The sequence below is a fragment of the Artemia sp. Qi Xiang Cuo genome, chromosome 12 (assembly GCF_049724085.1).
Source record: "Artemia sp. Qi Xiang Cuo chromosome 12, ASM4972408v1, whole genome shotgun sequence".
Classification (NCBI taxonomy): domain Eukaryota; kingdom Metazoa; phylum Arthropoda; class Branchiopoda; order Anostraca; family Artemiidae; genus Artemia; species Artemia sp. Qi Xiang Cuo.
The window spans coordinates 29,919,839-30,024,765 of NC_142805.1; the positions used below are offsets into that span (position 1 = coordinate 29,919,839).

The window sequence follows — 104,927 nt, forward strand, 5'->3', positions numbered from 1 at the left end:
GTCCGTGCCTGATCCAAAATGGGCTTATCTTTAATCTGACCGGGTTATAAATTATTCCAAAAGGTTATAAGTCCCTTCTCTTCTAAGTAACGAACAATTCAACAATTTGGATATTTCAAGCGAATTCTGATAGAAAAGTTAACTAAGAATCAGTCTTTAAAGTTTCAAGTCTCTGAACTTCTGATTTGTGAGAAAAATTTTGTCATTCTGCGTTTCATTTTCCTCTACGGTAAAATAGGAAAAGTGGACTTATGCCCTTTTTTCAAAACGAGGTACACTACTTAAATTAGTTCTCCATTGCCACACAGTCGAGGAATTAAAAGCATCACCCCTAACAAACGTGGACGCTGCCATACAGAACATGAGAAAAGTACGATGCCCAATCCACTTTTGAGGCCCTGGCAGATAATAAAAAAATCTTTTTTTGGGAGGGGGAAGATGTTTGAATATTTAAATTATAATTTTGGGCCAGTAGAAGGAGGGCGGGGTACTGATTAGTGAAACTTGTCAGCAGACATAATATGAGTTGCTAAAGCAATCAAAAAACGCAAAAAAACATAAATAGGCAAAGAAGATTTATTGCTAACTTGGATTATTGAACTAATCATTTGGCTGAAGGAACATTTCTTAGGAAAAATTTTCTTTGGTTTTAATTATTTAAATAAGTATGAAAACGCAGTTTAACATATGTAAGAAATTCTTGTAAAAACGTAAATTCTCGACATTTCGGGAAAGGAAGATTAAAAATAAATTTATTGTTAAGTCTTAAATATGCTTTCATTTTTTAGATACTTTCATAATTCTTCAGCTTCAAAGAAAGCGTTCCTCCAGGCTCTCTCCCATGTGGTGGTTTTAGGCCTCGTAATCTGGGGGGAGAGGCAAGGTATACGATGGGAGTTTGAAAATACAAAATAAAAGGAATTTAATTTCAGATGTCAGAAAAAATGGGAGAGGCAGCTGCCCCCTGCCTAGGCCAAAAACCACCACTGGCTTTCCCACAAATAGTGCTTCTGGAGGGGTGGCTCCTTGGGGCTGTGAATCATTTCTTCAGCCTTAAACTGTTTGGGCCATTAATCCTCAATTTTGGAGAATACTTTTAGAAGCACGGAAAAGTAGAAGGCAATCAAGTTTTTTGACCCTAAGATATGATAAATTTCAGCTTCTGAACCGCTCCTACACAAAATGAAAACCATCCACTCATAGGTCCCACGCAATTATAACATTTTAATCACTGTATATAAATATAAGACAGTATGATCATTCCCTATCTCAACCATTATAAAAACCCGGACCGAGATGCAAGTGCTCCGGAGAACATTTAAACAACTATAAACATAAGTGACATTCGATTTTTTCTAGGGTAGACAAGTCTAATTTCTCTTGAACGAGAAACTTGGCTTCAACGTTGTAACACTAAATTTGAAAGAATCTAATTTTAAATTAATTTACTCCAATACATATATGAAAATCGGAAATTAGTAGTGCAATGTTATTATTAGATGTTTTTAGGAATTACAAGTAGGTTTCAGTCTCGAGTTGGTTTCAAAGGCATTTTGAGAAAGTGTCTGCCAAAATACGTGTTCCAGGGTAATTGGACCGCTGATGGCAGATCAAATGAGAGCACCATTATTCAGTGACTGACAAATTTACACTGACCCGCTAATGACAGAGTAAATGGGAGGAGCTGTTTGTATGCGCCGAGGATGTAGTGCCAAAAATCAATAAGCTTTGATCTCACCGTTATGTTATTTATATACAGTGATTTTAATGATCTAAGTCGATCCAAACGGTTTATTATTGAATTTATAACGCTAGGTGTCAAATCGATCTTCTATCTCCTTATCAAGTATTAGAAAATATGTAGCAAGTGTTTGTATTCTGAGCAACTAAACTAAACGAAGTGACTACCAGCTGCGGTCAGATTCCCAACGAACAAAGCTTGAAACCAGCACCCCAGTCTTAGAAGAAAAACTTGAAATTTCTCGGCATAGAAGTCGGAGCTTCGCTTAATTTGAAGCCTATTCTATTGGCTGTTTTAATTGTGTTGTCTTTGGATTGAAAGCTTGCCTGCTGGAGAACTATATTGAAAGTGTAAGTTTGTCAGTAGAACAAGTCCCTATAGAGAAATACTTCTCTACTTGTTATCTACTACTCAGCCCCAGGATTTAGATTCTCTACCATAGAAGCAAATCATCTCCAACCATGCTACACCGCTCAGCTGTCAACCACAGAGGATAAGAGGATATAAGACGATCTAAGATAAACAGTGTGTCGTAGATGAATAATAACAATAATCGATAGAGATCGACATTATACCATTAAAACATTATACATTTAGCTTCAGTAAACTTTTTAACCTAAAAAAAAGCTAGGCTCATAAGGCAAGATTTCCGACAATTCAATTTTATTTCCATAAATTTTTCAATTAAAACATCATAACTTTTATTTACACTATTTCAAATTGAACAAACTATTGTAGAAACACTGTTTTGGGCAACCAAAAAATAATGCTTTGCAATTAAATAGACTGCAATAATAAAGGTAAAAAAGGGCTATAAATATTTTTGACTTTTCAACTTGTATCAAAAATAACTTATCTCTTCTAAACTTATTCGTCACTAAGCAATTTTTAATAGTCATGCAGGAGGGTCTAAAAATTTCGAAGTTATTCAGAACTAATACCTTATTGACATCAATCTATTTATGGACAATTTCAAAAATTTAGAACTACATCTTTGGAGTTTTATTCCGAAAATTCCTTTGCAGAAAATGTTAGAACAAAGATTTTCAATAGAAATGCTCCCTAGACAACCTATGTCGCAACAGTTTGCTATGCTTTGTGAGTGCACAACCACAGAACATAATTGACCATATTCTAGTTCAGCACGGCCAGACTGGGACGTACGAACCCCAAATTTCTGGCCACTTCTTATTATAAACTATTTTTAATAAAAACTGTTCAGAAAAAAATCATAACGATGAAGATTCAGAAACGTCTAACAAAAACATAACAAAACACATTTAATAAAAAAAAAAAAAAAAATTGTCCGACGCACAAAAACGTAAACAAAAATGCATAAACAGATTTTTGATGTTTTTTTAAAAAAACCCTAAAAAAATACCCCCCCCCAAACAGAAATCCTGGATATGTCCTTGACCCTTTACAACGAGTTTTAGCTTATAAGTACGCAGGAAACAAAAAATTTGCCCCTGAACTCTCAAGATTTTTATAAATTTTACCGTAATTAAAAAAAATACCATAACTAGCTTCTTTTTCGAATTTGGCCTCCCCCTAAGAACTAAATCCCCCATACACATTTGCTTATAAGACGGATAATTTCCAATTTTAGAAAGGCGGTACAGCGTTTTTTCGTCCAGTACATATTAATTTATGATTATTTAATTAACATTTAATTACTAGAAACTATTAATTGTTTTGAAAACAGTTGAATCTAGACCTATTAACAAGAGATGTTCAACACAAAATATATTTATAGATCTTATTTCTGCTGTAAGGACTCTATCCTTTCTATACACAAACTTATTTCTCCATCCTTTCCTACTGTGCTATTTTGCTGTAACTTAGATGGTTATAAAACTGGGTTCGATCTTAATCTTCAAAAATAGACAAAGAATATTGCAGCCCTTGTTTCAAAAAAGCACAAATTTTTTGGCACACTGCATTAGAAATTGCCTATTCAAAACTACTGATTTTTTTAATTCAAAATAAAATATAAATATTCAAACATAAGAAAAGCTTTAGAAGCCTAGTTACCTCAATAACAGGCTTTAAAAAACGGATAGGAAAAAGGAAATTACAATTTTAAAGCTTACAGCGAATTTTAACTGTCCATTCAACACCTTACTGTTATGTTTTTCAACATCTTATCAATTAGCCCATAAAATATTACTACAAGAAATTCATAAAAGCATAAAACTTACAAAAATAAATTCTTGTTTGCGCAGTAACCCACCCTCCTTTTCCTACCTCCGATACAGAAAAATTCTAAATTTCATTAGATAATATAAAAACCAATTTTCTGCGGTCACTCCCCCTCCCCTCCACCAAAAGGAAAAAAGTGGTAGCGTCCCTTCTGATGTGTGAATGGAATGGAATAAGAAAGAGAAAAAGCACCAGTAAATTAACAAATCGTATTTTTCTAAAGCTAGACAACATTTACATACTTAACTTGTCACTTAGAGAGAAAACAGAACTATCAACTAAAGCAGCTGTAACAACTGATTTCAGGTATTACAAGCAGTCATCTACTGAATGGAATTCATCCTCAATCACTAAGCACTTAAAACAAAGCTGATTGTTGTTATAGATTGTGGAGAGGATTATTTTGTACACTTTTCACAGCCTTTTCACAAAAGATTTTGGTCAATTCTACTTTTTATATTAACAAAAAAAAATGTGGAGAGATCATGATTCTTTTTCTTCTTCTGAGATGACCATCACTTCCTTGGACAGGCACTTCTTACGACCTAAAAAGAAAGAAGTTTTTTTTAGCTGTGCTTTTTTCTGTTTGAAGCGTTCCCGTAAAGACAAATCCTTCTAAGATGGCATAATGAAGCCTGGAATAATAATAATAGCAAGTTGTATATTGATTTTAGACTTACCGGTTATACCTGGACTACCTTGCTTTCAGAGTCAAAACAAAAACCTCGAAATTTTTATTTTATTATTTTTAAGGCTTGGTACAAGATAATTTTATCTGCACATAGGGACGATGACGAGAAGGGGGTCCAATATAAATCCAAAATATCCTAGGAAAACATGGCAAAAAATGAAAACAAGAATTCGATTTGAAGGATTTGACCCCCTCACCCTTAGAAGAATCTAGTTAGTTCCATCTAATTTAGATTTTTAAAGAGAATATTGTACACAAAAGAAAATATAGGTTTAAATGTTCATAGACAAAGATTTAGGGGAAAAGATTTAGAGGATTTTTCCAAATAAGGAGGGGGTTCTGAAACTGCAAAGAGAATTTTATTTTTGGCCCGGGCCAAAGATCTATACTGTTTAGTTGTCTAAGTTCACAGCGCACTCCAAAAAGAAGTCTAAGACATTACTGTTTTAAGTTATGGGGTCGCATAGGAAATAACAGCAAATATCGTGTTAAAAAAAAGAGAAATGAAAAAGACATACCGCAAATTCGTTGATCACGCTAATAGGATAGAAACTATAGATGGCGAATTGAACTCGAAATCAGCTTTTTTTACAGGAATGCATTAATTTTCGACAGCAGTTTGAACGTGCCCATTTTTAAGGCCCAATTTTAAGGCAGTTTTAAGGCACATTTAACGTGTTTCCAAGGAGATTTTGCTAGGGAAAAAGCAAGCAGTTTCGTTTTGATTTAGCCGTTAATAACAACCAGGTGGTTTTTATTGTAATTATTTATGTAGGTGAAAACAGTTACGATTACGTAAAAACTTACACCTTGATGACCATTCGTGAATCCTAATCGAAGACCCCGGTGACATATTCATATATGTGACATATTCAATGGAAGACCCCGGCTGTGACATATTCATAAATGTCGATTGATATTCTGCAGTCTTGTACCCAGATGAGTATTTCTTCTAACTCGTACAAGTTGTTATTTTTTAAAGATTGTTTATTGTTAATTTTTCAAGCGTTTATCTATTATTTGAAATTTAATTTCTTGTATCTGTGAAAAATTATCCCGAATCTGAATTTAAATTATTCGGTATCAAATCGTGTTGCAGTTTTCGCTTCTTCTAACAACAGTTATTTACGGGCTTTTCGCTTTTTTCTTCTTGAGCTAAAATAAGAGAAAAGAGCTGGTTTTAATAGGAATTAGAAAATAATAGACCCCAAATACCACAGCGTCTCCCAGTAGAATTGAAATTGTAAAAAAAAAGAAGAAAAAATTGACAAATAATAAGCCATAAACGAATTTGAGAAGCAAAAAAATGGTTATAAGACGAAGCAAAACACATAATTATTACTACTGCTACTACTATGAGACACACAACTCACAATCAAAGGATAAAATGGTAATAATAAATTAAAAATGAATATAGAGTGTTTAAAGAGGACATTTAGACTGCACTTCTTTTCTTTTACGTCTCAAGTTTCCAGTTTAAAAAAAAAATTTGAACAAGCTGAAATCCTCAAAACAGATTGGAGCATTCAAAAAGTTGTATTCAGTTTAAATGGGCAGAATAATTCTTGGTTTGAAGAAAAAACAACAAAAAAACAACATGCCTTTTGAGGTTACCAGTCATGATGCCTGCAGCTATGCCTGCAGAGTATGTTGTCTCATCTTGTATATAATTTCAACCAAAATGATATTTTCCTTCTTTTTTCTTTCTTCGTTCTTTACAAATTATTATTATCAATAATATAATAAACAGTAGCAATTATTAAATCTCTAACTCCATCAGCTTTCTGTGACTTTTTCAGATGCCGCCACTTTCTCTAGATTGTTTATAACAGTTCAAAAACTATATTTTTTTATGAGATGAACCCTTACTAGAAGTTCAAAAGTTGAAATAGTTACTGGGACAGAGGGGCGAAACACTAATAGGCCTATTGGAACCAACGTTTCATTGGTACCCCACAAATATTAATTCTTTATCCGTCCCTGTTAATGAGTGGTGTATAGGGCTGAGTAAAGAAATAAATTTCACAGCACTTTTTGATTTGCCACTCTATGTACAGTATTATATATATATATATATATATATATATATATATATATATATATATATATATATATATATATATATATATATATATATATATATATATATATATATATATATATATATATATATATATATATATAGAGAGAGAGTTTTGCTAAATCTAGCAAAACTCTCACTCTTCCAATTTAATTAAGGGAGCTGTTCTTCTCAAGAAGAGAATCAGATACAATCTTCTCCTTTTTTTTGTTTCTGAATTGACGTCAATGGAAGCACAGACCTTTGAATGTTCGGCATAGATAAGAAACCAGTTTTATTCAAGCATAGTGCACAGGCACTACGGGTAGCTTTATAAGCACCTTATAATTACAATCATTAGCGACGCTACATTTCAAAATTAACTTTTTTTTCCTTTGCAACGAAAGCAGAAAATCCCCGCTATGATTCTGAATTCGTGAAAAGTAGCAACGTGCTAGACTGCTGTGTGCATGCTGGAAGTAGAACAGGAGGTAAAGGTAGGCTGAAGCGATTTTAAGCGGGGCTCCCACCACGTCAATAAAGTTAATAAAGCTGTCCACAAAGTTAATAAACCGTTTTCCTCCCTTAACTTTGTTGACTTTATTGCAATCGGAAAGAAGTTAAACTTTATTTAAATTTTTCAAGAAAGCCTGTAAAGTTCAGCCAATAGCAGAAGACATGTGGGAAATTTCAAATAAACAACATACAAATTAGTTTTTACAAATATAATTGTGTATGCTTGTTTTAATATTTTGCTTGGTAAAAGAAACAAAAAATATTTTCATGTCCTATTAAAAGAAAAAATGCCTAAAAAGATGTTTTTCTCAGCTTCGTGTATCACTATTTTAGTTACTTTCTATGAAAAACTGTTGTTAAGTCAAAAAGATGAAATCCTTGTGCGATCGGGACAAACTTTATGGTTTATACTTTCATGGCAAACTTTATTAACTTTATTGACGCCGTGGGAGCCCCGCATTAAAAGGCACCAAGTCATTCAAGTTTCCCCCACTTTCTAAAATCGTGCACAGTGGGGGGAACATACCAATGATGGCGGAAGAGTGCCAGATGTGGCGTTTGCTAGGCGGGATATAAAAAGGCACGACGTGGCGGAGAGTGAGCGACCCCTCGCAAGTCACATGACATTAATTTTACGGGACAATACAAAACTGCAAAATAAAACTTGGACTTTCAAGTTGTTAGTCATCACAAGGCATATCGATGCTCTTACGCATTAAGGCTATATCTAACATTTTTATACTTCTGAAATAATAGCCAAAAAATATTTGTTAAATTGTTCTCAAAGGGGAACTCAACAGAGTAATGAATGCTTAATCACATTTTGATTTACAAGTGATTGCTCGTTTAAGCTACATGTACACATACTGTACGCGATCCAAAGTTCAAAGAGTATGCGCTGGTTGTGCTTCTCGGATCGCCAGCTCTTGTTAAGGTATACAGCCTACGTAAGGCCTATCCTCGAGTGATGCTGCCCCGTTTGGGGTCACAGAGCACAAAACAATGAACTACAAGATGTTCAAATACGTGCTACTAAAATTTTACTCGGATCCCCCTTCAGCAACAACGAAAGTGCCCTTGAGCTTTTGAATTTGCCCGCTTTATTCACACGAAGACAAGATTTACCAGTGAAATTCGGGAAAACGCTATTAGCAACTAAAAGCACCGATCTATTCTTTCACCATCCGTACAGACCAGCAGAATTACTAGATATCCCAACAAACTATAACCCGTTAAGCACTGTACAAACAAAGTTTGTAAACTCCTTCGTGTCATGGGTCATAAGTGTATTTAACAAGTGACTTTTTCTTTTTTCTGTTTTCTTTGCGATTGTAAAAGTAGCATAATTGTAAAAGTAGCATAATTGTAAAAGTAGCATAATTTAGCGCACATTTTTAAGTGCTACCATAGCTGTTTAATTAAACGAATACGAATTGATCCCCCTGATCGACATTGTCCAGTGGCTCCTCCCAATCAACAACAAATTAGCTAACTGTTCTTGGCAATTACCCCAGGAGCGTGAAAATGTGAGAGATGAGCGAGGGGGATAAAATAAATCCTTGTCTGACAAAATACAAATCAAACAGTAATGTAGACCTGGCACCCCCTTCTCTAGCACCAGGGGTGGCATGGCTCCTTCCCAGCCACTCATAGACCAGCCCCTTTCAAAACTCTTTTGTGCCCCCGAAAAAGTATATTCAGGGGCATCCACAGGAGGCAAAAGTCTTGCATACCAATGAAAGATAAAGTGCAAGCCTTCAAATTAGCGTTTTGGATAGCCTCAAGGTGAACATTATCACGCATTATTTACACCTGGCTTCCCATAGACAACTCTGATTATTTTACTAATTCACTAATACTTTGAAGATGGAAGTTACGAAATGCAATAAAAACGCCATTTGTAAAAAAAAAGAGCATATTTATTACAGCTCAAATTGAAAGAAAGCTAAAATAATGACAATAACAGCACATAAACTCTCATAAAATATTATAAAAACGAAAGACATTTATTGGTATACAAAAACTCTCTTTTTAAAGTTGAAGAAACAAAATAGAAGAAATTTAGGTGCCTTGTTACACACTATTGCCGTAATGGCAATAGCGAGGGTGAGGGTGTGTCAAAGGGCCTGATCCCCCCCCCCCCCCCCTAGCTGGGTTGTAAAAAACACAAAAATAAGGTATTTGAGGTAATAATTTAGCAAACAAAACTTGAAAAATACCCTTTTCATTATTAACCATCCAAGAACGCATTAGTCCATATCACATCCCGAATGAAATTCTAACGTGCTTTCTAGAATCATTAAATTGTTCCACGGATTTTTAAACTTTAATTTTTTGAAAATAAACTGTTGATATCGAACAGTTTTGGAGGAATAATTCGAAAAACCAAAAATATAATGAAGGCAAAGCGAAATTAAAGAAGGAAACATGGAAAATGGGTTTTGACATTCCAAAACGCTATATTGTAAGATTTTCAAGCAAGTTAGAAATTAAAGTTAAAAATTAAATTTAAGTTAAAAATTAACTGCCAATCATCCCCTTCCGTCCAATGTTTTGACAGGATGACACCTTTGGGGATTAAAACCGCATTATAGACAAGAAAACCAAGCATTATCGATTTTGAGCACTGAAAAAAATATAATATTAAGAGGTAAAAAATTATTAGAGTAGCTTACATCAATCAAATTGTCTAGGCCAAAGAGGTATCCTTCCTCATGATTGCCTGGTTTCCATGGATTCCTATGGGTTACGCTAACACCATCCGGTAGTTTTCTAGTCTTTCCAAAATCAATAATCCACGCACCAACCTTGCACTCATCATTTATCATCAATATACTGCTTCCCACCACCTTTAATTACACAAAACCAAAATCACTTAATTGATAATAGGCAATGCAAACTGTTTAATCATTGAAGGAGGAGTGACATGCATCATTAAAATGCGGTCTTAAGCCCAAGTATATGGATCCTTTTTTTTCTTAAAGTGAATGTGTATGAACGAGTGAGATGAAAGTGTTTAGCTACAGTTATTTAAAAGGAAAAGCACATATTCTAACGATCCATCTCTTTCATCAAGTCAACTATCGGCAATACTTGCCATTCGAGCAATTGCAAAATCGAGCCATAATATTTTAACATAACAGCCACATTGACAATCTATAAGCATATTTCGTCCTTCTGAGGCAATTATCATCCTGCCAGAGCTGAGGTTAAACAAATGGTTCGTTGTCACCTGTTTCATCACGGAGGTTATAGGCAGTAATATTAAAAAAGGAGTTTCACTTAACATTCAGATGCAATCCCCACAAAGCCACCTTTAAACTTCTTCATGGGGGTTCTCAATCTTTCACGAGCTGAATAAAATAATTATATAAGTACTGTCAGAATGTAGTACAACCAGGTTTGGCAACGATTGAGCTGGCGAAAATTCTATTCGGATATTGAAATCGACATAATCTGCCCGAATTAGGTAAACAATTAGTTAAAATGAGCAACAAAATAACCTTGATAAAATGAGCCAATCTGGTCGTTAATAATCTCGCCATCTGGGTAAGTATAATGTGAGAGAAACTTAGTTATCATGGCAGCATCACAGCTGGTGACGCACATACAAACATACGCGTATGTACAACCATCTGTACACCTACAATAGACACCATTTCTGAAACTACGGAATTATTCTCCGAGATTCCCGAGCATCAAATTATCTCGCTTTTATTCATGTATTGTAATGTGTGCCTATTAATCACGACAACTACAAATGCTTACCGGCTCAAAGTCAATAGAGCCAAATACAGTGAAAGATACAAATAACACATCATGACATAGAATAAATTGATTCCTCTAATACGTATCCTTTACAAAGCTCAATAACCTTAACTCTACAAAGATTAAACACAAAATCGATGAGAACAAAAAAAAAAAGAAATTAACACGCAATAAATTTAGTACAATTACTCAGTTTCAAAACATAGACAATATAGCACGCGGAAGTTTTTTTGTACATGTCCCATTATATCCAATAGTAAATGCCATAAAAAAAGAACGATTTGTGGTTAAGCCAATTGATTTTTAATTATATTATTTCGTTCACCGAAAGGGAACGAACTGCCGAGGATAAAGTAAGATGACGACATAATTTTACAGGAGCAAAATTCCAAGCTTTGGGCGAAAAACAATTTTTTCTTCGAGGATCTACATACAGTTTAAGTGTTTGGTCATGATTATTTAGAAATTCCCGCTACAACATCTTCTTTGCAGCCAGTAGTGGCTCATACTATGTCATACACTGGAATTATTGAAGTGATTCACTCGAAAGAAAAACATACTAAGAATTTAGAGATATACATTCAGTTTCCTTATTTAATTTTTTATATTATATTTTATCACCCGAAACCGTTAATGATTTGAAACCATATACAATTTTGCTATATTGATGTTCCAATATTATATCGGTGAATGAGGTCAATTTTCAACGGCGCAGCCCACAGAGAAAAAATTTCATCCAAAATTCAAAATAGCTTGGTGAATCATCAAAGTCAAAATCACCCACATAATTATGTTATTCCCAAAAAGTTTAAATCACAACACGTAATTTCCAAAGCGCGGCATCGGATAGCCTCCTTACTGTGAAAACATCCGAAATGGTTTTAGTGAGTCTGACAAAATCTATACAAACTGGTGTTTAGCTTTATACTACACCTTTAATCAGCAATTTAAACATAAAATTATGCCTGGTGATCTTTGACAGCCAGTAGTCAATCTTTTTATACCAACCACGATTGGCCTACACTACGTCCTGTAAAGTAAAAATTTCTCTGCAAGTTTGACCAGCTGTTTAAGATCAACAAGAGAAATACTTCTCGCATCATAACCCATTTTTGAAAACAAGATTTTTTAAACACCCCCCCCCCATGCGTTTTGGGCATCACGATACAATCATGGTTGCCAATTTTAACCATAATTCTTCATTGTTATATTACTCTTTCTTTTCTTGGATAAGAAATTTTCTTGGAAATATCAATACTAATCCGACACTAATCCGACACCTATTTGATCAGGTTCGCCAAACAGCGGAGAAAATTAAAAAGGAAACTTATTGTCCTAGATTTCTGGAGCTTGCTAACATAATTGAGCACAGAGACCATCCTTAAGAATAGACTAGGTTTAATTGACTCCTGAAAACCTTAATTATTGGCATACGGCGAAACAGTTTTGCCATTTTCGGAATTAATACCTTTTTCCAGGGAATATCTCTATAACTGTACAAATTCAAAAGTCAATAAACTGCTTTTATGCTCAAATGCCGAAAGATATGTCAGAATGGCATATCATTTGAAGTACCAAAGAAAAGAAAAAAGATTTTTTTTGGCCCCTGGACCTATCTTACGTCTATTTATGCCTAACAGCAACAATTTTCTAAGTCTTTTCTTTTGGTCTGTTCAAATTAAGAAGTTTTTAGGGCAATACCACACTTTCATCAGTATTGCCACGTTAAATCGTGAGACCAAATACGAAAAGTTAACAATTAAGTTTGATAACACTTATCGTCCGTAAAAATTTGACTTTCTTAAGGTATTTGGTGCCATATTTTTTTTTATTTTTTTTCTGCTGATTTTACAAACGTTTCCTTTTTCTAAATTTGCCGTCTACTTCTAAAAAAAACTGTATTTCAAAATTTTCTGTATTGAAAAATTTAATTCCCGATTATTCCTAATTTTTAGAGATATATGTCGCTACCTAAGCTTCAACTTAACCAATTCAAACAATGCGATTTTACTTCCACTGTCCATGGTACTTCATATCAGCTCTACATAGGAAGGTTCAGCTCATTGACACTGCAATTGAACCACCCTGCCCTTCGCAAGCTACACTAGCTCAAGTAATAGTCAGTGTTTTCAAACCATTTTAGAAATAAAAAAAAAAATATCACAAATAGTACAGTATTTAATTTTGCAATGAATTGCTTTTGACGTCATATCTAAAAATTAAAAAAATAAGTTCCATTTGACTTTCAATAAAAAAAAGTAATTTATTCAATGCATGACTGGTGGTGCGATAGATATACATTTTACAAATTGCTTTTATATTGGTCACCAAATGCAAAACTAGTTTCCTATGGGATTTATTCAATAACAATAGCGTAATAACAATTGACCGGAAATAAGTTTGAGATAATTAACTTCACATTTATATGCATAAAATATTTTTGTTTCATTTCAAGAGGCACACGCATGGCAATGATACTCGGTATCAGCTAACATGATAGCATACAATAAAGTCATAATGTACGGTACATAATGCGTACATACGGTACGCTACATAATGTACGGTAACTTAAATACCTCATGACTCTTGAAGAAACTAGAGTTTTCAAACTGCCTTCTTATATCCAAGATTCTCTCTAACATTTTCCTCCGCATTTTAGGGTTTCCGTTGAAAAAGCGATCAAATGTTTGAGTAAGCTCACTTTTTGTGCGCACCTTCTTCAAATCACTCACAGGCTGCCCTCGCAACTAAAACAAAAACGAAAAACTTTATAATGCGTACGCTCAGAAGAAGATTACTACAGACACTTTATATTGCATATATAATCAACTTGAAAAACCATACGCAGGATTCTAAACCAGACGCCTTTCAGCAGTAGAATTCAGCCTATTGCCAAGAATTAAGGTTGCTAGTGCAAATAGACAAAGTGCACAGTGTCGTCTGTTCACGAAAATCTTGCGGGAGGAAGGATTTTTTTTTAAATGAAGATACAAGTAGAAACGTATTTATCAAAATTTTAGGTGATGGCGGATGTTTACTTTGGGATGGAGGGGGGGGGGGCATTTACTCCCTATGGCCCCCTAAAGTGCACAAGACCTTTTTCGGTCCCACCCAAAGCAATATTTACTACCATACTTTTGAACCCTTTTACTTTTCCTCTAATTTCTGGTAATTTCTTTATCCTATTTAACGCTGGGTCTTCAGTTACTTAAAAGGGGTTTAACACAATAAAAGTATTAGAGGTGAAAATTGAGCAACTAAAGTGGATACTAGAGGCTAAATATGTAATCATTTTTCCTATTGCATTTATTCGACTTACTATAATTTTGACTGCGTTTGATTAAATATCGTGATCCGAGAAGCAATTAAACATCATTAATTTGATTTTCATTTTCTTCTTGTTAATGATTTCGGCTAATGTGTGTATAACTTTCAAAGTTTGAAGTTTGAACATCTTCTGTTGATCAAATACATACGAAAAGGAAGTGAAAAAAACAAATAACAACATCGAAAAAACACTATATACAAGTCATATACCATGGCTTAACAACACCAACAATTTTAAATCAGCGGTTACATCCCTTCAGTTACAATTGATGTAACAAAAGTGAGTTTGTTCACTCTGCCTGAAGCCATTGAGCATCGATAAATAAATAAAACCCAAAACGAACAGAAATTACAATAAATAACCGAGTCAAACCCAAAACGAGCAGAAATTAACAAAAGTTGGGCTCAAAACCCCTATGCCTTCCCAAGGCCAGAACATAATCTGCACTTTACTGAACAAAATATAAATGTTTTCATTTTTATAACTTTAATAAATCAAATAATATTAAGATTTTAGATTACTGAATATCAGTATATGTATATTAAACTGACAATCCGCATTCATTTGTATTTTTTCAGTAAACTACAAATTGTGTTCTGACCTTGGGAAGGCATAAGGGTTTTGAGCTCAACTTATGTCAATTTCTCCTCATTTTGAGTTTGTCTTAGTTAATTATTGAAGTTTTTGCTCATTCTTGGCTTTAGTTATTTATTGATGCCGATTGTGGTATTTTCACGTTTGGTGGATTATATGATTTTATTTTTACTAGTTTTTTGTTTAATAAAGTACTTTACATTTCTTTGGAAATCTTATTTTGTGGAAAAAGTTTTTTAAATTAATTTCTATTTGTTTTATATTGACATAGTCTTTTCAGGGAAAAAGAAAATAATACTTTAAATCTTTTCATTTTTTTAAGAATTTATAGGCTGGCCTGCTATTTGTATGCTGGAAAAAAAAAAATTTCAGCAATTTTTAACAACATAAGACCCTTTTAAAAATCTGGACACGAATATTGCTGTTTAATCTATATTCAGACTTTACTTAGTGGATATTAAATGAAATACATCATACCACTCGCAAAAACATCTCTTTGCTGCGTGTGATGGCTTGGATACACTTTAAACTATTTTGATGGGGTTAAATTTTAAGAGCAGAAGCAGCCCCGTAAGTTAGAACTTAACGTTCTCAGTTGCTCTTGTGATACTTCTGAGATACCTTGTTGGGAGTTAGAATTAACACAGTGCATTTTTATTTAATCTTAAGGCAACATTTACTTTTTAAACATAACGGCAAATGGGAGGGTGGGTGTGGGAGGATGATTAGTTTCCCTCCAATCACTTTTGACTATTAAAAAGGACATCAGCCCTTTCTATTTTCAATCGAATGAGCCCTTTTCGAAGTTCCTAAGACAACTCCTTCGATACGAAGTACCCTGGTCTAAACAGCAACAAAAAATGATAAATCATAACCACATCAATCTTTACTATAAAAATGTCAAGCCTCCCAATCCCTTTTGATTATTAGAAAGGACATTAAGCCTTTCGCATTCCAATTAAATGAGCCCTTTTTGGGTTTCTACGACAAAGTTTTCTATAAACACCTTATATGCCCACAGGGCATAAATTACAACCCTTACCCTAAGGGCTGTGAGGGTGGTTGTCATCCTCTAAGACCTAATTTCCAGAACTTTCAACTACGTTAAACAAAATGGCTATCTCAAAATTTTGATTGGATGTGTTTCGGGAAATGGTGGGCGTGGAAGGGGTCTTAGTTGCCTTTCGATAACTTTTGACTATTAAAAAGGGCATAAGCCTCTCCAATATCTAATTGAATGAGCCCTTTTCGAAGCTTCTACGACAACTTTTTCGATACGAAGTGCCCTGGTCTAAAGGAAAAAAATAATAAATAATACATTGTGCCAACATCGTTCTTATATACCCCCGGGGCATAACTTAAAACCCGTGCCCTAAGGGTTGTGGGGGAGTAACCTCCTATAAAACATATTTTCTCTCTGGAAATCAATTACTCTGAACAAAATGGCAATCTTAGAATTTTGATTGGATGTGTTTGGGGAAATGGTGGGCATGGAAGGGGTATTAGCTCCCTTCCAATCACTTTCGACTATTAAAAACGGCACTAGCTATTCCAATGTCCAATCGAATGAGCCCTTTTCGAAGTTTCTACGACAACTTCTTAGATACGAAGTGCCCTGGTATGAAAAAACAAAAACAAAAAAAACAATACTTTGTGCCAGCGTCGTTTTTTACTTATGCAGCTCGATTTCGCTGCCAATGATAACATCCTGAATTGCCTAATGCTCTTTTACCTACCTCTTTTCATCCGAAAAATCAGAAAGAAAAATTAACAGAACTTGAAATTGGAAGGTAAAATGTTTACTTCAGAGAAAATGTCTTCTTCGCCTTCCTAAGAACCGATGTACATGGTGAGCCCAAGATGACAGCATTTATCTTTAAGAAACAGATTAGACGGGATGAAAGTCGATGCCCAATGGTCAATATCCATCACCAAAAAAGTGAGAAAAAAAAACAATGGCCTTATTGGTAGATTTTACTTTTTAGCATAAAATCATCTTCATAGATAACTTCAGACTTCATTCCAATTAGAAAATAACTTATTTGTAATCCACGTACAAAGGGAAATAACAACTAATGCTTTGCTATCAAACTAACATTTTAGAAAATTATTTATAAATAAAAGTTCAAATGGGGTAAGTCCATTTATCAGATAGTGAAAACAGATACAAAAGTCTGGACATTTCGACCATATATACAGCGATCGTCATCAGCAGATATACTTTGTTGATGCTGATGATATATCTGCTGATGACAATCGCTGTATATGTGGTCCAAATATCTAAGATTTTTGTATCTATTTTCGCCGTCTAGTAAATGGACTTATCCCCATTTGAATTTTATTTGTTCGGCATAGAAGGTATTACGTCGAGAAAATGATTTACTATAACCCTTTTTAAGCAACATACATTGGAAATTAGCTCTTTCAGAAACTAAACCAAAGATTGAGAGCGGAGGGGGGAGGAAGGGGAAGGAAAGAAAAAAGAAAGGCAGAAATAGAAGGGGGAGAAAAACCAGGTGACAGATAGAAATCCGAAGCCATATTCAAATTTCTATAAAATGAAATTTCATTCCAACAATCGATTTGAGCTTCTCAACTTGCCTTCAACGGTAAAAATATGACCCTTACGTCCCATTAGGCATGAAACTGACTCTACATACAGACGTCACTATGCAAGTCCCAGGCGAGTAGAATTACTTCAAATTTCATCTTAGAAGAAACAGAACACCCTGAGTCCAATTTCCAAATGTTTGGGTTAGCGATGATTCATTTTGACTACAGCTGCTAGACACATTTCAAACTTGTCAAATGCAATGTATCCCAAAAAATAGTTTGCAGAACGAAAAAAAGAATGTGCATTGATTGTCAGTTGATAGAGATTTATATAGGTATTGGGCGAGGCAAAGGCTGCGCACCACAGAGGTTATTTAATCTATCTGGTTTTACTTGTTTTTCACATGTTCTTATCTATGCTCATACATAACTTTGATTATATGAAATGGTACGGAAAAGGAGGGCAGTTCCGGCAGCTCACTCACCAATCAAAAATGTATAAGATAAAAATTCACCTAGGATGTTTTGATAAAACTACCCAAATGGGTCACCTTTTATTGAAATAAAAGAATGGACACGCCGGAGCTACAAAATAAACCTGTTTGTCTATGGATACGGGTTCAGTTGAAGTTACAAAAAAAGCGTCGACGAACGACTGGGACTGGGTATCAAATGACTTTCACATCATTCGAGGTAGTAGTCAATAATGTTTGCAAACTTTTATTTAGAACATTCTACAGATTTTAGACTTAAATAGAATTTTAAAGAAAAAAAAATATTTACAGCAAAAACATTACCCACTCGAGAAGTTTGCTAAATGTAAGATCTAAGAAAACCGGTTTCATAGCCACAAAAACAAATGATGGGTGACAGAATGCATGGGCGTAGGCAGCATATTGTCTAGGGGGGGGGGGGCAGTCGATAGTGTGATGGAGGGCCTTTTATCAACTGCTTTTCCAACCATCTGCTTTTTCAGCCATATCTAATGTAAATTTGAAGGTCAAGGGGGGGCCGCTGCCCCCCCTGCACCTCCCCTCCCTATGCCCATGACAGAATGCATTGGACTAGTACAATTTGAGCTATATATTTGCATATTACGGGTGGGGGGGGGGGTAAGGCTAGGTTACTTTACTGCACAGGAAATTCTTTTCAGGGGAGGGGGGAAGGGAGTTCAATTAAAAGAATTGATACTTTTAGCAGGAAGTGTCCGAAAATTCAAGAAAATTTAGCAAAGTTCTTTTCAGGGGAAAGGGGGGGGGATTCAATTAAAAATATTGATACTTTTAACAGGAAGTGTTCAAAAATTCAAGAAAATTTATCCCCCCCCCATACACACACATTTTCTATCTTCCTGAAAATCCTCCGTCTTTTGAGTTGTACCAATTTACGAAACACAGGCGATGTCAAAGCTTTAGCTAATCACAAACAAATAATTAAAGCGTCAAAAATAGAAATAGTTTCCTTATTTTAGACTGATGTAAGCCCATCCCCTCCACATATCAGTAGTTGACGCATAGCTTAAGTAATACTGGTAAAAATAGTACACTTACTTTCATTGCTTCGACTCGGAAACCAAATTCACAAGTTGAACTCAATTCCTCACGAAACGTCATATACCTCAGCTTGGTGACTGCTTGTTCTTTTTCTTCTTCGGGCGTTGGTGCTGATGGGTCTAAGGCTTTCATCTAAAATAAATAATGTTATATAGAAGAGGTTAAAATCATATTGAGTATCAGTATGACTTATACTTCAGTAAATAAAGAAGTATACAAATCAAAACTGACAAATAGGCAGGGGGCTAGTTTATTCCGAAGGAACTAAAGGGAAAATTGCATAATACATATTTTGAGCAATCAGCTTCCCCTTCAAAACTCTCCGTGGTACTTGTTAAGAATCCGGTAATCTCGCGAGAAGTGAAGTTTCGTTAATACTAATGAAATAAAATAAAATGGATGAAAATATAATAGTTTATGAACAAATTTGGGCTATATATTTGTACATTAGGGGGGGGGGGGGTAAAGCATAGCATATATTAAATACGTAAACAAACCTAACCTAGGTACCCTTTTCCCCCTTCAACCCCAAAAAACTAAAATTTGAATCTTTGTCACAGAGTGAACAATACCTCACAAGGCAGCGGAAACATGTTTTCATAAAGCATCTTTGAGATTTTGATGCGGTCTTTCTCGCGGGTTTACCAGGTTCTTGACTAGTACCCTCTCTGTATATTCTGAGGATCGCTGACTTTCAGAAATCACATACACCAGGTGGCGCGTGCCAAGCATAGTGAAGGTGTGTCAAGCATGGTGGAACTGTGCCAAGCGTTGTAGGGACTGTGCCAACCCTGGCGGAACTGCGCAGCACCCGAGGCACTCCAAGATATACACCAGGTGACTTAAAGTGGTTGACCCCTTGGTATATTTAATGCCAAAAGCCACACCTTTGTGTAGCTATTCTTACAAATGCACTGAAAGGAATGAACTACATTTTTTAAAGAGAGTGCACCCTAAGATTAAATTTAAATAAAAGATGCTATTAATGCCAGCGCATAAATAAGCAAGACCTTTCCAATGGCTTTTAAAATATCTTAGAAAAGCAAATTTTTTTTTTTTTTTACAAGTATTACTGCTTGTTAACCAGGCAAAGTACAAAGAACAATTCTTTTAACATATTTTTGAAAAATCTAGAAAAATTTCATATTTTTCATCTAAAAACATATTAGGCAGTAATTGAAAAATCGAGGCTAATAAGTGAAAGAGAGCAAACCTCAGTGAAAACCCGAGACAAAAAATAAAATAAAAATAAAATAAAAGAATTGGACGCAAATTTCGTTATTTAAAGATAAAATATGTTTCAACCCCAATTCAGCTTTAAAATATACAGCAATTGCAAGAAGAGCTAAAGGGTTATTACCATCAGACGCTTTATTTTAAAACACTGGTGCTGTCAGGTTTTGCTACGGAGGCTGCATCCACATAAAATTCTATATAGACCTATTTTCCAACTATACCTATTTTCCCAAAGATACCTTGGTATTAATTTGAAAGAAGGCAGAAAAAGACATGCTTGAGAGTAACTGTACAAACTGTCGAGGGAGAGAGGGAGAGAAAGAAAATAAATAGACCTTATTAGACATCTAATAAGACAAAAAAGGAAAAAAAAACAGGGAAGGGGGTGCCAGAAAAATTGTTGGGGGATCCCCCCCCCCCGCCTTCTTGATCCGCCAGTGAACCCAGTTACAAAAACAGGTTTTATGGTTAGTGTTTCGACTACTAAGGTCAAAATATACTAAAGAGTTAAATTAACTATTTAATATCTTTTAACATAGTTGAATAAATAGTCCTTAACAAGTTCTTAAACAATCCTTGAAAAAAAACAAATATAACCTCAGCAGATGAATAAACAAATTATCAAATTTATCAACAATTTGATGGATAGGATTCAATGGGCGAGGCAAATACTATCCAGAACACTATACAAAAATAAATATTCAAGATCCATTTATCTTCTACATAATATATTTTTAAAGCAAAACCAAAAAAGAGGTGGGCTGTGACACAATAAAGGCTATCTTGGTGAAGTTTTGACTATCTGAACTAGGATACAGTCATTTTTTAAAAATGGCCGAAAAATCAAATAGAGTATGTTTATCGGAATTAAGACTAAATGCAAGAAATGATAATCGAATTATGTGCAACTATTATTTAATTGATTATGACTAAATGCAGGAAATTCAAAAAATTATAGCTCAATGTCAGTAGTTATCTAAGTACCATTTTGCTCGGGGGTATAGCAATAGTAGACTAAGAGATTCCATTTTGCTTACGCCCCCGTACAAACAGTTTTTTTCTGTTAATTTTGCAGGTCATTAAACTCTTTGCCAAGAGGAACGAGTATAACTTGATTGGTGATGATATGTGTGTGTACTTTAAACGAATTGGGGTTACCAGGGTCATTTAATACCGGTCCTATTAAGGACAAGTTTTTCTGACGTAGATTTATAGTTCATGATATACAAGTTTTTTTTTTTATGTTAAATCCGTGGTCATTCATCTGTAAGTTGATTAGTAGGTTTTTTTTTTAAAACTTGGCTATTCGTTTCATGGGTTTCATTAATAGAACGAGTAATGATCTTGAAAAGTGTAATTACTTATTTAGTTTAAGAGATTATCGAATTTTTTGTAAAAAGGTATTAGCGTAAGTGTATTACGGTGCTTAAGAACGTCTCACTGGTAATTAAAGAATGGGGTACTTACATCAGATACTTAATAGATTTGATGCTTACAAGTAACATTGCTAGAGTCAACTATATTTGGTGTTGGTGATATTATGACCCTCCAAGTCCCCTGGGGAAAGGGCTGCACAGTGTATCGGTATCGGACGTATTATTTTTGGGCGTATTGGTATCGCAGGTATCTATACAGATTTTTAGTAGCTCGTATAAAAGATATTACTCATATCTACGTTCTTCCTATAAATTCAACCATCAGCAACTTCAAAACGGCACTAAAAACGGCACTTTTGGTGCAATGTCTCAAGTGGAAAAGCTAGGGCTAGTGGACTACCAGCACTTTTAGATTGACGTTTAATGGCTCATTCGAAAAGCTAATGCTCGTATCTACGTGATGGTTATCATTTCTACCATCACTTAAAACAATACTTTTGATGTCACTTCTTAAGTAGATTAAATAAAGAAAAAAAAGTTTTTTTAAATTAAAGCAAGGAACGACGGTAAAACTTAAACCGAACAGAAATTAGGCCGTATATGAAAGGGGCTGTCCCCTCCTCAACGCCACGCTAGTTATGAGAAAGTTTTCTATTTTTTAATAAAAAAAGAGTAGTGATAAAGTAAAAATTTTGATTAAAAAGTGAGGTGGTGAGGAAGGGGCAGCCCCATTCATATAAATAATAATTTCTGTTCGTTTTAAGTTTTAACGTCGTTCCTCACTTTAAGTTAAAAAAAAACTTGTTTTTATTTATTTAATTTTTGAACGTTTTTGAATTAATGCGGATGGTATGGAAAAACGGTACTTGTTAAATATTCGGGTAAACATACGACTAAGAAACGCTTCACTATAAATAAGGCTATCGTGTTTTTCCGAACTTTCTAGGACGGTGGTAACTATTTAGTTTAAATAATTCTAGGATGAATTGAGTTTTATTGATGGTTTGGAAAAAAGGTACTTGTTAAATATTCGGGTAAACATACGACTAAGAAACGCTTCACTATAAATAAGGCTATCGTGTTTTTTCGAACTTTCTAGGGCGGTGGTAACTATTTAGTTTAAATAATTCTAGGAGGGATTGAGTTTTATGGTTGGTGTGGAAAAATGGTACTTGTTAAATCTTCGGGTAAACATACAACTAAGAAACACTTCACTATAAATAAGACTTTTGTGTTTTTCTGAACTTTCTAGGGTGGGGGTAACTATTTAGTTTATATAATTCTAGGAGGAATTGATTTTTGTGGCTGGTGTGGAAAAATGGTACTTGTTAAATATTCGAATAAACATACGACTAAGAAACGCTTCACTATAAATAAGGCTATTGTGTTTTTCTGAACTTTCTAGGGCGGAGGTAACTATTTAGTTTAAATAATTCTAGGAAGACTTGAGTTTTATGGATGGTCTGGAAAAATGGTACTTGTTAAAGATTCGGGTAAACATACGACTAAGAAACACTTGACTATAAATAAGGCAATCGTGTTTTTCCGAACTTTCTAGGGCGGGGGTAACTATTTAGTTTAAATAATTCTAGGAGGAATTGAGTTTTATGGATGGTATAGAAAAATGGTAGTTGTTAAATATTCGGGTAAATATACGACTAAGAAACGCTTCACTATAAATAAGCCTATCGTGTTTTTCAGATTTTTCTTGGCGGGTGTAACTATTTAGTTTAAATAATTCTAGTAGGAATTGATTTTTGTGGCTGGTGTGGAAAAATGGTACTTGTTAAATATTCGGATAAACATACGACTAAGAAACACTTCATGATACCTAAGGCGTATGGTTTTTTCAGAACTGTCGCGGGTATGTTCAACCATTTATTTTAAATAATTCTAGTAATACTCAATTTTTGGGGCTGGTGTGGAAAAAAGGTACTTGTTAAATATTTGAATAATCAAACTACTAAGAACCTCTTCACTCTAAATAAGTCTATTGGGTTTTTATGAAATATCTGGTGCAAGGGTCACTATTTAGATTAGATTATTATAGGAGGAATTGAGTTTTATTGATGTTATGGAAAAATGGTACTTGTTAAATATTCGGGTAAACATACGACTAAGAAACGCTTCACTATAAATAAGGCTATCGTGTTTTTCCGAACTTTCTAGGGCGGGGGTAACTATTTAGTTTAAATAATTCTAGGAGGAATTAAGTTTTATGGATGGTATTGAAAAATTATACTTGTTAAATATTCGGGTAAACATACGACTAAGAAAAACTTCACTATAAATAAGTCTATCGTGTTTTTCCGAACTATCTAGGGCAGGGGTACGTATTGAGTTTAAATAATTATAGGAGTAATTCCTTTTTGTGTGTGGTAAGGAAAAATGGTACGTATGAGGCGGGGGTAAGTATTTAGTTGAAATAATTCTAGGAGGAATTGAGTTTTGCAGTTTTACCTTGTCACAATTACATTTTCATGATTTTTGAAAGTTCATTTTGAATTTCTTTCGTTGAAATACAAAAGTTGGAATATTTCAGTAGTGTTTGGTTGAGGTTTACCTTGTCACAATTACATTTTCTTGATTCTTCAAAGTTTCTTTTGAATTTTTTTCGCTGAAATTCAAGAGTTGGAATATTTCAGTAGTGTTTGGTTGTGGTTTACCTTGTCACAATTACATTTTCTTGATTTTTAAAAGTTCATTTTGATTTTCTTTCGTTGAAATGCAAGAGTTGGAATATTTCAGTAGTGTTTGGTTGTGGTTTACCTTGTCACAGTTACATTTTCTTGATTTTTCAAAGTTCATTTTGAATTTCTTTCGCTGAAATGCAAGAGTTGGAATAGTTCAGTAGTGTTTGGTTGTGGTTTACCTTGTCACAGTTACATTTTCTTGATTTTTCAAAGTTCATTTTGAATTTCTTTCGTTGAAATGCAAGAGTTGGAATATTTCAGTAGTGTTTGGTTGTGGTTTACCTTGTCACAGTTACATTTTCTTGATTTTTCAAAGTTCATTTTGAATTTCTTTCGTTGAAATGCAAGAGTTGGAATATTTCAGTAGTGTTTGGTTGTGGTTTACCTTGTCACAGTTACATTTTCTTGATTTTTCAAAGTTCATTTTGAATTTCTTTCGCTGAAATGCAAGAGTTGGAATATTTCACTAGTGTTTGGTTGTGGTTTACCTTGTCACAGTTACATTTTCTTGATTTTTCAAAGTTCTTTTTGAATTTCTTTCTCTGAAATGCAAGAGTTGGAATATTCCAGTAGTGTTTTGTTGTGGTTTACCATATCACAGTTACATTTTCTTGATTTTTCAAAGTTCATTTTGAATTTCTTTCATTGAAATGCAAGAGTTGGAATATTTCAGTAGTGTTTTGCTGTGGTTTACCTTATCACAGTAACATTCTCTTGATTTTTAAAAGTTCATTTTGAATTTCCTCCATTGAGATGCAAGAGTTGGAATATTTCAGTAGCGTTTGGTTGTGGTTTACCTTATCAAAGTAACATTTTCTTGATTTTTCAAAGATAATTTTTAATACCTTCAGATGAAATGACAGAGATGGAATATTTCAGTAGTGGTTGGTTGTGGTTTACCTTGTCACAGTTACATTTTCTTGATTTTTCAAAGTTCATTTTGAATTTCTTTCGTTGAAATGCAAGAGTTGGAATATTTCAGTAGTGTTTGGTTGTGTTTTACCTTGTCACAGTTACATTTTCTTTATTTTTCAAAGTTCAGTTTGAATTTCTTTCGTTGAAATGCAAGAGTTTGAATATTTCAGTAATGTTTGGTTGTGGTTTACCTTGTCACAATTACATTTTCTTGATTTTTCAAAGTTCATTTTGCATTTTCTTTCGTTGAAATGCAAGAGTTGGAATATTTCAGTAGTGTTTGGTTGTGGTTTACCTTGTCACAGTTACATTTTCTTGATTTTTCAAAGTTCATTTTTAATTTCTTTAGTTTAAATGGAAGATTTTGAATATTTCATTTGTGTTTGGTTTTTGTTTAACTTGTAACAGGTACCTTTTCTTGATTTTTTCAAAGTTCATTTTGAATTTCTTTCGGTGAAATGCAAGAGTTGGAATATTTCAGTAGTGTTTGGTTGTGATTTACCTTGTCACAGTTACATTTTCTTGATTTTTCAAAGTTCATTTTGAATTTATTTCGTTGAAATGCAAGAGTTGGAATATTTCAGTAGTGTTTGGTTGTGGTTTACCTTGTCACAGTTACATTTTCTTGATTGTTCAAAGTTCATTTTGAATTTCTTTCGCTGAAATGCAAGAGTTGGAATATTTCAGTAGTGTTTGGTTGTGGTTTACCTTGTCACAGTTACATTTTCTTGATTTTTCAAAGTTCATTTTGAATTTCAGTAGTGTTTGGTTGTGGTTTACCATGTCACAGTTACATTTTCTTGATTTTTAAAATTTCATTTTGAATTTCTTTAGCTGAAATGCAAGAATTTTCTTGATTTTTCAAAGTTCATTTTGAATTTCTTTCGTTGAAATGCAAGAGTTGGAATATTTCAGTAGTGTTTGGTTGTGGTTTACCTTGTCACAGTTAAATTTTCTTGATTTTTCAAAGTTCATTTTGAATTTCTTTCGTTGAAATGCAAGAGTTGGAATATTTCAGTAGTGTTTGGTTGTGGTTTACCTTGTCACAGTTACATTTTCTTGATTTTTCAAAGTTCATTTTGAATTTCTTTCGATGAAATTGAAGAGTTTGTATATTTAAGTAGTGTATGGTTTTTGTATAAATTGTAAAAGTTAAATTTTATTGATTTTTAAAAGTTCATTTTTAATTTATTTCGTTTAAATGCAATAGTTTGAATATTTCAGTAGTGTTTGGTTTTGTTTTACCTTGTCACAGTTACATTTTCTTGATTTTTTAAAAAGTTCATTTTGAATTTCTTTCGTTGAAATGCAAGAGTTGGAATATTTCAGTAGTGTTTGGTTGTGCTTTACCTTGTCACAGTTACATTTTCTTGATTTTTCAAAGTTCATTTTGAATTTCTTTCGTTGAAATGCAAGAGTTGGAATATTTCAGTAGTGTTTGGTTGTGCTTTACCTTGTCACGGTTACATTCTCATTAATTTTCAAAGTTTATTTTGAATTTTTTTTCGTTGAAATTCAAGAGTTGGAATATTTAGTAGTGTTTGGTTCTGGTGTACATTGTCAAAGCTACCTTTTCTTGATTTTTCAAAGTTCATTTTGAATTTCTTTCTTTGAAATTCACGAGTTTTAATATTTAAGTAGTGTTTGGTTGTTGTTTTCCTTGTCACAGTTACATTTTCTTGATGTTTCAAAGTTCATTTTGAATTTCTTTCGTTGAAATGCAAGAGTTGGAATATTTCAGTAGTGTTTGCTTGTGGTTTACCCTGTCACAGTTACATTTTCTTGATTTTTCTAAGTTCATTTTGAATCATTCAAGAAACGTGATTAAACATGTTTTTAAACTACATGCTATTTGCATGTCTTTCCTTGGCACCTTTCCAAACGAGCGGGGATTCCCCGCTGGTTCCTACACATTGCAAAAAAGTGAGCAGTACGAAAACTCCACATTTTCAACCAGACTGGTTTTTTAGACAACATACTCCACATTTTCAACCAGACTGGTTTTTTAGACAACACACCCACAGAGATGACACACGCACATAGAAACGAGACACGCACAGACACGACACACAAACAGAGTCATAGTGAGAGAGATATACAAAAACTTGGGTTGACCTAGGTTCACTTAGAGTGGCGCAAAGTTCATTTTGAATTTCTTTCGTTGAAGTGCAAGAGTTGGAATATTTCAGTAGTGTTTAGTTGTGATTTACCTTGTCACAGTTACATTTTCTTGATTTTTCAAAGTTCATTTTGAATTTCTTTCGTTGAAATGCAAGAGTTGGAATATTTCAGTAGTGTTTGCTTGTGGTTTACCCTGTCACAGTTACATTTTCTTGATTTTTCAAAGTTCATTTTAAATCATTCAAGAAACGTGATTAAACACGTTTTTAAACTACATGCTATTTGCATGCCTTTCCTTGGTACCTTTCCAAACGAGTGGGGATTCCCCGCTGGTTCCTACACATTGCAAAAAAGTGAGCAGTACGAAAACTCCACATTTTCAACCAGACTTGTTTTTTAGACAACATACTCCACAATTTCAACCAGACTGGTTTTTTAGACAAACATCCACAGAGATGACACACGCACATAGAAACAATACACGCACGGACACGACACACAAACAGAGTCATAGTGAGAGAGATATCCAAAAAGTTGGGTTGACCTAGGTTCACTTAGAGTGGCGCAAAGTTCATTTTGAATTTCTTTCGTTGAAATGCAAGAGTTGGAATATTTCAGTAGTGTTTGGTCGTGGGTTACCTTGTCAAAGTTACATTTTCTTGATTTTTCAAAGTTCATTTTGAATTTCTTTCATTGAAATGCAAGAGTTGGAATATTTCAGTAGTGTTTGCTTGTGGGTTACCTTGTCACAGTTACATTTTCTTGATTTTTCAAAGTTCATTTTGAATTATTCAAGAAACGTGATTAAACACGTTTTTAAACTACATGCTATTTGCGTGCCTTTCCTTGGCACCTTTCCAAACGAGCGGGGATTCCCCGCTGGTTCCTACACATTGAAAAAAAGTGAGCAGTACGAAAACTCCACATTTTCAACCAGACTGGTTTTTAGACAACACACTCCACATTTTCAACCAGACTGGTTTTTTAGACAACACACCCACAGAGATGACACACACACATAGAAACGAGACACGCACAGACACGACACACAAACAGAGTCATAGTGAGAGAGATATCCAAAAAGTTGGGTTGACCTAGGTTCACTTAGAGTGGCGCGCCACTCTAAGTGAACCTAGGTCAACCCAACTTTTGGATATCTCTCTCACTATGACTCTGTTTGTGTGTCGTGTCTGTGCGTGTCTCGTTTCTATGTGTGTGTGTCGTCTCTGTGGGTGTGTTGTCTAAAAAACCAGTCTGGTTGAAAATGTGGAGTGTGTTGTCTAAAAAACCAGTCTGGTTGAAAACGTGGAGTGGTCGTACTGCTCACTTTTTTGCAATGTGTAGGAACCAACGGGGAATCCCCACTCGTTTGGAAAGGTCCCAAGGAAAGGCATGCAAATAGTGTGTAGTTTAAAAACGTATTTAATCACGTCTCTTGAATGATTCAAAATGAACTTTGAAAAATCAAGAAAATGTAACTGTGACAGTGTAAACAACAAGCACTCAATACTTAAATATTCAAACTCTTTCATTTCAAGTAAATAAATTCAAAATGAACTTTGAAAAATCAAGAATATGTAACTGTGACAAGGTAAACCACAACCAAACACTACTGAAATATTCCAACTCTTGCATTTCAACGAAAGAAATTCAAAATGAACTTTGCGCCACTCTAAGTGAACCTAGGTCAACCCAACTTTTTGGATATCTCTCTCACTATGACTCTGTTTGTGTGTCGTGTCTGTGCGTGTCTCGTTTCTATGTGTGTGTGTCATCTCTGTGGGTGTGTTGTCTAAAAAACCAGTCTGGTTGAAAATGTGGAGTTTTCGTACTGCTCACTTTTTTGCACTGTGTAGGAACCAGCGGGGAATCCCCGCTCGTTTGGAAAGGTGCCACGGAAAGGCATGCAAATAGCATGTAGTTTAAAAACATGTTTAATCACGTTTCTTGAATGATTCAAAATGAACTTTGAAAAATCAAGAAAATGTAACTGTGACAGGGTAAACCACAAGCAAACACTACTGAAATATTCCAAATCTTGCATTTCAACGAAAGAAATTCAAAATGAACTTTGAAACATCAAGAAAATGTAGCTGTGACAAGTTAAACAACAAACAAACACTACTGAAATATTAAAAATCTTGAATTTAAAAGAAAGAAATTCAAAATGAACTTTGAAAAATCAAGAAAATGTAACTGTGACAAGGTAAACCACAACCAATCACTAATGAAATATTCCGACTCTTTCATTTCAACGAAAAAAAATTCAAAATGAAATTTGAAAAATAATGAAAATGTAACCGTGACAAGGTAAAGCACAACCAAACACTACTGAAATATTCCAACTCTTGCATTTCAACGAAAGAAATTCAAAATGAACTTTGAAAAATCAAGAAAATGTAACTTTGACAAGGTAAAACACAACCAAACACTACTGAAATATTCCAACTCTTGCATTTCAACGAAAGAAATTCAAAATGAACTATGAAAAAAACAATAAAATGAAAATTTGAAAAGTTAAACAACAACCAAACACTACTTAAATATACAAACTCTTTCATTTCAACGAAAGAAATTCAAAATGAACTTTGAAAAATAAAGAAAATTTAACTTTGACAATTTAAAAAAAAACCAAACACTACTTATATATTACATATATATCATTAAAAATTAATAATTAAACACATAACTGTGAATAAACTAGACAATGTAACTGTGACAAGGTAAACCACTACCAAACACTATTGAAATATTCCAACTCTCACATTTCAACATAAGAAATTCAAAATGAACTTTGAAAAATCCAGAAAATGTAACTGTGACAAGGTATACCACAACCAAACACTACTGAAATATTCCAACTCTTGCATTTCAGCGAAAGAAATTCAAAATGAACTTTGAAAAATCAAGAAAATGTAACTGTGACAAGGTAAACCACAACCAAACACTACTGAAATATTCCAACTCTTGCATTTCAACTAAAGAAATTCAAAATGAACTTTGAAAAATCAAGAAAATGTAACTGTGACAAGGTAAATCACAACCAAACACGACTGAAATATTCCAACTCTTGCATTTCAGCGAAAGAAATTCAAAATGAACTTTGAAAAAATCAAGAAAATGTAACTGTGACAAGGTAGAATACAACAAAAAAATACTGAAATATTCAAAATCTTTCATTTCAACTAAAAAAATTAATAAGTAACATTGAAATATCAAGAAACTATAACTGTGACAAGGTAAACCACAACCAAACACTACTTAAATATTCCAACTCTTGCATTTCAACGAAAGAAAATTAAAAATGAACTTTGAAAAATCGATAAAATGTAATTGTGACAAGGGAAACCCCAACCAAACATTACTGAAATATTTCAACTCTTGCATTTCAAAGAAAGAAAATCAACATTATCTATGAAAAATAAAGAAAATGTAAATTTGAAAATGTATACAAAAAACAAACAATACTTATATATTCCAACTATTTAATTTAAATTAAATAAATTCAAAATTAACTTTTAAAAATCAAGAAAATGTAATTTTGACAAGGTAAAACACAACCAAACACTAGTGAAATATTCCAACTCTTGCATTTCAACGAAAGAAATTCAAAATGAACTTTGAAAAATCAAGAAAATGTAACTGTGACAAGGTAAACCACAACCAAACACTACTGAAATATTCCAACTCTTGCATTTCAACGAAAGAAATTCAAAATGAACTTTGAAAAATCAAGAAAATGTAACTGTGACAAGGTAAACCACAACCAAACACTACTGAAATATTCCAACTCTTGCATTTCAATGAAAGAAATTCAAAATGAACTTTGAAAAATCAAGAAAATGTAACTGTGACAAGGTAAACCACAACCAAACACTACTGAAATATTCCAACTCTTGCATTTCAACGAAAGAAATTCAAAATGAACTTTGAAAAATCACGAAAATGTAACTGTGACAAGGTAAACCACAACCAAACACTACTGAAATATTCCAACTCTTGCATTTCAGCGAAAGAAATTCAAAATGAACTTTGAAAAATCAAGAAAATGTAACTGTGACAAGGTAAACCACAACCAAACACTACTGAAATATTCCAACTCTTGCATTTCAACGAAAGAAATTCAAAATGAACTTTGAAAAATCAAGAAAATGTAACTGTGACACGCTAAAACACAACCAAACACTACTGAAATTTTCAAACACGTGCATATCACCTAAATAAATACAAATTTAAAAATTAATAAAATAGATAATTTAACTGTGTCAAGTTAATCAACAACCAAACACTACTGAACTATTCCAACTCTTGCATTTCAGCGAAAGAAATTCAAAATGAACTTTGAAAAATCAAGAAAATGTAACTGTGACAAGGTAAACCACAACCAAAGACTACTGAAATATTCCAACTCTTGCATTTCAACGAAAGAAATTCAAAATGAACTTTGAAAAATCAAGAAAATGTAATTGTGACAAGGTAAACCACAACCAAACACTACTGAAATATTACAACTCTTACATTTAAGCGAAAGAAATTCAAAATGAACTTTGAAAAATCAAGAAAATGTAACTGTGACAAGGTAAACCACAACCAAACACTACTGAAATATTCCAACTCTTGCATTTCAACGAAAGAAATTCAAAATGAACTTTGAAAAATCAAGAAAATGTAAATGTGACAAGGTAAAACTGCAAAACTCAATTCCTCCTAGAATTATTTCAACTAAATACTTACCCCCGCCTCATACGTACCATTTTTCCGTCCCATCCACAAAAATGAATTCCTCCTAGAATTATTTAAACTAAATACATATCCCCACCCTAGAAAGTTCAGAAAAACACGATAGCCTTATTTATAGTGAAGCGTTTCTTAGTAGTATGTTTACCCGAATATTTAACAAGTACCATTTTTCCATACCATCCATAAAACTCAATTCCTCCTAGAATTATTTAAACTAAATAGTTACCACCGCCCTAGAAAGTTTGGAAAAACACGATTGCCTTATTTATAATGAAGCGTTTCTTAGTCGTATGTTTACCCGAATATTTAACAAGTATCATTTTTCCATACCATCAATAAAACTCAATTCCTCCTAGAATTATTTACACTAAAAAGTTACCCTCGCCCTAGAAAGTTCAGAAAAACACAATAGCCTTATTTATAGTGAAGCGTTTCTTAGTCGTATGTTTATTTGAATATTTAACAAGTACCATTTTTCAATACCATCCACAAAACTCAATTCATCCTAGAATTATTTAAACTAAATACTTACCCCCGCCCTAGAAAGTTCTGAAAAACCCGATAGCCTTATTTATAGTGAAGCGTTTCATAGTCGTATGTTTACCCGAATATTTAACAAGTACCATATTTCCACACCAGCCAAAAAACTCAATTCCTCCTATAAATATTTAAACTAAATAGTTACACCCGCCTAGAAAAATCTGAAAAACACGATAGCCTTATTTATAGTGAAGCGTTTCTTAGTCGTATGTTTACCCAAATATTTAACAAGTACCATTTTTCTATACCATCCATAAAACTCAATTCCTGCTAGAATTATTTAAACTAAATAGTTACCCCCCGCCCTAGAAAGTTCGGAAAAACACGATTGCCTTATTTATAGTGAAGTGTTTCTTAGTCGTATGTTTACCCGAATATTTAACAAGTACCATTTTTCCATACCATCCATAAAACTCAATTCCTCCTAGAATTATTTAAACTAAATAGTTAACTCCACCCTAGAAAGTTCAGAAAAACACAATAGCCTTATTTATAGTGAAGCGTTTCTTAGTCGTATGTTTATTCGAATATTTAACAAGTACCATTTTTCCACACCAGCCACAAAAATCAATTCCTCCTAGAATTATCTAAACTAAATACTTACCCCCGCCCTAGAAAGTTCAGAAAAACACAATAGCCTTATTTATAGTGAAGTGTTTCTTAGTTGTATGTTTACCCGAAGATTTAACAAGTACCATTTTTCAACACCATCCAAAAAACTCAATCCCTCCTATAATTATTTAAACTAAATAGTTACCACCTCCCTAGAAAGTTCGGAAAAACACGATAGCCGTATTTATAGTGAAGCGTTACTTAGTCGTATGTTTACCCGAATAATTAACAAGTACCATATTTCCACACCATCCACAAAACTCACTTCCTCCTAGAATTATTTAAACTAAATAGTTACCACCGTCCTAGAAAGTTCGGAAAAACACGATAGCCCTATTTATAGTGAAGCGTTTCTTAGTCGTATGTTTACCCGAATATTTAACAAGTACCATTTTTCCATACCATCCGCATTAATTCAAAAACGTTCAAAAATTAAATAAATAAAAACAAGTTTTTTTTTAAATTAAAGTAAGGAACGACGTTAAAAATTAAAACGAACATAAATTATTATGTATATGACCGGGGCGGCCACTGCCACACCACCACGATTTTTACGACTCATGTTTAATTAATCCTGACTCTTTTTTTTTAAACAATAGGAAAAATTAGCGCCCTTAGCGAGGTAGGGTGGAGAAGACAGCCCCCTATAATCGAAGGACTACTGTCTGTTCGGCTTAAGTTTTACCGTCGTGACTCGCTTTAATTTAAAAAAACTTGTTTTTTTTTATTTAATATAATTTATAAGTTTAATAAGAATTATTTTTTTAATTGATGGTAGAAATTATAACCAACACGTAGATACGAGCATTAGCTTTTCGAATGAGTCATTAAACGTCAATCTAAAAGTGCTGGTAGTCCACTAGCCCTAGCTTTTCCACTTGAGACATTGCACCAAAAGTGCCGTTTTTAGTGCCGTTTTGAAGTTGCTGATGGTTGAATTTATAGGAAGAACGTAGATATGAGTAATATCTTTTATACGAGCTACTAAGAATCTGTATAGATACCTACGAGACCAATACGCCCAAAAATAATACGTCCGATACCGATACACTGTGCAGCCCTTTCCCCAGGGGGCTTGGAGGGTCATAATATCACCAACACCAAATATATTTGACTCTAGCAATGTCACTTGTAAGCGTCAAATCTATTAAGTATCTGATGTAAGTACCCATTCTTTAATTACCCGTGAGACTTTCTTAAGCATCGCAATACCCTTACGCTAATACCTTTTCGCAAAAAATTCGCAAATCTAGTAAACTAAAGAATTAATTACCCTTTTCAAGAACATTACTCGTTATATTAATGAAACCCATGAAATGAATAGCCAAGTTTAAAAAAAAAAACTACTAATCAACTTACAGATGAATGACCACGGATTTAACATAAAAAAAAAAACTTGTATATCATGAACTAGAAATCTACGTCAGAAAAACTTGTCCTTAATAGGACCGGTATTAAATGACCCTGGTAACCCCAATTCGTTTAAAGTACACACACATATCATCACCAATCAAGTTATACTCGTTCCTCTTGGCAAAGAGTTTAATGACCTGTAAAATTAACAGAAAAAAACTGTTTGTACGGGGGCGTCAGCAAAATGGAATCTCTTAGTCTACTAGCAATCTCCATGTTATTTGCTTGCCTTACGTTCCTTGGCGCCTTTCTAGAGCATGTACTTATGGATTTGCTTGCCTTATGTTCCTTGGTGTCTTTCCAGAGCATGTACTTATGGATTTGGGTGGATTATGTTCCCTCCCATGCTATTCTAGGAGCTTATGTTCCTTCCTATGCATTTACAAGGGCTTATGTTCCCTCCCATGCTATTTTAAGGGCTTATGTTCCCTTCCATGCTATTCTATAGCGCTATGTTCCTTCCATTGTTATTCTATGGGACCTCTACACGTGATTAAGCACGTTATGAAACTACGTGCTATTTGCTTATGCCCCGTTGGTACCATTCCAAACGAGTGGGGATTCCCCTCCTGTTCCTAAACATTGCAAAAAAGATAGCAGTATGAACGGGGATTCCCCCGCACAAATTTATTTCAGCTCCAAGTTTTTCAACCAGACTGGTTATTAGGAAAGGTTTTTTAGGGACAGCTGTTAATCACCCATGTGTTATCCACAGTTCCATTTTTGAAGTCTGTGGAAACAGTTTGACGTGTTCGGTGAGATTACGTTCCTTGGCGTTTGATAGACATTTGCAAAAAAGGGGGAATTAGTGATTGGATAATTTTTTAACGTAAAATCTCTGAATAAAATATTTTTGGAACATGTACTTGACGATGGATAAAAGGGTTAAGGTGATTAGCAATTACGAGCAAGGATCCCCCACTGGTTCCTGGCAGTAGGCTACGCATATCAAATTGCTGTACTGTGGGTTAGGTAACATGATTAACCATACTTTTACAATCGGAATTCATTGATTGACATTTGCAAAAAAGGGGTAATTAGTGATTGGATAATTTTTTAACGTGAAGGGTCAATTTTGGAGGGAAAACCAAAAATACTCAGAATCGAAAATAACCAGGATCTGCCTCACGGGGAAGGCTCAGAGGCCCGTCGTTCCCCCATTTCTGAGGGCAGCGGAGGGGGGGTGGGGTCAATTTTGGAGGGAAAACCAAAAATACTCAGAATCGAAAATAAACGGGATCTGCCTCAAGGGGAAGGCTCAGAGACCCCTCGTTCCTCAATTTCTGAGGGCAGGGGAGGGTCAATTTTAGAGGGAAAACCAAAAATACTCAGAATCGAAAATAAACGGGATCTGCCTCAAGGGCAAGGTTCAGAAGCCCTTAGTTCCCCCATTTCTGAGTACCGGGGAAGGGGGGGGGTCAATTTTGGGGGGCAAACCAAAACTACTCAGAATCGAAAATAAATGGGATCTGCCTAAAGGGCAAGGCTCAGAGGACCCTCCTTCCTCTATTTCTGAGGGCAGGGGAGGGGGGGGGGGGTCAATTTTGGTGGGAAAGCCAAAAATACTCAGAATCAACAATAAACAGGATCTGACTCAAGGGGAAGGTTCAGCGGCCCCTCCTTACTCCATTTCTGAGAGCAGGGGAGGGGTCAATTTTGGAGGGAAAACCAAAAATACTCAGAATCGAAAATAAACGGGATCTGCCTCAAGGGCAAGGTTCAGAGGCCCCTCCTTCCTCCATTTCTGCGGGTAGGGGAGGGGGGGGGTCAATTTTGGAGGGAAAAACAAAAATACTCAGAATCGAAAATAAAGGGGATCTGCCTCAAGGGGGCGGCTCAGAGGCCCGTCGTTCCCCCATTTCTGAGAGCAGGGGAGGGTGGATTTCTTTCGTGAAATGCAAGAATTGGAATATTTCAGTAGTGTCTTGTCGTGGTTTACCTTGTCACAGATACACTCTCATTATTTTTCAAAGTTCATTTTGGATTTATTTCGTTGAAATGCAAGAGTTGGAATATTTCAGTAGTGACTTGTTGTGCTTTACCTTGTCACAGTTACATTCTCTTGATTTTTCGAAGTTCTTTTTGATTTAGTGTCGTGAAATGCAAGAGTTTGAATATTTCAGTAGTGTTTTGTTGTGCTTTACTTTGTCACAGTTACATTCTGTTGATTTTCATAGTTCATTTTGAATTTCTTTCATTGAAATGCAAGAGTTGGAATATTTCAGTAGTGTTTTGTTGTGCTTTACCTTGTCACAGTTACATTCTCTAAATTTTTCAAAGTTCATTTTGAATTTCTTTCGTGAAATGCAAGAATTGGAATATTTCAGTAGCGTCTTGTCGTGGTTTACCTTGTCACAGCTACATTCTCATGATTTTTCAAAGTTCATTTCGGATTTCTTTCGTTGAAATGCAAGAGTTGGAATATTTCAGTAGTGACTTGTTGTGCTTTACCTTGTCATAGTTACATTCTCTTGATTTTTTGAAGTTCATTTTGAATTTCTGTCGTGAAATGCAAGGGTTGGAATATTTCAGTAGTGTTTTGTTGTGCTCTACCTTGTCACAGTTACATTCTGTTGATTTTCATAGTTCATTTTGAATTTCTTTCATTGAAATGCAAGAGTTGGAATATTTCAGTAGTGTTTTGTTGTGCTTTATATTGTCACAGTTACATTCTCTTAATTTTTCAAAGTTCATTTTGAATTCCTTTCGTGAAATACAATAATTGGAATATTTCAGTAGTGTCTTGTCGTGGTTTACCTTGTCACAGCTACATTTTCATGATTTTTCAATGTTCATTTTGGATTTATTTCATTGAAATGCAAGAGTTGGAATATTTCAGTAGTGACTTGTTGTGCTTTACCTTGTCACAGTTACATTCTCTTAATTCTTCAAAGTTCATTTTGGATTTCTTTCGTTGAAATGCAAGAGTTGGAATATTTCAGTAGTGACATGTTGTGCTTTACCTTATCACAGTTACATTCTCTTAATTTTTCGAAGTTTATTTTGAATTTCTGTCGTGAAATGCAAGAGTTGGAATATTTCAGTAGTGTCTTGTCGTGGTTTACCTTGTCACAGCTACATTCTCATGATTTTTCAAAGTTCATTTCGGATTTCTTTCGTTGAAATGCAAGAGTTGGAATATTTCAGTAGTGACTTGTTGTGCTTTACCTTGTCACAGTTACATTCTCTTGATTTTTCGAAGTTCATTTTGAATTTCTGTCGTGAAATGCAAGGGTTGGAATATTTCAGTAGTGTTTTGTTGTGCTTTACCTTGTCACAATTACATTCTGTTGATTTTCATAGTTCATTTTGAATTTCTTTCATTGAAATGCAAGAGTTGGAATATTTCAGTAGTGTTTTGTTGTGCTTTACCTTGTCACAGTTACATTCTCTTAATTTTTCAAAGTTCATTTTGAATTTCTTTCGTGAAATGCAAGAATTGGAATATTTCAGTAGTGTCTTGTCGTGGTTAACCTTGTCACAGCTACATTCTCATGATTTTTCAAAGTTCATTTAGGATTTCTTTCATTGTAATGCAAGACTTGGATTATTTCAGTAGTGGATTGCCGTGATTTACATTGTCACAGTTACTTTCTCATTATTTTTCGAAGTTTATTTTGAACTTCTGTCGTGAAATGTAAGAGGAGGAATCATTAACTGGTTTTTAGTAGTGGTTCATATTTTAACTTATACATTATGATGATTTATTAAAGTTCATTTTGTATTTCTTTTGTTGAAATGCAAGAGTTGGAATATTTCAGTAGTGACTTTTTGTGCTTTACCTTGTCACAGTTACATTCTCTTGATTTTCCTAAGTTCATTTTGAATTTCTGTCGTGAAGTGCAAGAGTTGGAATATTTCAGTAGTGTTTTGTTGTGCTTTACCTTGTCACAGTTACATTCTGTTGATTTTCATAGTTGATTTTGTATTTCTTTCATTGAAATGCAAGAGTTGGAATATTTCAGTACTGTTTTGTTGTGCTTTACCTTGTCACAGTTACATTCTCTTAATTTTTCGAAGTTCATTTTGAATTTCTTTCGTGAAATGCAAGAATTGGAATATTTCAGTAGTGTAATGTCGTGGTTTAACTTGTCACAGCTACATTCTATTGATTTTTAAAAGTTCATTTCGGATTTCTTTCGTTGAAATGCAAGAGTTAGAATATTTTAGTAGTGACTTGTTGTGCTTTACCTTGTCACATTTACATTCTCTTGATTTTTCGAAGTTCATTTTTAATTTCTGTCGTGAAATGCAGGAGTTGGAATATTTCAGTAGTGTTTTGTTGTGCTTTTCCTTGTCACAGTTACATTCTGTTGATTCTCATAGTTCATTTTGAATTTCTTTCATTGAAATGCAAGAGTTGGAATATTTCAGTACTGTTTTGTTGTGCTTTACCTTGTTAAAGTTACATTCTCTTAATTTTTCAAAGTTCATTTTGAATTTATTTCGTGAAATCCAAGAATTGGAATATCTTTTATTCAACTGAAAGTAAGTAGCAACATCAAAACTTAAAAACGGACAGAAAATAGAGGCTGTTTCCAAAAGATTTAGGATTCATTAACTTTAGTGTTGACAGTCAAAAGCTATGAGTTTGAGAAAACATCTATTGTCAGACACACTATTTACGTAAAATCTGAGCTATTAAGCTTTTTTGACGGTAAACTCTAGTTTTTTGTAAGAAAATTATGGAAAATACAATTCTCTGGTTCAAATGTGAAACAAGTCTATTTTTGGATCGAAAAATAAAACTATTTCCTTAAAATCCGAGCTAATAAGGGTTTTTTGACCGTAAACTCTAGTTTCTTGTAAGAAAATTATGGAAAATACAATTTTCTAGTTCAAATGTGAAACTCAAGTCCAGTTTTGGATACTCATAATGATGAGGACTGATGGTTCTAATTAAATAATTTTTTTTTCATAAAACAAACTTTTTTTTTAAACTTCGAAATTATTCAACTTTATTTATTTTTTATTTTTTTTCTTTTGTACATATCTTAAAATGACAAAATATCTTTCTTGAATTCACCTCTTGGATACACAATATAGAAATTATAAAAAAAATGTAATTTCTTGACTTCATTTGCATGCAAGAGATACCGAGAGTTCTATGACTCATCCCCGCAATGAATTTTAAGGGTTTTATGACTCCTCCCCAAAATGAATTCAGATGGTTTTAGGAGTCATCCCCTTAGCCATAACTCCATTCGACCTTGAGCGAAGGTATAAACGTTTGATGATGTATTTCTCTTCTTAACAAGTACATTAATACCTTCCAAGATGATAGGACTCTATGACACAGAATTTATCGGTTTGAAATATTCATCTTGTGGTTTTATATTTGAATATGCATTTTTATTATTGTCAATGGAACTTGAAGAAATTGACTGTTATCATTGGATAGTGAACTAAAACATGTATGAGTATGATAAAAGCTTGTGGAGTACTACATTACATCGTATAAACAGACTGGGATTCTACGATAGTGATTACACCACTTAATAATAGTGGTCAGGAACTGAGAAATGTCCAGGAGGAAGTCAGTGAAATTTGCAGCTTTTTCGGGGTTTAAGCGCTCTATGTAAAGAGTAATTTACCTAGAGATAAAGTTTTAATTCAAAAGTGTGACCCTAGGATTCCACTTTTCAATCTAGAAGAATTTAAGTGTCCTAAATTTGAAGGGATTTATCATCGTCCTGAAGACGAGGTCAGGTTCTTCGCGCAATGGATACCTAAGGTCATACCTGATCGTGATAAAATGCATTAGACATGGTAAAAACTATTCCATATCATGGGACCATTGTTTCTGGATGTTTAAAAGTGAACGTGTGTATGACTGTGTCATAATATAATTTTGTATTAATATTCTACATAGCATTATTTCATTAAAAATATATTATGCATTACATTGTTATATTTTCATTATTTTTAGAGTAAGCTAGCATATCGACAGTTTAGAATGTATATTAAAGCATCGGAGATTTGAGAAAAGGAATTTGCATACATCTATTGTCAGACACATGAGGTAACATTGACAAAATCTAGGTATCAGAATGAATAAATTCTTTATCAACTGAGTTGTTGGATTTGTCATTATGTCATTATGATAAAATTGTAAGTAGGTAAGTAAGTAAGTAACAAACTCTTTCTTGAATTCACCTCTTGGATACACAAAGAAGACATTTCATTCAAGAAAATATGAAAATATTTGTAAGTAAGTAACACACTCTTTCTTGAAGTCACCCCTTGGATACACAATACAGATACTTTATTCAAGAAATTATGAAAAAATCGCAAGTAAGTAACAAACTCTTTCTTGAATTCCCCATTTGGATGCAAAATACAAAAATTTAATTCAAGAAATTATGAAAAAAAATGTAAGTAAGTAAGTAACAAACTCTATGCCTTTTCTGCATCAATTGTCGGATATGTTGAATAAAATATGCAAAGTCGACATAGCTTTATTTCATTTTTTAAGCTTAATTTAGACGAGGTTACGAGCGCGCACGTAACCTCGTCTAAATTAACCTTAAAAAATGAAATAAAGCTATGTCAACTTTGTATATTTTATTCAACATATCCGACAATTGATGCAGAAAAAGCATAGAGTTTGTTACTTACTTACATTTTTTTTCATAATTTCTTGAATTAAATTTCTGTATTGTGCATCCAAATTGGGAATTCAAGAAAGAGTTTATTACTTACTTGCGATTTTTTCATAATTTCTTGAATAAAGTATCTGTATTGTGTATCCAAGGGGTGACTTGAAGAAAGTGTGTTACTTACTTACAAATATTTTCATATTTTCTTGAATGAAATGTCTTCTTTGTGTATCCAAGAGGTGAATTCAAGAAAGAGTTTGTTACTTACTTACTTACCTACTTACAATTTTTTCATAATGACAATGACAAATCCAACAACGGATGTTGATAAAGAATTTATTCATTCTGATACCTAGATTTTGTCAATGTTACCTCATGTGTCTGACAATAGATGTATGCAAATTCCTTTTCTCAAATCTCCGATGTTTTAATATACATTCTAAACTGTTGATATGCTAGCTCACTCTAAAAATAATGAAAATATAACAATGTAATGCATAATATATTTTTAATGAAATAATGCTATGTAGAATATTAATACAAAATTATATTATGACACTTAGTCATACACACGTTCACTCTTAAACATCCAGAAACGATGGTCCCATTATATGGAATAGTTTTTACCATGTCTAATGCATTTTATCACGATCAGGTATGACCTTAGGTATCCAGTGCGCGAAGAACCTGACCTCGTCTTCAGGACGATGATAAATCCCTTCAAATTTAGAACACTTAAATTCTTCTAGATTGAAAAGTGGAATCCTAGGGTCACACTTTTGAATTAAAACTTTATCTGTAGGTACATTACTCTTTACATAGAGCGCTTCAACCCCGAAAAAGCTGCAAATTTCACTGACTTCCTCCTGGACATTTCTCAGTTCCTGACCACTATTATTAAGTGGTGTGATCACTCTATCGTAGAATCCCAGTCTGTTTATACGATGTAATGTAGTACTCCACAAGATTTTATCATACTCATACATGTTGTAGTTCAATATCCAATGATAACAGTCGATTTCTTCGAGTTCCATTGACAATAATAAAAATTCAAATTCAAATATAACACCACAAGATGATTTTTTTAAACCGATAAATTCTGTGTCATAGAGTCCTATCATCTTGGAAGGTATTAATGTACTTGTTAAGAAGAGAAATACATCATCAAACTTTTATACCTTTGCCCAAGGTCGAATTGAGTTATGGCTAAGGGGGATGACTCCTAAAATCATCTGAATTCCTTTTGGGGAGGAATCATAAAACTCTTAGAATTTATTGCGGGGAGGAGTCATAGAACTCTCGATATCTCTTGCATGCAAATGAAGTATGGAAATTACATTTTTTTTTTCTAATTTCTGTATTGTGTATCCAAGAGGTGAATTCAAGAAAGATATTTTGTCATTTTAAGATATGTACAAAAGCAAAAGATAAAAAATAAATAAAGTTGAATAATTCCGAAGTTAAAAAAAAAAATAGTTTGTTTTATGAAAAAAAATTTATTGAATTAGAACCTTCAGTCCTCATCATTATGAGTATCCAAAACTGGACTTAAGGTTCATATTTGAACTAGAATTGTATTTTCCATAATTTTCTTACAAGAAACTAGAGTTTACGGTCAAAAAACCCTTATTAGCTCAGATATTACGGTAATAGTTTTATTTTTTAATCCGAAAATAGACTTAAGTTTCACATTTGAACCAGAGAATTGTATTTTCCATAATTTTCTTACAAAAAACTAGAGTTTACCGTCAAAAAAGCTTAATAGCTCAGATTTTTCGGAAATAGTGTGTCTGACAATAGATGTTTTCTCAAACTCATAGCTTTTGACTGTCAACACTAAAGCTAATGAATCCTAAATCTTTTGGAAACAGCCTCTATTTTCTCTCCATTTTTAAGTTTTGATGTTGCTCCTTACTTTCAGTTGAATAAACGATATTCCAATTCTTGGATTTCACGAAATAAATTCAAAATGAACTTTGAAAAATTAAGAGAATGTAACTGTGACACGGTAAAGCACAACAAAACATTACTGAAATATTCCAACTCTTGCATTTCAATGAAAGAAATTCAAAATGAACTATGAAAATCAACAGAATGTAACTGTGACAAGGTAAAGCACAACAAAACACTACTGAAATATTCCAACTCTTGCAATTCATGACAGAAATTTAAATTGAACTTCGAAAAATCAAGAGAATGTAACTGTGACAAGGTAAAGCACAACAAGTCACTACTGAAATATTCCAACTCTTGCATTTCAACGAGAGAAATCCGAAATGAACTTTGAAAAATCATGAGAATGTAGCTGTGACAAGGTAAACCAAGACAAGACACTACTGAAATATTCCAATTCTTGCATTTCACGAAAGAAATTCAAAATGAACTTTGAAAAATTAAGAGAATGTAACTGTGACAAGGTAAAGCACAACAAGACACTACTGAAATATTCCAACTCTTACATTTCAATGAAAGAAATTCAAAATTAACTATGAAAATCAACAGAATGTAATTGTGACAAGGTAAAGCACAACAAAACACTACTGAAATGTTCCAACTCTTACATTTCACGACAGAAAATACAAAATGAACTTCGAAAAATCAAGAGAATGTAACTGTGACAAGGTAAAGCACAACAAGTCACTACTGAAATATTCCAAGTCTTGCATTTCAACGAGAGAAATCCAAAATGAACTTTGAAAAATCATGAGAATGTAGCTGTGACAAGGTAAACCACGACAAGACACTACTGAAATATCCAAATTCTTGCATTTCACGATAGAAATTCAAAATGAACTTTGAAAAATCAAGAGAATGTAAGTGTGACAAGGTAAAGCACAACAAAACACTACTGAAATATTCCAACTCTTGCATGTCAGTGAAAGAAATTCAAAATGACCTATGAAAATTAACAGAATGTAACTGTGACAAGGTACACCACAACAAAACACTACTGAAGTATTCTAAATCTTGCATTTCACGACATAAATTCAAAATGAACTATGAAAATCAACAGAATGTAACTGTGACAAGGTAAAGCACAACAAAACACTACTGAAATATTCCAACTCTTGCATTTCAATGAAAGAAATTCAAAATGAACTATGAAAATCAAGAGAATGTAACTGTGACAAGGTAAAGCACAACAAGTCACTACTGAAATATTCCAACTCTTGCATTTCAACGAAATAAATCCAAACAGAACTTTGAAAAATCATGAGAATGTAGCTGTGACAAGGTAAACCACGACAAGACACTACTGAAATATTCCAATTCTTGCATTTCACGAAAGAAATTCAAAATGAACATTGAAAAATCAATAGAATGTAACTGTGACAATGTAAAGCACAACAAAACACTACTGAAATATTCCAACTCTTGCATTTCAATGAAAGAAATTCAAAATGAACTATGAAAATCCACAGAATGTAACTGTGACAAGGTAAAGCACAACAAAACACTACTGAAATATTCCAACTCCTGCATTTCACGACAGAAATTCAAAATGAACTTCGAAAAATTAATAGAATGTAACTGTGACAAGGTAAAGCACAACAAGTCACTACTGAAATATTCCAACTCTTGCATTTCAACGAAAGAAATCCGAAGTGAACTTTGAAAAATCATGAGAATGTAGCTGTGACAAGGTAAACCACGACAATACACTACTGAAATATTCCAATTCTTGCATTTGACGAAAGAAATCCACCCTCCCCTGCTCTCAGAAATGGGGGAACGAAGGGCCTCTGATCCTTGCCCTTGATGCAGATCCCGTTTATTTTCGATTCTGAGTATTTTTGGTTTTCCCTCCAAAATTGACCCCCCCCCCCTCCCCTGCCCTCCGAAATGGAGAAATGAGGGGCCTCTGAGCCTTGCCCTTGAGGCAGATCCCGTTTATTTTCGATTCTGAGTATTTTTGGTTTTCCCTCCCAAATTGACCCCCCTCCCCTGCCCTCAGAAATGGTGGAAGGAGGGGCCTCTGAGCCTTGCCCTTGAGGCAGATCCCCGTTATTTTCGCTTCTGAGTTTTTTTGGTTTTCCCCCCAAAATTGACCCCCCCCCCTCCCCGTCTCTTAGAAATTGACGAAGGAGGGGCCGCTGAGCCGTGAACTTAAGTCCTATCCAGTTTTTTGTCGATACGTAGTATTTTTGGATGACCCTACACAATTGACCCCCCCCCTCCCCTGTTTTCCCGCATGGAGGAAGAGGGGATCGCGGCGCCGTGCCCTTGAGGCCGATCCCATTTATTTTTGATTCTGAGTATTTTTGGGATTCCCTCTAAAATTGACCCTCCCCGGCCCTCAGAAATGGGGGAACGAAGGGTCTCTGAGCCTTCCCCTTGCGGCAGATCCCGTTTATTTTCGAGTCTGAGTATTTTTAGTTTTCCCTCCAAAATTGACCCCCCCCCTCCCCAGCCCTCAGGCATGGGGGCCCGAAGGGCCTCTGAGCCATCCCCCTTAGGCAGATCCCGTTTATTTTCGATTCTGAGTATTTTTGGTTTTCCCTCCAAAATTGACCCTTCACGTTAAAAAATTATCCAGTCACTAATTACCCCTTTTTTGCAAATGTCAATAAATGAATTCTGATTGTAAAAGTGTGTTTAATCATGTTACCTAACGCACAGTACAGCAATTTGATATGCTCAGCCTAATGCCAGGAACCAGTGGGGGGGTCCTTGCTCGTAAATGCTCATCACCTTAACCCTTTTATCTATTGTCAAGTACATGTTCCAAAAATATTTTATTGAGAGATTTCACGTTAAAAAATTATCCAATCACTAATTACCCCTTTTTTGCAAATGTCTATCAAACTCGAAGGAACGTAATCTCACCGAACACGTCAAACTGTTTCCACAGACTTCAAAAATGGAACTGTGGATAACACATGAGTGATTAACAGCTTTCCCTAAAAAACCTTTCCTAATAACCAGTCTGGTTGAAAAACTTGGAGTTGAAACAAATTTGTGCGGGGAATCCCCGTTCATACTGCTATCTTTTTTGCAATGTTTAGGAACAAGAGGGGAATCCCCACTCGTTTGGAATGGTACCAACGGGGCATAAGCAAATAGCACGTAGTTTCATAACGTGCTTAATCACGTGTAGAGGTCCCATAGAATAACAATGGAAGGAACATAGCGCTATAGAATAGCATGGAAGGGAACATAAGCCCTTAAAATAACATGGGAGGGAACATAAGCACTTGTAATAGCATAGGAAGGAACATAAGCTCCTAGAATAGCATGGGAGGGAACATAATTCACCCAAATCCATAAGAACATGCTCTGGAAAGACACCGTGGAACATAAGGCAAGCAAATCCATAAGTACATTCTCTGGAAAGGCGCCAAGGAACGTAAGGCAAGCAAATAACATGGAGATTGCTATACCCCCGAGCAAAATGGTACTTAGATAACTACTCATGTCCGGCTGACAACCCCCCCCCCCGCGGACGGTTCCCCGAGAAGATTCCTCCCACGTGTAAAATTGAGCAGCCAGAGGGAAAGAACGACACATAAGAAAGACTGAAGAAAAGAAAGGGGTTCTGGAATATTCTACTTATATTCTAAAATACGGGTAAAACACATAGTGCAGAATATCCCTTCTTTTCTTGATTTTTTTCAAAATCCATTCTTTTCTTCGATCTTTTGTTTGTCATACTTTTCCTTGGGCTGCTCAATTTTACATGACGGGAAATTTTCCAGAGGGCAAGTGCCCGCAGAGGTGAATTTCCCAGGGGAAATTGTCCGCGGAGAATTTTGTTGGGGGTAAATGTCTGATGCGGAGAATTGTCCGCTAGGGCAGATCAGCCTAGAACCCTTAATTCATATATATGTCCCACTACCAATTACTTCTACAAAGAGGTCGCTGTCTGATGGGGGAGGGGGGGGGTCAGCCGAGAAACCTCAATTCATATGCATGCCCCACTACCAATTACTTCTACAAAGAGGTCGTTCCTCACGACACCTTATCATCAAATGAGGCTCTCTTTAAAAAACATCGCTACTGAAACTTAATTACCGCGAGCAAGATTGGGACAAGTTTGTCCAATCACCTGAACTCAAGTAGAAAAAGTTGTCCTCCCTATTCCCACTTTCAGTTTTCTATTATTTCTGTCTAGCCTATGATTGTATTCCTATGTCAAATATGCAGTAGCTATAGACCAATATTAGACCATAAACACATTAAATTATAGGCTATTCAACCTAAGGGCTATTGACTAAAAAACATGATAATATAAGTGGCTTGCAACACCAAAGCAAATATTTTTTTTTTAATTACTTATCAGTCACGTAAAATATCTCACATTCTTGGAAAAAAAATAAGAATTTATGCTTTAAAAGTAAAACATTAGATATGTAAAAGAAAACTGTCCCAACACAACGCAATACAGCCAACCAGCTTGATAACCGACTAAACATGAAATTAAATATTGCAATTCAAAGTGAAGTAACAAAAAACAAGTAATAAATAGCCATAATGTAATTGTCTAATACGTCAACTGTCGCAAGCAATCAACTTGTTCGTAAACACGTAGAACTGGAAAAATAAAATGCATAAAATAAACAGATAAAAATGTAAAGTTTCTAAACCAACCTAGTTTTCATTTGTTCAAGAGCTTGTTGTGTATCATGCTACGAATAATTATCAAAAAAATCCAGAAAACGGAAAAGAAAATTTTTTCTGTCCAATGAGCTGAGGTATAGAAATGAAGGAAAGTTAAAACAATTGGCATCTTTCTAAAAGCCGGTTGCGAAGGGAATATGAGTAAACAGGGATGCGCGTTGTTTTGCATCCAGGGTCGTTACTAATCAAAATTTTGGGGAAGGGGGATCAAGAGATTTTACCGACTGTTTTTGTCAAAAATTACCATAATATCCGTTTCGAATACAATGTCCGTTTCGAAGTAAAATCAGTGTACGAGACGGTAAAACCGCTGCATTTACCAAGCGAAATGCAGATTTTGGTAGGCCTACATATCATGTCACCATTTTAATACTGTTTATTTAATTAAATGCGAAATTGTGGCACCACCTGTAAAATCACGGCAGGAGTCGGTAAAGCTGCTACGTTTACCGACCAAGTTCAAAATTTTTGTAGATAACATGTCAGTATTTTCGTGGTCTTTATTGAATAGAACAAAGAATTTCAGCGGCGTTGTTGGTTAAAATAATTCAAAATGTACTCACTTTCAGGTACAGATCTTTCCGGGCGACATTATTTGAAACTTCGCTTTCTAGAAAGGTTCGGGTACCCATCTTGATGTCTAAAACGCACGGATCGCAAAAGTCATATAAGAGATCACGGATTTCAACAAATAGTTCACCTTTGAATTCCAATTTTCTGAAATTAGAGAGTACATTGATAAACACTACGAATTCGACGATTCAGTCAAAATAATTTGAAAAAATTGAGTAAAACTGGTCAAAAAACAAAAGAGGGGAAAATTTAACCTACTAACTTCCACGTTTTCAACTTCCAATTAGCGGAACAATGGTAACATGTGGTAAACGAAACAATATTGCTTGTTTTTTTTTCCAATCGGTAAGATTATATTTATTGTCAATAAGATTATATTATATTTATAATTTAAGATTATATCAATAAGATTACACACACACACATATATATATATATATATATATAAATTCATATTTTTAAAACATATCTATTGGAGACGTTACATAGATGACGTAATATCACTTTGGAATTATGGGGAAATTGAACTAAGGTTTTTTTTTTAGGTCATCTTAATACATATGACAGAAATTTACAGTTTACCCTAGAAATTGAAAATAAAATACGGCTTCTAGATGTGTTTATATTCGTAGTATTGATAAACTGGATTTTACTATCTACAGAAAACCAACGCAAAACAATAGATATCTTCGTTTTAAATCAAATCACCCCCCACAAGTTAAAAGAGCAGTTGTAACTTCTCCCGTTGATCGTGACCTGAATATTTGCTCTGATTCTCACATCGCAGCAGAAATAAATTTTATCAGATATACTTTTTGGAAACGGGTATCTCATTCTTTTTATTATTAATACGTACAATTAGCCGTAAACTAAAAAGACACTCCCGTAAAATCAAAGATCTTTTACCATGAGAGGCTCCCGATAAGCCCTCAAATATAATCTACTTTCCATAAATCCCAAAAATCACAACAAATTAAAAAAATATTTGCACAGAAATAGTCTGTATATAGTCTTCACTGATAATTTTAAAATTACGAAGTTCTTAAACTCTGGTAAAGATAAAACCCCAGTTACTCGCCAAAAAGGGGTTTATCAAATACTATGTGACTTCTAATGATTTCTAATATCTAATGTGCAATTTCTAATAGTGCTAATAAATCCTTTGATTCTGCTTTAAGTAGCCATATTTTTGATAACCCCAGTCACACAGTACTTTTTGAAAAATCCTCTCTCATTAGTAATGACTTAGGCATAAAACAGGCTGTTTGGGAATAATTGAAATTAGAATCAGAATAAATCATAATATTTCTTTAAATAAGGATTTGGAGGTGTAAATCACTAAAAACTTTATACAAAATTTTAATTAAAAAAATGATTTAACGAAACATATTACAAAACGAATAGAAAATACTAATGAACCTGCCAAAAAGGCCTTTGAGGTTAGCTGCGAAAAGGGCAAGATAACCATTGAAAGCGTGCATTTAATTATTTTTATTTCGCCTGAATGAATTGCATCGACTCGCCTCACTTCATCTATCATTCCTGGTTGAACTTTGTTGAAGTACGAGTGTTATGGCTGTTTTATTTTATTTTTAGTTTTAACGGTCGTATTTTAATGCAAACTCCTCATTTATATTTTCATTTGTGTTATGGTGAGGACAGCCATTGGAGATAGGGTCAAAATATTCATTTAAAGTTTGGAATTCCATTGTCTTACGGAAAAACTGGCTATTGTTCTACTCGTTATTTGTTGTTTATGATGGAAAGACAGTGTGGTTTTCGTCGCTATTTAGGATTCTTGTCATTTTTGCAACCGTGGTCTTGTGATCTGAAAACTTCAGAAAGGGATTTGAAAACAAACAGCATTTATTCAGACCTAGTAGAACCCAAGCCATTTACTGACCTACATTTTTTCTGACGATCGTATTTAAGTGATTGTAATCCATGTCTATATTTTGAAGCTAGCAACCAAAAATCAAGGAGTTTAAGGGTCAATTTTTAAGGATATGATTCATTATTTTAAAAACAAATAGCAATACTGAAGAACCAGTAAATTCAGCAAGCACCAAACGTGGATTGTCCATTATCACATCCTAATGTGGGAGCAATACCCTGATGTGGGTTGAATGGCCTATACATTCTCGACTTCATGCATGTGACAACAATACCTGGTGTGACCCATAAGCACAAACTTTCTACCGGCTAAATCCTTTCTATACCTACAAAAAATATTTTAGGAATGTTTATACTAACAACTTGTTAAAAAAACAGAACCTTAAATAAATAATCACACAAGCAAACCATTCTTTTAGAAAAGTCCCCAAGGCTACTCCAAACGATCTTTCTACCCTCCCAAGAAAAAATCTGAAAAGAACTTTAGGAAATTCAAGATCCCGAAAGGGCTAGAACTTCGACCCCTTTTCACTTTAGCCCAAAAAACCTCTTCCAGAGCATCACCTCCCGCCCCTTCACTTGTAAAATCTTCAACAGCCGTTGCTAGCTGTGCCCATTCATTGATGCTTATCCATACAATTTGACGTTATATTTACCTTCGTATTCAGTATCTTCAAAATTTAAAAAATCAAATAAAACAATCGATTTCTTTTCAAACACCACTCATGGGTTTTTCTTTCACTTCCTCCTTATCTATTCCGAGTCTTGCTTAAATCCACAAGGAAGAAGACGACAGACAATGGACACTGATAAATGATGCCTGGCTAATTGCTGAGTAAATACCTATGTGCGTCATTAGCCTTTTTTAAGATACAAAAATAAGTATTTCCGAGATATGAAGATCGCTAATCTGCAATATTCATAAAACCAGTTGCCTATGCAACCTAGTAAATTTTCATTGATAAATATGATTGAAAATATAAGACCTTAGAATAGGAAAATCCTGAGTCATCTACACTTTTTTCAATGTCAAGGAATTAAACGTTATTTTCGAAGAAGAAAACACTAGTACTATTGCTACTACGAATTCGTTGCAGTATCTAGCCGGTCAAGGTCTAAGCACTAACAAACACTTCCTCTCAATCCTTTCAAGTTTAAAGCTTCTGGTATAGCTACTTCTAAAGAAATACAAAATATATCGAGCCTTTTATCCTGCCAGTCTTTCCAATCTTACCCTACCAGTGTTTCCAAGTCCATAATTTCTCGCTCTTCAATACATGTGAATAAAATCCTTATGCATTTTTTTTTCTTACTGGTTATTCGCTGTTCATTATAATCTACATGATTTCAAATGATTGTTCAACAAGGATTCAGAATTTACTCTACACCGTGGTGATCACTATATTTTTCCGAAAAAAGTGGAAGCGTATTCCGCCTTTATTCTAAGGGCGTTGGGTTTTTGTCTTATTGTATTATGAAATATTTATTTTTCTCTTTAAATTTAGTCAGCGTTGCCAGTCAACTTATTCAATTTAATGCAAGGTTTGATGATGAAATGAGAGGTTATATTAGGTTTGGTTACTTTAGGTTTTTAACTCATTTCTGAAATTTATAACCAAATTTAACCTAACCTAACTTGACTTTTTACCATCATTAAACCTAACTTTTAACATCATCGCTTGCATAAGACTGTAAAAGATGACTCGCAAAAGCTAATTGAATCCAAGCAGAGAAAAATGAATTTCGGACATTCACTGGTGAATGTCGACATTACCTATTTCGGACTTTCACGGTAACATATGTACATCTTAAACTTCTGACGTCTGCCATTTAATGTATGTATGTATATACATATATTGGATTAACAATGCTTTTTGACAACTAGGGTCCTTGTGTCGGCCCCGCAGTGCGTTGCTACAGCTAAGTTTGAACCTTAGGTCTCTTATTATTACCACGCTGAGATCAAACCCCATGCGCCACCACAGTACATTCTATCATTTTAAATGTGACAGAATCCAACAATAAAATAAAATAATTCCAAAGAAGCAAAATACACATGAATTTAAACCATACACACTTCCAAGCGATAAAATAAACAATCAAAAGATTAATAACTGAAATTATAATTCCAAGTTCTTAACACGGTTTTAAACTCCAATAATACACTCTTACATCCCAATGCGTGTAAATACATACATAAAGTAAATAGCAAACGTTCAAAAGCCGTTGGTAGCCCCACAGAAAATGTTCAAGTGGCTGTTTTGAAGGAACCATTGAGTGTAGTAAATCCTCGCTTCCTGCTTACAATCCCCTCCCCATAATGTAAAGACTCGAAACAACTTAAGCGAGCCTTCAAGCCTTAAACGAATAGTACGTGAAGCAAAGGAATTTCATTTATATTGAAGAGTTCGGTTGCAATGATTAGAAAGAGGCTGAATACCTCTAATTTTATGAGACGGGAAAAACTGAACAGTAAATTTGGGGATCCGTTTACAGTTTGATGATATTAACCATTTTTTGATAATTTTTTTTTTGTCTAGACCTTCAATACACAGTAAAACAATTGTTGGATCAAAACCTTAATTTTTGGTATGCTTGTACAAGCAAGGAAAACAGCTAAGTTTATTAAGATTCAAAGGAGATATTGGAAAATAGAATCCATAAACACAAGCCAAATGCACTTGTTTGAAGTAGGGGATTATTTTTTACTTTATTCTAATGGCAAGCCTTAATCAGCTAGGAAAAAGTCAAACAAGAAACTGATCTGAATATACCAGTGTTGGTGAGAAGTTGTAAAAATAGAGCTACTTCTGTTCCTACTTCAGAGTAAGCTACTTTTTCCTCAGTGTTGTTTCTTCTTATACTATAATCCGCCATAGAAATACTTAGAAATTATCATATCTTCAGTTGTCATCTTTAAACGTCCTATGGATTACTCCTTCTTTTTATTTGTGATATGGGTGACAAATTAATACTAATAATAATCATACGGTAATCACTCATCAGAATCAAAATAGCAAATGCTCAGCCAGATGCTGTAGAGGGGGGGGGGGGTAGTATCTTGGGGCCCACCCCACAAGCAACTATTGACGATTACATTCTGACAAACTTTCCTATCATTTGCGTATTTTTTCTACTTTTTTTTTTAATCTGCAATTCCCGCCAAAATAAATAGCTGCATACACGGCTATTGCAGCTACATTTTTTATTCAATTAAAATTTGAACTTCCACAATATAGAAATATATAAACATTTCAGTTGAAGATAAAACACGTTTCAACATCCAATTTTTTCTACATAACTAGAAGAGTAAAAAAAACATTTTTTTTTACGTAGAAAGCCAACTTTCTTTATTCCTGCTCTCACGCCCCGGATAAGACTGACAGCTAACCTGTAAAACGTGGGCACAATTCCAACAGCTGTATCTTTCATAAGCTTCTCATACATTTCTGACTCATTGCAATCGTGTAAACGCTTCCATAAGGTTCCAGGACCAGCAGGAGAGAGGGAACCAGGATGACCCGATAACTGTATCCATATCCTACGTCTTGCCTCACAGGGTCCCTTTTCTTTCACTAAAATATCAGATGCTGGAGCAGAAAGATCTAAGGCATTCTAAAAAAATAAAAGACGCGTTACCCTAAAAGATAGCAAAGTTTAAGAACTTAAAAAACTTAAGGGTGTTTGTGAATTATACGCCACTCAAGTGCTTCATTTAATTAGAACCTGTTTCTTTGACGCTCAATCCTAATGAAATATCACAAAATATGCTGAAAATATATTATTTTGAAACAAATTTGGGCTATTACTTATCATATTACTTACAAAATTATTGTATATAATATATTATTATTATAATAATATATTCAAAATTAGTATAATATATTATATGTTAATTATATAGGCTACTTACAAAATTTAAGAACTAACTGCAGCAAGGGAACGTGTCAGGAAATTCAAGTTAAATAGGCGGTACAAAAATATGTTTTTTTTTGCGCGTAGTTCAAATTCAAAATAAATAAAAGAAGAAACATATCCTAAGATTAGGCATCTTATCATGTGCATACCAAGGGATTGTTCACTTCTAAAAGACACGTAGCCTACATTAGGCGACGTTCGCCGCGTGAGGCGGAAGGAGGCACGGAAAGCAGAACAGTGCCACACGTGGTGCAAAGAGGCACAGTAGGATAAAAACCAATTACACGTAATGGAATAGTGACATAGAAGGTGGCAGAGAGTGACTAATCTCTCGGATAATCGGCCTATACTTAGGATATAGGCCTAATTCATTCTCTTTAAATTCAATTCACCCATACTTATTTTTGTCCCAAAACACAAATATAGAAATTTGGACATGTAACTTTTTAGAGGAAGCAACCCTAATGCGAAGAAAAGAAGAGGAGCCTAAAAAACTTATCAGCATATCCATCCAGCCAGCCAGAAACTAATTTTTAAAGAGCTCTTTCTAAACTTTACATTGGATTTAAAAACAATATTAATAGAATATATCAACGATATACCTTCTCAACCCACAATTCCAAATCAAAAATTTAGAGAGGCTATATCAGTGTGTTAATTCAAAAGACGTTATCTGAGTTTTTCCAATCAAAGTTTTGAACATATCCTCTGAAATTAGGCTAACTCGATCGATTTCTCCAATGGCTGTTTCTTCCTTATCTAATTTTGTTCTCAAAATATTTAAAACAGTTTATGGATTTTTTTATCTTCTTTTCTCGTTTGCTGAATCGATTGAAAATCTAACCTTTGGATATCAATATTGTTTTTCCTTATCTTGGAGGCCCAAAAACCTCGCACGAATAAAAAAACTATGGCTAGCAAGTCAAAACCCAAAACAGATTTCAGTTTCTCCCTCTTCTGGAAAAAAAACTATGTCGTATAAGGTGATCTCTTTTAAACTAACATAGCCGATATGAATTATTCTATACTATTTCTTCAACATAACAAACTAGGTGCGACTACCTATATAAATTACCTTCCTTTTACAGAAAATATTGTTAAATACACAAAAAGACACAAAAGGACATACACTACACGAAGAATCCAAGAAAGAGCAAAATCACATATATAGTACAACTGTTTTTCTATGTCTTACGATTTTGTAAACAGGCGCAACCATCCGAGTTCTTACATCGGCGTTTACATGATATGTCCGGTTTTGTTCCTGTTGTAAAAATGACACAAATATTTTTTATAAATTTCTGTTTCTCTCTACACAAGAAAATTCAAATCTAAAAAAGTAAAAAGGCTCTAGTACCGATTGGGGCTGTGGGTCACATTAGGTGTACTACTGTCCCATATTATGACTAAAAAATATACGTCGTTTAGATGTGTGAGCTTCCAATGTAATAGACTGTTACGTTTTTTCTAAAACGAGTCGCCTTCATAGATAGTTCTAGCATAGTTTACTAAGATGAAGAACGGGACGAAAAAAAAAACAAAAAAAAACAGTGACTAAGAACTATACTAGATTACCCATTCAGATTGCTTGAATTCTTTGCATACACTTCAATACTGAGTCGATCGTGCAATGAAGTCAAGGCTATGATCCGGTTTTATATAGGAAATGATTCGTCAAATTGGAAATTGATCTCGACATAGACAACTATAGCCCATCAGACTGCTTCAACCAGGCACGCATACACGAATTTGTTTCAGACGGTGAGAGCCCATATTTCGGGCAGCCCGTAGGCTATATGCCAAGATAGAAAACAAGCAAATTATGTAAAAAAAAGTATTAGAAGAACTGTGCAATCACAGAACTCAGAAAAGTACACTCTTTAAGGCTCCCCCTCCCTCTCCCAAGACATTCGCACATAGAAATAGGTTAAATACCATACATCTTATTTGCCTGCATCAAACACCTTATATACTAAGCTCCCATTAACGGTAAGAAAAAAAAAAGATGGCAGAAATGACGAGCTTTGTTTTGTAGTCTTGAGGGTCTTATTCGCGTAAATGATCACTAATATCAACTGAAAAAGCAAGATATTTCAAAATTGACCATGGCTCCAATATCCTATTCAACCTATCTCAATAAACTGGCATTATAAATTGTGTCTCAGTTAAGATTCTGCAACGTTTCGAAAATACTATTCTTAGGCAGTTACTGATTTACAAAATAAAGGATACAATGGAAATTTTCGATTGTTTGAAAGCCATGAGTATAATAGTTTAAGGTTGACGCTTAAACCCCAAGCCAGGGACACTTTCAACTAGCAAGGCGGATTAACTTTCCTTGTCTTCTCTCTAATATCAGTCTAGCAGCTTTCGGCTACTCACGAATATCAGATGGAAAGCTAAACCATCTTCGCAAGCCAGATCACTGTCAAATTTGAACTGGAACTACAGTTCAGATCTGCTGTCGCATATGTATAAGGTATATTCTGCCCACAAAGAACACAGCATAAAGCTTGTTTATCTAGTTGGATCGATCAGATCCTTAAACATACTGTCCTGAGTAACTTTCAAAACTGTCAAAGCCCCCCCCCCGTGGGCCCGCGGCTGGCTATGCTTTAAACTTACAAGTTATCCTGTAGTAGCCTTTTAGGCAACAGAACTTAAAGGAAAGCAAAATTATTGCACCCGAAAAAGAAAAACTTGTGACAATTGATTTCGAATATTTTGCTTGCTCTTAGTTTTGCAACGGCAAATGCGTGGGTTAATTCAATAGCCCATTGAGTTATGCTTTCATAGAAAGTTCTCTAGACAATAAAATCTCAACTTTGTAGCTTTAGAAGCAGAGACTTCAATCCGTCTTCAGAGATTTCCCCAGTTAAATCAAAATGCTCTCAGTCCGATAGCTTACTTTCCATTCAGATTGTCAAGAGAAAAAACCAATGCTATATTTTACAATATTGTTTTCTTTTTTTCACGAAAAAGTTTATTATGCTTTGGTTTGAGCAAAGCTTACTTTTGCTGCTCAATCAAAATGCTGACGATTTACAAATAGCAATTATCTCACATGGCAGACCCTTATATCAGACCGGAAAAGCTTAACGTTCAGCTAGGATATAACACTAGTTGCACATTTGCTAGGAAGGCTCCCCCCAAGGGGGTACTCACTGACGTCAGAATATTTACAAAGCTTTGTGCCTCTGACAATGCCTACATACTTTCGTTTTAAAAACTGTAAAATGAAGCGTTAATAATACACTGAAAGCTTAAAATCCGTCATTATTTTCAGTACACCTTTTCTCCAACTTGTTTGGTTTAGCATGGCATACCCTCACATTTAAATTGTTGCTGAGATGTTGTTATCAGGGTATTTGATCTTTCCAAAGTATAATGTTTAAGGACTACAAATCCTTAACAGTATAGAGTATAATTAGTAATTGTGCTTTATATTTTATGAATTTTTCCGCAAAATCAAAATAACGTCACCTAAACCACAAGATTTGTCTTAGATTTAACTTCTATGGATAGCGTAATTTCAGACTTTGCGTTGCTTGCTCAATAAACGCATTCCCATTGGACGTTGGGTCCAATGTTTTCTCGATTTGATCAAAATGTGTTTTCCCAGTTCAATCAAAATACTCCCAGTCCGATAGTTTGCTTTCCATTTAGATCGTCAAGACAAAAAACCAATGTTGTATTTTAGAATTTTCTTTTTCTATTAAAAAGTTTATTACGGTTTGGTTTGATCCAAGCTTACTTTTCCAGCTTAATCAAAATGCTGACGATCTGATTGCAAGTTTGCTGATGACAATGACACTTATCATATTTGCATACGAGAAGTTTGCTCCCAAATGAAAGTAAAACATTGCTCAATATTGACAAATTTTCTCTCTTGTATCTCTAATTGACAGAGAAGAATTATGAAAGTAGCCTTTGAATTATTCTTTTCTGTTATACTGGCTAACCACAAGTTTAAGTTTTTAATTGCGAAGACCAGGGATACACCACCAAGTAATTAACAACGCCACAAACCTTACTATTAAATTAATAATAACAATAACAGTATTTTACGAAGAAAAGATTTTACCAGAACAAACAAATGCTACAATTTTTATGTTTGTTTTCTTCTTTTTTTTTCTCCCGCGACTTTTTAAAAAAAAAAAATACAAAAAATTCATTAAAGCAGTCAATAGGGATACAGGGAGATCGAGACATACCTTATGAGCCAAACACTGAGCTATGCTTTAGTGTATTAGGATTTTATACCATAACCACTATCTTTACCAGGATTTGGCTTTTGTGGTAAAAAAGATAAAAGACAAACAAGGATTAAATTATATAAAAAGAATATAAGAACAGAAGCTATCTTAGCCATGTTGAAAAAAAAAACGGTTTACTTGTATTCTTGTTGGACCAGTTTGATGGTCCTATTTTCAATGATTCAGTTTAATCGCCACTTCTAGTCGAAGATGTTTCTCATAAAGGGATTATTTTCTTCCCCTAGTTTCCATGGTTTACTCACTTCCTAAGGTCTTTCCCGTTTTTTACTGGTTAGGTTTTCGCGCTAACCTATTGCCTTAATTGCCCGCACAAGAGACCTGTTGGCAATTAGAACCACATATTTTCAACTTCGTCTTTGCGATGGTAATTCGATAACCAAAGCGAAATAAATACCGGAGGGAGAGGGGAGGGCGAGTACCTTAGGTTAAAATCAAGGGGAAAAAAAGGTAAAAGGTATCATGAGCTGCTGCTGCGCAAAACGGATGTTTAAAAGAGTAGGTGAAGAACAAAACTACTGAGCCTTCACTGCTTTGACCAGTTCTAAATTACCAGCAAATAATTGCCATTTGTATTTTGGATCTGAAAAATGTGAGCCACAGCCCCCCCCCCCAATTTCAAAAATTGGAACCCATGCTCCTAGATGTAAAATCTGGAGGGAAACACAAACAAGTAAATTAAAATTCGAGCTTCACAACACATTTGTTTGAACCACAATCCCCCTCCCTCAAAAATCTCCCCTGATACCCCCCCCCCCCCACTTGAAGTAAATTCCCAAACAAGAAAGGATTTCTGTACAAAAATCCAGAAGGGTACGTGTCAGCACATCCAAAATTAAAACACATTCCATGAACAAAAACGGGTATTGAGTTGGCAGTAGGCCTAATGTTGGGCGATATTTCGATTTTTCGATATATCGATATTTCGGAACCGTTTTTGGCTCCGATACACTCTTGTTTTTGCCAAAGTTAAATAATGAAAATCGTAGTTAAAGAGTATTTTGCATCATTTTTTTATAAAAACTTCGAATAATACAACATTGAACAATGAAAAAACCAACTTCAATTATATGAAAGAATATCACGAAAACCCAGACATGAAACTACTTGGGCTCAAGAAAAAAACGCGGCTATATTTGGCTATTCAAAAACAGCAACATGTCAATGTTTTTCCCAGAGAGTCGGTTTCGCCGCTCGGTGATCAACTGACCGGCCCTGGAAAAAACTCTCTCAGAAGGGACACTGGTGGCGGACACAGACATAAATTTCATGGCAACCTCGTAGAGATATTTCTGAGAGCCCATGTTGCGAGAATTCCACCACTTGAGTGGATCCGCTTTTCTTGGAACTACAGATTTCCTGTTAAAAAGCTGCAGAGCCATGATAGACTCGGCTGCTGTCGAACCACGTCCTGATTTGACCACCAGAACTTCGTCATGTGAGCCCCACAAACTGTCATGAGCCTGTCGATGCTGTGTCGTTGGGTTTGTGACGGTACTTGTACCTGCTGCTACGGATTCAGCAGGCAGCAAGGCCAAATCCATCTCTCTTGCTATTTTGCCCTCAACCGAGACAAGATCGTCAGGGGAAATATACATTTTCTTGAAACGCGGATCAAGGTATGTGGCAATCGTCACGGGTGTGACCTGACCGAGGCTTATAAACCTAGCTTGCATTTTCTCGATCAAAGCCTTGCGGAGGTCCTCGGCGACATTTGAAAATCCACCACCATCTACCTGAACAAGGTGGCGTCTCAAAATCTTGGATAAAGGCAGGACTTTTGAGATGGAGGGATAGCTTTCAGAAGAGAGCTCGATTGTGACCTCGTCAAAAGGTGTAAGTACCGCGATCACGTTTGAAATAACATCCCACTCACTTTCAGTGAGTAGGAGATCTACTTTACCGAGAAGCACCAGCGAACTTGTTACTGGCTCTTTCAGGTCTTGTAGACTACGCAACATTCTGAGGAGCGAATTCCATCTGGTAGTCACATTAGGTTTCAGTTTTTTGGTATAAAAAGTGTCAATAGTGATCTGAACCTGGCGCAACTTGTCGGCAGCTACAACAATACGTCTGAAAAAGCTGACTATGTTCCTAGCTTTTTGGACAAGAGGTGACAAGTCAGCAGTATAATCAATAGCACCCCTCACAATCAAATTCGGAGTATGTGCTAAGCACGAAACATGTCTCCAGCCTTTACCTACAACAGATGCAGCATCCTTTACAGCCCGTACCACATTTGCTCCATCATCGGTAACTACAGCTACAACCTTTTCCTTAATCCCCCACTCAGTGGCAATTTTCAGAAGATGAGCTGTGATAGCATCAGCAGTATGCCTTTCTTCAATTTTGGCAGTAGTAAGCACGTTGCTGCAGAGGCAGCCTTTCTCATCAATGTAATGTACAGTGACAGCCATGAAACCCTCAATCGCCTGGGAGGTCCATATATCTGTGGTAAGGGAAACATGTCCTACTTTTTTTAGCGCCTCTGCAGTTTCAATTTCTCTACAGCATTGATTTCAGGGAGAAGATCTCTTGTCACTTTAGCTCGGGATGGCAAAGTATAATTGGGGTCAAGGCCCTGCACCAGATCAATAAACCCACGATTTGAAACAACAGAGAGGAGTTGCATATCTTTTGCAATGAATTTCACAACCAGTTTGTTCATTTTTACAGTTTTAGGGTGCTTTGCACTGTACTTAGTCTGTAACAACGAGTCAATTCTCGGCTGCTTTGCACTTGGTGCTCCTGAGTCAGTCTGGTCACTTCTATCACGGGTAACGTGGGTAGGGTCACTAGTTTGACTCAAAGGTCTGGTTGAGTTTTGGCTATGTGATGGGACAATTTGACTTGAATCATGTTCATCATCAGATGGACACGAATCAGAATCAGGGTTAACACTGGCACCCCCGGCCGATGTACTTCCTTTTATGCTTTGGTATTGTTTTTTGTGGTTTGTCTTGAGATGAGCATTAAGGTTGGTGGTATTTCCAGAGGTAGCAACACTTTTTTTTGCATATTTTGCATAGTGCAGACTTAGCCGATACTTTTGTAAAATATTCCCACAAAGGACTTGGCATTTTTCAAAAACTGGTAAAGACCTGGACCTGCAATATATTAAACATTCAGAGGCAAATAGAATTGAATGGAACTGATTTTGTTAAACGAAGTGGTAGTACCAACCAGCAAATAATGGACCAAATGTGGGGATTCGATTTGGCATATAGGGTTGGATTTTGCTATGTACTCTAGATCAATAAGCAAAAGAAAATGATGAAAAATTACAGTATATCATCAGCTAAATTTCTAAACTTCAATTATTTGGCAAAATATCATATTTTGCCAATCTGTTTTACAGAAATGTTATCTACTAGTCCAATAGCCATGTAGCAAGACAATACTCTGACATTAATGAGATTTCAAAGTCAAGACAGTGTTACCGCCTAGAGTCTAGGCTAGACGAGTTGTCGGAAACGCATCTGCCTAAAGAATAATCAAATCAACCGAGCACAACCTGGAGAGGCTGTGACACTATTTAATTACCAAAGGAAAAAATCATCAGACTCATTCTTCCTGACTGAGCATAGAAGCACCATAAAAACAGGAAACACAAACAGGCAACATTACAGAACCCTTTAGTGCACTTCTACATTTTTGAAAGACGCCCTCTGACTTACCCATTACATACTTCATACCAGCTTCATCACAGGGACCTATGCAACCTCGGACTGTTCGGACAAGAAACTAGTGCCGTGGTAATAGAAGTGTGAATCTAACCTTCAAACTATAATTTAAGCCTCCTGACCCTGTGTGGCAAAGGGAGGTTGTTAATTTCAGTTGAAGAGCTAAAATTATAATCTAAAAGCTTGATTAATACTTTTTATCACCAACTTACAAGCCTATACCAGTCTGAGGTTGCATGTTTAACTAGCAGAGTCTCCCTGTACCTGACTTAAACCTTGATTTTTATGAGGTGGGCTGAGAACTTCTACTTTTACACTTACCCAGCTGGGAATCAATAAAAGTATTTTAGGTTATGGGGCTATAAGCCCCATAACCATCATTGTCACATCATCATTGTCACAATGATGATTTTATTAATAAACAGGCCTTAAGGGTGAGTATACAGGGTTGCGAACTTTTTGGTCAATGAATATGTCCCTTGAGCATCCAAAAATGTGTTCTTTTCAGCCAAATTATGTCCATATTTTGTCAATAATATGTCCATAATATATCCATCTTGAAATCTCGAAAACTAGTTTTCTTACGACTTGTATACCTATTTCAAAGTGGTCAGTTAACATCGAATATAATGAAAACGAATAAGATTCATTTAATCATCCATAAAAAATGAACTAGTGTGAAAGCACAAAAGTCGTAAAAACATATAAACAGTAAAAAAATAATTTTCGGAGCTTGATGCTCATCTTCGTACGAGTGTTCTGCTTGTCAGGTATGGTCGGCATGATGGTCAGCATTTTCACTTCTTTTGGTAGCTTTTTGCCAATCAGAGTATTTCTTGCGCATGTCATAAGGCACAATCCAGAAGTCAAGCGACGTTGCGGAGTGCCAGGTAACCTGGGTGCCCTTCAATCAGGGGGGTGACATACCTCATAATTCAGTAATTGCTTCTGTTGCAAGTTGCATCTTGAGCCCTTAAAGGGGCCCCAAAGGTATTTAATTTTTTTAACCACACAAAGAAGTTATCAACAGTAGTTAAGTTACTGAAAAGGTGTTAAAAACATATCACTAATTTATAAATAAGTTATTCAAGAGTAATATATTCCAAAAAATAACAATCAAACCTCATTTATTGGGCAACACAAATATAAACTGTTTTCATAATGTTTCAAGTTTTCAAATTCCGCCAACAAAAGTAGCACTGATTTTTGAAATTTGTAATTTTGCTGTAAACAATTCTGGTAATATATTTGCATATTTGGCGGGTGGGGGTGGGTAAATTTCATGGTAACTTTGCAGTGGACCTTATAATCTACTAGAATGAAAGTGAAAACATCATTTGATACTTTTTATGCTCTTTCATAATTCATATAAAATACCTTCAGGGCCCCTTTAAGGGCTAAAGATGCAATTTGCAAAAGAAGCAATTATTGGATTATGAAAGAGCATAAAAAAGGCAATGATGTATTTGCTTTCATCTTAGCTAAATTGTTGTGCCACCTGCAAATTTACCACCAATACCAACTGCCTAAACTTATACATTGTGCCCAAGATTGGGGGCCTGTTTTAAATGTTTAGGATGAGTGTATTTTGATCAGGATAGCCTACTTGTCAAAGATTATGCATTAGCCAAGCACTTGGAGGTTTTACCCAATATAAACCCTCCACTATAGCCTAGTCTAGGTTAAGTTTTTATTAGTTTTATAAAAGTTTTCCAAAATCGTACTGGGAATTTCACATAAACCTAAGGGTGACTCATTCAAACAGGGTGCGTGACTACCTTTGTTCCAGCAACACTTTACTAGGCTATAACTCCACACAAAGTTTTCATAGGGCCTATAGCCTAATTTGTTATCAACCAGGTAGAATCATGACCCTTCTAGGAGACCCTTAATAAAATTCAACTTGTAAATATGACAAGAAAACTTGTAAACTGAGACTAATTGCACATTTTTGGAAGGTATTGTACTCCCAGCATAAAAATGTATTTACCAACATAGACATGTTATGATTTTTTGAAAATTGCGGTAAATTTTAAATAAAACTAGATAAAATCCCACATTCCTCTGTTAGTTAACAAAAGTTACAATCATTCCATTAAAAAACATACAAACTGAGGAATGATGAAGAATGACAATGTCATTGTTGTTTATTTCAACGTTTCTGGAGCATTCATTAGCTCCGTCTTATGAGTCATTGGATTTCATAGGTTATTCTTCTTCTTCTGGAAGATTTGGAAAACTTTTTTCTCTGTGGGACCTTTTCTGTTGGTCGTTCACGAGTAGATGGCGAGAAAAGCTGAAAATACTGGAAAATTCCGAAATATCGTTTTCGTCCGATATATCGATATCGAATATCGCCCAACACTAAGTAGGCATACTCTACCTGGTAATCACTCCTGCTACCGCGCTATAAAAGGCACAACTATGAGCCCAGTTTTTAATTCCCACCAAGTTTGATTGGGATCCCCTGTGTCTTCCCTAGAGAGGTCGAACTGATCATGTGCCGTTGCTTCTGATTTACGTTTGATTGAGATTATATAACCCAGTTTAGTATATTCCCTAAGGACGGGAAGGCGTCATAACATCGAACCGTCAAGAGCACGAACGTCAGGAGCAGTACAAAATCCGTCATAACATCGACAAAAAAAAACCGTCAGAACCTTGAACCATCATAACATCAAAAATTCTAAAATTTTAGTTTTTTGGGGTCTAGGAGGGAAAAGGTACCTAGGTTAGGTTATGTTACGTTTTTAATATTCGCTATGATTTACCCCCACCCCCTGATGTGCAAATATATAGCCAAAATTTGTTTCTAAACTATTATATACTTATTACTATTATAGCAATATAATAGTTCGCGGTTCGATGTTATGACGTTTCGTGCTTGCGACGGTTCGCCGAAATGGTAGCACCCTCCTAAAGACTAGTATTTAGGTTTACCTCAACAAAGAGTACAAACATTTAAAATAAAAGTTAACAAAAACACCACAGTTGTTACCGCTGAACACGCCATAGCTCTAATACATTCAGAAATATATTCTCTGTCACTTCCCATGCAGCCTCAAAAGTTTAAACAACAATTACTCGTAATTTTGTTTGTTGCAGAAAATTGGTTTCGCGAAAGGGTGCAAACAAAGGCGGATCTAGAGAACAATCTTAGGGGGGGGGCAATGTGACAAGGGTGCCAATAATTGTTCAAATTGACAAGTTTATTTAACAGAAAGAGTGAAAAACAGAAAAAAAAACACGGAATGGGGGCACCAGGAAAAATCTCGGAGGACCCGTGCCCCCCCCCAACCCGCCTGGATCCACAGTGGGTGCAAATACAAGGTGCACGATCGTATTACAGAGATGTTAACCTACACAAAGATAAAATCCTTCAAAGATCAGATATTGAACGAAAATAACAGTCACGTATATGAACTAGTTTCAAAATAACTGTTAGTAAAAGCACTTAAGAAATTAAAATTGCAGCATTGGCAAGAAGCCCAATTTGACCTTCCCTTAGCTAATATTTACGCAGGGGCGTCCCGAGACTCATTTTATTGGGGGAGGTGGGGGGGGGCGATCTTCGTAAATTTTACCGAATCGCTACGTGATTTATGCCGAATTTTCTGCAGAAATCAAGAATCTTGCTAAATTTTTGGCAATTTTGCCAAATTTCTGCCGAAATTTTACCTTCGGCAAAAATTTTACCGAATACCAAAACCGTTGGAGGGGCGACGCACCCCTCCCCGCCTCCCCTCGGGACGCCCCTGTATATACGCACTGGTCTTTTGTCAAAATCGAAACAAAAACAAAACAAGTTCATTTTGCCCAGACAAGACAGAATCATTGTTCTTGCTATTTGACGATTTGCACGCAGCTCTTCAGCTCAACTATAATGATAAGGCAACCAAAAAGAATTAGTTACTGATAAGAGAGGAAACTTTGAAGCTTTAGCACAGTAGAAACTACCGGTACCAGTGACGGTGCAGTGTTACCCTGCAGAATCAGCAAAAAAAACTTAAATTAATTATGTACATTTCAAGGTTAAATTAAAGGTAAGAGTTTACATTGATTTAGTCTGAACTTAATTAACTTTATTATTCTGCTGGGTAAAACTAGATGGCGTTGGAAATCATTTCCCAACAAGTCGAGTTTCCTCTCTTATAAGTTTTCCATATTCATAGACCAACTCACGAGAGCAAGGATGTGAAGCATTGGTAATTTATCGCAAGAATCTCCAAGGATTTGAACATCAGATTCATATTTGTCTTCAGATCGCGAATGGCGACGTCGCGGCGTCGAAATCGTCTCGCCTTTTAAACATCGCGTCACAGCCGTCCGTCGCCACCTTTTCACAAAACTTTCACTGCGTGAGACTGGTTTTGAGCCATTTAATTCTCGCTGAGGATCCTAAAAAATGACATTCAGCAAAAAAGGCTATTACCAAATGAACACAAATTTATTGCAAGGATCATAACAAATTTCTTAAAACAACATAAACAAACAAATTATTTGGCAAAAACAAAAAATTACGGGGAAAACAGTAAACGTCACAAGATTTTTTGAAATATTACACAAAATGCCATAAGGCGACATAAACAATCATCAAAATTTATTTTTTATTTATCACAAGATTCACTTATTTGAGGCAAAATTCATCGCAACGTTCATGCGACATGAATAGTGGTCAAAATTTAAATTCGTTTCAACCATCATCAAACAGTTCGTGGTAACGAACTGTAAGTAAGGAGCACAGTTCATATAATTATCCAGTAAGCTTATCGCAGACCATTTCTGGTCTTCGTTCTCGGTGCGAACAAAAAGCTCCTCTCACTTCTTTCTGCATTAGCGGGTTAGTCTGTTTCCGATTGTTTCCAACAAAGTGCATTATTCGTAATAGCGGGTTTCCACTTGTTTCCGATTAGACCACAGTCTGACTTGTCTACCCGTGAAAAGATCTGATGCCGCCTATGTTTCTATCTGCAAAAACGTTCTCTGGAGCACTCGCACCTTGGTCCGGGTTTTTATAATGGGTGAGATAGGGAAAGATCATACTGGATAATTATATAAACTGTGGTAAGGAGCGACCCGGCTCAATAGTAACCGAAACTCTAAAAAAACGAATTTTGATACCAATAGATACATCAAAAGAATCAGATTTTAATGCTGATTTCAAATAAATAAATTTCATCAAGTTTAGTTCCACACATCAAAATTTACGCGTCTGAGAAAATTTGCCTTATTTTCGAAAAAATGGGAAACGCCCCCTAAAAATAACAGAACCTTAATGAAAATCACACCATCAGATTCAGCGTACCAGAGAACACTACTATAGAGTTTCCAAGCTCCTATCTGCAAAAATGTGAAATTTTCTATTTTTTGCCAGAAGGAAGATCACGGATGCGTGTTTGTTTTTTTTTTCCCAGGGGTGATCGTATCGACCCAGTGGTCCTAGAATATCGTGGAAGGGCTCATTCGAACAGAAATTAAAAGTTCTAATACCCTTTTTAAGTGACCAAAAAATGGAGTGAAACTAGGCTCCCTCCCACGCTCATTTTTTTCCCAGTCACCCGATCAAAATTTTGAGACAGCAATTTTGTTCAGCATGGTCGAAAATATAATAACTATGTCTTTTAGGATGACTTAATCCCCCAAAGTCCCCGGTGGGAAGGGCTGACAGTTACGAACTTTTCCCAATGTTTACGCTGGGCTGTCCCCTCCTCAACGATTCGCTCTTTACGCTAAAGTTAGACTCTAGCTCACAACTCTATTTTTTAAAACAATAAAAATTTTAGCGTAAAGAGCGAGGCGTTGAGGTGGGGACAGCCCCTTTCATATACGGAATAATTTCAGTTCGTTTTAATGTCGCTCCTTACTTTCAGTTAAAAAAAACTTGTTTTTTTTTTATTTAATTATTCATAGACTCGTTATTAAACTCGAATGAAGCCAGAATTGGTACTTCAACCAATAAGCTTGCACGTACATATCCTGGGGATCTTTCCATTTCATGATTTTTTTTTCTTCTTAAAATTAGCTCTTGAACTCCATTTTGGCCTCACCAGGCCGCAAGGGACATATCAGCCTCAGCTTTAAAACCATACACTGCTTTAATACAATGTCGTTTTCACAATAGCTCGCAAAACGCTCCGCCACTGTGATTTTCAAGTGGTTAGGTGAAATTCAGCTAGGCTTGCATGTAGGGAGCGGCGGGAGGAAAGAAGGGGTCAATAGGCACAACCTTTTCCTTTAAAATTTCCAGATTTTAAAGTTTGTCTCATATTGCCCTAATTTTCAACTATTCTGCCAGCCCTTTCTTGGATAGAACTAATGAACAGTGGAATTTGTTTGTAGGAGTACAAACAATTTCACCGTGTGTGATCGAAACTTAAAAACGTACGTGATCGAAACTTTGAGAACGATCTAGTAGAGTTTAGCAATGTATTGCTATAGTCAATGAAGCTAAAGTTGGCGAAACGATCGTAAGTCAAAAACCAGTACCGAATTTTATTATATTGAAATAATAAAGGATATGGCCTTAGGTCGAGCACCCAGTTTAAAAGAATCGATCTGGTATGTATAGTAGCCCTATCAACGCTGTCCCTGTAGCCATTAGCGCCCATAAGTTGAATTTTAGGGGGGGGGGGGGCTTAGCTGGTCTAATCCGCACTTCCAATGCTGTATAATAGAAAACATAAAACAAAAATATAAAATACAAGGCAGCATCATCCAGCCAGGGGCGGGGGGCGGGAGCCCCCCTCTGCCCCCCCCCCTTCAAATGGGGGTTATGCCTGTAACCATGGAGGTACTATTTGTTCGATTTGTTTTCTTTCTTTTTTTAGGGTGGGGGGGGGGGGGGTCTGACACTACCCTCCCTACATTTTTGATAGCAAACAGGCTACAAAAAGATTTTTCCAAAATTAAGCCTTAAAACCCTGGCTACAATTTTTTAGCAGACCACATCATTACATAAACTAAGGAGACAAATGGCTAGAGCTAGGATTTTCAAGTGCCCCTGTCAAACTGTACATTTTGAAAAGATTTTTAAATAGCCCAACAGCCATAGAATCTTGGTTCAATGTCCATTTTCAACTTGAAACGGCCTTTACGATGCCGATGGAAAAATTGAATTACAGATAAATCTTTATGTGTAAAAAATGCGTATATTTTAATCAATCATTGAGGAAATACAAATGACCTTTATTTTAACAAATGACTAAACAGAACTTTCTTGGCTGCCCCAAACAGAAAAAACCTCTGTTAACTAGGCTCGCCTTAGATACATTTTGTTAGTTCTTTTTTATATCTTTCTCTCATATTTTACAAAAAATATATTTAGCCTACAATATTAAATATTGTAATCTCATGTATTTACAAAAAAAACTTAAAAGGCCACTAGCCAGTTATAATTATATTCATAGCTTAGTTATGCATAAAAATTTGTCTATAATCATTTTTGTTACATTTTTACAATCCAGACGAACATTCCAGGGGGGGGGGGGGGTCCAAACCCCCAAAAGCCCCCGGGATACGGCCTTGCCTACAAGTATAAACTCAACAGAAATATTATAGGCTAGGCAAGAAGGCGGGTTGTGTATGGGAGCATTGGGAGGGGACTTCTTCAAATCCTACCGTCAGGCACGTATAATTACTTTTTTTGGCAGGAGGGAGGGGGTTAAGGCATACTTTGTGTGGGCCCAAAGTCGAAAAAACGGCCTTAATAAAATACAGGGGTAAATGTCAAGAAATATAGCTCTCCAGAAGAAGACATGCTAGGATAAAAACGAGAGAAATTTTTAGATTGCTAATTTTATGTTCATTTTCATTGGTTTGCTCGTGTTTTTGACAATTAATCCCCAGTCCTCCTTTAAGGGTCTCATATAGCCTTATGCTATGTAGAAAAAACTAACATAATAATTGATGAAAACTGATTCAAAACAGATGAAAAAGGGGGGACAAGGAAAAATTATTCACTGATACTTGCTGCATATTATAAAGTAAGAATTCCATCATTTTTGTGTTAGTTTTTTGTTTGTATAGCCTAGGGCTATATGACACCCTTAGAAGAGCACTGGGGATGCATTGTCAAACACGCGAACAAAACTGTAAAATTGAGCATAAAATTAGCAACCTAAAAATGTCTTTCGGTACTGGTGCATTATGCGGGCCCACCGCTATAAACTGTATCAAGGAAACCAGTCACGAAACCCGTTAAACGGGTTATTTACAAATTTACCGCTATAGATAAATGATTGCAAAGCCGTGGTTTCTCAATGAATTAAATATTTAAACGAGTGTTTTTTGGGGTTTAGGGGGGAAATGTACCTAGGTTAGGTTACGTATTTAATATATGCTATGCTTTATCCCCCACCCCACCCCCCTAAAGTGCAAATATATATCCCAAAATTTTTTCTAAACAATTATATATTAATCGTATTTTATTTTATTTCATTAGCATTAACCAAACTTGCCTTCTTCGCGGTGTCCGCATAATGCATCAGTACCTGTCTCTCTTTTTATTCTAGGATGTCTCCGTCTGAAGAGCCGCTATTCTTGACCTTTACCAATATAGGAAATCAGGAAGAATAAAAAACCTTGAGATTTTTTTCGGGGGGGGGGGGGGGCAGAGGCATTTCCTTATGTACTTGTCTACAAATAGTGGTTGTTCTTATGAAACGCAGCGATTGATAGATTCAGACGGTCGTTTGCTTCAAAGAAGGCTTGACTTAACGTTAACACTAATCCTTAATCCCTCCAATGCGATAATCTTAAAAGACGGTAAATTTAGAGTTTTTTCTATTAGCCTACTTAGATGGAGGTGAACACATCGGTCGATGCATCTTTTCTGATCTTTCCAAAATCGCTTCCTTCACGAATTTTATTTTGAACCCTTAAAGTGACTACCAGAGTCCTAAACTACCTACTAACTTCCTCGTTTTTTGTCAGCTTCATGAAGGACATCCAAATATCCGAGAGACCAGAACAGTTGTAAATCACCATAACGACTGATTCTATAAAAGCTTAAATGCGAAACCTGGACATGTATGTTTGAACAAGTGACGTCAATTGGAACAAAATAAGTGTTTTGAAATAGTAAACATGCATCTGTACAGCATATGTAAAAAAGCTGTGCATCTGACGGTTCTTGCTAGTCAAAAAATTCGCAGTCGGCAGGATTCGAACCTACGCGGGAATACCCCATTGGATTTCGAGTCCAACGCCTTAACCACTCGGCCACGACTGCTTATACATGTAAATAGAATAAGTAAATGATCTTCAATTAAAATGTATTGAAATATCTAGGTTATTTTAATTATTTCACATATAATGGAATCAAACTCAATGAATTCAACTCTTAAGTAATCTAATTCATTAGACAGAACTTATCGTGTCCAGGCCCCGTCACAAGGGGCGAGAATGATATTTAATCAACATCTGATGGAGGTCAATATTATTATTGATTCTCCAGGCCAGTCCCGCGACAAACAGAGCTATCTCCAATTAATTACAATAATTTATTGCATAAGCGGCATTATTGTGCTCTACTAAAAGCGGTTGGAACATCAAACTTAATTTCATCAAAAAAAAGAAAAAAAATGAAAAAATCTTGTAAACCCATAGAACCTTTGAAGCTAATCAAAAATATTGTAACTTATACTGACACATAAATACAACAAGAATTTTCTATCTGTAAAAGGGAAAACCTGAAGCATATAGAGCTGTGAAGCACAATAAGCAAATTAATTGCAACAGGTTTCAAAAAGTGCTTTTGAGCACAAATCAATCATTGCAATTGCCTATTGAACGCCAAAAAATATAAAAATCAAGCATTAAAAGGTTATTGAATGCAGGTAGATAATTTTAAAACATAAAAATATAGTACGTTCATAACAGGTGGGACACATCACAATTGGTATAAAGAAAAATAATAAAAAAAAAGACTTTGGGTAGGTTGCCAGTTCCATTTCTCGTCAATAGAAAGCTGTTATGACACAAAGCAAAACATCGTCTACCATTTTAATAAGACATAAAAATAAATGTTTCTTCAATATCACAGCCATGGGCGTAGGCAGCATCTTGTGTAGAGGGGGGCAGCCGCTTCTGTGATGGAGGGGAGAGGGGTCTTACTAATACTTCCCGAGGTCCTGAATATAGGTCTTTAGAAACAAGTCTATATTCTATATTTCGCTAAAAATCGGCCTTTAACATTTTCCATGTTCTACTTTTCCTGCAACAGTATAATATAATAGACCCACTATCCAACTTCCAATTTCCAGAAAACACAAACACCACAAAAGCGATTTGACACATATCACATTATGGTTAGATAACAGCTTCTTCTAAGAATTCAATTCAAAAGTTTACAGTTGGGCAAAATTAAATATCAAAACTGGTATAGGGGAGACTGGCTCACGCTAAGCCAAGGCAAACAGTTTCAGTATAAGAACCCATGGGGCTTTTGGTTGATTGCAAAAGCTCTGACAGATTGTAGTTTATGTTGTCATAGTGTCTGATCTTAATTAATACTTCCACCAAAAATACCGCATTGGATTAGGTTTTATGGTGATTGACTTTAGAATTTTGTTCAATTTTGTCTGAAAGCCTACGCCTAATTACGAATACTTGAAAACTCGCATTGTAAACTCACATTGTATTCTCTTATTATTTGCCCGTTTTTGGCAGCTTCCGAGACGTGCCATCTTCACCTGTTTGCTGTTAGTATTTTTTCATCCTGCGGGATAGCGAACTCCCATGTTCGGCCACAATACCTGGGGTAAATTCCGCATGCCGTACCAAGGTGTCCAAAAGTGGGCTATACTTGTAAAGGCTGTGTAAACAGCATATTTAAAGGTTGAAAGCAAGCTAAAAACCCAAAACTGTGTTAATTCTGGCGTTGTTTAATCCTGTCAGAACAGTAGGCGAACTGAAGTTCCATTTTTTTTCCTGTTAAATTTCATTCAAGATAAAATGCTTAAAAGTAAAACAGAAGAGAAAAGAAAGAAAGGTGGCTTTGATCCAGAAGAAAATAAAACAGCAATTTTTTCTGTCTTATTCTACAAGACGTCAGTTGGATTCTCTAGAAGTGCCATGGCTGTCCCTAGAGGAACGCTGCAAGACTACATAGAAAAAAGTTGAGAAGCTGTATCAACTGAAAAGCCCGCCTGCTGTGAAATAGAAGAAGAAGAAACGATAGCTGATATGCTTTCGACTGTATTCCCATAGAAGCGTGTAAATTTGCATACACTTATGCCATTATTAAGAGTATAAAAGTACCGGATAACGGAACTGCAAAGGCAGTGGAGGAATTACAGGTAAAGATTGGTACCATGGTTTTATGGATTGCCTTAAAACTCTATCAGTAAAAACGCCAGAAAGTACAAGCCTATGACGGACAACTGCTTTCAACCGTCACAGTGTAGGAGCTTTCTTTAACACCAAGATTAGCGGAGCGGTTTATTTTTGGTGTTGATAAGTCAATGTATAATTAGAAATTAAAACTCTTTAGTTTTTTTTTAAACCTTAATGAAATTCATTTTGTAATTTTTTATTCTGACCATATTCTTTCTTAAATTTATAGCCAAAAAACAAGCTTTAATGTTCCCTTGGTCACTTTTCTTTTTCTTTTATCCGGTGGCCAAACATAAGCCAGAGACGGCCGAACCAGTGCCGGGGTGGCCCAGGTTTGGCTCTCTTGACCACTTGGATAGAGAGGCATCCAAGTGGAAAAACGGCGGAGTATTTCTAATTGTCTTTTTCAAGGATGGTATTGAATGGGGTACCTTTGCTTTGGCATACTCAGCAACTTCTTATTGCTTGAATCAACTCATAGAGAAGTAAACAAGTCAAAATCTGCCGATCGTGGGCCAGTCTCTTATCTATATATCGGACCGAAAATCAATATTGAAGATCGAAACGTAAATGTTGATATCGCAAACGATATTTGGAAATTTCTGTTCGTTTCCGGCTTTTTTAACCATCTACCAGGTAACATCCAACAAAAAATTCCAACATACGAAAAGTTCTCGTTAATGTCTAGCGTAAATTTGAAGTTCTGGGGGGGGGGGGCAGCTGCCCTCCCCTGCGGTCCCCCCTTCCCTACGCCCATGATCACAGCTATCTTGTAAGAACATTATCCCCATCCGTTGAACTTTTCAGAGGGCTATTTGGCCAACTCCATACAAAAAAAAGTGGAGCCAGTTCAAAAATAAATTTTACTGCTGGTTTTATTTTAGTGCAAAATTATTTGTAGGAACAATGGCAGGTTTCATGGCATAGGCAATGTTCGAGTGAGGGCAAATGGAGGCCTTTTAAAATAAACAATGAAAAATGCTGAAAGTAGACTTGGTCAGACTGACTCTATGACTTTGATATCATACAACTGGAAAGTGCTGGCTTGAAAGTTATAGGCGAACTGGCCAAAAGCAGACTTTTTTAATTCTCTTGTTTCACCTAGATTTGAATGCAAGTAAAATTTCAAAGCTACGAAGATTTTATCACTGTTGGACATCTTAGACTTGAAGTACTTCAATCAGTCTAGCTTAGGATCAATTACATGCAAAAGCAATACGACAAGTCAAACATAGGCAGATCTAGAGCAAAGGGAGGGGCAATGTGACAAGGGCGCAAATAATTGATCAAATTGACAAGTTTATTTAAAGAAGGGTGAAAAAGAGAAAACAAATGAGGGTGTAATTTTACGCGATAAAAGCCGACATTCGTTCTTTTCACGATGGTCACACTTAACTACGTTTTGTGGTTAGTCTTGACAGTGTTTCAAAACTGTGCAAAAAAAAAAAAAAAAAAAAAAAATCAGTGACAAATAAAAGATTCAAGCTACAGAATATCTTATTGAAAAGAAAACCAGAAAAAATGAGCACTGACGATTTTTATAAAAATATTAGAAGATATCCAATAACTTTATTTTTATAGACCAAAAAAAGAAGACAAGAATAGACAGACACCAATAATGAAAGCTAGGGAGAAATTGCCCGAAGAGGTGAGACTGGGAGGGAAGACTGATAGGCTAGCTCGTAAGCTATGTCTTTCTGTTTTTAAAATAATTCTAAAAAACTTATTCCACAAAAGAAGGTTTTCCAGGGAAATTAAAAACAACCATAAATAAATAAAACCCAAAACAGACAGAAACTACGATAAATAAACAAGTCGAACTCAAAAGTAAAAGTAACTACCACAAAGAGGAATAGGACTAACACCCCCTGTATCATTCGAACTTTGCGTTTTTGCTCCTCGTAACACAAAAAAAAAAAAAAAAAAAAAAAAAAAAATAAAGATTATTGAAAATAATAAATGAATGTGGATTGGCAGTCAGAGGCGGATCTAGAGCAAAATCTTGGGAGAGGGGCAAATATGACAAAATCTTGGAGGGAGGGTCCCCCCGGTCCCCTGGATCCGCCAGTGTTGACAGTTTAGTATATACTGATTCCTGAAAGTCTCGAAATTTTAGGATTTATTACTTTAATAAAAGAGGAAACGTTTAAATTTGTTTTCACTAAAGTGCGAATTATGTTCTGGTTTTTAGAAGGCATAGGGACGTTAGCCATACTCCTCTTTGTGGTAGTTTCTGCTTGCTTTCTAAATTTGATTTTTTTTTTTTTTTGCTGCCTGTTCATTTTGGTAAAATTCTAGATTAGGGATTTTTTGACTATCTAGGAAAGTATTTGGGTACTTATGTAGTATACCGTCAACACTTAAGTGCTTCATTTAAGTAGAACCAGTTTCCTTTGATAGTTTCTTTCAGCTTAGCGTGAGACAACACAAAGACAAGCGACAGAACATATAGGAAATATATAATTTATTTATTTATTAATACCAAGATACGGTAAGCTTTAACAAGCTTGTCGCACAAAACAATTATAAAAAAGTCTATAACAATGTCAATGACATAACAAAGACATACAGTAACTGAAAAACATTGGAAAAACAAAATTACTGAAACATACAATAACATACCAACTTAACAGATACATATTTATTAATAATTGAAACCTACGAAAAAGTAAGCTTACAAAATAACTGTCACACTGTCATAAATCAGGTAATACAAAAGTAAAAATAATCTCAAAATGGATTGTGATAGGACCTAGTATACAAATCTGTAGAGGCTAAACTACTTTTGAAAGACTGGACCGTGGTACTTGCAACTATTTCTGATGGAAGTGAATTCCAAGTCTTCCACACTCGGCTAGACAAAGAGTTTTGGCCTAATCTTTTCTGTGAACAGGGTGGGTAAATTTTGTGTTGGTGTTGATGGGTACTATTGTATTCTGTAAAAGTGAAAAAGTGAGTTGGGGTGTTATTATCAATGTTCCTAAAAATTTGATATGTATTTATTACGTCAGTTCTATTACGTCTGAACTGGAGAGAAGGCAACTGTATTCTTTGCATTCTCTGGTGGTAAGGTAGATGACTCAGGTATGAGTTTGGTGGCCCTACGTTGCACTCTCTCAACCCTCTCTCTATCTCTCTTATTAAGGGGATACCATACTGATGAGCAATACTCAAGTACTGGACGTACAGTGGATACATAAAGTGAAATCAGTGAATGAAGATTAAACTTAGAAAAAGTACGCCTTAGACGTAATAATTGGTAATTAGCCGTATGGGTGATGTCTGATAAATGTTTATTAAATTTGAGACTTGAATCAAAACAAATCCCAAGGTCACGAACATATTCTACACTTGCAATTAATTTACCAACAACAAAGTAATGGTAATGCTGAGGGAGTCTACGCAAATAGTGCATAGCATTGCACTTGGTTTCATTAATGAACATAGAGTTTGCAGTACACCACTGGCCAAGAGCAACCAAATCCTCTTGAAGTAAAGAAATCTCTTGTTCACTCATGACTGGCCTGTAGATTTTTACATCATCTGTAATGAAATATATAATTTGGGCTATATTTTTGCACATTAGGGGGGCGGGTGGGGTAAAGTATTTGGATAGTGTGAAGTTGAAAACAATTCCTACTTCATAATATGTAAAATAATTGCACCTAACACATTTTGCATGCAGACCCCCCCCTCATGCGCAAATATATAGCCCAAATTTGTTTCTAAAGTATTATATTCTCATCATATTTTGTGATATTTCATTAGGATTGAGCCACAGGTACTACTTAAATGAAGCACTAGAGTGTTGGCAGTATAATACAAAAGTACCAGTATTTGATTTAGGTGAATGAAACTCAGGAATGCATCCAGAACCTTAATGATCTCCAGGGAAGATATTTTGAAATAGCTTCCTCTACTTTTTCTTGCTCCAGAGAGTGCTGACCTTTAAGAATCTTTGTATTGAAAACTGCAATCTTGCCAAATAGACCTTCTGCTTAAATGAGGCCTAAAGAAATTGTTTTGAGCCTCACTCCTTTGCTCAAGCCTATTTTACAAGGTATTATAAAACTGTAAATCTGTTTCTTAAATGTGAGAAAAAATTATTGATATGGTTCAAAATCCTATTGAAACAACAGGAATTGTATTTTCAAAAACTAAAGATAGTGAAGAAGAGATTGCAAACTTAAATGAAGGTACAAGTTTTTTTTCAGAATTAAGATAGGTCATATATGCCTATATACCTGTCATATATGCTATTAGTAACTCACTTTGGCACCAACCCACCTGAGGCCAACACAGCTACACATACTCCTCCTCTATTCTAATCTATTCAAAACCTCCCTCTATACACCCTCTAAGAAAGTACCCATTTCCCTTAAATTTTTTCATTACAACATCCTCCAACACCATTTAAAAATGACTTGCTTTTTACCCTCTGACTCTAGTACTTTTTTCCCCTCCTCCCGTATATGATGCATAGCTCAAGGTGGAACCAATTTTGATCACCGATACAATAGTTCTAAAGGAACTCATGTCCCTTAAAACTAACAAATCTGCTGGTCCTGACTGCATACATCCTCTTACCATATCTTTCATGAATGTTGAATGGTCTTGTCTCAACCAATTTCCTTGCTATTCAACTTATCATTGAATTTTTTCAGACTACCACTGAATTAGAAAACTGCCTATTTAATTCCAATCCTTTAAACATTTTTGCCTCTCAATTACTTGGACCATCTGTCTTGGTTTTTTTCCTACAATTAGCCATGTCTTGAAGCCTACTGCAAAATACTTGATTTTAAATTCAAAAGGACCTTGCTAAAAATTATCAACCTATAAGCATGACATCAGCAACTGTTATGGCTCTTGAAAGAATAGTCAATTCTGCAATTATTTGACATCTTGAAGGAAATAATCTTTTGCACAGCTCACAGCATGGATTTCATTCTAGAAAATCTGTTGATATCAATCCCCTTCAATTGTATGACTACATCACTAAGTTATTTGATTCTGGGGTGCCTGCTGATAAAATTCTGCTTGACTTTTCTAGAACTTTGGGCAAAGTTTGTCACAAGCAACTTGCAATCAAGCTACAATCAGTCAACCTTGAAGAGAAATCACTGCTCTAGATACTAGATTTTCTTCACCAGCACCCTGAGTGCATTCAGATATTTGATGGCTCTGGTAACCATATTATTTCTTCTTCTAAGCAGGTTTTGAGGGAAGTTCCTCAGGGAAGTGCTCTGGATCCTACATTATTTAATATCTTTACCAATGATGCTCCTTCTACTATCGGCAGTAAATTAATGCTGGTGACTCAAAGCTTCTTGGACCAGCATTGTCCTGTGAAGATAAGGCTCTCCTACAAAATAATCTTGGACTGCTTTGTCAATGGGCTGAGGATTGGCTCCTTGAATTCAATGTTGCAAAGTGCCATGTTATTCACTTCAGCCAAACGAGTCCTTTGTTGCTCTTATTTTCTATCAGGCCACCTAATCTTGTCTGTAAATGATGAGCAAGGTCTTGAAGTCACCATTGATAGTGAACTGAAATTCATTACCCATGCCAAGAATTGTGCTGCCGGTGCTAATTAAACTCTGAGGCTGATAAAGTGTGCCCTTTCCACTTGTTCACCAAAAGTCATTAGTCTTCTATATAAGGGATTAGTCCAACTCAAGCTTGGAGTTGGAATGTCTCTGGCCTCTCTGTATTTGAAAAAAGATATAAGTCTTGGAAGAGATGCAGAGACATCCCACCAAAGTGATATCTGCCATGAAGGAGCTTTCTTCCCCTACTCTCAACACTTGTATATGGGAGAAATAGAAGGGATCCAATTCCAACCTACAAGTTAGTGAAAGAAAATCCTCTCCCAGCATTATTTGTAAATGCTGGACCTAATTCAAGAACCAGTCATCAATGGCAAAAACTGGTTAAGCAGTCTACCTAACCAGTGTCCATATCAATTCTTTTCCTCAAGAATGGTCAACAGTTAGAACAAACTCTCTGAAGACACAGTTACTGCTGAATCTGTTGACATTTACAAATGAAGACTTGATGCTGAGTGGTCCTTGAGTGAGTACAAACTCAACTGGGAAGCTACTGATCATGCAACTGCACCTGGTAACTAAATAACTTAGAAAACAACTTCAATCATCAACTCTTAAACTTCACAAGGAGAAAACCTTAGATTGCTCCAAGCTGCAATTTAAGGTAGATGGTTGGATGACAAGGTATTTTGAAGTACCTGCCTCCACTCCTTCTAGAGGGTCCTGACCTTTAAAATATGTGTGTTTAAAAAATAAAAACTTGTAAAATAGATCTTCTGCTTCAATGAACTACAAAATTGTTTTCAGCTTCACAACATTGCTCAATCTAAATTTATAAGGTTTTAAAGATATGCAAATGCATTTCCTAAATTCTGAAAAAAAAACATTGATTTGGCTTAAAATTCAACTCAAATAACAGGAATTGCGTTTTCAGAGCTGAAGCTAGAGAATATGAAACTGACAATTGAATAGTGGGGTGGGCTAAAATATCGTTTTGTCAAAATTTCAATAGTTAATAGACCTGTCATGTAGGCAAATTTCAGGGCCCCCTAGAGGGAGAAGGAGTGAAGGTAGGTACTTCAGGTAAAATTCTACTTTAGCTACTTTTGGCCATCTTGGAATGGGTTTAGGTTAGGAAAATGAAACTTTCAGGTATGGGTCTACAGGCCAAAGAATGTCCTGGGAAGGTATTTTGAAGTACCTACCTCCACTCCTTCTCCCTCTAGAGGGTCCTGAAATTTGCCTACATGATAGGTCTATACCCATTGAAATTTTGACAGAACAACATTTTATCTTAATTTTCAGTTATCAGTTTCTTTCTCTCTCGCTTTAGCTCTGAAAATGCAATTTTAGTTATTTGAGCAGAATTTTAAGCCATATCAATGTTTTAATTCCAAAATTTAGGAAAAGTATTTGCATATCTTTAAAACCTTATAAATTGGGATTGAGCAAAGTCGTGAAGCTTATAACAATTTTGTTATGCTTCATTTATGCAGAAGATCTATTTTGCAATGTTTCACTTCTATAACTCACAGATTTTTTAAGGTAATCAAAGGTCAGGACCCTCTAGAGGGAGGAGTGGAGGTAGGTACTTCAAAGTACCTTCCCAGGACATACTTTAGCCTTTAGACTCATCCCTGAAAGTTTAATTTTCTTAACCTAACCCCTTTCTAAGATAGCCTAGTCAAAAGTAGCTAAAGTAGAATTTTACTGGTACTTCAAAATATCTTTCCAGGACATGGCCTGTAGGCTCATCCCTGAAAGTTTCATTTCCCTAACCTAACCCCTTCCCAAGATAACCAAAAGTAGCTAAAGTAGAAATTTACCTCATTTTCTGGTAAGTTTCTAGGTGGCACTATAAATTAGCTGGGATGAAAGCAAGGCTGTACCCAGAGGGAGGGTTAGGGGGTTTGAACAATCCCCCCCCCCTCAAAAAAATGTTTGTTTAACTTGTAAAAACATAACCAAAAGTTCAAGGTAAATTTGCAGTGGGCCATATAATTTTGCTAGGATGAAAGTAAAAACATCATTTGATGTTTTTTATGCTCTTTAATAATTCATATAAAATATCTTTGGAGCCCCTTTAAGGGCTCAGGATGCAATTAGCCCTAGAAGCAATTACTGAATTATGAAAGAGAATAAAAAAGACATCAAATGATTTTTCCATAGTAAATTTTTCATTATTCATATTAGGCTATTGACTAACAAATAAAGTAAACATACCAATCAATGCCTTTTTTTATACTCTTTCCAAATATAATAATCATTTTTGTGGGAAATGAATTTTATCCCCACACCTATAGGCTATATACTAATTCAGGGTAGCCTATATAGCCTATTTGCACATTAAGGGGGTGGGGGTAAATTTTATTTCTGATGTAAATGAGAGGTAAGTTTAAAATTTCCCCCCAACCCCCTAATATGCAAATATTTATCCTGAACTGGTATATATAGGGGTGGGGGTAAATTTCATTTCTGACAAAAATAATTATTATATTTGGAAAGAGCATAATAAAAAAAGGCATCAAGTGGTATGTTTACTTTATTCCTAAGTCAATAATATGAATAACAAAAAATTTACTGTCTTCACTTTCATCCTAGCTAAATTATAGGCTAGTGCCAGCTAGAAATTTACCCATTTTCTTTTATACTAAAGAAAATCAAGTAGGCCTAGAATGTATGATTTGTCCCTAAGTCAATCATGGAATTAGGCTAGCGTCTTTTCACCAGGGGAAATTATAGCCTAGTGTTTCCTTTAAGACAGGGCATAGACAAGAATGACATAAAAAATAGGATAGCAGTCTGAAGTTTGAGGACAGATTAGCCTACCTTTTGAGTCTTTCCTGCCTTATCAATCTTCTCAACAACTATCTTGTTGTATTGTTCTGCTGCTTTGATAAATATTTGCATTTTACACAAACTTTTACATTCAGTAAACTTCTATAGGCTAATCCAAGTTTTTCAAATATTTAAGCTAGATCTAACCTAACAGCATCATACTGCTATGCCTTCACGAAACCCCCTCTAGTTCTAGTTAGCTCACCAAACCAATAGACAATACTAAGATTACTAACTGCAACTGCAAATGTAAAAGTTTTAAGACATTCGTGTGATCGGGTTGCTTTAGGGGATACTGATTCGTTAAAACAGCATTGCACTTCACCTTTATCTTTAAAACTTCTGTTTTCATTATTTTTATTAAATATTCTTGCAATTTTAAATTTGTACTTGAAAGCGAGTAGAAGTCCGTGCTGCGTACAATAGGGTTTAATATTTAATTTTAACTTTCATAAATTAAGTTATTATTTAATTTTTGGTAGTGCTTTAATAGTATTTTAAATAACCATTTGGTGAAATTGAATGTAATAATAATCATATGCAGTGCAATAGCGCTGCCTAAGTAAAGAGCGATCTTGGCACAATGGTTTTTTTTTTTTTTTTTTTTTTTTTTTTTTTTTTTTTTAAGAGCAGGGCATTTCGTATCGAAGGAGTTGCCGTAGAAACTTCGACAAGGGCTCATTCGATTAGAAATTGAAAGGGCTAGTGCCCTTTTTAATTGTCAAAAGGGATAGGATGGCACCTCCCCCCATGCCCATCCTTTCCCCGAACGCATACAATCAAAATTTCGAGACAGCCATATTGTTCAGGGTAGTTGAAAAGTCCTAAAATTATGTCTTTGATGATGAAAATGCCCCCACAACTCTCAGGGCAAAGGTTGTAAGTTATGTCCTGTGGGCATATAAGGCTTTTATAGAAAGGGTGGTCGTATAAACTTCGGAGGGTGATCCTCGGATTGAAAATAAGAAGATCTAATGCCCTTCTCAGGAGTCAAACTGATCCTGCTTAATTGCCCTCGTTCAGCTGAACCCCCATTTAACTGAACATCATTTAACTCAAACCCTATTCAAACCAACCCCTGGTTTCAAATTGAATCAGGAGTCAAGCAGCTTTGCGTTCTATCCCCCATTGTATGGATCATTTTGATGGACTTCGCCCAAAGGAACATGGTAAAGGCTGTGGAAGAGCATGGAATTCAAAGAAAGAGTAAAATTCCGTAAGACTTAGATTATGCTTAGGATTTGAGCGTCCTAGATTGGAGGGTTTGAGGTCTCAGGGTGCAAGGATAGGCTTGAAAATTAATGTTAAGAAGACTAAGTCGCTTAGACTGGGCTTATTCCCCGACTAAGCGACTTAGTCTTCTTAACAATAATTTTCAAGCCTATCCTTGCACCTTGAGACCTCAAACCCTCCCAAAAATCATTAATTTTACTTACACTTTCATCTAGGACGCTCAAATCCTAAGCCTAATCTAAGTCTTACGGAATTTTACTCTTTCTTTGAATTCCATACTCTTCCATAGCCTTTACCATGTTCCTTAGACCGAAGCCCATCAAAATGATCCATACAATGGGGGATAGAACGTAAAGCTGCTTGACTCCTTATTCAATTTGAAACCAGGGGTTGATTTGAATAGGGTTTGAGTTAAATGGGGGTTCAGCTGAACGAGGGCACTTAAACAGGATCAGTTTGACTCCTGAAAAGGGCATTAGATCTTCTTATTTTCAATCCAATGATCACCCTCCGAAGTTTATACGACCACCCTTTCTATAAAAGCCTTATATGCCCCCAGGACATAACTTACAACCTTTGCCCTGAGAGCTGTGGGGGCTTGTCATCCTCAAAGACATAATTTCAGGACTTTTCAACTACGCTGAACATAGATCTTCTTGTTTGGATGCGTTTGGGGAAAGGATGGGCATGGGGGGGAGTGCCATCCAATCACTTTTGACTATTAAAAAGGGCACTATCCCTTTAAATTTCTAATTGAATGAGCCCTTGTCGACGTTGCTACGAAAACTCCTTCGATAGGAAATGCCCTGGTCTTAAAAAAAAAAAAAAAAAAAAAGCATTGTGCCCACATCGCAATTTACTTAGACAGCGCTATTTCACTGCATACGATTATTATTACATTCAATTTCACCAAATGGTTATTTAAAATACTATTAAAGCACTACCAAAAGATAAATAATAACCTAATTTATGAAAGTTAAAATTAAATATATAACCCTATTGTAGGTAGCGCGGACTTCTACTCGCTTTCAAGTACAAATTAAAAATTCCAAAAATATTTAATACAAATAACGAATACAGAAGTTTTAAAGATAAAGGTGAAGTGCAATGCTGTTTTAACGAATCAGTATCCCCTAAAGCAAGCCGATCACTCGAATCTCGAATGTCTTAAAACTTTTACATTTGCAGTTAGTATTGGATTGGTGAGCTAACTAGAACTAGAGGGGGTTTCGTGAAGGCATAGCAGTATGATGCTGCTAGGTTAGATCTAGCTTAAATATTTGAAAAACTTGGATTAGCCTATAGAAGTTTACTGAATGTAAAAGTTTGTGCAAAATACAAATATTTATCAAAGCAGCAGAACAATACAACAAAATAGTTGTTGAGAAGATTGATAAAGCAGGAAAGACTCAAAAGGTAGGCTAATCTGTCCTCAAACTTCAGACTGCATTCCTATTTTTTTATGTCGTTCTTATCTATGCCCTGTCTTAAAGGAAACACTAGGCTATAATATCCCCTGGTGAAAAGACTCTAGCTTAATTCCATGATTGACTTAGGGACAAAATAAATTCCATCACCTCCCCCCTTTTGGGCGCCCATGTTAATAATTCTTTCTCACAAAATAAATCTTCCTTCAAATCTAAGGCGTCACAAAATTTTTTGTTTTCCTCTATATCCTTTCCTATAGCTCTATTCCGGTTTAGCGTATTCTCAAAGTGGTCAACCCTTAGCTGTTTAACTTTTTTTCTTATCACTAATTGGTGATAAGAAATTGTGGTCCCGTTCTTATCTTTAACTGGGACAAGTCCAGGTTGACTACACCCTCTCAATTTATTAACATGCCAGTACACTATTTGACTTACGCTGTCTAGCTGCATCTTCCCGATCCTCGGCAATTCACTCTCGATAATTTGAATGTTCATAAACAACAGGTTATGAGTTCCGTCACCTTATCCAATGAAAGTTTAAGAACCACTGGATATAAAATAAAACTGATCGTCCACACCTCCACGCACAAATTTGAGTTTTTTGGACTTTGTAATCTTGTTTTTATAGTGAATTGAATCCTACTGTACGATATATTCTTTTATAAATCTTACAGAACCGTGTAAGAGTTGATAATGCAATCCCTGGATCGAGATTCACAACTTTTCGAAAATGGAATAACCGCTTCAACTTTTCAAAAACTCATGGTATAATTGTATTGGACTTGTCGGGTACTTAAATGTGATTAATGTACGAACGGCACTGTAAGTTTAAAGTGCACCTTTGCTGAGCCATTGACAGTGATCAGTGCACTAATGTCACTACTTTACTGTGAAACCTACTGGAAAATCACCCTGACGGCAGTGTTTTATTAGACTTGGTATGAACACCAATCAAATAATCGATTTATTTAACGTGACATCATATGTGTCTGAATACAAGTTCTATTTTGTACCCTGGGATTTCCTCGAACAAATTCCAAGTGCCAACTGTGCCGTTATCATTGTTAATAGTAGCACATCAACCACAAAGACTGATCACTGGCTTTGTATCTTTCAAACTAAGAAATGTCTAGAATTTTCCGATCCTCTCGGAATACCCTACACATTTTACAGTCCCCATAACCAGAACTTTATTGAAAACAAAGGATAAATGTATTGTTCAAAACTGGAAGAGAGTGCAAGATTTGTCGACCAAAAGCTGCGGATTCATGCACTATTCTATTTTGTTGAAGATATCGAGGCTATACCTACAAAGAATTTCTCAACATTTACACAGACAACCACGCCTGAATGATTTTATGGTGGAACATTCACTGTCCTATTTATATAATATTGATTTTAGTGCCCTAAAACAAAATGTTCTAAGAATGTTTGTAAATGTGTTTATGAATAAATGTTTCATATACACAAAAAAAGGATTTTTTGTTTTTTGAATTGATTTTCCTTAGATTTCTCGTTCTCATGTAAGTAATCATGATCGACCACAACGTGTATGTATGATTAGTATTTATTGATCTTGAAGCGGAAATTCCGGATCACATTTCCCAAAATATAGACTAACTTCACTCTTATTGGAAATTTTTGTATGGTCACTGAAACCTTTTTCATTAATATTATGTAACTCACTTGTTTCTATATGCTTATTTGATGCAATATCACACTCTAAACTTTAAATTGAATCATTGCTCTCTGTAACAAATAAAAATATTTAGGTTTATAGTCATAATACCCATTGTCTTCACAACGGTGACGTAGAGACCATATTCTTTTATTTTCCCAGTCAAATGGGGGGATTTATTTTGTTTTTTATTCAAGTGGGGGGGGGGGCGGGATTTTATTTGTGATCGTCGGTTAGGGGGATATTAGGTGAATTTATACCATAGTTTGAGGGGGAATTTCCTGTGACCGGGGATTATAGCGGTGGATCAAGTGGGGAGCATATGTCACTGACCATTACTGAGTCAAAATCAGATTATATAGATTCAGATTCCTTAGGGAGCGGATGGAGACACAAGGACTAGTTATTCTGAGAAATACTAACATGAAGAGATAAGAATAAGAAAGTAATGTATTTATTTTTACTCACAATTGCGATACAAGCTTTAATCAGAAAAGTCAAATAAACGGCACTTCAATTTACTGGCTTAGGCACAATGGTAAATTGCACACTGAGGGATAGATTCTAACACGGGTCTATTTAAACTACAAGTTTGAAATTTGGCTTACACATAGTAAAGGACTCACATAGCATTGTCAAAAAATTGTTAATGGGCTGATAATAAGTTCACTCAAAATTCACAAAAGTCTGGTCAAGAACGAACTCTCTGAAAAACTCCTCCCGACTGGCGCAAAATTGCCAAATTCTTACTAACTATACTATCCAAATTCAACAGAGGTTACGTTAAGCCGTTGCTAAAAGTATGTTATCCGTATTCCCATTGGACCGGGAATACACCAATTGGCTACTTCAACTGTCACACAATTTATAGGTTTGAGATTTTCATTTTGGAAGTTTCGGGACAATGCAACTTGATTACATTATAATGCCTAACCTCAACATAGTTTCAAAATAATATAGCTTCATTATACGAAAATACATCGTATTTCTTGTTGCAATTGCTGTGTGACAATACCACTTGATATCGTTGTAATACCCACTCTGAACTTAGTTTCAGAATAATATAGCTTGATTACACGGAAATACTACTTTGTAAATACGAAAATACTTTGTATTTCTCGTGGCTATTGCTGTGGGAAAAATCATACAAAGTTTTTTTGGTTAAGATACATTTGTTTGCTATTTTTTAAATTACAAAATTAACCTTATTCGATCTGTGGTTTACTTTAATTTTTAGGTTCATGTTTCAAGTGGTTCTATTTTAAATGGGTAACATTAACTAGGAAGGTTTGAGGTTTTTGAATTTTAATCCCGTTAAATATTACCCTTCCTATTGTTAAAGATGTCCTCATCCTTGTGTTTACTACTTGTCTTTTTATTTTTTGAATTTCGATTCCGTTTTATCATTGTTAATTTTTAATTTTGGCACTTATTATTTGAATTAACCCACATTTAGTAAGACATATTTTTTCATATTCCTGATTGCTTTATGTGACTATATACATATATGAAAAGATTACTTAAAGATCCATCCCCTATTCACTCTATTTGGCGAAAGGGCCAAAGAGTTTCTACTGACTAAAATATATTGATTATATGATTAAGTATGTAAATATAATTTTTGTCCGCCTAATGCTGAAAATATCTCCACCTGACATGCTAATATTTCTATATGATTTAATCATCTTGTTTCTGATAAAGCAATTACTCTATCACCTGATATGATACAGATAATGAAATTACGCTATCACTTTTTCTAATTCTATATAATATTTCCACCTGATGCTTTACTATTCTACTACCTGATATAATACTGATAATGAAATCACACGTTCACTATTTCTTATTCTACATAATATTTCCACCTGACGCTTTACTAACACTGTAAGCCACTAACTTCTAAGATCATCTTATTACATTTAACTTTAAACACACTGATATATATATATATATATATATATATATATATATATATATATATATATATATATATATATATATATATATATATATATATATATATATATATATGAATTAAAATAACTTGCAAAGAAACGAATTTGACACATTGATATATTTTAACTTAATATCTGATTGCAACACTGGAATAATGTCGGTTGCACTTGTTTCATCTGTTTTTTGAAATGTTTCTTAATATTCACTAAACTTACATGTTAGATACATAATATGTCACACTTACTTCGTCATTCTACGTGTCTCTATAATACTCATGTATGCTGTCACTTTATTTTGGGCTTCCAATGAATTTATGTCTGAGTCGGCTAATTGTTAATGGTTTGTCATCTTGGTGTTTCCTATTTTTGGCACTTATCGCTTGGGGTAAGAGTTTTGAAATGTTCATAAGTATGACTCCTTGCAAAAATTATCCGTGCATGATTTTTCACATTATATACTAGGGATTGGTGTTATAGAATCGTTGATATGTTCACTAGGTACATATCGATTGGGGGATTAATTACAGGGAATGGGTATCTTGATAGCTGGGCTGGGTATCTCTTCAGAGCACTTTTATCCTCGGGAAAATTTATTACGTGTACAGTTTGTATTCCCTGTAAATTGTTCACGTTTGGCTCTTCTTTTTTTTTGAACGATGTGCTGCGTCACGACATATAAAAGTGATTACGATTGGATCAAAACTTGATTTTAGGGTTTTGGTTTGACGTATTGTCTTTGATTCGTGGTTCAATGATACACAATCATTGAGGGATTAATCACTGAGATTACAGTGGTAATAGTTGGATTGAGTCTCTTCTCTGGACACTTTGTTCTGGGGAGCGATTTAACATGTATAGTTTGTGTTTCCCACACAATTGGTCATGTTTGGCTCTTCTTTTCATGGAGGATGGATTGTTTTGTGATGTCTAATAATAATTACGGTAGGGTCAAAACTTCATTTTTGAGTCTTGTTTTAACATAGTGTCTTTGATTCATGGTTTATGATACGTAAATTATTGAGGGATTAACTCTCGGGATTATTCTTGTTCCTTAGTATTTAATGATTTGGACCTTGCCTTCTAAGGATAGTTCTTTTGACGGGTTTATATGTAGTTTTATGACATGACTGGTTGGGGTGATTTTCTAGATAATAATTGATTGATACATATATATAAGGGGTTTTTCTGTTCGACGACATTGTTTGAGGTAGTGTTACTTGGTACAAGGTTTTGGTAACTGCGATTGTCATCATAATATTTTCTTCATGTATTTATCTGGTGAGTACTTATCGTTGGTTGACGAATGATAAAAGTAGATGCTACTAGGCTTTACGTTTGTGGTGTGCTTGTATACCATGATTAAGTTTCCATTGGTTCACTTTACTTCCTAGAATATATATGCCAAGTCAAAATCATATGCTCTTTGCAATCACGTAGGTTAAGACACAGAAGGCAATAGTACAGAATTTATAAGCTATTAAAGAGGGACTATTATTTGAAGCAATAGTAGTGATTAATTACACTAACGATATCAAATTAATCAGAGCAATATTAAGTTTTAAGATAAAACAAATAAAAGCAATTCTCACCTTTTTTAGCATATGGCAGCAACACTGGATTACTGTGAGACAAGTTCATTAATCATTGAAAAAATGATTAAGTACAAGGAAAAATAACACAATATGAAATTTTCGAGAATAATACTTATATATATTTTCAGCATATGTTTCAATGTTTAATATAGTTTAAATGTTCCTCAACACTCAACTAATTTTGGATTTAATTTTCAACTATCTAATTAAACTAATTTTCAACTATCTAATTGAACATGAGGTAGGTTACATGGTTTAATGAGATGTCGTGATTTACTTTAAATTTTCAAGTCTTTACTGTTTACGCACGTCCATGCCGCCTATGAAATGCATATTTATCGTCACAGCTGCATGGGCTCACGCAAACAATAATTAGAGAGGTGGGACTGGACATGGCACGAATCTAAGCCCATCACCTCTAAACCCATTCGTTTGATAGTGTCCTCCCGTTTTTTTGGCTTAAAGGTTATCAGGGAGTTCCGGGTTTAGGTTTCGCATCTCACTCGACTCGATGTGATCTGTCTTTACTCTTTTTCTACGTGTTGTAATAATTTTTCCATAATTCAGGGTTAATAACATTCTTATAGTCAGAGAAATCATGAACACGAAGCCTATTATCAGGAGCATGTTCCACAAAAGATTTGTTGAAAAAGTCCGCATCTACTTTCTACATACGTCAATCTTTGGTCTTCGTTAGTGAATAGGGGAATTTGGAACTCTAATGCTTCTCTTATTTTTGTAAGCGGTAAAGTTCCCTTGACATTCTCTATTTTTGACCGTATTGTGGCTTTTACTTCATCATTATTAATATTTGGAATCGTGTACGATAAGTTCACTGGTTTGAAATTGATTATCTTAGGGCTTATTATATTTGTGCTTGTAGTTATTAATGGTGTTTGTACTGTCGCTTCTTTGGTTAAAAATCGGCACCCTTGTCTTATGGTTATTGTTCCCACGTGTTGTAGTAGTAATTCGGTTCCGTAACTTGAATCAATTCTTTCTGTGTTATTAGAACATAATATGGACCCGACTGTTTCCTTTGGAACATAAAATAGCCACAGATCATTTCTAAGATGAATGAATATCTCTCGTTTTGTACTTGCTACTAACGCTTCACACGAATTGGGAATTTCTTCCTGTTGGGTTTCTTTTAAAAATATATCTAACATACAGGATACAGATTTAACATTGTATATAGGCAGCGTTAGCTGACATACTAGATTTTTGAGTAATACACATTCCTTAAGGTCCTCTGGGTTAGCTAAGGCATTTTCCTTCTATCTTGATCGACTAGCAAGTACTCCGCTTCGGGTGTGATAGTTATAAATGAATTGGTTTTGCCTATATTGGCTAGAAATGTAGAAATTTTATATAAGTCATATATGGATTGTTGATTTATTAATGGAATTGTTACCACTACAAATAGTGGTTCGCTTATCTCTGTAATGTGAACCTTCAGCTTTGTGTAATAGTGGAATAGGCTTGCTACTTCTGGTTCTGTCGGTAGATGTAGAACGAATGTCAGATGTGTTTTTATTTCATCCAAGATACTTTTTAGGTTGGAAGGATCTACCAGGTCGTAGGATAAGGTTCCTCCAGTAAGGGCAAATAACGCGAACTCAAATTTGCTAACATCAGTTGCTAGGTTAAGTAACGACATTGTCACTATGTCGAGTGACACCATGTTGAGTCTCGAATCTGATATCACACGATTCACCTCGTTCTTCAAGTAATTCATTATATTAACTATCTTTGAGATTTTGTTTGAAATTTCCTCAATTTTGTCTCACTGATAATTGGCTATGCTGGCTTGTATTTTTTGGACATGTAAGGTCACGTTCATAGCGTAATTTAGTTCTCTTACGTTTTCCCTTAGGACATCCAGGTCTTCTTCTGTTGATAGTCCAAATAAGCGATAAGCCAATTCTCCTACAATTAGAATTAGACTAGTAGACCTGCTGTATTTGCTTTTTCGAAAAATACCTCGAATATTCTCGTGGTACTTGTAGTCTCTGCCAATACAATATTAAGAAGGATTGGTGAATTGATACTCTTATTGGTGAATTGATAAACACTTAGGGTGTTTTTCTCATTTAGTTCAGATAATGATTCGACATAGACTTTACCTGCCTCGTCGGCAATGGCTAGTCTGGCTCAAGTATATTTACCATCAATTGTCCAAAATTTCTTGGGTACGTATTATTCTTTTTTCTTATTTTCTGAGATTTTCTTTTTGTTATTGGTGTTGTACCCTTGAACTAATTTAGTTTGCGTCTCAGTGTGCATTATTGGGATTCTTGCTGTTGCTTGTATGAAAAATTTGCCGAAGGAACAAGTATGTGTAAATTTTGGTCCTGAAGACCATGTTCATTTAGTAAATGTTGCTGGTTTCAAATAAGTTAGAGAAATTAATTTTCTTTGTGATTCACTATCGAATTTGATTATTTCTGGAACTCTATTTGTTGTGATTTCCGATAATGATGATTGTTTTTCTTTGGCTCGTGCCTCAGGTATGGGCGTGGTATCTTTCTTTCTTTCCTTAGTAAGGCTCGTATCCTTTTTTCCTTTCGGTGATGTTTTCTTAGTAACGTTTCTCGCGGTATGGTCTTGCCATAGTTGTTTAAGGTGTGTCCATATGCTTGGTAATTCATTCAACATGGCGTAATTCCCATCATAGAGTTTGTTTTTCCGGGAAGTAGTCACGGGAGAGCTTGTGGTGGGTTTATCGTAGTACGTTCACTTATGGAATCATCCATTTTACTTAATGCTCTTCTTCTTCGGCTTTCTCTGTTGTTAGTTCCTAGAGCCTTATCAATTTCTGCCATTTTCTTGTCAAAATCATCTATTATGAATTTCGATTTTAGTTTAAAAATAATAGGGGGTAGATCTCCTTTATTTTCCTTGTTATGCATGCCTTTGGTTGATTGCAGGCTCTTATCCGATTTTAAGAATTGGAATATAGAGTCCTTCAGTTCATTAGTATTTTTTTCCAGTCTCATTACTTGTTGGAACAAGGTTTCGAACGGTTTGGAATCCATTTTCATAAATATTTTCCAGGCATTATGACTTGCAAGCAATGAATTCTCGTTTTTGAAGATTATCCCGTGTTTTACAATATCTTGGGCTACGGCGTGAACGATGAAGATTGTTATGTAATCTTTAACCGCATCTCTTTGTTAGTTCTAAAATTAGTTCATCATTAATTATAAAATGAATATAATTTTGTAATTTTATGCCTGGTAATCGAACAATAATTTATGTTATTGTTACATGGGTTATCTGATTCGAATGGGGAAATCGACAAAGTGAAATTGAAGTTTCTGGTGTCTGAATTAATTAATTACGCATGGGTCACGTACGAATGATTTTTAAGTTGGAGGGGATAATTATTTTGGATGGCTTCATTCAAAATGAATGTCACATTTAACTTAAGGTGTATGTGGACTGACTTTGATTTATGCAGCACAAAATTATTTCAACAGAGAAGGTATTACTAATTTTTGTTGCATTTAATTTTGATTCCTTCGTTTTTATTCTTTCAAAGATAATTTCTTTTCTTTTCACACTATATCTTACTGTTTTTGGATTGTATAGATTTTTTTTATAATGTCTTATCTCTTTGAGTGGGTCATGTTGATCATGATATTTTATGCAGTTTTGATTTCCCTCAATCTTATAACATATTTTTTTTTTTCTGCATTTGTCTAGTAGTAATAAATCGGTCAGACACGGACCTTTGACAAACCAGTACCAAATTTTGTATTATTTTCGCAATTTCTTATCTTATATTTTATATATTGAAGGTACTTGCCCTTCCTCCCGCTATATTTTATTCCCAATTTTCCTTTGCGGGTCAATATTTGGGTGTCTTTGGAAATCGTATTCCAAAATGATACGGTCGTATGTTATATTTCCTTAAGTCATATTTGACGTCCCACTTTTTTGCAAAAACTTCTTCCCCTGATTTGTTCACAAAGAGGATTGCTGCAGAGTATATCATGTTCTTTTGCATATCGGATAGTTATAAACTCTGTATCAATAATTGCCATGGCCATTGCTCTGAAATGAATGGTAGTTTCTATTGGCTATTGCCTAGTTTTTTATTCAAAATTAGTTACATTCATGATTACTCTAGGTCGAGATCAAACTAATTGTTCGCCAGTAAATCCTCGTACTCGGGTACTTGTTCGTTCGACGTAATTCGATACTCTAAAGCTCCATATTAACCAATAATGAATATTTACTTTTGAATGAGAAGTAAGGTAATTTCAGGTCGAGGTTGAACTACTTGTTCACCAGTGCCACCTTGCACTTGGCTAATTTTTTTTCGAACGTAATTCGATTCCCCAAAGTTCCATACAGGCTTAAAAGTATTGAGTTTTTCAAGAAACTACCTTTTTCCTCCTTGTTCTTTTTTGTCAATTTAAAGAACGATATATATATATATATATATATATATATATATATATATATATATATATATATATATATATATATATATATATATATATATATATATATATATATATATATATATATATATATATATATATATGTTTTTGGATCTTTACTTCCTGACTTATAGTTTTACAACATATTAATACACTACTAGCCTATTCATATAATGCACTTTTCAAATAATAACTTATCAAGCTAGATATAACACTTCAGATAATATTGGTGAGCCCTTCTATTCTTTATTCTGACGGGATTATTTATATACGCAATTTTTTCCATGGATATCAGCTTTCAGTTTTAATATCGGTGCATCGTCTGGCAGTACCGCGTTTGAGCCTGAGGATGTTAAAATATTGGTAAGTCGATAGTTTTTCTATGATGATACGTTTGAACTAAGGAATTTGAGTTCAAATACAACGTTATTTTTACCATTGTCAGTCGTGTTCAAGTACATTAAATGTACTAATAATTGTTTTAGGAGGGGTAGGCCTTCCAATTTGGCAATTATGTCACTCCTTCACATATTTTGTCGAATGACTTTTCGGCACCATTGAGACAATGAAAACAGGTTATTTATTATTCTTACCACAGAAAATCTTAAATTTATGTATAATTGGCAACAACATAGCTGCTTGCGCACAATTACATCAAAGCCGGGGAATATATTGATTCCGAAATTTTCGTCTTGCTGAAAGAAATTCAGGGTTATTTTCTTTACGTGTTTATAATCCCTCGGGGTGACTTGAAAAGTAGCGGATCCTGTTGAAGGGTTTATTGGGTTTAGGTATGTGTTAATTACACAGTTGATGCATAGGGCCTTAAGGAAGCTTTCTCCTTTTAGCATATGTCCTCGGTCTATTAGAATGGAGAGAAATTTAATGGGCCAAATTGTTGTGATGCTATTATCGTCCTGATCATACCAAATGTTGTTTACGATGTATTTAGATAATAAGGCATACTTTGCCATTGGGATTCTTTGCATTAAAATTTTGAATGCTAGGTTGGTGCTTAGCCTGGTGTATTCGAGTGTTCTTGTCATTTTACGTGAACTAAAATTATAATGAACTAAGCATGCCATTAATCTTAGGATTATTCTGTCTTCCAAGACTTTTCTTGGAGATTTCAAAAGAAAATATAGCGTGGGACAGTCAAGATTTTCCCACTGTTTTGATGAGGACCAATTCTTTTAAGGATTCATTAATATTATCCAAGCTATGGCTCTTCTTCAGTTTCCCTGAGGTTTCATTTGCCAGGCTACAATTACTTAATTGTGAGTGCCTCGGGAATCTTATCATGTTTGCTTTTTTTTCGAATTGATTATTTTAGATTTTGAGTTAACATTAGCAACGTACCATATAGTCGCTTGTTTTGAAATCTCACGGAACCAGTAGTAGACGGCTACCAGGGTAATGGTATCTGTAAATTCGTTATTACATAACATTCATCAATTAAAAAGAACTGCTATTGATTAAGTTATTTGAGGTGAAAGTGGAAAGATTAGATTTTTTTATTTTTTATTTTTCATTTTTGTTCTTTTTACTCTTATGGACGTTTCTTTTCCGTTGGTACACCTTATGTCTTATGAATTAACTCTTTAGACACCTGGCTTGTCGTGATCTGCAATGATCACTTAACAGCTATATACTCTTAGTTTAATAACAGTTATGTTGAGCTACAGTATTTTAAGGAATAGTACATGATCACGTAATAGTTATATACCTTTAATTTAAAAAGGTTAAGTTCAGTTACCGTAGTTAAGAGATAGTAAATGATTGCATAGCAGCTACATACTTTCAGTTTAATATTGATAATGTTAAGTTATAGTCGTTTACTTGGCCTTTTTAATTTTGTGGCATTTAATTTCTAATAGTATTATTGCGTTCCTTTTCCGGTACAAGTTGTTCTTCGTAAAGGAATTGTTGGCCCAAAAATAGATTCAAAGAATAATAAGAACTTGGCATCCAGTCTCCGGACACAACTCCCCCACGACTAAGGCTTCTTTGCCCATTTCTTTCGTGGATTCCTTCGAGTGGTTACTTTTGTTAGAGTAATTTTCCTAGTAGTAAAAGCAATGTAGGGGGTTTCTCATGGTTCACTTTTTGTAAGGGGACAAGTTCAGCTTCACATGAGAGTTCCCTGGACAAACAGTAACGACAAATGGGGTGAAAAGTACCACAGGTCATTACAGTCACCCAACGGCTCCCTATGGCTTAATGTTCATTCATTTAACTGTAGTTTATAACTTTATTAATCAACGATCACATGTCATAGCTGTATAGTTGTTTCTCATAAGAGAGCTAGGGCCAAATGACAACGAATACGGCATAATGACACCATTTACCATCCCCAATTGCCATGGCTTCCCATGACGGAGGGTCCTTCTGTTTAAGAATCTTGTCCAAATACAGTTATAGTTCTTTGTTAAGTGATTCCTAGTTATGTAATCACGTCTCGTATCTGTATAGTTGTTTCTCATAGTAAAAGCAAACTTCTTGAATTAAATCAAAGTAAACTGTCTAAATTATCCTTATAACGAATTCACTTTTGAATTAAATCCCAAGTATCTAGTTATAAATCATGCAACGATCATCTCTCGTATCTGTATAGTTGTTTCTTAAAGGAAGGTGAGGACCAAGTGTTAATGTAGCGGGATAATATACACAATGCCAACCTTTGGCCACAACTTCCCATGACTGGGAGTCCATCCGTTTTCATGAATCTCAATTTAATTAAAATGGCTATTTTGGATTAGTCATCCTGCGTCGATTTCCAAGTATTTCATGGTTTTTACGGGTTATTTGCTTATTATTGGTTGTACACGAGTTTTGCCGGATGCTTGTAGCATATATTACTAATCGAGAGCAAAAACAAATTGTATTATTATCCCCCGGACTGTAAGGTGTCTCCCTACTCATTTTTAGCTGAAAGTGCTTTTTTACTTTGTTTTGAGCGAGTACTCGAGCGTAAATTGTCAAAAGAGAATTAGAGTACTATTCACGCGAGACATAATTGATCTCTTTGTTGATTTAACAAGTTATAAGGCTTTAATAGGATTTTGTAACGGAAAAAGTCTTTACCCCTAACGATAGTATATAATATTCATGTGGAAAATTACCGATTAAATACGGCTTGGTTGTCAGTAACAACTTAAATATAGTAAATGTTAGCATTGAGCCTGGAGCGATCGCAGTTACAGTCGAAATTAAGGACAAATTGAGAATTTTACCCCTAATTACCTTCTAAATCGTACGTGATTCTGCAGTATCGGTATCAACATTCCTAAAATGAAATTAAAAATGTATTAACGTTTTGTAGTGACCTTACTGGTGAATTAAAGCTAGTCTAATCCCAATTTAAATGTACTAAGCTACAATAAGATGTAGCATTTTGGTCGTAAAGTTGTTGGAAATGTACAGAAAGATATAGAAATCAGGCCGTGCGAAACGCCACGCATAAAATTTAATTGTTTTATATTATTGTGAAGATAAAATCATTGCGTACAAGAAACTCAACTAGGCGATGGTATTAAAACATTGTAAAAATATAATATTTTAGTTATAACGCTATTGGGCTGTGTAGGGCACAAGGTATCCCTATACTGGGGGGTGAACAAACAGAAATCGGGACGTTGGCCCGGTTTTTGCTTTCGACTGCACAAAAAGCTGCATTTAGCCTGGGATTTTACCCCTATATACAATCAATATCTACTGTGTCGACCAATTCTGCTCTTGTGGCAGAGAGAGTGCCACGCGGCAGAGGTACATATATTCAAACGCGATATTACCTAAAATTTTTTGGCCGTGCATGACGCAAAGCATAAAAACTTATGCTTATAAAACTTATAACTTATAAAATTTTGATCTCGTTACACCAGCAGTTGGAGCGTTGACCATATTCTTCATCCCAAAACAATTTAAAGCCACGACGATACCAGTCTCTTAGAAATAAACTAAAATTCCATGTAGGGTATTTTCGTAATTATAGCCGGATAGGTATTTTTACACTGTCCATACTTGTCATAGCGACAATTGGGACAGTGGAAATCCTCTGCTATGAGGGTCACAAGCTTCCTCAATATAGGAATTACAATCGCTAATTTGAACTTCTTATCCACTATGTAAGTTACATGGACTGTGTAATCTTTATTTCTCATCATATCCTTCTGAGGTAGTGCAGTTCTCGCTGGACCAACTGCCCAATGTGTTCAAGCATAGACGATACGTGTGGGACATTTTTTGTCACTATTGACTCTCAAAACACTGCCTACAAACTAACTGGTGCCCCAAGAAAAATATTCTTTGGCTTAGAAACCCGCTTAAAGTGACCCCCCCCCCCCTTCGCTCCTTAGCGAGAAAGGAGGAGGAGTAAACGACCTATAACCAGCTAAAATCTCAATTTAGAAAAAAGAATCTTTCGTGAAATAGAAACATTCTTATTTGAAACTGTAATAAAAGAAAATAAAATATTTCATTCTCTTTCACAAGGTCCCCCAGATCATTGTTTTCAATGCACTACAATATTGCCTTCAAAGCTCCCTGTAGTCTAGATATATGCATTATTTTCCCCTTTGCCGTAAAACATAATTGTTCCTCCATCTTGAATCTGTTCAATGATATCACATATCTGTCAAATATTGCATCCCACTCAAAAGCTAGTAGGCAACCCTTTGCAATTTTTACTGCTATTCTGGGGACTTTTGTCTTCAAATTATTACTGTCAACTCCATTAAAATCCAACAGTGTAAAATACATCTAGTATTTTTGCTTATATCCGTGAGTCAAGGACTGGTTCTTGTAAACATTAATCAATGGTTTTATTGCCTTATGTGGGGCCCAGTCAGAAACCTTATGGCTATAGTGCAATAGATTATAACAGTGGGGGAGAGAGTCATAGTTGTTGATCCGTTACTACTGGAGTCCGAGTCAGCTCACCTAATAATCCAAACATAATAAATCAACAGAACATATTATTTTCCTTTAATGATTGCGCAATCTTTAATTTTTAGTCTATTCAAAAATTAAATTTTACACTAATTAATTCTAAATTGATTAAATTTTAAATTCATTAAATTCTAAATTGACTTAACCCTTTTCATTCTTATTCTAGTCTAATTTGTCATCTACTAATTTTGTCATATGGTGTTTATGGTATTGCGGTTTTACTTTGCCTGGGTAACCTCTTTTGTCTCTCTTACTCTAAGTTGTTTATTATTGGTGTTTTATGCTTCTTTCTTTTGCTAGTTCTATTATTTTCCTTTTTATTGTATGATAAAATTTAAGCGCTGTCTTTACTATTGCTTTTTTGGCGAAATTGGCCAAGCAAAAATAGCTTTTCGTTCACTGGATTTGACTCTCCCGGAAAAAAGTTACTTCAAATGTGTTTTAGTCGTCTTCTGGGTTTTAAAGGCTCGAATGGAGACTGAACCTGTCAGGAAAAGTAAAAAGTAAGGGCGACTTTGCCTGAAAAGGTCATAATGTACACCTGGCTTTATTTAATAAGTGTGTAGCCTTTGTTTTGAACTTAGCTTTCTGTTGCCTCTGTTTAGATATTTCCTTTTGTTTTTTCGCGGACTGTTCTCTTGACCAACAGCTCAAATAAGCTGCTGTGGGGTGGGGGGGGGGGGGGGCAGAGAGCCCGTAAAGGGGCAAAAGCTTGCTTGTCCTTAACAAGTTTGAAACCTACACCCATAAATCCCTGAACCAAGAGAAACCTAATGCACCAAAAAAGATTTCCTCCTGAAGAAATGAGATCAAAGCAGGGCCAGAAATTTTTTCCCAATTGCCTCGAAACTTATATCATTAAGTCCTTGAGCAAAAATCAGCTTCCTATATTTCGAAAACAAATATTTTATTAGAAAAATATAAAAAAGCAAAAATGCTCCCCTCACTAATATTTTTAAGAAAAGCTTTTTTGTATTCCGAATAAAAACTTGAACCCCCCCCCCACCCAGAATTTTCGTGAATTGATGATGCTGGAAACGTAAACAGCTACGAAGACCACACTGCCTTTCCATAGCAAACAAAGAAACACACTTACAAATCATAGGGAAAGTTTTTTCAAAACAGTGGAATTCACTTCAGTGAATATTTCGGCCTTATGTCCAAGGACTGTCCTCAGCACAAGCAAAAATACAAAAAGAAAAAAAAGAAGCTTACATTAAAATAAGAACTTTAAAACTAAAAAGTTTTAAAACTTTTAAGACAGCCGTACCATCATTACTTGAACGAAGTTCAACAAGGACTCAGTTGAAATAATGATGCTAAGGCTGTTTTAAAAGTTATTAGGAACTTTTTAAATTTTAAAGTTCGTATTTTAATGTAAGATCCTTTTTTTAAATTTTTTTTAAGCTTTTCGTTCACTGGATTTGACTCTCCCGGAAAAAAGTTACTTCAAATGTGTTTTAGTTGCCTTCTGAGTTTTAAAGGCTCAAATGGAGACTGAAGCCCCCCCACCCCAAATTAACACCATTGTACCGATAAGTTACAATCTGGTTCCAGCAGTTTCCCAATACAGAAACTAGGATTAGAGACAGTTGACGGGTACAGGAGAGACATAGAGAGGGAGGGGGAAGTAGCTGTCAAAGAAAACATGAGCTTGTGTTTGTGTAAAAATCGGAATTCTTAGAACACCCATCTTGCGAACACTTGAGCTTCCTTGAAATGTTCATAACACCGACGGTCTATGTTAAATCAAAAAGCAGAAATCCTGCTGTCTTGTGACATAAAAATAACTTGCAGTAATTTAATGAGTGTGGGCTTACGAAATCAGTCAGCTCTTAGCAACAAATAAAAAAAGAATTAATCAACCACAAAGCAGAATTTTTCTCTGGGGTTTACAAATAGATTTAACTTTTATTTGGGCTCTAAGAATGCTTTTATTTGGCTCTAAGCTTTTATTTGGGCTCTAATTACGGGTTCTAAGAATGAAGAAAGAAATCTGGCACTGCCGATCAAAGGTACCCCCAACGTTTTCAGTATCAAACAAAGGAACACACCTAGAAACCATAGGGAAAGTTTTCTCAAGACAGTGGAATTTAACTCAGTGAATATTTAGGCCCTATGTCCAAGAGCCGTCCTCAACACAACACAAACACAATTTTTTTTTTCTGGATTGAGATTTTAGTTGGTTATAAGTCGTTTACTCCTCTTCCTTTCTCGCTAAGGAGCGAAGGGGGGGGGGGATCGCTTTAAGCGGGTTTCTAAGCAAAAGAATATTTTTCTTGGGGCACCAGTTGGTTTGTAGGCAGTGTTTTAAGAGTCAATAGTGAAAAAAAATGTCCCACACGTATCGTATATGCTTGAACACAAGTAGAGTAGTAGGTTATATTTTGCGTAGGTTATGTTCCTTCCGGTGTATTTCCACCACTTTACGTTCCCTGGCACCTTTCCATGGCAGATTACCAGACTGATTATTGCTATTGTTGTCAATTGAATATGGAATTATACAAAACCTACCAGACAAGTTTCCGGGCCAACCAGACATGTTTCTGGGCCAAGCAGACAAGTTTCTGGGTCAACTATAAGTTTCTGGGCCTTTACATTCCATGGCACCTTTCCAGAGCATGTACCTATGGATTTGGGGCCTTTACGTTCCTTCCTGCTATAGCAAGGCTGGTTTGGTGGGTATAATCTGGTTTGGTGGGTATAGTCTGGTTTAGTTTTTCAAAGAGAGTGAGTATTTGACATTTTTGCAAAAAGGGATAAGGAATTCGCAAATTGGACACTATGAACAATATTAATTAATGTTTTGAATAATAGGAGTGTGAATGATTCTAATTAGTGATTGTATGAAGGTGGGGAAAAAAAAGATTAAACTGATTAACAGTTAAGGTAACCCTGAAGGGGTTGTTAACTCAGGTAATTTGTTATAAATTTGAAACAACATCAGTCTATGAAAATGGCTAACAATGATTGAATGATATTGTGAGCTGACCTAGCTTTACCTGTCCGATGTTTCAATTTTGGAGGGAAATCAAAAATACTCAGAATCGAAAATAAATAGGATCTGCCTCAAGGGGAAGGCTCAGAGCCCCTTCGTTCTCCAATTTCTTAGGGCAGAGGAGGGGGGGATGGGGAGGGTGAATTTTGGAGGGAAAATCAAAAATGCTCAGAATCGAAAATAAACGGGATCTGCCTCAAAGGGAAGGCTTAGAGGCCCCTCGTTCCCCCTTTTCTGAGGGTAGGGGAGGGGGGGGAGGGGCAATTTTGGAGGAAAAACCAAAACTGCTCAGAATAGAAAATAAAGGGGATCTGCCTCAATGCCAAGGCTCAGAGGCCCTTAGTTCCCCAATTTCTGAGGGCAGGGGAGGGGGGAGGGTCGATTTTGGAGGGAAAACCAAAAATGCTCAGAATCGAAAATAAAGGGGATCTCCCTCAAGGGCAAGGCTCAGAGGCCCCTCCTTCCTCCATTTCTGAGGGCAGGGGGGAGGGGGAGTCAATTTTGGAGGGAAAACCAAAAAAAATCAGAATCGAAAATAAACGGGATCTGCCTCAAGGGGAAGGCTCAGAGGCCCTTCGGTCCTCCTTTTCTGAGGGCAGGGGTGAGGGGGACTCAATTTTGGAAGGATAACCCAAAATACTCAGAATAGAAAATAAACGGTATCTTCCTCAAGGGCAAGGCTCAAAGGTCCTTCGACACTATGAACGATATTAATTAATGTTTTGAATAATAGGAGTGTGAATGATTCTAAGTAGTGATTGCATGAAGGTGGGGGAAAAAAGGATTAAACTGATTAACAGTTAAGGTAACCCTGAAGGGGTTGTTAACTCAGGTAATTTGTTATAAATTTGAAACAACATCAGTCTATGAAAATGGCTAACGACGATAGAATGACATTGTGAGTTGACCTAGCTTTACCTCTCCGATGTGTCAATTTTGGAGAGAAAATCAAAAATACTCAGAATCGAAAATAAATGGGATCTGCCTCAAGGGGAAGGCTCAGAGGCCCTTCATTCCCCCATTTCTGAGGGCAGAGGTGGGGGGAGGGGGAGGGTCAATTTTGGAGGGAAAACCAAAAATACTCAGAATCGAAAATAAACGGGATCTGCCTCAAGGGCAAGGCTCAGAGGCCCTTCCTTCCCCCATTTCTGTGGGCAGGGGAGGGGGGGGGAGGGTCAATTTTGGGGGGAAAACCAAAAATACTCAGAATCGAAAATAAATGGGATCTTCCTCAAGGCCAAGGCTCAGAGGCCCTTCGTTCCCCAATTTCTGAGGGCAGGTGGGGGGGGAGGGTCAATTTTGGAGGGAAAACCAAAAATGCACAGAAGCCAAAATAACGGGGATCGGCCTCTAGGCGACGGCTCAGAGGCCCATCCTTCCCCCATTTCTGAGGGTTGGGGGGGAGGGGGAGTCAATTTTGGAGGGAAAACCAAAAATACTCAGAATCGAAAATAAACGGAATCTGCTTCAAGGGGAAGGCTCAGAGGCCCCTCCTTCCTCCATTTCTGAGGGCAGGGGAGAGGGGGACTCAATTTTGGAGGGAAAACCAAAAATACTCAGAATCGAAAATAAACGGTATCTGCCTCAAGGGGAAGGCTCAGAGGCCCTTCGTTCACCCATTTCTGAGGGCAGGGGAGGGGGAGGGTCAATTTTGGAAGGAAAAACCAAAAATACTCAGAAAGTTCATTTTGAATTTCCTTCATTGAAATGCAAGAGTTGGAATATTTCAGTAGTGTTTTGTTGGGCTTTACCTTGTCATAGTTACATTCTCTTAATTTTTCGAAGTTCATTTTGAATTTCTTTCGTTGAAATGCAAGAGTTGGAATATTTCAGTAGTGACTTGTTGTGCTTTACCTTGTCACAGTTACATTCTCTTGATTTTTCGAAGTTCATTTTGAATTTCTCTCGTAAAATGCAAGAGTTGGAATATTTCAGTAGTGTTTTGTTGTGCTTTACCTTGTCATAGTTACATTCTGTTGATTTTCATAGTTCATTTTGAATTTCTTTCATTGAAATGCAAGAGTTGGAATATTTCAGTAGTGTTTTGTTGTGCTTTACCTTGCCACAGTTACATTCTCTTAATTTTTCAAAGTTCATTTTGAATTTCTTTCGCGAAGTGCAAGAATTGGAATATTTCAGTATTGTCTTGTCGTGGTTTACCTTGTCACAGCTACATTCTCATGATTTTTCAAAGTTCATTTTGAGTTTCTGTCGCGAAATGCAAGTTGGAATATTTCAGTAGTGACTTGTTGTGCTTTACCTTGACAGAGTTACATTCTCTTGATTTTTCGAAGTTCATTTTGAATTTCTGTCGTGAAATGCAAGAGTTGGAATATTTCAGTAGTGTGATGTAGTGCTTTACCTTGTCACAGATACATTCTATTTATTTTCATAGTTATTTTTGAATTTATTTAATTGAAATGAAAGAGTTTGAATATTTCAGTAGTGTTTTGTTGTGCTTTACCTTGTCACAGTTACATTCTCTTTATTTTTCAAAGTTCATTTTGAATTTCTTTCGTGAAATGCAAGAATTGGAATATTTCAGTAATATCTTGTCGTGGTTTACCTTGTCACAGCTACATTCTCATGATTTTTCAAAGTTCATTTTGGATTTCTTTCGTTGAAATGCAAGAGTTGGAATATTTCAGTAGTGACTTGTTGTGCTTTACCTTGTCACAGTTACATTCTCTTGATTTTTTGAAGTTCATTTTGAATT

The 104,927-nt window shown here is 35.3% G+C and overlaps 1 protein-coding gene and 1 non-coding gene across 3 annotated transcripts; both read right to left on the reverse strand.

The window, feature by feature from the left end:
• Window positions 1-2,393: 2,393 nt before the first annotated feature.
• Window positions 2,394-82,124, reverse strand: IP3K1 (inositol-trisphosphate 3-kinase-like protein). Of its 2 annotated transcripts, none has more exons than XM_089097900.1 (8): window positions 81,922-82,124; window positions 66,392-66,607; window positions 53,726-53,949; window positions 48,432-48,585; window positions 19,003-19,137; window positions 13,554-13,724; window positions 9,885-10,058; window positions 2,394-4,488 (listed from the first exon to the last, which is right to left on the reverse strand). In XM_089097900.1, exons 1-8 carry the CDS (start codon window positions 82,000-82,002, stop codon window positions 4,459-4,461), a joined length of 1,185 nt encoding a protein of 394 aa, XP_088954026.1. In that variant the 5' UTR covers window positions 82,003-82,124; the 3' UTR covers window positions 2,394-4,458. The 2 variants fall into 2 exon arrangements, with proteins under 2 accessions (XP_088954026.1, XP_088954027.1); XM_089097901.1 differs by lacking the exon at window positions 81,922-82,124 and adding an exon at window positions 71,123-71,169.
• Window positions 71,357-71,438, reverse strand: TRNAS-CGA (transfer RNA serine (anticodon CGA)). The gene has a single exon. It is a non-coding gene; the product is annotated as a tRNA-Ser (tRNA).
• Window positions 82,125-104,927: the final 22,803 nt, after the last annotated feature.

Excerpts from the sequence above, each read along its gene's own strand:
- IP3K1 (XM_089097900.1), bottom strand. The coding sequence starts at position 82,002 with ATGCAAATATTTATCAAAGCAGCAGAACAATACAACAAGATAGTTGTT. Across the intron at positions 19,138-48,431 it reads GGAAAGATCTGTACCTGAAA|ATGAAAGCCTTAGACCCATC; the intron begins GTGAGTACATTT and ends TATTTATTTTAG. Across the intron at positions 4,489-9,884 it reads GCCTAGACAATTTGATTGAT|GTCGTAAGAAGTGCCTGTCC; the intron begins GTAAGCTACTCT and ends CTTTCTTTTTAG.